General features: G+C 40.1%; 3 protein-coding genes across 5 annotated transcripts; 1 reads left to right on the top strand and 2 right to left on the bottom strand.

Annotated features, from left to right (window-relative positions):
• Positions 1-4,654: 4,654 nt before the first annotated feature.
• LOC132779484 (zona pellucida-binding protein 2-like) lies at positions 4,655-22,972 on the top strand. Its single transcript, XM_067470561.1, has 8 exons — positions 4,655-4,769; positions 7,091-7,234; positions 14,139-14,357; positions 16,563-16,639; positions 19,124-19,298; positions 21,304-21,465; positions 22,550-22,686; positions 22,886-22,972. The coding sequence occupies exons 1-8, from the start codon at positions 4,709-4,711 to the stop codon at positions 22,970-22,972; spliced, it is 1,062 nt and encodes a 353-aa protein (XP_067326662.1). The 5' UTR covers positions 4,655-4,708.
• A 9,396-nt stretch (positions 22,973-32,368) lies between these two features.
• On the bottom strand, positions 32,369-93,807 carry RECK (reversion inducing cysteine rich protein with kazal motifs). Of its 2 annotated transcripts, XM_067470148.1 has the most exons (23): positions 93,635-93,807; positions 87,309-87,367; positions 83,025-83,099; positions 81,722-81,758; positions 80,659-80,744; positions 79,466-79,513; positions 75,601-75,638; positions 68,569-68,575; positions 67,208-67,241; positions 66,665-66,862; positions 64,087-64,354; positions 60,873-61,052; positions 58,209-58,421; positions 54,260-54,396; positions 50,999-51,136; positions 48,127-48,315; positions 47,406-47,528; positions 45,683-45,848; positions 44,227-44,422; positions 41,450-41,660; positions 39,456-39,529; positions 36,352-36,504; positions 32,369-35,889 (listed from the first exon to the last, which is right to left on the bottom strand). In XM_067470148.1, exons 1-23 carry the CDS (start codon positions 93,753-93,755, stop codon positions 35,674-35,676), a joined length of 2,967 nt encoding a protein of 988 aa, XP_067326249.1. In that variant the 5' UTR covers positions 93,756-93,807; the 3' UTR covers positions 32,369-35,673. The 2 variants fall into 2 exon arrangements, with proteins under 2 accessions (XP_067326249.1, XP_060637465.2); XM_060781482.2 differs by lacking the exons at positions 68,569-68,575; positions 75,601-75,638.
• Positions 93,808-104,356: 10,549 nt separating this feature from the next.
• On the bottom strand, positions 104,357-139,930 carry TGFBR1 (transforming growth factor beta receptor 1). 2 transcript variants are annotated; one of them, XM_060781485.2, is made up of 9 exons: positions 139,721-139,928; positions 120,770-121,021; positions 119,616-119,858; positions 117,774-118,004; positions 114,739-114,906; positions 113,757-113,913; positions 111,370-111,494; positions 111,146-111,276; positions 104,357-109,737 (listed from the first exon to the last, which is right to left on the bottom strand). In XM_060781485.2, exons 1-9 carry the CDS (start codon positions 139,848-139,850, stop codon positions 109,612-109,614), a joined length of 1,563 nt encoding a protein of 520 aa, XP_060637468.2. In that variant the 5' UTR covers positions 139,851-139,928; the 3' UTR covers positions 104,357-109,611. The 2 variants fall into 2 exon arrangements, with proteins under 2 accessions (XP_060637468.2, XP_060637467.2); XM_060781484.2 differs by having other exon boundaries at positions 111,146-111,494; positions 139,721-139,930.
• Positions 139,931-144,179: the final 4,249 nt, after the last annotated feature.

Genomic DNA, 144,179 nt, shown 5'->3' with positions numbered 1-144,179 from the left:
GATCCTAGAGAGAGGACTGTTCATAGTCAAAGAAGCCTAGTCAGTGCGAAGACTGCTAGATTCGTGTGGAGGAAGAGGGTAATCAAGACATGTTTAATAATTCTACTGTTTTAAGTAACCAAACGCTTTTTAAGACAAATCTCTGAAACATCCAAGCTCTGTGCCTGATTCATTCAAGTTTTCTCAAATAAACTTCATTGTTTTACTGTTCAAACATCTGTCTCACGTGAGCCTCTGTGTAGAAAGATTTAAAATGGTTCTACTGAAGAATCTTTAAAGACTCTTTTCGTTTGGTGGCAGGGGAAACTTAGAAGATTCTCTATAGAGAATCGCCTCAGCCTAGTATTTTAAATGATGGCAGCGATTTTGAAGTTTATTCTGCCTTTAACAAATTTTGAGTTAAATGCCCTAAGTCTCTATTTTACACAGAGTCTTGAAAGGATGCTAGAAATTATGCTATTCATCATGTCATTATCTTGTATTTCATCATTCACAACTTTTCAAAATACAATTTTAAATATTTTGAGTTAAATGCCCTAAGTCTCTATTTTACACAGAGTCTTGAAAGGATGCTAGAAATTATGCTATTCATCATGTCATTATCTTGTTAATCATTCACAACTTTTCAAAATACAATTTTAAATATTATTTAACGTAACATGGCACATGAAAATGATATGATATCTACATAGTTGTTTTTTTAAAACTTTCCAATCTATTGTTTCCTTCTCTAAGCAATAGATTTGAACACAGAAACCACAGATCTATCCCCAGAAGCAGAAACTTCATTTGAAATTACTACAACTGTCCCAGAAGCTCAGCAGACTTCTAGTCAAGTAGCTGGAAGGGAAGAAAAAACTGGTAATCCAAATGTTTTAGTCCTCATCTACACTGCCATATAAAATCCAGATTATTTGCTTTGAACAGGACTATATAGCACCAGGACTGTGATGCAGTTGGCTGAGTGTCAGCTGCATTAAGATCACTTCTGACCAAAAGGTCATGAGTTCGAAGCCAGCCCGGGTTAGAGTCAGCTTCTGACCAATTGTGTAGCTTGTTGTGGACCTTTGCAACCCGAAAGACAGTTGCATCTATCAAGTAGGAAAATTAGGTACCACCTATGTGTGGGGAGGCTAATTTAACTAATTTACGAGGCCATAAAAAAAACTCCAGCTAAGCATGCAGGGAATGGGGAAGTACTTCATCAGTGTCGCGGATGGACGATGAAAGTGACAGCTTCCCTGGTGGCCAGAAAAGTTAAAAAGCCTCTGACTGTTTTCGATATGTGTTGTGTGTTTTTGGCATTGAATGTTTGCCATATGTGTGTACATTGTAATCCGCCCTGAGTCCCCTGCGGGATGTAAATGAAATAAATAAATAAATAGCAGATTCGGGCTTCTTCTGCACATTCAGATCAGAATGCGGATTAACGAAATCCAGTTAATTCACACATACACACACCAGGAACAGCTAAAAAGCTCTCCTTACACTGAACCAATCCACAGAATGACATTTTTTTTCCTTACCCCATTGGGAGAAATGCTGTGAATAGCAGCAGCCCATCAGGTGAGAATCAGTGATGGAATTAATCTTCAAACTCACAGATTTCAGACTTTCTCCTGACTTTTTTCAACATGTGATTTCCATGTGGATGCGTGTTGCAGTGTGCATTAGGGGTGTGCATTTTCTCTCCCCCCCCCCCCCCCCCTGCCAATCCACATCATTCTGGCTTTTACAGCATGTGCAGATGAGTGTCCTAATGATAAAGAATTTGAAAAATCTATGACTGAACTGACAGGTTCCTGTTCCAAATCTTTACCACCTAATCAAATTTTTCCATAGTCTTCCCAATCCAAACAGACAACTGAAACCGCACGTACGTGTAAAACATTGAATGTGCAGATTTGAGAAATGTAAAATTAATATGATGTGTGGGAATGAATGGAAGGATGTATGAATGGAGTTAATAATTTTGGAGACATCAGTATAATATTAAGGCCTGCAATGACTAACTACGTGCTTGCTGGACTTGCTAATGAGAAACCCTGATAAGAACTGGGACAGTGTGATAACAGAAATGTTTGCAACATTCCTTATGTTAAGAAAGAAGTCAACACAAGCCTTGTGTTTGGCAACACCAATCAAGAAGAGTCAACATCTGGCCAGGAAACTGAGATGGAGCCAGGATGGAAGACGTCTATCATTCATTTACAACTTTGGGACTACATCAACAGAATATTCCTAGAAAATACTCAGTCTAATAATGCTCAAATTGTGACTGACCTGAGGAGTCTGGTTCACCCTCTATGCTCTGCTCCATGGGAAGGAGAGAGATAATCTACTATGGAATGGCAGATCTGCAAGGGAGCAGTATGGTCACTTTGGGGCTTCTTTCTTAAGGGAAGAGGAAGAAGTGCGCTTTTGGAATCTTGGATTTTGTGCAGGGAGTCAGGTTCTGCTGTATGGAAAAAAGAGATCTGGTCCTTGGCATTGTTCTTAGGAAAAGAAGTTTTGGCATCTCAGCGTTTTGAAGTTATGGCGTTATGGAACTATATGTTGGCAGGCTGCAGGGAAGCAGGGTCTGGCCTACCAAGTGCTTCTCCGAGGAGGGAGAAAATGATATTGTGCAGGTACAGCTGTATCAGGAGCTCCAATTTTGTTTGCTTTGCATTGAATGTTTGTTGTAGTCCTAAGTTTCAGGGACTCAGCAGATAGGTGGCTTCTTTTGGTTGCAATCATAGGACAAGCCACCTGTCAATTATAGTTAGGTTCCCTGTTCCCGCCCCCTTTTGGGGTTTTAGAGGGAATAGGAGCCTTTTTGGGTTCAGTCCACACAGAGAAGCCTTTCATGAAGGACATAATACCAAGAGCTCCTGTAGAAAGCTTCGTCTTCTACGGCTTGGCCAGGGAGATACAGCCCCACAGCTTGTCCGGAAAATATACAGCCTTACAGCTCCTTCGCTGAGGGACTTCAGTCAGCCAGCACTGAAACCTAAACTCCTTTTAGGTTCTTGTGGGTTTTTTCGGGCTATAGAGCCATGTTCTAGAGGCATTTCTCCTGACGTTTCGCCTGCATCTATGGCAAGCATCCTCTAAACTCCTTTTTCCCTGGAAGTCTACAAAGCTCTGCCTGGTAAGGGTCACTCACGGAAGCCAGAAGCAGTTGGTACCGGGTGCAGGGGCTCCACGCCAACAGAGGCAAAGACAGACTGCCCAGATTAGAAGTTAAGGATTTCCCTATTAGCTAAAATACAGTTTATGAAGATAGTGCCTGTTCCCTGTGGAAAAGATTGAGAGAGAGCCAATAGACTGTTAAGAAAGCCAAAAAGTACCTGTTTGTTTTTATTAATAAGAACATTGTTGAACCTTTAAGCAATCTAAAGACTCTGTTTTAAGGAAACCCAAGGGCCTTTAATCTGAGGCAGCCCCGGCATCCTGTTGGGCACATGGAATTTATGTCCTGTCTACAGTCTTATGCACAGGCCCAGCGTGAGACAGCACAGATATGCACAGATACCTATCTGACCGCATCTCGGCCTACGAGCCCACCAGGACTTTGAGATTGTCCGGGGAGGCCCTGCTCTCGATCCCGCCTGCCTCACAGGCACGCCTGGCGGGGACGAGAGATAGGGCCTTCTCGGTGGTGGCTCCTCGACTGTGGAACACCCTTCCCATGGACATCAGACTGGCTCCTTCCTTGATGATATTCCGCAGGAAATTAAAGACTTGGCTGTTCAAGAAGGCGTTTGAACAAGAAGTGCAATAATTGGTAATGACGACAGGAATGGAACAACGGAAAATGATACTGGATTGTGGTTTAACGATGAGACGACATGAATGGCTTTTTGTATTACTGATTTTGTTGATGTTTCTGATGATGATGTTTTGGTTATTGCTAGATTGATATTTTAGACTGTGTCTTGAATTTGAACCTTGTTCTCTCTATATTGTACACCGCTGTGAGTCGCCCCCGGGCTGAGAACAGCGGTCTATAAGAAAAGTAAGTAAATAAATAAATAATAATTTGGATGCATGTGGACGAATGCGTGTACATTTGTGTGAATGTTGAGTGAAAATTTAATTCCCCTTTGTTTGTTTGTTAACCAATGTAATTGTAAATCCAATGTAGTTGCATAGAATCTGTATGTCTGTATGTCCAATGTCAGTCTTTGTCTAAATGTTTTCTGTAATCTGATATACCTCCTCACACTGGAAATTGCAATAAAAAGAACGTATGTTTCAAAGTTATTGAAAAGTCATTCATGACATATGGATACCTTTCTAGCAATGTCTGTAGTGGAAAATGATGCACAGGGGAAATGTTATGCCATTCACAATTGCCCCCACATACAGTAGGGAGGCTACTGTTAAATGAACTGGAATGGAATAAGCTGCTTGTTCATTCACCAAACAGAGAAAGGTCGGCTGATTCATACTCTCAGGGCCGTAGTACCAAAATGAATGGTTGCCCTTCCATTAATAATCTTTGGGAGTGTCATAGACTTTCCCTGGAGTTGGTTCATCATGCACAACTCTACACTTTTTAAAGCACAGGGCAAAGATCTAATGTAAAATACTATCTACTTTACTTTTCTTCTATATATTCCCATTTGTAACGTCATTAATATTTTTTTCCACTTTAGTTCCAGTATACGTTCTTATTGATTCAAACAATTTAATTTTGACCTGCTTGACTGAAAAGCTATTAATGGAGAGAATAACTGATCCCAAATATCTATGGATGGGACCTCTGGGATACATCACTAAAGGTAGCAATTTTAATTGTGTGTATAATTAAGAGTTTACCTTTTATATGGATGTTTCTCTACAACTCTGATTGGTCTCAATAGTTTTGATTATGCTTCCCAAAGCAACATTGATAACATTTGTGTTTTCTGCAATTCAGCAATGTGGCATGTGCCCAGGGGTTACAGCTTGAGCATTCCTTATCCGAAATTCCAAAATGCTCCAAAATCTTAAATCGCCCATTTGGGTGGTTGAGCTAGTTCAAGGGTCCAAAATCTAAGGACTGCAGGCCAGATGCGGCTCTCTATAGGCAGGGGAGGCTCAACCCATTACGCAAAGTAAGCATTCGCGGTATAGTTGGTTTTGCCCAGGGGCGCTCTTGAGGCGCTCTTGGGGGAAATTAGACCTTGACATATGCGAGTTGTAGTTACTGGGATGTAGTTTACCTAAAATCAAAGAGCATTCTGAACTCCACCAATGATGGAATTGAACCAAATATGGCACACAGAACTCCCACGACGAACAGAAAATATATATCAGTGATTGGTTGGGAGGCACCAAAATACTGTTTGCTTACCATTGAAAATTACCTAGGGCCGCCTCTGTCTATAGGTCACTGTCCTGGGCCCTGCTCTAAACTTTAGAAACTAATTGAAGGTACACAACAACAACAATCCTAATTAACTTGACTATCTAAAAGAAGACCCACACTTCCCATTGAAATACTGTTCATTTTTAAAAGGTAAAGGTTGTCCTCTGACATTAAGTCCCATCATGTCTGACTCTGGGGTGTGCTGCTCATCTCCATTTCTAAGCCAAAGAGCCAGCGTTGTCCATAGACACTTCCAAGGTCATGTGGCCGGCATGACTGCACGGAGCGCCGTTACCTTCCCGTTGGAGTGGTACCTATTGATCTACTCACATTTGCATGTTTTCGAACTGCTAGGTTGGCAGAAGCTAGGGCTGACAGCAGAAGCTCATGCCGCTCCCCGGAATCGAACCTGCGACCTTTCGGTCAACAAGCTCAGCAGCTCAGCGCTTTAACCCACTATGCCACCGGGGGCTCCCCATTCATTTTAGGTTGGTTAAAATTGTTCTTAGGTTGTTGTAGGTTTTTTCGGGCTATATGACCATGTTCTTCATTGTTCTTTATTTTAAATATTGTGTGATAGCAACGCAGTTTAAAGCCACTAGCTGCAGGAAAGGCTGCTGACCGGAACGTCAACAGTTCAAGTCGCAAGCTGGGGTGAATACTCAACTGTCAGTCCTAGCTCTCTGCCTACTTAGCAGTTCAAAAGCATGCAATGCAAGTAGATAAATAGGTACCGCCTTTAGTGGGAAGGTAAAAGGGCACCCTATGCAGACATGCCAGCAAAAGTTGGAGAAGGCTATGGCCAGCAGGCTCCTTCAGCATGGAAAAATGGGACAACAGCACCTCCCCGTGGCCAGAAATTGGGCATCATCTCCAGATGGATAAAAGGGGAAGACCTTTACCTATCTGTGTATTGTATGTCATTGTTTGTGTTAAAAGGCATTTAATGTTTGCCTTATATTTACTGTAATTCGCTCTGAGTCCTCCCAGGGAACATAAAGGCCGGAGGTTTAGCACAGCTGGTAAATCATCAGCAATTATGAGATCTATCAACCAAAAGGTTGCAAGTCCAAAGCCCCGGGTTGGCATGAGCTGCCAACTGTCTGCTTAGCTCATTGTTTACCTAAGAAATTTGAAAACAGCTTTAGCAAGGGAGGTGAAAAGAGAAAAGCAGGGGAGGTGTTTTACAATGCCATAAAGAAAGAAGATCAGAAAATGCTGGGCAACCAAAAGGAAGTCCTGATGGCTCTTCTTCATAGAGGATAGAACAACAGCACCCCCTGGACTCGAGCCCAACCTTCCATGGCACCAAAAACAGCTGGACATTGAGTCTAAGCAAACCACTTCCTTCTGTTCTGGCTGTCTGTGTATTGTCTATACAAAGCAGCATTGAATGTTTACCGTGTATGTGTACTGTGGTCCGCCCTGTTTCCCCTTGGGGTGAGAAGGGTGGAATATAAATAAAGTATTATTATTATTATTATTATTATTATTATTATAAATAATGTGTGGCACGTGTGCCATATGCTCACAACCAGTGCCTTAGGGTCTCCATAAGTTGGAAAATGACTTGAAGGAACACACCAACAAGGAGTGCATAGCTATGGAGAATCTTAATATATTATGGACTTGATAGAGGATTTTTGTGACTCTAAGAAATGCAACTTCATGTGTCTGGCTTAAAGACTAGTTACTTTTCATTGTTGACCCATGTCAAAAATATTAAATGTGTTTGCATATTTTGATTTCCAGGATCAAAGAAATTTATTCTGAGTGATGATGGTAATTTGGAGATTTATAGCATTAAAAGCAGTGATTCTGGGAGGTACACCTGCAAAGTGAGTTATCTGTACAACAGCACACAACTGACTACAGAAATTCATTTCATGGTATATGGTAAGGCTTTAGTAATTTTGGTTCCAAGTATCTATACTGTTTTGTACATCTGACAATTATATGTGATGTATCGTAACTCAGAATAATTTTATTATTTTGATTAAAAAATACATTTGAAGTTAGGCATAACCGCAGAAACCCTTTTCGTTGGCCCAGCTTACGTGTACTGACAATTTACCTACAAAGCTAAAATTCTATGTTGATTTACTTGTTGAATTTTCTAATGCTCATGTGCTCGGAGATGACACTATTACCCAATTACGACAGAGCTTCAGATCACATAGTTTCATCTGTGTGCACTACAAGCACACGCTGCTGTATGTGTTGTTGATTTTGTCCTATTTTTTGGTATTATAGCTACAATATTGTGGTATGGTCCCAGTACAGGAGGTCCATGGTGGTGACACCAATTCTAGTGGTGCCATTGTGATCAATATAATGTTGGATAATAGATGTTTTTATTTTTTTCTTTTAGAATCATAGAATCATAGAATCAAAGAGTTGGAAGAGACCTCATGGTCCATCCAGTCCAACCCCCTGCCAAGAAGCAGGAATATTGCATTCAAATCACCCCTGACAGATGGCCATCCAGCCTCTGTTTAAAAGCCTCCAAAGAAGGAGCCTCCACCACACGCAGGGGCAGAAAGTTCCACTGCTGAACGGCTCTCACAGTCAGGAAGTTCTTCCTTATGTTCAGATGGAATCTCCTTTCTTGTAGTTTGAAGCCATTGTTCCGCGTCCTAGTCTTCAAGGAAGCGGAAAACAAGCTTGCTCCCTCCTCCCTGTGGCTTCCTCTCACATATTTATACATGGCTATCATATCTCCTCTCAGCCTTTTCTTCTTCAGGCTAAACATGCCCAGCTCCTTAAGCCGCTCCTCATAGGACTTGTTCTCCAGACCCTTGATCATTTTAGTCGCCCTCCTCTGGACACATTCCAGCTTGTCAATATCTCTCTTGAATTGTGGTGCCCAGAATTGGACACAATATTCCAGGTGTGGTCTAACCAAAGCAGAATAGAGGGGTAGCATGACTTCCCTAGATCTAGACACTATGGTCCTATTGATGCAGGCCAAAATCCCATTGGCTTTTTTTGCCGCCACATCACATTGTTGGCTCATGTTTTTTTTTTTTTTGTTTTTTAAATAATTTTTTATTGATTTATCACATTTATTACATAGTATTACATTTTGTACATCAACCTCTTTAACATGTTGTTTTTTTGTTTTGCTCTGACATTTCCCCCCCTTTTCTCTCTCTCTTTTTTTTTTTTTTGGCTCATGTTTAACTTGTTGTCCACGAGGACTCCAAGATCTTTTTCACACGTACTGCAATTTTAGTGCAATTAATTGGGGGAAATTGCATCATTCATCTAGGGATATGTAAAATTGCTAGTGACTGTCTCCTAAAAGAATCAATGGTAATAGCAAAGAGAATCAAAGCAATCACTTTCTCACTTACAACTTCATAGCATCATGAGATAATGGCCTGAAGATTTGGGATTAGAAGGATAGTTTAATTTTCTACCCTCTTAAGGATACTTTCTCTCTCTCTCTTTTTTTTTTTTTTTTTGCTCTCCTCTTTGAGGACTGCTTTTTCCAGTGCTCTTGGTCTTATGGAGACCACCAAGGAAGCTTAGTCTTCAGAAGGTTTTCCTTCAAACTAAAAGAAAGGAGATTCCATCTGAACATGAGGAAGACTTTCCTGACTGTGAGAGCCGTTCAGCAGTGGAACTCTCTGCCCTGGAGTGTGGTGGAGGCTCCTTCTTTGGAAGCTTTTAAACAGAGGCTGGATGGCCATCTGGCAGAGGAGCTTTGAATGCAATATTCCTGCTTCTTGGCAGGGGGTTGGTCTGGATGGCCCATGAGGTCTCTTCCAACTCTATGATTCTATGATTCTACTGCTGTGAGATTCTGTGAATAGTAATATGAATATCAATATAATCTCTGTTTAATTATGCGGTACTTATTGTTACATTCCAGAAATTTTGTTTTTTGTGGCTGCCAATAGGTTGAATTAGTTGAGACTCAATGAGATTTTCATTGAAAACTAAAGCAAAACGTGCTGCAAGATTTCCCACAAAAACAATGTTTTTGCAGTTTAACAATAATTTTTCATATTTTTATGACGGAACCAATTAGTAAATTACATTTACAACCCTGGGACAAAAAAACATTTTGCATAGTGTTAGCAATCACCATTTGCAAGGCTGGCTAAACAGGCTGATTTCCCCTTTTTATGAAGTACATCTGAAGCATTTCCTGGACATTGTTGCTACAAAATTCATGCAAATGTCAAAAACAGTCTCTTAAGTGACATTCAAAAAACTTGTACTGTTGCCAAATTTTGTGATCCCAATATTGAGATCAGGCAGGCATGTAGCCGGTGGGGGGGGGGGGGGGGGGGGGGGGGGGGCTTGAGGGGTTTCAGCCCCCCCCCCCCCGAAATTCTCATGGTGGTTCGCGAAAAGGCCTTACTGGTGCATTATTTAAACTGTTATGTTTATTCATATCATGATCTGATCACCATACTCAATATATCCCATATGCATGGGGGTATTGGGGTAACGATACAAAAGGTTTGCTAGGGTAGACTCTCTTTCACTCAGACTCAGCCCCCCCCGAAACTCAGCCCCCCCAACCCCCCCCCCCCGAAAAAAATTCAGCCCTCCCCCAAAACGAAATCCTGGCTACGGGCCTGAGCTCAGGGGACCCCAATGAAATGCAATGATACAGAATGGGCGACGATGCCTGGCTTGAGAGTAGTATGTGTGAAAAAGATCTTGGAGTCCTTGTGGACAACAAGTTAATCATGAGCCAACAATGTGATGTGGCGGCAAAAAAGGCCAATGGGATTTTGGCTGGCATCAATGGGAGCCTAGTGTCTAAATCTAGGGAAGTCATGCTACCCCTCTATTCTGCCTTGGCTAGACCACACCTGGAATATTGTGGGCACCACAATTCAAGAGAGATATTGACAAGTTGGAATGTGTCCAGAGGAGGGCGACTAAAATGATCAAGAGTCTGGAGAACAAGTCCTATGAGGAGCGGCTTAAGGAGTTGGGCATGTTTAGCCTGAAAAAGAGAAGGCTGAGAGGAGATATGATAGCCATGTATAAATATGTGAGAAGGAGTCATAGGGAGGAGGGAGCAAGCTTGTTTTCTGCTTCCCTGGAGACTAGGACGCGGAACAATGGCTTCAAACTACAAGAAAGGAGATTCCATCTGAACACGAGGAAGAACTTCCTGACTGTGAGAGCCGTTCAGCAGTGGAACTCTCTGCCCCGGAGTGTGGTGGAGGCTCCTTCTTTGGAAGCTCTTAAACAGAGGCTGGATGGCCATCTGTCAGGGGTGATTTGAATGCAACATTCCTGCTTCTTGGCAGGGGATTGGTCTGGATGGCCCATGAGGTGTCTTCCAACTCTATGATTCTATGATTCTATTCTATGATTCTAAGACCAACTTTTTCTTAAGTGGCAGGAGACAGTAGTGAGATGGCTCTTTCATTCTGCTTATTAAATTTACCACCAAATAAACAGTGCTAAATAGTCTTCTTCCAATCTGCTTTAATTGCTCAACATCATTTTAGTTAGACCCTAAGTAAATCAGTGGCTGAAAATCAAGTGCCAACAAAAGCATGGTATCCAAAGCAGGAGTGCCACCTTGTGGGTGACTGAGGGGCTAATGCTATCCTAACCAGTCGGTGGGCAGACTATTATCTTTTATTATCTTTTATGATTGGATTGCAACTGTGGCCCAGAAAGTATGCATATACATTGGCTCAAATTAGTCCATTTTATTACCTTACCTGTTTTGGAAAAAAAAAAAGACTCTTCGACTCAAAAACATTTCAATATCCTTGCAATTTTTTGGAAGAAAAATAAAAAGTCGAAATTAAAACAGGGAGAGTGTTGTTATAAGAAAGCAACAGTTCTGAAAAAGAATGCCCCACATGCTTAGTGAATATTTTCTACTTTGTTGTTGTAGTTTTTTTGGGCTATATGGCCATGTTCTAGAAGCATTCGCTCCTGACGTTTCGCCTGCATCTACGGCAAGCATCCTCAGAGGTTGTGAGGTCTTCTGGAAGATGGCCTTACAGCCCTAAAAATAATGCCTGACTGGTCACTGGAAAAAAGGATATTGGAGGCAACAGGCATGTAGCCAGTAGCCGAAATTCTCATGGTGGTTCGCGAAAAGGCCTTACTGGTGCATTATTTAAACTGTTATGTTTATTCATATCATGATCTGATCACCATACTCAATATATCCCATATGCATGGGGGTATTGGGGTAATGATACAAAAGGTTTGCTAGGGTAGACCCTCTTTCACTCAGACTCAGCCCCCCCCCCCAAAACTCAGCCCCCCTGAACCCCCCCGAAAAAAACTCACACACACACACCCCGAATCGAAATCCTGGCTACGGGCCTGAGAGGCAAAGATACAGTACTTTGGCCACATAATGAAAAGACAGGAAAGCTTGGAGAAGACAATGATGCTGGGGGAAATGGAAGGAAAAAGGAAGAGGGCCTGACCAAGGGCAAGATGGATGGATGTTATTCTTGAAGTGACTGGTTTGACTTTGAAGGAGCTGGGAATGGCCATGGCCAACAGGGAGCTCTGGTGTGGGCTGGTCCATGAGGTCACAAAGAGTCAGAAGCAATTGAATGAATAAACAACAAATTAGTTTAAAACTGATAGAAATAGAAGGAGCACAAGTGGCTAAATATCTTTTGACCAAAAATGGGCAACAGCAACCGCACTGTCTGTAGCCTCAAACAATTTCTCTGTTCAGTAGGCAGGACATTAAGGACAAGCATACAGATGCGGAGTGTTCCGTTCCGTTCCACAGTCGCACAAGGTGGAGCATTCTTTTAGGTAGTACCTTTTTGCCAGGTTGTCTTTTGATCTGCCCACTCCACTTCTGAGTCTGTTCAGGGATGTCCAAGTTGCCCATTCTTGGTTTGCCCCTGGAGGAAGACCCTTGGGCGGGGAGGGGGGGGGATCCTGTTGGGATTTCCTGATTTAGCTGCCCAGGGGGATACCCTTGCTGTTGCTGGGGGAATGTTAAGAGGAGTGGTAGTTCTCATAAAGCTTTTCCTTTATTTGAGTCTACTAGGAGGAGGCTGATAGCCATGCAGTAGATGGCTTTCACGGTATTCAAACTCATTCATGTTCTTGAAAATGTATATTGATAGTAATGAAGAACTTCATTCCTGCCGGAATAGACTAGAAGAGAGTTAAAAGAGGCAAGGGTTCATCCCTTGCTAAAGAAACCTAGCTTGGATCCCATGACCCTTGCCAATTATCGTCCTGTCTCTAACCTTCAATTCTTAGGCAAGATGATAGAGCAGGCTGTACTGGGACAATTGCAACACGTTTTGGATGACACAGCCGGCCTGGACCCTTTCCAGTCAGGTTTCCGCCCTGGCATGGGACGGAAACAGTCCTGGTTGCCATTACAGATGAACTTAGTCGCCAGTCTGATAGCGGCGGATCAGCGCTACTGGTACTTCTTGACCTTACCGCAGCATTTGACACCGTTGACTATGATCTAATGATTCACCATCTTGCCATGTCCGGAGTTCACGGTCAGGCCCTCAATTGGTTCGACTCATTTCTCCGAAACCGGAGCCAATGCGTGGAGTATATGGATCAAGTCTTTGAAAGATCTCCCCTCCTATGTGGGGTACCCCAAGGTGCAATTCTCTCCCCTCTTCTCTTCAACATCTATGTTAGACCCCTTGCTAGTTTGGCCCGGAGTTTCGACCTAGACTGCTATCAATATGCGGACAACACCCAACTCCTTCTGCGTTTGGAGCCTGGAGCAACGTCAATACCAGACAATTTCACCTTATGTCTGGAGGCTCTGTCGAACTGGCTACGTGCTAGTATACTGAAGGTGCACCCGGCGAAGACAGATTCTCTGGCATGGCCGCTCGATTGGTCTGACTCACTTGCTACCCACCTTCGATGGTGCTGCCCTATCTCCTTCGCCTACCGTTAAGAGCTTGGGTGTTGTTTTGGATTCGCAGCTGACAATGGAAGCTCAGGTCGCTGCTGCCAGCAAACAGGCCTTTTTCCATCTACGACAAGCGAGGCAACTGGCACCCTACTTATCTGATGAGGCTCTGGCAACAGTCATCCATGCCACGGTCATGTCTAGGCTGGACTATTGCAACGCCCTGTATGTTGGCCTTCCGATGTCTACGGCCCGATATCTCCGTATTGTTCAGAATGCGGCAGCCAGGCTACTCACAAGAACACCCATGAAATGCCATATAACACCAGTGTTGCGGCATTTGCATTGGCTCCCAACTGATTACCATGGTCTATATAAGATGCTAGTTCTGACCTTTAAAATTCTTTACGGCCAGGGTCCATCGTATCTTAGGGACCGTTTCTCATTCTCCCATCATCGGAGGTCGCAACGACCTTCCCAACGTGACTTACTCCATATACCGGGTCCTAGAGAAGTGCACTTGGAAAGGACCAGACGCAGAGCTTTTTCTATTTCTGTCCCTGCCTTATGGAATTCCTTGCCACCCTATATGAGAGCCATGCGTGAGTTAGGGCCTTTTACCCTAGCACTTAAGACCTGGCTTTTTACTAGAGCATTCGATCTCTGTTAATTTTATCAATATCTGTATGTATTTATTTTTATCCTTTACAATTTTAGCTTGTAAATCGCCTAGAGTATCTTGGATGGAGGGCAATTAATAAGTAATTAAATGATGATGATGATGATGATGATGATGATGAAGATGATGATGAATTCCCACATAAATCATCAAATAACATGTAGATTAAATTACATATGTTTTATGTTTGATGGAAATAGATCAGGGGATAATTTGAATAATTCATATGCAATGTCATGATGTTTTTTCTCTTTCATTATAAATAGTGTATCATATACCAGATAAGAGCATACATCTGTCATCTGAATTCACAGCTGAAAGCTGCAAGACCAATAAAATTGATTCATATGAAAAACATCTCTTAGAGAAAATGGAGAGTTTAATTTCCAACCTGAGTTGTGAGATCAAAGAATGGAGTACAGAATGCCACACTTCTACAGACGCAGTGGAAAAGATGACATATAAGCTTACTCTTCAGTTTGGAGGTAATTTATTTACATTTACAGTATTTGTATACCGCTTTTCTCACCCCGAGGGGGACTCAAAGTGGATTACACATAAGTAATGGCAAAAATTCAATTCCAGTACAAACAGTTACACTACAATTAGACATACATTACATTAAAAAATACATCCATGAGCAATAAAACAATCATATGTAAGATGACAAGTTTGCTCACCACCTCTGTGTTTATTGTTATTTTTGAATTCATGACAACACATGCATTCAGTTTACCTATATTAGGTATGCTTATTAAAACTCTAGACCATAACATAGAACAACAGTATGGGTCAACGTCATTTCAACACAGAACCAGTCAAATTGAAGAAAAAAAAGGGTAAATCTCATCTTTATATGACAGACTTCCAGAGTTAAAAGGTGCTCGTGTATTTTTACTGCTTAATGGTGAAGGATAGATTCTAGTTATACCACAACCGTGCAATTGAGTTACAAAAAATTGCTAAAAAAATGTTTTCAGTAAGTTTATGATTTTGTGTTGAGCCACATTTATAGACACCCTGGGCTGTCAAATGCACAGAAAACAAGTAAAAGATTGGGTTGTTGTAGGTTTTTTCGGGCTGTATGGCATGGTCTAGAGGCATTCTCTCCTGACGTTTCACCTGCATCTATGGCAAGCATCCTCAGAGGTAGTGAGGTCTGTTGGAACTAGGAAAATGGGTTTATATATCTGTCGAATGACCATGGTGAGACAAAGGACTCTTGTCTGCTGGAGCTAGGTGTGAATGTCTCAACTGACTACCTTGATTAGCATACAGGGGGCTGACTGTGCCTGGAGCAAACTTTTGTTGAGAGGTAATTAGATGTTCCTGCCTGCTTCCTCTCTGTTGTTGTGCTGTTGCAATTTTAGAGTCTTGCAGTGGATCTTCATCTTTATTCTCGTGGCTTGTTCTTGGTCTTGCAGCTCTTCTGATGTCTGAGGTGGAGTATCCATTGGCCTGTAGAACCCAGTTGAGGTGGTTCAGTTCATCTTGAAGGAGGTGGGGTTCGCAGATTCTTTTTTTCAATGGATACTCCACCTCAGACATCAGAAGAGCTGCAAAACCAAGAACAAGCCACGAGAATAAAGATGAAGATCCACCAAGAGGAAAAGTGTTCTTGCCATACATCAAGGGAACCACTGACCGCATAGGGAAGCTGATGAGGAAACACAATATACAAACTATCTACAGACCCACCAAGAAAATCCAACAAATGCTATGTTCAGCAAAGGACAAGAGGGATCCTCTCGCTTCTGCAGGAGTCTACCGTGTACCATGCAGCTGTGGACAAGTCTACATAGGGACCACCAAATGCAGCATTGCCCAAACACGAATCAAGGAACATGAAAGGCACTGCAGACTACTTCAACCAGAGAAGTCAGCCATAGCAGAGCACCTGATGAACCAACCTGGACACAGCATTTTATTTGAGAACACAGAAATGCTGGACCACTCTCACAACCACCATGTCAGACTACACAAGGAATCCACTGAAATCCACAAGCATGTGAACAATTTCAACAGAAAGAAGGAAACCATGAAAATGAACAAAATCTGGCTACCAGTATTAAAAAACTCTAAAATTGCAACAGCACAACAACAGAGAGGAAGCAGGCAGGAACATCTAATTACCTCTCAACAAGAGTTTGCTCCAGGCACAGTCCGCCCATTGTATGTTAATCAAGGTGGTCAGTTGAAGCATTCACACCTAGCTCCAGCAGACAAGAGTCCTTTGTCTCACCTTGGTCATTCCACAAATATATAAACCTTTTTCCTAGTTCCAACAAACCTCACTACCTTTGAGGATGTTTGCCACAGATGCAGGCGAAACGTCAGGAGAGAATGCCTCTAGACCATGGCCATACAGCCCGAAAAAACCTACAACAACCCAGTGATTCCGGCCATTAAAGCCTTCGACAATACAAGTAAAAGATTTACATATAAATTATATACTTGACTTCAAACTATTGTTGTTTTTGTTGTTGTTCAAACTATAGTTTTTGAATTAGACCCTCCAAAAATTCTGCTGATTGTTGCAAACTGATTTTTACATGTGGCATAGTTGCAGGTTGCAAGAAAATAGATTTTATCACATGGAGTTAACTGTCAGAATAGCAATGTATCACCTCTTCCACACAAATATCCAGTTACAGTATTAAACTATTTGCCCGCTTTCTCTTAATCTGCAGTATTCCCCTCCATGCTGACTACAGCAGATCTCTGTAGAAGTCCTCCATGTGAAAATTCTACAAGCAACCTCAGAAAGGTGAACCATTATTCCAAGAGGACAAAATACAGTATAATAAGGGCCGTAATATTTTGGATCGGCTGTCCATAATGATAATGGTAACATCAACAATGATAACTTATGAATATGCAAAACCCATTAAGTACAACATTCATTGTTAAGTATTTATATCCAACTAAAGATTAAAAATGTTGATTTAATTGGACCATTTTGAGCAAGTTTTCAGAAAACAGTGCTGTCCTCACTTGTCTGTTGAGAAAGAGATAGCTGATAGGGCCAAGCTATCTTCGCATTACCAGATATCTGGTCTAGATTGAAAGTGATGTATTAATTCCAGTTAATATTTCTCAAGCAATTTAGCATGAGGAACGGATACCAGTGAGTGTAAAAAGCAGCATTGTAGGCTGGAAGCACCATTCAAATTAGATTCTTAGGTAGTATCTTGTATACTGGTATCAAAACTCTACTTCTGAGAGTCCATCTACACTGTCGTAAATTTCTGAATCCAGATTATCTACTTTGAACTGGATTATATAGTATAATCCAATTCAAAGCACATAATCTGGATCTGCAGACAGCAATTTTGGTCCCCATATGATGTAGGGCTGTGATTCCCAAAGTGTCCTTCTATTACAGTGGCTCTCAATCTTTCTAACACCATGACCCCTAAATATGCTTCCTCATGTCATAGTGACCTCCAATCATAAAATTATTGTCGTTGCTCCTTTATAACTGTAATTTTGCTACTGTTACGAATCGTAATGTAAATATGTGATATGCAGGATGTGTTTTCATTGTGCGAGGCCTCCCTTGCCTTCCAGTGAGAGAGCAATGCAGGCGAGGGAGGCATCGCGCAAGGTGGCAGAGCTGACCTGGAAAGCCTGGCTGTTTCCCTGGTACTGGAAGTCCCATCATCCATGGTTCATCCTCCTCCAAGCAGCACCAGGATGTAGAGTGGGTCATGGGGGCTCTGTGTGCCAACTTTGGTCTTGATCAGTCATTTGATGAGGGTTGGAACAGTCTTGGGAAGTGAGTGGAGGTACTTCAAGTCCCATCATCCATGGTCCATCCTGCTGGAAACTGCACCAGGATGTAGAGTCATGCGGGCTCTCAGTATGAATGGTGGTTCTGATCCATCATTGTTGGCAGTTGTATTGGTCTTAGGAATGGAGTGCAAGTATTGCAAGTCCCATCGTCCATGGTGCATCCTTCTCCAAGCCGCACCAGGATGTAGAGTGCATCATGGAGACTCGGTGTGCCAAGTTTGGTTTTTTCAGTAATTGGATAAGGTTTGCAGCGGTCTCAGAAAATTGAGCAAAGGTACTGCAAGTCCCATAATCCATGGTCCATCTCCAGCCAAACCACACCAGGACGTAAAGTGGGTCATGAGAGGTCTATGTTCTAATTTTGGTCTTGAACAGTCATTGGATGAGGTTCACAGCGGTCTCAGAAAGTGAGTGAAAGGACTGCAAGTCCCATCATCCATGGTCCATCCTCCTCCAAACTGCAGTAGGATGCAGAGTGGGTCTTGGGGGCTCTGTGTGCCAAATTTGGTCTTTATTGGTAATTGGATGAGACCACAGCTACATTCATCCAATTACATTCATCCAATTACTTGCAGTTACATTCATCCAATTACATTCATCCAATTACATTCATCCAATTACTTGCAATTACATCTGAGAGTGAAACTCCAATGAAAGCAGTAAGGATTACTCCTGAGTAAACATGTATGACTGCTCATTGGAGGGAAGGATAGTAGAGGCCAAGATGAAGTACTTTGGCCACATCATGAGGAGATAGCAAAGCCTAGAGAAGACAATTATGCTGGGGAAAATGGAAGGAAAAAGGAAGAGGGGCCGACCAAGGGCAAGGTGGTGGATGGTATTACTTACAGTCCTATCACTCACTTTCTGATGTAGAGTGGATCTTGCAGGCTCTGTGTGCCAAGTTTGGTCTTGATCAGTCATTGGATGAGGTTCAGCTCCTCCACCTTGGGCAAAAGGGCCCTTGCCTGCCAGTGGGAGAGAAATGCAGGCGAGGGAGGCATCGCGCAAGGTGAAGGAGCTGACCTGGAAAGCCTGGCTGTTTCCCTGGCATGGACTGGCAGCCATTTTGCGAAGGGGGTGGGGCCAACCGAGGTGCCTTCACGACCCCCAGAAAATGGCCCAGCGACCCACCTGGGAGTCGCGACCCCCAGGTTGAGAACCGCTGATCTATTAGCTATACTTGCCAGGGCTGATGAGAACTGTAGTCCAACAACTTTGGAGAACCCAGGTGCCCATTCCTGTTCCAGTCCTTTCATTAGTTTGCCCGATTGTGACTAAGAACCTGAATCCCACATTGAAGTTGTTATTCATTATGCGATGAACCATCATGGAGCCATGAAAGAGCGTTTTGCAAGAGCGTTTTGCAAGAGCGTTATATCCATACCCTCTCTTCCATCTAGGTTGGTGAGGAGCATGTTAATGTCGCTACCTTTCTTTATTGTTATGCTTCTAGGCATATGAAAATATCAAGGAGTTCTTCGAACTACAGAAAACGGACTCCCCTCACATTGATGAATTATATTTGATTCCTGGGACTCTTGCTGCTGTTAAAGTAGACCACTGCAAACCAGGGTTTGGAAAAAATACAAATTCTAGGAAGAATAATTCAATGTGCCCAGGATGTTGTGGTAAGTTTTCAGTACTTGTGCATTAGATAAATGCTTAAGAGATCATTTTTTGTAAATACAGGGAACTGCTGTTTAAGTGTACGTATTTTTTCTTTCTTTTTCCAAATTATTTAAAATTGAAAATCAGTTGAAAATAAAATAGTTCTGGGATAAGAAAGATTCTAGGATAAGATAATAAAGGTAGATACAAATTAATAAGCAGAATTTAAGACAATTACTAATATGGCATACCGAAATGGAACAGATAAAGGAAAATATGGTAAAGTGGTCTAGAGACATAAATCGATCAATATCCATGGCAGAGTGGGAAGGAATACGGCTTAAGAAACTATTTATTTATTATTTATTGCGGTTGCTTATACCCCGGCCTTCTCACCCGGGGGGACTCAGGGCGGCTTACACACACAAGGCACAATTCGATGCCTGTATTACAAAAACATAATATCAAAAACATAACATCAGTAACAACAGTAATTATAACACTGATAACAATTAACGTAAACAATCAATATTATCGGCAGGAATAGCCATAAACCCGTAAAAACAATTAAAACAATAAAAACAATACAAACCTCATTGCTGGTCAGTGTTTAACCGACTCATAGTTAGGTTCTACTTTCCACACATTGTTGGTCCTATCATTCTGGTTCCATGTCTAATTGTCAGGGTGCCCAAAGGCCTGGTCCCAGAGCCTCCTGAAGGCAAGGAGGGAAGTTGAAGCCCTGATTTCCCCCGGGAGTGAGTTCCACAGATGGGGGGCCACCACTGAGAAGGCCCTGCTCCTCATCCCCACCAGCCTCACTTGTGATAGCGGTGGGGTTGTGAGCAGGGCCTCCCCAGATGATCTCAGATTCTGAGATGGGACGTAGAGGGAGATACGTTCGGACAGATATGCTGGACCGGAACCGTAAAGGGTTTTGTAGGTCAAAACCAACACTAAAATATATTTACACAGTAGAATTGAAGGAGAATTGGTATACATTATTTTACAGATGGTACCTAACACCAGAAGTATTGGTAAAAATCAGTAAGGGAAAAAATTAAAGAAAAATGTTGGAAATTTGAGAAAAATACAGGTAACTTTATCCACATGTGGTGGAAATGCAGAAAAATTAAAAAAAAATGGCACCAAATAGGGAAACAAATAGAGACAATCTTACAAATAAAAATTGACTTAAAACCTGAGACTTTCCTATTAGGAATCACGGACTTCAAAATGGATAAGAACACAGATAAGCTTTTCTTCTATATGACAACTGCGGCATGGATTATTTTAGCTAGAGTATGGAAGACAAAAGAAATATCCACAATAGAGCAATGGACCTTGAAAGTTCTAGATATTTTGAACATGGATAGACTTACTCAAAGAATCGCACTAAATAATGGGGATTACCAAAAAAAACAGACTGGACGGTTTACAATTGGTGCCAAGACCATAAAATACAATTTCAATACAATAAAAACAATCAGATAATAAAACCATAACAAAATCAATAAAAACATAAACATTAGTGTCTCCTATTAAAAACATTGTCCAATCACATCATTCAACCATTCCATTTACATATGCAGTCCTCAGGAGTTTTTGAGGAACATGTTCTGTATAAGGATTTGCCTCTCATGGCATAGGATTCTGGAATTTCAGTTTGGGGTATTACTACTTTTAATGTGGAGTAGTTCTGCGATCAAGGGAAAATTATATGTATTTCCCATACAAGTAGTCGAAGATGATATAAGAAAACTTGTAATAAATATGTTTGTAATGTGTAATGCAAGTAATTCTATCCACCTCTAATTTAGGGGAACCACAATCCCATTAATGTTTTTGCCTTCATTCCATGTATTGAAATGGTTTACATTGGCTCCCAGGGGTGTTGTCTATTCTTTTTGTGTGTGTGTGTGTGTGTGATTCTGAATATAAATAGGGATCAAAAGTAGGCTAATAGTAGCAGTGAAAGTGAACTGTGATAATTCTTAACTCTGTTTTTTTACTCTTTTTGAATAGTAACATGCCCACCAGGTAGATTCAGTGCAAAACAGGATACCGTTTGCATATTATGTCCTGTTGGGTCCTATAATGAAAAGTATGGCCAAGTAGAGTGTGAAAATTGTCCTGAGGCAAAAAGCAGTGATGGAAAAGGTGCGAAGACAAAAAGAAAATGTCATAGTAAGTTATTACATGTGTCTTTACTTGCATTGCAAGGACTGTTCACTCTGATTTTTCTTATCTGACAGATTGTTTTCATACATGAGACCAAAATTAGTTCTTCCTTCAGTTTAAAAGAGGTGATGGTATCTCCACTGCTGAAAAAAAACATACTTAGATCGTTCGGTTCTCTCTAGCTACCGCCCAGTCTCGAACCTTTCGTTTCTGGGCAAGGTGGTTGAGAGGGCAGCAGCGGAACAGTTGCAGCAGTTCCTAAATGACACAGCCGGACTTGATCCCTTCCAATCCGGCTTCCGTAGGGGGGCACGGGACGGAGACTGTTCTAGTTGCCATCACAGATCAGCTTCTCTGCCAGATGGATCAAGGCAGATCAGCGTTGCTTGTGTTATTGGACCTCACAGCAGCATTTGATACGGTTGATCACAATCTTTTGACCCACCGCCTAGCCATGACTGGGGTTAGGGGGATAACCCTTAAATGGGTGTCCTCCTTCCTCCAGAATCGGGGACAGCATGTGGCGAGGGGAGGGATGGTTTCTGAGAGATCTCCGCTAACTTGCGGTGTCCCGCAGGGAGCTATTCTCTCTCCTCTATTATTTAACATCTATATGCGACCGCTTGCCCGACTGGTGCGGAGCTTTGGGCTTGAGTGCCACCAGTAGGCTGATGACACTCAGCTCATTCTGAGGATGGAGGGCTGGCTGGACTCCGTACCCGAAAATTTCCATCAGTGCCTTGAGGCCGTTACTGGATGGTTGCGTTCCAGCAGGTTGAGGGTGAATCCAGAGAAGACGGAGATCCTTTGGCTGGGCCGTCCGGGTGGGAGGGAGATCCAGCTGCCTACCCTGGATGGCGAGACACTACGTCCGTCACCTTCTGTAAAAAGCCTTGGTGTCTAATTGGACCCTCTGCTCACAATGGAGGCCCAGGTCTCTGCTGTGAGCAGATCTGCGTTTTCCACCTACGTCAAGCTAGGCGACTGGCTCCCTTCCTATCTAGGAATGACCTGGCTACGGTGATCCAGGCGATGGTCATCTCGAGGCTTGACTACTGTAACGCCCTCTACATTGGCCTTCCTTTGTCAGTGATCCGGAAACTGAAGCTGGTGCAAAATGCGGTGGCTCGTCTTCTCACTGGGATGCCGTCAAGGTGTCATATTACCCCAATTCTACAACAGCTGCACTGGCTTCCGATTGAGTACCGGATCACTTTCAAGGTGCTGGTACTAACCTTTAAGGCCTTATATGGTCTGGGGCCGGCGTACCTGAGGGCCCGCTTATCCCCCTAGCAACCCCAGAGATTACTTCGGTCCGAAGACCAAAATTTGCTTGAAGTCCCCAACATCCGGACTTATCATCTGTCCTCTACTAGGCAGAGAGCCTTCTCGATTGTGGCCCCTTATTTATGGAATGCCTTGCCAGTTGAAACCCGAACCATCCGAGAGCTACTTGCTTTTCGGAAAGCCTGTAAAACCTTTCTTTTCCGACAATCTTTCAATGGATGAATAACTCGGGACTATGTCTGTTCTTGTTTTATTGTATTTTAAAGTTGGTTGTATTGTTTTAATCTACTGCTGTAAACCGCTCCGAGCCAAATTGGGAGTGGCAGTATACAAGTCAAATAAATAACTAAATAAAATAGGTGTCTTGTGTCCAGATTTGGTGTCAATTCGTTCAGTGGTTTTTGAGTTGTTAATCCCACAAACTAACACTACATTTTTATTTATATAGATGATATTGGTCTTATATTAAATAATAATAAGTGGATTGCTATCCAAGAAGGAACATGCTAAAATAATTTGGGGGAGGGGGGGGGGAGACAATATGTTGATTTCAAAATCTCTGTTTGACCGACAAGGGTCTCTAAACTGCTTATTATAAACACACTCCACAGCTAGGAGAATAGTGCAAGTGTCTTTCCCAGTGCCCTGATGTGCAGTGCCTCGAAAACCTTTTCACTGGAGCACTGATGGGTTGAATATGTAGGGTTTTGTGAAGTGATCTTGTTAGACACAATCATGATGATGGAGCTTTGTCATTATAACATCTTGGCAATTCTGTTGCTGGCCAAGGCCTGCCCACCAAGTAGAGCTGAAAGAGAAGTCGTAGCAACTTTGTCCAAAGATAATGAGGCTAGAGTTTTGGCTCCCCTTCAAGGCTAGAATGTGAGTGCAATTCTGGTGCATATCAATATAATACTACTGCTACTAAGGAGGCTGTCCAGGTCCTGAACTGGTGCTTGGCTGCTGTGACGGTCTGGATGAGAGCGAACAAATTGAAATTGAATCCAGACAAGACAGAGGTACTCCTGGTCAGTCGTAAGGCCGAACAGGGCATAGGGTTACAGCCTGTATTGGATGTGGCCGCACTCCACCTGAAGACGCAGGTTCGCAGCTTGGGTGTGACCCTGGACTCATCGCTGAGCCTGGAACTCCAGGTCTCGGTGGTGACCAGGGGAGCATTTGCACAATTAAAACTTGTGCGCCAGCTGCGCCCATACCTTGGGAAGTCTGACTTGGCCATGGTAGTCCACGCTCTGGTTACATCCCGTTCAGACTACTGCAACGCTCTCTATGTGGGGTTGCCTTTGAAGACGGCTCGGATGCTTCAACTAGTCCAACGTTCGGCAGCCATGATACTAACAGGAGCGGAGCGCAGGGAGCATACAACCCCCCTGTTGCGCCAACTCCACTGGCTGCCGAACGTGCTGGCATTGACCTTTAAAGCCCTAAACGGTTCCGGCCCAAGATACCTATCCGACCGCATCTCTGCCTATGAACCCACCAGGACTTTGAGGTCTTCCGGGGAGGCCCTGCTCTCGATCCCGCCTGCCTCACAGGCACGGCTGGCGGGGACGAGAGATAGGGCCTTCTCGGTGGTGGCCCCTCGGCTGTGGAACGCCCTTCCCACAGATATTAGACTAGCTCCATCATTATTGGTATTCTGCAAAAAAGTGAAGATCTGGTTGTTCAAGCAGGCGTTCGAATAGTTAGTGCAACGAGTGTAATGAACATAAGGAATGGAACAATGGATGATGGATCTGGATCATGTTTTCAGTGATGAGACGCCAGTGAATGGCTATTGTTGTTAATTATATAAGATTGTTTAGGTGTTATGATGTTACTGTTTTTTACCGTGTACTTTTTGCTGTTCTGTTGTTAACCGCTGTGAGTCGCCTAAGGGCTGAGAACAGCGGTATACAAGTAAAGTAAATAAATAAATAAATAAAATAAATAAATAATAGGAATGCTATTCTTTTTGTTTTTAAGGAATTCTACCAATGTGGTTGGCTTTTTTAATATCTTCCACATCAACCTGTGTTATTCTTGTGACAACTTGGGCGTAAGTACCTCTAACATCTTTCCTTGACATTTATCAGATATAATCCTTATTCGTTCCTTGAGATTTAGCAGCTGAAGCAAGCTTGTAATTAGATTGCTTGTAATTAGATTGTTGCTTCCAGGGAATAGTCTCTAATACTTGGAGCCATGTGGTTGCAGGTAGCTAGTAGTTTCCTGACTTCACCCATATTGAGAAGTTCTATGGAAAATCTGCATTACTAAAAAACTCAACAAAAATAGAACACTATCATAACATGAGCTGCTCACTGAATTCTAAAAAAGCACAGTAGAAAACAGTATGTATTGATACATACTAGTCAGATAGGGCGGTATAGCAGCTATAATGAATATGGGAAATCAAAATTCAAATTTTCGCTTAGGTTAGAATATATAGATGATATTGATGATATATAGATAGTGCATTGGTCATTCTACCTCACAGATTGCCTATTGGAATTTAATAGAACCCCTCCTATATTCTAACCTGAACATCCTACAGATATGGCAAAGTCAGAGATGTATATGGGGCACTTGCATGAAAGGACACATGGCATGACTGAGGACCCACCCGGTGGCACAGTGGGTTAAACCCCTGTGCCGGCAGGACTGAAGACCAACAGGTCGCAGGTTCGAATTCGGGGAGAGGCGGATGAGCTCCCTCTGCCAGCTCCAGCTCCTCATGCAGGGACATGAGAGAAGCCTCCCACACGGATGATAAAAACATCAAATCATCCGCGCGTCCCCTGAGCAACGTCCTTGTAGACGGCCAATTCTGTCACACCAGAAGCGACTTGCAGTTTCTCAAGTTGTTTCTGACACGTCAAAAAAAAAAAAAAGACTGAACTCAACTTTATGCTGACTTTTAGTTCTTAAACGTCACTCTAATGACAGCAATGTTACCACATGTGTTTGTATGAACATAGAATAACGTTCTATTTTTGAACAAAGAATAACATACACATCATAGACAGTTATATAGGAAAATCTGCAAATTAGAATATACAAAATATAGGCAGAAAAACATGTTGGGGCTTAATTTTATTCTCCTAGGTAGTGGTTCTCAACCTTCCTAACGCTGCGACCCCTTAATACAGTTTCTCATGTTGTGGTGACCCCCAACCATAAAATTATTTTCATTGCTACTTCATAATTGTAATGTTGCTCCTGTTATGAATCGTAATGTCAGTATCTGATATGCTGGTTGTATTTTCATTCATTGAACTAAATTTGGCACAAATGCCCGATAGGCCCAAATTTGAATACTCGTGGGTTTGGGGTGGGTGGGGAGATTTTTGTCATTTGGGAGTTGTAGTTGATGGGATTTATAGTTCACTTACAATCAAAGAGCATTCTGAACTCCACTAATGATGAAATTGAACTAAACTTGGCATACAGAACTCCCATTACTAATAGAAAATACATCTGAGAACCACATATGTAGGGCTGATTGGGGTAAACTGTAGGGGTGATAATGAAATATGATGTATATACTCAGCTTGATCAGTTTATCAGTTTTATCATGTCTTACCATATTTATTTACTGTATTGTTATAAGTGTCTTATTTTAACTTACTACGTGGAGTGTGACCGGGTCTTGTCAGGCCTTGTTGTTCTGTTTCTTATTGTGATATGGCCTAAGGGCTAATCAATAAAAATTACTACTACTAATAGAAAATACTGGAAGGATTTGATGGGCATTGAGTTTTGGAGTTGTAGTCCAGAGAGCACTGTGGACTCAAACAATAATGGATCTGGACCAAACTTGGCATGAATGCTCAATATTGCCAAACGTGAACAGTGGTGGAGTTTGGTGAAAATAGACCTTGACATTTGGGATCTATAGTTGCTGGGATTTACAGTTCACCTGCAATCAAAGAGCATTCTGAACCCCACCAATGATACCAAATTTACCACACAGGAGCCCCATGGTCATTTTTTTTTTTGTCGTGTCAGGAGCGACCTGAGAAACTGCAAGTCGCTTCTGGTGTGAGAGAATTGGCCGTCTGCAAGGACGTTGCCCAGGGTACACCCGGATGATTTGATGTTTTATCATCCTTGTGGGAGGCTTCTCTCATGTCCCTGCATGAGGAGCTGGAGCTGATAGAGGGAGCTCGTCTGCCTCTCCCCGGATTCGAACCTATGACCTGTCGGTCTTCAGTCCTGCCGGCACAGGGGTTTAACCCACTGCACCACCAGGGGCTCCTCCCATGGTCAATAGAAAATTGCCTCGCCTGCCTCGAGCTTTCGCCATCGTCGGGACCCCTGAGCGGGCCGCAAGGGGGGTATCAGACGGGTCACCAAAGACCACTTGAAAACACAGTATTTTCCCATGGTCAATAGAAAATACTGTGTTTTCAAGTGGTCTTTGTGACCCGTCTGACACCCCCCTTGCGGCCCGCTCAGGGGTCCCGACGATGGCAAAAGCTCAAGGTGGGAGAGGGGCTTTGCGCAAGGCCAGGCCTCGCGCCAAGATCCCCTCACCCACCTCACGCCCTCGCCAGATGCTGAAAGCACGAGGCTGGCGAGGGGGCTTTGCGCAAGGCCAGGCCTCGCGTGAAGGAGCCCTCGCCTGGCCCACGCCCTTGGGGCGGGGCCAACGGAGGCGGCCTCGCAATCCGTCCGAAATGGCCAAGCGACCCCCCTGGGGGTCGCGACCCCCAGGGTTAGAACCGCTGTCCTAGGTAGATGTGCTAGTATCTGGAATGACTCTGGTGTGCAGGCATGTAGCCGAGGGGGGGGGGGGCTTGAGGGGCTTCAGCCCCCCCCCCCCAAAATTCTCATGGTGGTTCGCGAAAAGGCCTTACTTGTGCATTATTTAAACTGTTATATTTATTCATATCATGATCTGATCACCATACTCAATATATCCCATATGCATGGGGGTATTGGGGTAATGATACAAAAGGTTTGCTAGGCAAGACCCTCTTTCACTCAGATTCAGCCCCCCCCCCCCCCGAAACTCAGCCCCCACGAAACCTCCCCTGAAAAAAATTCAGCCCCCCCCCCCTTCCCCCCGAAACGAAATTCTGGCTACAGGCCTGCCGGTGTGTATTTCATCACCATGCTAATTCATGAGAAGGCTGTGAATTAATAGGAAGGTAGAGTGTGGATGGTATAATCAGTTCCCCATACAGGTGGCATTTCCTTGTTTGCTAGCTGAACATATAAAATAAATTTGAAAATGCAGTCTTCTTACATAACAATAAAGTAAGCTTATGTTACAGCCTGATCCCAAGATAGCAAGTCCCTTCAGTTTCATCAGTGAGGCCTAACCTCACTTAGCTACTATAGTATTGCCTATAAAGTCGGTCCTAATGTGAAATGTTTCTCTCTCACAGCATTATAACCAAGTGCTGCAAAAAAACAATAGCTGCCCAGTACATCAGAGAAGCAGAGTCTGGAGTTAAGAAGAGGTTGCAGGATTTTGCAAATATTGCAAGTGATGAAGAAATTCAAGCACAAAGAAATAAATTAAGTCCCGTCAAATTGGAAAGTGACAAAGCAGCTGACCTACTAGAAGAATCAATGGCATTATTAAACAATGATGAACTGACAGAACCTTCCACACATGCTGGTACAAGCTTGTCTCCCGGTCAAGCGGGACAAAGTGAATTAGAAACTAACACTGAATGCTGCTCATTACCTGCTTTGGCAAACAAAACGAATTTAGCTCCAAATGAGCTGCCATCCAACCAGCGGCAGAGACTAGCTGACATAATTAAGAGCCAATTGCCTTAGGTAGAAAAGCTGAAAAAATGATTTGCGTAATGGTTGCAGTTTGGAAGTATTCTCTCAGAATCACTGGTGAAAGTATTTCTGGTTCAAGGTCAATTAAGCAGACATCATAGGTTGCTTAAAAGGAGATATGCATTAAAAGTACTGTGCACACAACCTTTCCCTAGCAAATTGAGATTTTTCTGAAGTGAAGACAATGCAAATTGTTCAGAGTGTTTCTCTTTCACAAAAAAATCTGCAAAGCAAAAGAAGTTAGACCACCAGTGATGCTTCAGAACCAGTCGCAGCTTGTGGACTCAGCAAGAGCATGTGTATCTGGACCCCCAACCCTATAATGATTGCTAGAAGTGTTCCTTCGCTTTTCTACAGCAAGAATATATGGTCACATTAATCTGTTTATATCCCATAGGTCCATTGTTGAGTTGAATTTGGAGTAACGTTAGAAAAATATTCTCTTATTTATCCTCAAAATTTGTAATCTCAAGCATTAAACAGATGTCATAATAATGAAGAATATTAGAAGTCACAAATGTTTTGAGTATTACGGTTTTGTTGTCTACTTTGCTGCTTGATAAAGTACTGCGTCTCAGATTAACTGTCATTCCGCTAGTCAAAGTCTAGAATTTTTCTATTAAAAGTTCCTTAGCTTTTCTCTGTAATTTGCTGAATTTTTGTACGAGAGGTATTTTTTAAGTAAGGTCCATTTTGTTGTAGACACTAGTAATTCGCGCTCATATCGTAACTACTGATCGCACACTCAAATCTTCGGTTTTTGTGGTCTTCTGTTAGGAGTTTTGGGACCTAGTGGGAGCACAGTTTCCTAAACTTTAGGTGTTCAGAAACAATGTTGTAAAGCACTGATCTCGACACGTCAGGAAATTTGTTTGAGAGACCTGTTATTGTGAAGCGCCTGTTCTCACGAATCCTCGCTTCAACTAAAGCCACCAAATTGTCTGTAATCAAAGAAGGGCGACCGGAGCGGTCCTCATCATGGACGTTGTCACGGCCATCTTTGAATTGTCGTACCCACTTATGCACTTTGCTTTCACTCATAACAGTATCACCGTACACTTCACAAATCTGTCGATGAATTTCTGCAGCAGGCAGGTTCCTTGCTGACAAAAACCGTATCACTGAGTGAACCTCACATGCGGCGGGTGAGTTGATAGTCTTAAACATTTTTAAAGCACAGAACAGAACCGTACAGGTTAGCTACTGAGCGGAAACTGAGCACAGTTTTTCCCAAGGCATGCCGGTACACGACACACGCGCTCGTTGCGGTATGCGCGCGAACTACTAGTGTCTACAACAAAACGGACCTTACTTAAAAAATATGCAATCTAAGCACTTCAGCTCATGCATAGGAACTCGCCCAGTTTTCACTTCCCTCTGCAGCTTTTTGTGTACTCAAGTTGCTTGTGAAAGTAACCCCACATTTAAAAAAACATTTTGTAAGAAACTTTTCAGCCTTTTGTAAAAGCAGATGTTGAAAGAGCTAGCAGGAAATATTGTGCTTGTGGGAACTGTTAGAAAACAGCTGGCATTGGCAGAGTTTCCTTCTATTGGAAACCTCAAATAGAAATGCTGTCCTTATACACCAGCTGGCAATCCCTCAAGTGTCTTTATCAGAATTTCTTCTCTTTCATATATAGTAACTAGCTGTACCTGCCACGCGTTGCTGTGGCCGACCTTCCCTCCCTCTTTCGCTCCTTTTTTCTCTCCTTCCCTTTTCTTCTTCTTTCTCTACTTCTTTCCTTCCTCCATTTTTCTTTTCCTTCTCTGCCTCTTTCCTTCCTTCCTTTGCTTTTTGCTTCCAGAGGTCTGTGTTTAGTGGAGCCGACAAAGAGAAGGAGACTGGGAGGGAAGGAAGGAGGGCCCACACATGGAAAGGGACTCCATGGCTAGGCATCTCTTTCCTCACAACGGTTGGTGCATCAGTCTTCTCGCACACTGGGGAGGGGGGCTTTTGTGCATGTTCTATTAGGTATTTGTGACTGGGATTTTAAAGTTAGTTCCCCTTCATTTTTGAAGATTTTTTTGTTTGGAAGACATAAATTGGATTAGAATGTGTTTTGCTGCCAAATTTGGTGCCAATTTGTCCAGGGGTTTTTGAGTTCTGTTAATCCCACAAACGAACATTGCATTTTTATTTATATAGATAAAATATTAAAAACAGTAGCAAGCATGAAATATTAAAAACAGTAGTAAGCATGAAATATTAAAAACAGTAGCAAGGGTACATACTTGTAGTTTAAACTCCTGAATTTGTCATTTAGTAATATTGTATAGTGCTCATTCAATGCAATAATTGGGAATGCTTTGCCTTGATGTTGAATATACTTTGGTTCTTTCCATTTGATTTGAAATTAGAGATCGTTATCACTAAGGGAGAAAACAGATCTTCAAACAAAAACATTACATTAAAATATGCCATTTGTATATCAGATTTCATAAAATTAACACATTTTTAAAGGACACATGAGAAAATATTTTTATTGAAAAAATATTTCATATTGCATTGCAGCTTTTTTCTTTTTGTAAGAGTTAAAGCAAGACATGTGTCACAAAATCGCGAGAACAACACCAATGCTGAAATTAACTTTCAGTGCTTTCTTCTTATATTCAGTCATTTGGCAAAAACAATGTTACCTGCATATCCTTCAAAAGTTAGCTTTCATAATACTGATACAAAATACTTCATGTAAATAAAGTTCAGGTGCACAAAGACTAAAAGGATATATTCAGCAGGGTCTCCTGGATGAGTCCGATTAAAAGGAATGGCCTAAATCCTGTTAGCTCTGGGACATATACCATATTTTATCATATAATAGTCGCTACTGTATGACAATCCCCATTTTTTGGGTAGCAAAATTAGTATTTGTGTTCCTTACAAAAAAGTCATAACTATGAAATTGAGGTCCCTGGAACTCGGATCTTCGTTCCATCTTCCGCTCCAAAGAGATCCATTTCAGATTTTGTAAACTGCCTTCCTTTTGGAGAAAGAAGGAAGGGAGAAAGAATCTTCTCTCCTCTTTCTTCCTTGGCAAGTTAGTTTAAAAAACACAAACATAAATGGGGCTGTTTGAGCCTGGATCCTGTCGAAAAAAATCTGTTCCTGATTTGAAAGCGTTATTTCCTGTTTAATTGTGTGGTATTTACTTTGAAAATAGTTGCTATACCCCAGAAAGTTTGTTTTTGTGACTGCCACAAACGATGTTGAATTGGTTGAGACTCTATGAGATATTCATTAAAAAACTATAAGAACATGTGCTGCAGGATGTCCTGCAAAAACCAAGTTTTTGCAGTTTAATAATCTTTTCCTATATTTTTATGATGGAACCAATTAGGGAATTAAATTTATAACCCAGGAACAAAAATCATATTTTATAAAAGTAAAGGTTTCTCCTGACATTAAGTCTAGTTGTGTCTAGACTTAATGTCAGGTGTGGGTGGGTGTGTGAAATGATGTCTTTTGAGTTCCTATAAAGGAAGCCTCTATCCTCTTTGAACTGTCTCAGAAGTGGGCACTTTGTTTCTAGCGTGTCATTTACTCCTATCTTGGCATTTAAGTCTCCCATTATTAGGATGGATACTCTAGGACAGGGGTCCTCAATCTAAGGCCCGTGGGCCGGATACGGCCCTCCAAGGTCATTTACCCAGCCCTCACTCAGAATCAACCTAAGCCTGAAACGACTTGAAAGCACACAACAACAATCCTATCTCATGAGCCAAAAGCAGGCCCACACTTCCCATTGAAATACGAATAAGTTTATATTTGTTAAAATTGTTCTTCATTTTAATTATTGTATTAAGTGGGGGGGGGGGGGGGTTGCACTACAAATAAGATTCCATCTGAACATGAGGAAGAACTTCCTGATTGTGAGAGCTGTTCAGCAGTGGAACTCTCTGTCCTGTATTGTGGTGGAGGCTCCTTCTTTGGAGGTTTTTAAACAGGCTGTTATGGCCATCTGTCAGGGGTGCTTTGAATGCAATATTCCTGCTTCTTGGCAGGGGGTTGGACTGGATGGCCCATGAGGTCCCTTCCAACTCTATGATTCTATGATATGTGCATAGGAATTCATTCATGTTTTTTTCAAATTATAATCCGGCCCTCCAACAGTTTGAGGAACTGTGACCTGGCCCTCTGATTAAAAAGTTTGAGGATCCCTGCTCTAGGATAACAAGTCATTTGGGATAATATATATTCATCGACCCTTGGCCAGGTTTCCTCTAATTGCTTTTTAATCTTGTAGGGGGGAGGTAGACCGTTATAATTGCTATCTTTGATTCTGAGGGGGTGGTGCTTATCTCAATTTCTAAGCCGAAGAGCTGGCGTTGTCCGTAGACACCTCCACGGTCATGTGGCCAGCATGACTGCATGGAGTGCTGTTACCTTCCTGCAGAAGCGGTACCTATTGATCTCACATTTAGATGTTTTCGAACTGCTACTTTAGCAGAAGCTGAGGCTAACAGTGGGAGTTCACCTTGCTCGCTAGATTCAAACCGCCAACCTTTTGGTCAACAAGTTCAGCAGCTCAGTGGTTTAACCCACTGCACCACCACGGGGCCCATCTTACACAGTGTTTTTTTTTAAAAAAAGAACTGGAGAATCAAAGACAGATTTTTTTTCACTGTGTAGCAATCACGCCACAATTTTTCAATTATGTGATAAAATATGGTATGCGAGAATTCAAGTCAAAGGTGACTGTGGCAGCAAAGAACTCACTGGGAGTACAGTAGCACTGAGGAAGGAACAATCAGAAGTGGTGACAGTGGTAGGAAAAAGCTACCTGCTCCAATACACTTATGAATGGCTCTGGAGGTGGGGAGGCAGCCCTCAGGCCCAAGGGTTTCTGTGGGTTTGGGGTAACTGCGAGGGACAGGAAAACGGCACTGCCTACTCCTCCAAGAGCACCTTAGCTCCACAGGCTCCTTCCCTGAACAGCAGCCATGGCAGAATCAGATCTCAGTGATGGCAGCTTTCTACTTCCCCTTTGTCTCGTCCACATGAGAGCCTTGAGAAAGTGCAAGAACATGCAAAAATGAACTTTTACGGATTTTTAACAACAGGATTCCAGACAATGGGAGCTGAACACCATCACTACTGTGCTTTACCAGATCCCATTTACCGTACTTTAATAGGACCTAAACAGGAGAACTAGCTGATGGACTGGTTCCTTTTTTAAAAAAATATATGCTTTGTATAAAATATTAACATGCTAAAATGTAAATTTAGATAATATGCAAATTATGCAGTATCTAACATGTATAAATAGCTAAAAATTCTTCACAACATTTCTCCTAAAAGGAAATCAGAGTAAACGATTTGCATCATCAATCTGTACCTTGCATACATTTTTATAAGGAGGATATTAGCTTAAAATATTGGGTGATGATATTCTGCAAACAAGTCTGTGCGGCCGTAATTTTGCTCCACTATGTTAACCTCTGCAGAATCAACCCCGTGATCATATTCTTCATAATAAAATATAATATGTATTTACACAAAACATTAGTTATTCATTTTGTTTTTGGTAAAACTGTTAAGTAGCAGCAATTTGTTTGTCAAAAACCAATGTCGAAAAATAGGTTTATGTTTAACATTTTGAATGATATACCTCTAAGTCATATAAAAATAATACTTTTCAATACTCTTATGCAACATGTGTCTACTGCTGAAAATGAAGTTGAAAAATCTGCACAATTTCTTCTTTCAAGGAAAAGAAAGCAGTTGACTTAATTGAAAAATGATTTTGTCTTCACAGTAAGAAACTGGCAGGTATGGAACAGATATTGTGTAGATGAAAAAATGTACACTGCACATAATTTTTGAAAATCAATCTTTTGTCCAAAACTAGGATGTTCTTTGTGTGTGCCAGTCGCATAAATGGCTGTAACTGAAAACTGGAAGGAAAAGTTCCAAACACCTGTTTCCCCTTCACTGGAAACATTTAAAAAGAACCTCAAAACCTGGCTTTTCCACTACACCTTTGGTGAATAGGTGCTCAGCATGATATTTTATATCCCCTCAACGTTTTCAGCTAATGAAGTTCGTGCCCTCCAAATAGGATGTTCTGCCCCACAACTATGTGTGTTTTATGAGTTCCATTTAAATGCCCTGCTCCTACTTTATTTCATCATAGTCTGTTAATTGTTTTTTATTAGGAATATGTGGCCGGCCCATTGTCATCTCTATCGTGATTATGTCTATTTGAATTTTTGTTTTATATTATTTTATTACTACTATTATTATTTTATTATTATTTTAATGTCATTTTGATAATGTTGTCTGATGTATATGCTTCGATTTTATTGCTGTATTAAGTTGTCCGGGCTTGGCCCCATGTAAGCCGCTCCGAGTCCCCATCGGGGAGATGGTGACAGGGTAGAAATAAAATTTATTATTATTATTATTAGAAGAAGAAGATATGTATTTCCATTGACTATTTGACAAAATGCATACTCTTATATGCTGCTGGGAAGCTCCTATATACAGCCTCCCAATAGAGTTGTGCAAAATATCATGTTATGCATAAATGTCTTTGGATAAACTATGCTTTTTGTGTTCAAAACTATGTTTTGAAGTATGCATAGTCACAAAAAAGTACTAGGAACACAGTCAACTTGAAGCAGCACCAAGTACAATGTAGTGTTCTTCCCATAAACATGTACAGCTAGACTGTCTGAATTGTGTTGATTTTTGCTTGTAAGTTGTACTCTAAGATTTGAAAACTGTTTTCCAGAGAAGTGAAAGCAATATGCTAGAGTAATTGACGACTGTGTTCATTTCTTTTGTCCTGCTACTATTCAGGCAAACGTTGCTAATTTTTGAAGCATTAAATAGGTCTGACCAAACAACAGAGGGCTTAAAGAAATGAATACACATGCAGTGGGCTCTATCATTATCTCTGCAAACTGCTTTCAGGGTAAATGACTACTTGTTTGATAATTTTAAAAGTTTGCTGTATTATGTATGTTACTCTAGTGATGATAAATATTCTTTGTGGAAGTGGGTGGAGAGACAACTCTGATCAAGTTGCCAACTCTCAAAAAGAAATATAGGTTATCAGCAGTTCTGAATGTCTTTCGCAAAACAAATACAAAATCCCACAACAATAACTAGTTTCTTTGCCACTATGTCCTACATTGTGTGGCCGAGAAAGCGACCACAAAGCTCCAAAAGAGCAAATGCAATGCTGGCCCAACTTGACTGCAGGAAGACAAAACTCCAAACGAAATTTCCACTTGGGCTGCTATAAGTGCTGAGAGTGGCACATGGGATGCTAAAGCAGGACTGTCGGAGTTGATCAGTGATTCAATCTTTTCTGCTTCTTTATTGCAGGCTTCAATCTAAGAAAAGATAAAGATTGGTTTTTGAAATATTTCCCTTCTAGGTTGTTGTAGGTTTTTCGGGCTGTATGGCCATGTTCTAGAACAGGGGTCCTCAAACTATGGGTCGAGGGCCGGATATGGCCCTCCAAGGTCATTTACCCGGCCCTCACTCAGGGTCAACCTAAGTCTGAAACAACTTGAAAGCGCACAACAATAGCAGCAGCAACAACAACCCTATCTTATTAGCCAAAAGCAGGCCCACACTTCCTATTGAAATACTAATAAGTTTATATTTGTTAAAATTGTTCTTCATTTTAATTATTGTATTGTTTTTAAGTGTTTTTTGCACTACAAATAAGATCACTTTCAGACTTGTTTTAAATGCTCATATGATTAAAAAATAGAAAAAAAATTGAGCCAAATAAAGCATAGTAAGTAAACAAAACCAATACAAAACTACTGGTGTTTAACAAATTATACCTGAAGTGGCTTGGGATTCTCATCAACAGGAACGATGAGTATCACAATTTCAGATTCTATGCTGAAGTATCCAAATACATCACACTGTGGTACAGAAACATGGAGACGAATTTTTTGCAGTATTTCAAGTACAGTAATTGGACGTTTGGTTACCTGAAAGAAATTTTATTTTTATTTTTTTTACAAAACAAAGCTTTCAATTGCAAAAGTGATATTTGATATTAGATCAAGTAATATAAAATATTTTCCTTCTTAAAATAATTGATTTTAAAATAATTGATATGGAGAATGTTTAGGCAAAGAAAGTGTGCTTGAAAATATATTTTGAAAGGACAGAAGACAATGAAAGGTTTAGTTGGAGAATTATACAAAACAATGATAAAGGACGATGAATATGTAGTCAGAACATTACAAAATAAGTGGCAGAAGGAGGGGACACTCACAAAACAAACTATTGAGGAATTAAAGAAAGGGGTAAATAAAATTAAAATGGAAAAATATAAAGAATTAGAAAGGAAATTCATCTGGAAATGGTACAGGACACCATCTCAATTAGCAAATATGGGAACAGGATTAAGTCCAATGTGTTGCCATTGTAAAGTAGATAAAGGTTGGTATGCACATATGTGGTGGGACTGTTTAAATGCAAAAACTTTTTGGAATAAGATAATTAGAAAAATTGGGAAACTTTTCAAAATAACAATACAAGTCAATATGGAATTTATGCTAATGGCAATTACAGGGAATAAAAATATTGAGGCGAAGAACCAAAACTTATTTAAAGCAATGATTTTAGCAGGAAAGGCGGTAATAGCCTGGGGGTGGAGAGATGAAAAAAATGGAATTTGGAAAATTGGAATAATTATTTATTTGAACAAGTCCAATCAGATATTATTGAATGTATAACCCAAGAAGATTCACAGGAGGACAAAACAGAAGAAATTAAAGAGAAATAGGCAACATATATGAAATGGGTAGAAGAAGGCAAAGCCAGCATAGAAATTGTACAAAAAATGCAAAAGTTGTGTGCGTGGTTAAAAATAAAGATATAGAGAGAAATGTGGTGGGAGGGGTAGGAAAGGGTGGTGGAAGGAGGGGGGAGGAAAAAAAAAGAAAATAATAATAATAATAATGTATTGTCGAAGGCTTTCATGGCTGGAATCACTAGGTTCTTGTGGGTTTTTTTGGGCTATAGAGCCATGTTCTAGAGGCATTTCTCCTGACGTTTCGCCTGCATCTATGGCAAGCATCCTCAGAGGTTGAGAAGGTCTCAACCTCTGAGGATGCTTGCCATAGATGCAGGCGAAACGTCAGGAGAAATGCCTCTAGAACATGGCCCTATAGCCCAAAAAAACCCACAAGAACCTAATAATACTAATAATAATAATAATAATAATAATAATAATGTAATATGAACAAACCTGTAAAGAATGAGAATAGATAATACAGAAATATGTTACTATAATGTATGCCTACAATAGACAAGTATTATCTGTTCAAATATGTTTTTATTTTTCTTTCTCAATAAAAAAAGGAAAACAAAAAAAGTGGTAAATATAACTTTCAGACATTTTTACATTTGGATCAAACAAAACTGAGTAATAAGTGAAGTTCTCAGATATGGCCAGAAGTTTGTTTGGCCAGGCTCAGCTACTGCTTGGGGGAAGTCTTCAGCAGAGGATTATTCTTATGAGGGTTGCAGGAAGCTTGGAAGGGGTTAACCACATGGTTCCCAAAATGGAGCACGCACAAACCAGAGGATGAGGGGAGAGCAGTTTGATTTTTAGGGCAGGGGGCAATTCGAGAATGAGTTATTAATAGTGAAATGTTTTGCATTTCTTAATAGCCCTAGGGGTCTTGTGTACAGTATATATAAATTGTGCCATACACATTTTTAAGATTGGTAATGTTTTTAAGAAATGGCAATGAGCTGGTGACAATGGAGAGGGGGAAAGGAGTGCTGAGAGCATAGACTTAACTAGAGAATGCATGAGCACAGAAAAGGGAGGCCACTTTCATTCCAAACAACCCCACTTCTTTCAGTGTTCTTTTACCATTACAAGCTATACAAAATGTCTTTTTGTTCTGTATATGGATGTAGCAAGAACCCTATACGGTTCCGGCCCAGTTTACCTGTCCGAACGTATTCTCCCCTATGAACCATCAAGAGTGTTAAGTTTGTCTGGAGAGACCCTGCTCTTGGCCCCGCCGTCTTCGCAGGCGCGTCTGATGGGCCTTTTCTGTGGTGGCCCCTTGGCTATGAAATTCCCTCCCAAATGAAATTAGATCTGCCCCCTCCCTCCTGACCTTTAGGAAGCTAGTGAAAACCTGGCTGTGCAACAAAGCTTTTGTGGAATGATGTCTGAGACCGGCAATCAACTAATGGTACTGATTATAATATATGGACTGGACATACGGACTGAGTTGGACACGATTTTATCCTGGTGAATGGCTTTTATGTAATTTTATGTAATTTATGTAATGTAATTGGTAACTTAATGTTATGTATTATGTTTTAGATTTTCAGTTTTAGCATTGAATCTTTGCTGTTAGCCGGTCTGAGTTCCTCTGCAGAGGTAGAAAAGATCGGGATATAAAAGTTTTAAATAAATAAATAAGAAATCTGTGAATTGGATATAAATCATTCAAATCAATTTGTTCTTTTGTTTTTCCCTTTCATGGATGCCATGTTCTTTGGAAGCATGTTTAGACCATGTTCGTGGCCTTTTAGACTTCTTCTACGTGACCCACCAAAGTAAAGAGTAAAAAAGAAAAGCTTTAGAATGAATAAAACCAGATCAAAGCTATGAAAAAATGGCAGGTCGAGTGGAATATGCCTAGCTCAGAAAGCTTTGCAAGCCATACTGGAAAGCTGGAAGGCCTAGTGGACTGTAACATGTCTGCAGACGAGGAGTTCCCTAGGGGTTAAACACACGGGTGTTTAACAAATATAGAGCCTTCCCCTAGTTTGTTGTATGAGTGATATTATAACTACCACCAGGATTGTATAGGGCCCATGAGTAGAACATGTTTGTTTATCTCCTATGCTTCCATCCACACTGTTGTCCAATAGCTTAATATTTTCAGAACCTGAGTTTACTCACCCTGGCAAAGATATCCAGCTTTTCCTTGTCATACAAAACCCGCAGCATCCCTGCATATAGGGGACAGCATGCTCCTGCACAATAAAGAGATAACACATGTCCAAACAGATTTATAAATAAAATTTATGATTTAGTGGTTTATATTGTGTGTGGTATTCAAATATTCAAACCAACAGGCAACATCTCTAGACCAGAATGAAGGACATCTATTCAGCATGCTATTTCACACAGGTGTCAACCAGGCGCCTCCAGAAAATAATAATAATAATAATAATCATCATCATCATCATCATCATCATCATCATCTTTATTTATACCCTGCCACCATCTCCTCAATGGGGACTCGGAGCGGCTTACATGAGGCCAAGCCCAAATAACTATTACAATAAAGAAAAACCAAAGCACAAACCGAAAACGCGAACAATAAACAATAACATCATACTTACATAAAACATATCAATACATAACAATGTAAAAATTACAGTAAACACAGGCACAATAACAATGGGCAGCCTACATGTCATGATTAAAAGACAAACTAATTAAAACTAATTAAAAACTCAGGCGAGATAAAAGAGAGAAGCAGGTAATTTGCGGAGGAGAGCTCATTATAACGGGAGCTTTCCCACAAGGGAGGGATGTATACTCCAATGACAGAACTTTGAGGCTGAGCAATCATGTGAAATTATATACCTATTATATATATATGGTGAGGCATGGGCAAAGGAACCTGGAAAGAGTGAGCTTCCCTCCAGCTCTTCCTATGCCAGTCATATGGCTTAGAAAGAAGAAAAGGGGTCTGCTACCTTGCAGAAGGTCCTTTTTTCTCTCTTCTCCGGGGAGAAATCAATGGTGTGGAGAGCAGGAAGGGAGTGCACCCAACCTCCCTGGGTTGCCTGAGCCCGGGGAGCATGGGATGGCTGTCGGGGCAGTAGCACTGGATCCAGCACAGGGATGCAGGATAGCTGTTCCCACTGCCCCAACACAGGAAAACGTACATATCTTGCTGCAGGGGGCTTATTAGCCCCCTATTAAGCAGCTTACCCCAGGTTAAATCTCTTTAGCTTGTGTGCATTGTGTGAAGGCAAACAGGCTAATGAGCCTCTACACTGCATTATTTGGCAGTAAAGAAGCACCCTATGCTATCATAACAGTTTGTGGCATTTAACTCTCTAAAGAAATAAGCATGACATTCATAATTATAGCCTCACAGCATGGACACAATAAGCATAACTGTAACAAGATAACTTCTGCATAAAAGTTGCCACTCCATAATAGTTGCACCCCCATTTTTGGGGGTGCAAAACTGATATATTTCTGTTCGTTGAATAATAGTCGCAGAGCCGCTTGGGGCTGATTTCCAGTTCCTCCCTTTCTTTTTTCTCCAAAGGCAAGGCAGTTTAAAAACTATGAAATGGAGGTCTCTGGAATATAGATCTTCACTCTTTCCTCCTTTCCCCAAACAGCTTCATTTCAGATATTGCAAATTGCCTTGCCTTTGGAAAAAGAAAGAAGGGAGGGAAAATTTTCCCTCCTCTTTCCTCCTTTTTTTGAGGCAAGGCACTTTAAAAAAAACAACAACAGAAATTGAGCTTTTCGAGGCAGGAGCACTCCTCGTTTTTAATAAAGACCAGGAACTGGAGAATCAAAGATGTGACTATTATGTGATTTTTTCATCACATAATAGTCACATCTCTCCCTTTCAATAAAAAGGCATAAAAAGTGTGACTGTGACTATTACATGAAATATAGTGTTCCCAGTTTTGTTTTCTTTCCAGGTAGAAGACAAGTTGTATGATCTCTGCATACACTGACCTCTTCAAATCATAAATGCATTATTGTGGTTACACTAAAAAAAGTACTAAGACCAGCTTATCTATTTTTTTCTGACTAAAGTATGCAAGATCTAAAATTCTGCTGTTTCAACAGAACCTAAACAATTATGTTTCTCTTAATATTGTCAAGATGCTCTCAAACTTCAATTGTATTCTCACCTGGTGGAGTAACTGGCCTGTATCCAATATCTGAAAGATGAGGACATGTAACAGATGCACATTCTCCTTGGTAACTATAGTCAGAAAGGACTCCTACAGCTTGACAAGGTCCACTGTAATCTACAGCAACACGATCAGAATAGGCAGCACATACATTGCTGTAGGTTTCACCATTATGGCCACATACCAGATCTACTGAGCTGCAAAAAGACTGAAAAAAACCCACCCCAACAAAGTGAATATCTCTAAAATCTTATAATTCTTTCCAAATTAAAAGCAGAATGCAATTATCTGAGATTGAAAACAACCACATGCAAACTAACAATTATTTAATACTTACGTTATGTTTGAAACTCAGTCATTTGTTATTCCAAAAACCAAAAGGACTTATATCATATATATACAAAAATCTACTGACTTGGAACACAGAAGAGGAAGTAGTAAAAGACTTGATGGTTAGATGGGCTCAAAACATAGGCCAAGAGATAAAAATGACCCAATGGGAAAAGACATGGAAGAGAAGAATGAAATACACTGCATGTCAAAACCTAAAAGAAAATGTTTACTAAATGCACTTGTGATGGTACTTCCTCCAGAGAGACTAGTCAAAATGTATGGAAACATATTCACAAGCTGGCAAATCAGGCAAAGTTGATAATAACTATTGCATCAACTTGGACTGATATTTGGAGAGACATAACTAGGAGCACTCCCAAGCTGAGGACAGTGTCTTTCAGGGGGAGTGTAACCTCAACCAGAACTGGTTGACATACCTCCATCCCCAGAAAAGGACCTTTGATGGCAAGCATCTCTGGTTTGTCTGGATTCAGTTTCAATTTGTTTGTCCTCATCCAGCCCATTAACTTTTCCACTCAATCAATCAGAGGAGACTCACTATCCTTAGGCTGTTTGTGAAGGCCTGGAGAAATATATTTGGGTGTCATCAGCAAACATATAACACCCCACCCCATGCCTATAGACGATCTCTCACAGTAGTTAGTGTAAATATTTAAAAGCATTAGGGATAGAATGGCACCTTGTGGGATGTCATATGACTGTTCCTTTCCTGAGGAACAGTTATCCCTATGCACCTGCCTGAAGGTACTACCAGAACCACTGCAGCACAATGCCTCCAATTCCCAGTCCCTCCAGGTGTTTCAGAAGGATACTATGGTTGATGGTATTAAAAGCTGCTGAGAGGTCTAGAAGCACCAGCAGAGACACACACCTGTTGTCAGTGTTACGATGGAAATCACTGACATTAAGGCAACAAAAGCAGTCTCAACTCTGTATCCTGCTCTGAAGCTGTTTTGAAATGGGTCAAGGAAGTGTGTGTCATCCAAGGCTCCCTGAAGTTGCAGGCAACTGCCTTCTCAATCACTTTGCCCCAAAAAAAGGAAGATTAGAGATTGGTCTGTAATTATTAAGGTCTAGGGGATCTAGGGAGGGCGTTTTCAGCAGTGGTCTAACTACTGCTACTTTGAAACAAGATGGAAAATCCTCCTCTCTAAGAGATGCATTAAAAATTCATTGTATTTGAGAATGAATTGCATCTCCTTCTTGGACAACCAGCCAAGAGAGGCAGGGATAAAGAAAGCAGGTTGTCCTCTTTACTTGCCCCAGCAGCTTGTCCACATCACCAATTGAAACTGATCCAGTGTAATCCCACTCAAAGAGTTGCTGGACACCTCATTGCTGGCCTCTGTTCCAATGAAAGTGTATAAGTCAACTTTTATGTGAGAGATTTTATCCGCAATATAGTTGTTAAAAGCATCACAGTGAGCTACTGAAGGTTCTAATAATGGGTTCAGAGGAGAGGGTACCTGAGTTAGACCTCTCACCTCTCTGAACAGCTCAGCTGGACATGAATCTGCAGACACAATGTGTGTAGATAAGAAAGTTGTCTTCACTGCATGTATTGCCACATCTATACCATGTCTTGTCGCATAAAAGTCGAATTTTCCGCCATCTGCACTCTAGTTGTCATTCTTCCAATTTCATTTCCCTAAGGGTCTCTGTATAATAGGGAGCCTGGTTTGTTTTGCAATAGAATTGCTCAGAATTTTGTGGTAGCAATGTTCAGGAAGACAAATAGTCATGAAAAACTGGATCCAGCTTGTGTGTGCCCAAAACGGTTCAAAGCTTTTAATATAATTGTTATAAAATCAAAATTAAGATGGAGGATTAAGGGAGTGAGAGACAGATCAAATCAGAAAACCTAAATTCCAAGCCTCAAAGGATTCTGCCAGTATCTACGGCAAGCAGTAAGACAACCTCAGGAAAAAGAATTTAAATAATTATAGGAGGGGATTGGACACTGTGGCTCACTGGCTCAGTGGTTTTCAACCTGTGGGTCCCCAGATGTTTAGGACTACAACTTCCAGAAATCCAGCCAGTTTTCCAGCTGTTAGGATTTTTGGGAGTCGAAAGGCCAAAACATCTGGGGACCCACAGATTGAGAACCACTGCTCTAGCTGTTTTTGGATTACAATACCCTCACTCCTTCACCATTAACTATGTATGCTAGAAAGGACTGATTAGAACTGTAGGCCAAAAATATTTAAAGAGCCACACTTCTCTATTCTTGTTTAAAAATCATACCATGCTCAATTGTTTAAAATGTATACATATTAAATTACATAAATGAAGAAAGAATAAAAGCAAAAGTATAAGAAATAAAATTATTATCATTATTAAAGAGCAAAAAAAATCTGACTTGGTCTAAATAAAATGTGGAACAATAAATGCCACAAATAACTTGAAATATTATTGCATACCTGACATGGACCTTTGTATGACATACTTTTTCCTTTCTGATGTAGAGTACACAGGTTTGCATATTCTACATTGTCTGTGTCACAGACAGGATCTCGCAACTGGTCACCACAACTGAATTGCCTAGGCACACATTCATACTGACTGCATCCAAATTTCTCAACACTGGTTAAGCAAACCTGTGGCTTTGGTATGCATCTAGTTAAAACAAAAAAAAATCCATATTATTTATGTTATTACACATACACTTAGCAGATCCCAGAGGTAATTTAATGAGGAACTACAAAACATAGGAGGCTGAAAGAAAGAGAATCAGTAAACCAAACACAATAAGTACTCCTACTTCATGGCTGCTTGGCTGTTTCCTAAATTGATAGGGAAAGAGGGAACCTCACTGACCTATGATCTCATTTCCTTTGCAGGTTTTTTTAATTAGCTCCCTCCTCCATTTCTGGATTTTTTTTTACTGCACTTCTGCAAGGCAAGTATCTACAATGATGCACTCTGCATTTGACGAAGTCAATTCACCTTGAATCTGGGATATACTAGGATCAGCTACAGTGCATGTTTGGTTGAACTTCCTTGAGACTTTAAAATGTGTTATATACCCTTAAATACATACTGTATATTCCAGCATATAAGACGACCCCCAACTTTTCCAGTTAAAATATAGTTTGGGATGTATTCGCCGTATAAGACTACCACTCTTCCAACGTACACCAAATAAAAATTTAAAAAGCATCAGATTTGATTTCAATATGGTAATTTTCCTATTACTGTACCTCCTTCTCTGCCTCTCAGATCTCGCACATGCGCACCTGCACCGCTTCACTGCAGTTTTCAGGAGTGAGATCTGAGAGACAGAGGAGGAGGTATGGTAATAAGATACAAGGGTGGGCTAGACAGGTAAAAGAGTTGTGTTTTTCTGGGCCCAGAGCCACTCTATCTCTTTTTTCCATATCCCGGGTGCCCTACACGCCTGCAGCTTGCAACACCCTTCACTTACACCTTCCCGGTGAGGTGCCCCTTCGCCTCACCATCGAGACCGCATTAAGTCCACGAATGCTGATGAATGGATTTTCTTCTACCATACTTGTACAGCGTCACTCTTAATGCTTTCCTACAGTCACTGCATATGGCAGGGACGCGGCCACTGCCATTTTTGAGCTCCCCCCACCATATGCAGCAACCACACATTCTCCAATCCGGATTGGAAGTTTCAGCACCCACTCTATAAGACGGCTCCTGGCGTAGAAGACTACTCCCACATATAAGACGACCCCGATGCATAAGGCTTCTCCAGTGTATAAGACGACTCCCACGTATAAGATGACCCCTGACTTTTGAGAAGATTTTAGTAGTCTTATATGCCAGAATATACGGTCGATTGCTTTTCATATGTAAGAAGGCTGATTAACTGAAGACATTTTCCTAATCTCAATTTTGTTAAATATTTACCTCTGATTTTTTAGGCAAGGATTAGATTTGCAAGGAGATGTGCAGGACCCAAATTCAAGCTGATTGTCCTGAAGCCCAACGCAACGTGCTATGCACACACTTGGATAGGTTCGTCCATTGTGCCCACACATTGGGACAAATTCATCTTCACAATTACATGGTAGACCTGAAAGAATTCGACCATTGTTAAGATTGTGCAGATTCACAAAATCCTTGAAATTCTGATTGTCTACAACACAATACCTCGTGCCCCACACCAATCCTGAAATTAGAGTTACAAACACTTAACTTAAATTCAACTATTAATTAAAAACAGGCGTGAAACAACAGGAAGTGAGAAGAAATCTACTCCTAGGAAAGGAAATTGACTCCTGGAAGAGTTATCATGGGAAAAGGGTCTCTCCAATGAAGCTTTATCACCAATGTTTGTTTTCACAATAACCCAACATTGCTTTCTTGTTTGCATGCTGCAAGTCGTCTCTGGTTGCTTCTGGATCGAGAGAATCGGCCGTCTACGAAGATGTTGCCCAGGGGACACCCTTGCGCTATGCTACTCTGCTGCTGAGTATGCATGCCCAGTGTGGAACACATCTCACCACACTAAAACAGTAGATGTGGCTCTTAATGAGACATGCCGCATTATCACAGGGTGTCTGCGCCCCACACCACTGGAGAAATTACACTGCTTAGCCGGTATTGCACCACCTGACATCCGCTGGGAAGTAGCAGCCAATAGTGAAAGGACCAAGGCAGAGACATCTCCAGCTCATCCCCTGTTTGGGTATCAGCCAGCACGTCAACGACTTAAATCAAGACATAGTTTTCTTAGATCTACAGAGACACTCGCTGGAACACCCCAGCAAGCGAGAGTCCAAAAGTGGCAAGCCCAAACCCAGCACCTCAATCCATGGGTGATACCAGATGAGAGACTCCCCCCTGGGCACACAGAACACTGGTCAACTTGGATGGCGCTGAACAGACACCACGAGGTGCAGAGCCAATCTTAAGAAATGGGGCTACAGGGTGGAATCCTCGGCATGCGAGTGTGGAGAAGAACAAACCACAGACCACCTGCTGCAATGCAAACTGAGCCCTGCCACATGCACAAGGGAGGACCTTCTTGCGGCAACACCAGAGGCACTCCAAGTGGCCAGATACTGGTCAAAGGACATTTAACCAACTACCAAGTTTGCAAAATCTGTTTTGTTTTTTTTAATCTCTGTGTTTGTTTTGTTCTGTTAGAATTGTAACACAATGGTATGGTTGCTGATGACACGATAAATAAATAACCCAACATTTTCAAAATCTAATTGACAAAGGGACAGAAAGTCTTTGCCTGGTGAAAAAAAAAAAAAGGATTCACCTGATGGCAGAAGTTAATAACTTTTCTAGCCTCTGAGAAAAAGTTTCAGAGCCCTGAGGGGAATCAATGAGAAGGCTCTGATTTATGTCCCCAAAAGCCATATTTATAAAGTTAGTGAGATTGAGAAAAAAAGTATTTCAAGGCATAAAATGGCTCATACAAGGAGATATCATCTATCAGCCTGTTTAACATTTTATAGGTTCTAATCAGCACTTTGAATTATGTCAAAAAAAGATCAGCAGATAAATGATAAAGGCTTGCCACTGAATATGAAGAGACAGACAGCTAAGAAAAACAAATACATTTCTTTTCGTACAACTTTTCACTGTTTTTAAATTTTCTTGTGTTTTGCAATTTTACCCGTAGATTTTCGGCGTTCATCATCCGAGCTGTATTCATTTAGACACTGGCGGGTTGTGCATATCAAATTTCCAGCAAAACAAGAACAGACATTGCAGTCTATCTTGAAAGATGTTCCATGGCCTTAAAATAAACGAAAGGAATGAATATGTATTTTACTTCAAAATACAGCTATATACAAGTAAAAATATCAAAAATAAATAAAATCTTACAAACAATAAAATTTCACATTGTATTTTTATTTTATTAATTTTATTTTGTATTTTATAAATTAATGAGTTATAGCTAAAAGTCTATCTTGAATGCCTGTAAAAATAGATCTAAAATTTTCTCAATTTAATATTTTGCCTCTTTTATTTTGGAAGAGAATTTCTGGTATTCTTTAGTAGACACTTTTTATCTTTTACTACCACATACATTTTCATTCTTCAGTGGGATCAAGAAACACATAAAGATTACTAAATTATATTTTAAAATAAACAGACATATGTAAGAAAACAAAATGCATACTACATACATGTATGATTCAATTGTTTAAAGTGATCTGTTTCTGCTTAGCATGCTACCCTTAGTTAAGGAGAAATTTATTCAGAATTGTTCCCAAAATTTGCAGGAATCTAAAATCTTCCGCTTAAGCATAACCAGTCTCTGTGTTAGGTTTGCTTTTTCCAAAACCTTAATATTGATTTTTTAGGAATGAATGACTTGCAATAGTACTTACTTTTTCGTTGCCCTCCAACAATGCATGACTTTTGATGGTCAACACAGTGCATTTCCATGCAATTTTCCAAAAGTCCACTTTGACTGCATGTACAAATTTTGTAGCAACCAACCTCTCCTGAAGAAGATGGAACCTGAATGAGTGTACCTTGGCGGACAATAAAATCAGAAGCTTCGCCCAATTTGCAGCCTGTGCACAAAAATAGATGTTACTGAATTTAAAAAAAATTAGGCATATACATCACAAAAAATGCTACAAGTTTACAGAAAGAAGAAAATAAAGGAGGGGGCAGAGAAAAGAAAGATCTATAGCAGAACTTTCCAAACTGCGTCGACTGCAATACGTAGGCGTGTCATGTGAATGCAATAAAAATGGGGAAAAAATCTTGGAAATATATGTCATTATCTCGCAAATCATAAATTTAAAAACATTTAAATGAGTGGTTTTCATTAGATATGTTGTGTTCCCTGATATTTCATTATTAAAACTTAAGTATGTTTCCAAATCTCTTATAAGGCATTGATTTAACCTCCAATTTGTTTGCAAAACTAAATTACTGTGTCACAAAAGGATGCATGTCTAAAAAGTCTGTCACCAGCATGAAATATTTGGAAAGTTCTGATCTATAGAATGAGATCGGGGTCTAAAAATATTGTAGCAAATCCCTAGGCGTGTCCTATGTCTCAGTGTGTCCCCTTATGATCCCATGAGAATTCAGAATCTCATAGAACCATAGAGTTGGATTAGACCTTTACAGCCATCCAGTCCTACATCTGACTTGTAGGAACACACAATCAAAGCATCTCTGACAGAAGGACTCCCAGCCTCTGCTAAAAACCTCCAGCGCACTCCACCATACTGAGGCAGCATATTATACTGCTGAACAACTCAGGTTTTCCCCAATATTTAGGTGGAATCTCTTTTCCTGCAATTTGAATCCGTTGCTCTATGTCCTAGTCTCCACGGCATCAGCAAACAAGTTAACCCCCTCCTTAATATGACATCCTTTCAAGTGTTGAAACATGGCTATCGTGTGGTTTCGCAACCTCCTTTTTCCAAACTAAACATTCCCAGCTTCCTAAGCTTCACTCAAAGGGCTTGGTTTCCAGCCCTCTGATCACTTTGGTTGTCCTTTTCTGGACATGTTCCATCTTGTCGATATCCCTCTTAAATTGTAGTACTCAGAACAGGACACGGTATTGCAGATCATAGAATCATAGAATCAAAGAGTTGGAAGAGACCTCATGGGCCATCCAGTCCAACCCCCTGCCAAGAAGCAGGAATATTGCATTCAAATCACCCCTGACAGATGGCCATCCAGCCTCTGTTTAAAAGCTTCCAAAGAAGGAGCCTCCACCACACTCCGGGGCAGAGAGTTCCACTGCTGAATGGCTCTCACAGTCAGGAAGTTCTTCCTCATGTTCAGATGGAATCTCCACTCTTGTAGTTTGAAGCCATTGTTCCGCGTCCTAGTCTCCAGGGAAGCAGAAAACAAGCTTGCTCCCTCCCCTGTGGCTTCCTCTCACATATTTATACATGGCTATCATATCTCCTCTCAGCCTTCTCTTCTTCAGGCTAAACATGCCCAGATCCTTAAGCCGCTCCTCATAGGGCTTGTTCTCCAGACCCTTGATCATTTTAGTCGCTCTCCTCTGGACACATTCCAGCTTGTCAATATCTCTCTTGAATTGTGGTGCCCAGAATTGGACACAATATTCCAGGTATGAGCTGTGACCAAAGCAGAATGCATCCTGGAATTGTATGTTCAACTTGTGTTCTCCTAAGATTCCTAGACCGCTTTCACACATGCATCCTATATCTGTATTTTATTTTTTTTTGCCTAAGTGACTTCCATGCATTTTTCCATGTTAAATATCATTTTGCTAGTCTTAGGCCAACTCTCTAATCTGTTATGGTCATTTTGGATTCTGATTCTGTTTTCTGGGATATTATCCCTCCCAATTCAGTGTCTTCTGCAAATTTGTCAAGCATGCCCTCTGTTCCATTATCCATGCCATTAATAAAAATGTTGAATAGCACTGGGCCCAGGACAGAACCCTGTAGCACATCAGTAGACACTTCTTTCCAGGTTGAAGAGGAGTTTTTTGGGTTTGGACAGTTAACCAATTCCTATCCACTTAACAGTAGTATTTTCTAACTACATTTTACTAGCTTCTTACTGTAGGGGGCTTGTCAAAGGCCTTAGAAATTCAGATATGCTACTTTCACAGCATTCCATTCATCTACCAAGCTTGTAGATGTCTATCAAAAGTTTATATAAAAAAAGACTTGTTTTAGAAAAACCCATATTAACATTTTGTGAGTTTGGCAGTGTGTTTAATGATGTGGTTTAGAATCTTTACTGGTATTGATGTCAGGGCAGTAATTGTTTGGGTCCTCTTTTTTCCCCTGTTTGAAGATGGGGTCATTTGCCTTCCTCCGGTCTCTGCTGGAACTTCTTCCCAGCTTCTCTCATGCTCCTAATGTAACTATTGATCAATTACTCCAAAAGCTGCCATTGTTCATAATTTACTTCTCTGCACATCTTTTCACGTTCTTGCACCTACTGAAATCTGGAACCTCATCTATAATAATATTATTTTAGCTGCCTTCCCCTATGAAGGATTCTGTTTTTATCATACATATCACAATGAGGATGTGTGGGTGTGTCTTCTATTATCCAGCTCATGCAAGTTTCAGCTTTTCTCTCTCTCTTGTATGACTTCCTAGAAAGCACAACCACAGGGTAATAATATTTTCACCAGTGTAGATCACCAACAGGATTCCGATCAATGTTGGTTCTTTTTGGAATCTTAACAGCATTTTTGAAACTGTCAAAACATTTAGGAATTGCAACAAAATCATGACCTACCCTGCACACAAAAATATGGAAGGCATGGTTCATCAGGCTGACATCCTTTTCTATTTACTTCACACAACTCATTGGCAGCACAAGGATTTGGGTTACAGGGGTGAGTAACATCTTCTATATTATCCAAAGAACTTGGATCTAGGTGAAAAAAAAGAGACTACCTTTGTTTTTTTTCAGACATCATAACATTCTATTTGAAATGTTTGTGATCAATAAAATAAAAAGGATGACAAAAATGAACTTCTTCCCTGAAAATACATGAAAGAGGTCCATGTGGTTTTCCTTTCCTTTTCTTCTTTGTTTTTTTTTTTTTTGTTTTTTTGCCACTATATACACTATACACAAAAAACCGTGAACATGAGAGTGGGACACAAGTAGTTTGCCTTGCCTCCCTTTAGAATAGATTCCAACATTTAAACATGTCTCCAAACAGTATTGGTGGTGAGGCACTAATTCAATCCTGCCTGTAAAAAGGCCAAGATGGAGCCTACTGTGGTCAACTACAAAACACTTTCCAAGCATTCATAGAGACATTTCATGAAAAGTTTCCTAGCTACAAGAATCTGAATGTCATCCTCACTGTATCCTTCAACAACTAGTTTTCCCCATTCAATCTCTAGGCATCCAACTGTAACCAGCCTGGATCACTAAACAATTTAGATTCTTTAAATGGAAAAGCAGCAAATAACTTTTAGACTTAGCATTTGTATTCCAATTTATTTTTACTAAAGTAGACCTTGCCACATTAGCTGCCATGGATCCAGAATCAAACATGGCCATACGGCCCGAAAAAACTACAACAACCCAGTGTTTCCGGCCATGAAAGCCTTCGACAATAAACTGGCGTCTGCCATAAAAGCAGAAATCGTCATTAATACCCTGTCTGAGCTTAGTCTTTTCCCTAGGGGCCAGTGAAAGACTCTTGCCCATCTAATGGCCATCTTAATAATAATAATAATAATAATAATAATAATAATGATCTTTATTTATACCCCGCCACCATCTCCCCAATGGGGACTCGGAGCAGCTTACATGAGGCCAAGCCCAAACAATAATTACATAAAATAAAACCGAAAATGCAAATAATAAACAACAACAACATAATTAATAAAACAAATGAAAAGCATAGCAATATAAAATTACAATAGGCATAATCACAATGACAATGGGCGGGCTACATGTAATGGATAAAAGAAAGGCTGATTAAAAGCTGATTAAAAACTCAGGTGAGATAAGACAGAAGCAGATTATTTGCGGAGGAGAGCTCATTATAGTGGAAGGTCGTGGAACCAAGCTTTCCCACAAGGGGGGATGTACTCCAATGACAAAAAAAAAATAATAATGTTGAGGCTGAACACTAGTGTGAGTCTTGGCAAAGTATTTCTGATGGCATGAGAAGTTGCCTTTTTAGACCTATGCAAAGTCGCCAATCTTTTATCCTCCATTTTTAAAAGATGCATTATTACCATGTTTAGGGAAAAGAGAGCCCAAAATCAATCCAACAATAGAGGCATCCATAAAGGGAGATTTCAACTTTTCCAAAACCTCAAGTATTAGGGTAAAAAGATGTCTGACATAAGATGGAAAGGCTCTAGCACCTACTCCAGGATGGGATAATTCTCATTCTACAATCTATAACTTCTGAAATCACTCCAGAAAAAGGTGAAGCAGATTGTTCCTGCTTAGCCATAGCCATGATTTCTGGAATCATGTCAGCATTTGTAACAGACACCTGATCAGTATAAGCCATCTCTAATGTCTTTTAAAGGGCATTAAAATGCTCTGCCTCAAATAAATACACATAAACATATGCAGCAAAAAAAATCCCATCCATCCTCTCTCTCATAGTTCCAAAAGAAAGAAATCTTCCCAGAAGGAAAAATCTGTCCAAGATCTTCTAATTGAATGGCTCCAGAAGGTGAATAGCCAAAATGCAGAAAGCTCAATTCTATCAGAACTAAGGCAGGGCAGAAATGGGAAGGGGGAGCTGGGACTTCCGCTTAGGGCAGAATGAATTATTACTTATATTTTTATTAGTATTTTCAAATACAACGTTGCAAAACATTTTGGGGAGGGGGGAGGGGGGTCAGGAAAGATAGGAAGGGAAGTGTGGGAGTTCCAATGGTAAAGGGGCGGGGAAAAGGGGGGCAGGAGGAAAAACAATAAAAAACGGGGGGAAAGAAAAAAAATACAATACCGGTTCAAAAATACAAACAGAACAAAAACAGAAAACACAGGTTGACTTCCATTCTTCTTCTTGGTGGAGTATATATTTCCCTTCTAAATTCTCTCCCTAATTAGGGAGTGTACCTTTAATTTTTATTTGTTTGATTTATTTGTTTTTTTGTTATTTTAGATTTCCCCCTCATCATAACTGCTAGTATCCTCTCTTAATTCTGTTTCTTCACTTGGGTATTGCCCTTGGGTATTTAATTGATTTTCTTATATTACTCAAGTAGTTTCCACTCCGTTTGTTTCATCGGTCTCCCTGTATTCCTCCTCAGGAAGTATGTCAATCTATCCATGTCCCCGATCTCATAAAGTTTTTCTAGCCATTGCCCTCTTTTTTTGGAGTTAGATCTGATTTCCAGAGTCTTGCATATGTTATACGTACCGCTGTGGTCATATATGTAAATAGAATGTCCTTGTTTCTATCTAATTTCAAGTCCTTATCTGTTAGTCCAAGTAGAAAATATTCTGGCTTCATCGGGAATTTTCTTTTTAGGATCTATTGTATTTATTCCTGGATTATTTGCCAGTATTTGGTGGCTTCAGTACAGGTCCACCATATAGGGTAGAAACTTCCTGTATGTGAACGACACTTCCAGCATTTATTCTGGCTATTTTTATACATTATGCCGATTTTCTATGGGGATGGGCAGAATGAATTATTAACATTAACATTAAACCAAGCCCTGTCTATGAGAAGCATGGGAAGAACAAGATCCAACATATGGATTACCTCCCCACACTACAGGAAAAGGAGGAAATCTAATTCAAGTGTCCTAAATTCAACTTTGTCACTGGAGAAATGAAGACGTTTCCACAGACCCATAAAAAACAGATTAAAATAATATATTATAACAATATTGTTTCCATGTCTGATGAAGAGGGAACTAGCTATTGAGCAATTTTTGTCTCTCAAGTTACTGGTACAAATTAAATTTCATTTTGAGTGTGCGCAAAGCATCCACCTTTTTTACAGCTATTATTTTTTTATATTTCAAACGTGGTTCACAAGAGCAGTTCTTCAGTACTTACGAAGATATGTATCTAGGGGTATGCAAGTTTCCAAATCATCGGTTGGAGATAAAAGTTCACAAACACTTTCAGCCATATGTCCTTCTGGAAATTTACTTAAGTCTCCACATTTTTTGAGAATTTCCACACAATCTGATCTTCAGGAAAATAAAATTTTTACACATTGAGTAGATGTACAAAATGTGAAAAAAATATATCTGCATAAAAATAATTTATCCAAGTTAAAATAATTTTGTACACAGCTCTATTAATATGAAAATCAGACTCATATATTCATTACATAAAAATAATTTATCCAAGTTAAAATAATTTTGTGCACAGCTCTATTAATATGAAAATCAGACTCATATATTCATTACCCTTACTCTTATCTATTAATTGTACTAAAATTTATATGCAGTAGGCCCTTGATATCTGGTGGAGTTTGGTTCCAGAATACCTTACCAAAATCCATGCATGCTCAAATTCCATTATATACGGTTGGCCATCCATTTTCTTGACAATTAGAGGGCCACATGAAAGGGAAAAAACTGAATATCTCAAGATTCCTCAAACTGTATTTATTATTTACAAAAAGTTCATTTGCTGGCAGGGTAGCTGGCCCTACTGCATGTGTATTCCTTTGCGCACTCACTTGCTTGGTTGAGCAGACTGCTGAGGTAAAGGGGATGAGTCATACCAATTTTATTTGAATTTGAGATCTCACTTTCTCCATACTGGACAGAGACATGCATGTATGCATCACTTTGGCCTGCAAAAGCTTTTTATTGTGTTGATATGTCTCCACTCCAGTACTATCCTGGGAAATGCTATCCCTGAGCTTATCCAAATTTCAGATACATTGCAACACTGAAGACAGCAAGAAGTCAGTCAGACTATGCTTCTTTGTGTATGTGATGTTGTGTTTAGGACATTTGTCTAGTCCAACCCTCCCCAATTTGATACACTCCAGATATTTTAGACAATGTAAATAATGGTTTTTCATTTGTGCTTGAGCTTCAAGGTGATCCCTATATGGACAAGTGGTTGTATTGTTCAATGGGTCCACTGTAGTAAGCATATCTAGACTATCAAATCTTAACGAGAAGTAAAAAAGAATGCAAGTAAAACTTTGTTAATATACAGTGAGATCAAACATTAACGCTTATTTAATCCAGAGCTTTCCAAACATCTCATGTTGGTGAGACACTTTGTAGACATGTCTCATTTCACGACACTGTAATTTAGTTTTATTAGCAAATTGGAAGTTGAGCCAATTATTAAAGGAGATATGGATACATACTCAGTTCTTGTGGGTTTTTTCGGGCTATATGGCCATGTTCTAGAGGCATTTCTCCTGACGTTTCGCCTGCATCTATGGCAAGCATCCTCACCTCTGAGGATGCTTGCCATAGATGAAGGCGAAACGTCAGGAGAAATGCCTCTAGAACATGGCCATATAGCCCGAAAAAACCCACAAGAACTGAGTATGTATTCATATCTCCTTTAATAATTGGTGAGGATGCTTGCCATAGATGCAGGCGAAACGTCAGGAGAAATGCCTCTAGAACATGGCCATATAGCCTGAAAAAACCCACAAGAACCATATGGATACATATATAAACAATAATAACAAAATGTATGGAAACACAACATATCTCATGAAAAACTTTCACTTATATTTTTAAAGTATATGATTTATTGAATATTTCACATAGACAGGATGCTTGCACTGCATCCTGTCAGATCCCCAAAATCTGGAGGAAAGCAAAAGTCATCGCCATCTTGAAGCCAGGCAAAGACCGCAATGACCCAAAAAGCTATAGACCGATCTCCCTGTTGTGCCACCTCTGCAAAGTTCTGGAGACACTTATTTTGCATAGAATTATGGAAAAAATAGACCCATATCTGATCCCACAGCAAGCTGGTTTCAGGAAAGGCAAAAGCTGCACATCGCAAGTGCTGAACCAGACTCAGTACATCGAAGATGGCTTTGAAAGGCAGCAGATCACAGGAGCTGTCTTCATAGACCTGTCAGCAGCTTATGATACTGTGAACCACCGCCTCCTCCTGAGAAAAATGTATAATATCACATAGGGAACCTGCTACAAAACAGGAGCTTTTTTGATGAGTTCCAGGGCCAGAGAAGCAGATGGCTGAAACAGAAGAACGGCCTGCCTCAGGGGAGCGTGCTCGCTCCATCAATGGCCAACATTTACACAAATGACCAGCCGTTGCCAGAAGAGACAGAGAGCTTCATCTATGCTGATAATAGTGTCATTACTGCTCAAGCAGGGAGCTTTAAGATGGTTGAACAGAAGCTTTCCGAAGCTCTAGGCGCCTTTGCTGCCTATTACAGGGAAAACCAGCTGATCCCTCACCCATCTAAAACACAGACATGTGCTTTTCATCTCAAGAACAGACAAGCATCCCGAGCTCTGAGGATCACCTGGGAAGGAATCCCACTGGAGCATTGCAGCGCACCCAAATACCTGGGAGTCACTCTGGACCGTGCTCTTACCTACAAGAAGCACTGCCTGAATATCAAGCAAAAAGTGGGTGCTAGAAACAATATCATACGAAAGCTGACTGGCACAACCTGGGGATCACAACCACGGAGTGTCTGCACCCTACACCACTGGAGAAATTACATCGCACCACCTGACATCCGCTGGGAAGTAGCAGCCAATAGTGAAAGGACTAAGGCTATGACATCTCCAGCCAATCCCTTGTTTGGGTATCAGCCAGCACATCAACGACTTAAATCAAGAAATAGTTTTCTAAGATCTACAGAGACACTCACTGGAACACCTGAGCAAGCGCGAGTCCAAAAGTGGCAAGCTCAAACCCAGAACCTCAATCAATGGCTGATACCAAATGAGAGACTCCCCCCTGGGCACACAAAAAACTGGGCGACTTGGAAGGCGCTAAACAGACTGCGCTCTGGCACGAGATGCAGAGCCAACCTTCAGAAATGGGGCTACAAAGTGGAATCCACAACATGCGAGTGTGGAGAAGAGCAAACCACTGACCACCTGCTGCAATGCAACCTGAGCCCCGCCACATGCACAATGGAGGACCTTCTTGCAGCAACACCAGAGGCACTCCAAGTGGCCAGCTACTGGTCAAAGGACTTTAATCAACTACCAAGCCTGCAAACTCTGTTTTGTCTGTTTGTTAAAATTTTGTTAAAAATGTAATACAGTTGTATGGTTGCTGCTGACACGATAAATAAATATAGACTCAAAAGTTGCAACACAGTTTGGAAAGCTCTGATTTAATCCGTCACAGCTCCCCAACACTCTATTCAGTGCTTCCCTCTGGCTGACTGTAATCTCTCTATTACAGCTCTTTCCTGTCTCTATGCCCTCTCTCTCCTACCTGCCTTCCTTCAAAGACAAGTCTCAATTTTGTATCCTTCCTTTTGCATAGGCCTCTTTTGTAGCATCCTGAGCTGTGATTGACTGGCACTAACCGGGACTGTCCAGTTCCTCCCTTCTCACCACCATAGCACATTGAAGTTTCCTTAACCATGTAATCTGATGTGGTGGCAATTGATCCTGACCGCATATTCAGCTTAGCTGCAAAATATAAGACGTTTCCAGGTATGTTTTGATTCTAACCAGTGGAAAACAGTGGGTTGTTCTGGTGGAAAACATTGGGTTGTTCTGGTTCCTAGCTTTCTCTTTTATTTTACTTAAAAAATATTTTACAGAGTCAGAAATATCATAGCTTTGATGAAAAGCAGCAGCTCCCCTGGCGGCCAGAAAAAAGTTAAATAGCCTTGGTGTATTTGTGTGTTAAACGTTGTTTGTCAAAACTGGCATTGAATGTTTGCCATATATGTGTTGACTGTAATCCGCCCTGAGTCCCCTGCGGGGTGAGAAGGGCGGAATATAAGAACTGTAAATAAATAAATAAATAAATAGCTTTCATCTCTATGTGCATAAAGACAGAAAAAACTACTTACTTGCAAATGATGCTTCCTCTTGATTTACTGTGACAAGGTTTAATCTGCAGCAAACAAGCAATGGCTTTCCATGTTTCTGGTAGGCATGTTTTAATATCAAGAACAGGAATATTAATAAATGGCATCTTAATGCTCCCTTTCTCCCACAGTTTCATATCGTTCATAGCTCCTTGGTCCGATTGGGCATTGCAACTTCTAAAGAGTTCAGTTGGCCTTGGAGAGAAAATAATATATAGTCAGTCAAAAAAGGATAAAATAATTGAAATGTTTTCATGTTTACATAATTTTACACATACAACACAAATCAAAACTTGGTACTTTAAGGGAGATGGGATATAAGGAAGTACAAAAGGAAGGCTCAAGAGATAGCAAAGTAGACAGCATTCAGCTGGTGGTCCGAGAGTCGTGATCTCTGAATTAAAAGATGTAATATTTAAATAAAACTACATTTAAATAAATTTAAATAAATGAGAAAAAGTCACAAGGAGAAAGGGGCATTTAATAAAAAATAAAGTTAAAGAACAACATATCTGGCTACCAGTATTAAAAAAATAAAATTACAATAGCAAAACAACAGAGAGTAAACAATCAGGGACAGCTAATCATCTCTCAACAAAAGATTCCCTCAGGTACTAACAAGGTAAAGGTAAAGGTAGTCCCCTGACATTAAAACCACACCAAAAAACTACCAGGCCATCAAATGCTAATCTAGGTGGTCAGTTGAAACATTCACAACTAGTTCCAGGAGACAAGAGTTCTTTGTCCCACCCTGGTCATTCCACAGATATATAAACCAATTTTCCTGGTTCCAACAGACCTCACTACCACTGAGGATGCTTGCCATAGTTGCAGGCAAAACGTCAGGAGAAAATGCCTCTAGAACATGGCCATATAGCCCAAAAAAACCTATAGACCCATATCTGATAACAACCCAGTGATTCCGGCCATGAAAGCCTTTGACAATACATATTAACCACCAGTTACAGACAGTTATAAACGAGCAGAGAGAGCACTGGCCTTATTAAACAAGAAGCAAAAAGAGATGAACGGCTATCCAGATGAGATCCCAGGTATACAGTATATAAAATAGGTATACAAATCAAACATTTACTGATAATAAATTCTTCTGAAATTTATTTTAATTCTGTAATATACATATAATTTTACCATTTATTAAAGACAAAAGCCAATTTGCATACTAATCAGATGGATGTGTTTTTTTATTTTTATATAAAGAATTAAATATTGGCTGCAGGATGTAGAGCATCTTCAACATTTTTCATGCCAAGCTGCCATGCTTGGTTTTCGGCCTCAAATGGCAGAATATTCTCTATTGGCTCTCCTTTTTTCTCCTGAATTAAGGGAACACAATGGGATGCTTTCAGGTCCGCACCTCCAACTTAAAAAGCCCTAGGTTGCAGAGTAATCTGTATGCCTGAAATCAGGCCCGTAGCCAGGATTTCGATTTGGGGGGGGGGGTGCTGAGTTTGTTTGGGGGGGCTGAGTCTGAGCGAAAGAAGGTCTAAACCTAGCAAACCTTTTGTATCGTTACCCGAATACCACCATGCATATGGGATATATTGAGTATGGTGATCAGATCATGATATGAATAAACATAACAGTTTAAATAATGCACCAGTAAGGCCTTTTCGCGAACCACCATGAGAATTTCGGGGGGGGGGCTGAAGCCCTTCAAGCCCCCCCCCCCCCCCCCGGCTACATGCCTGAAATGAACCCACCTTGCTCTTGTTCTCTGTATTGTCTGTTCACATCCATATATGCAACCCATATCCTTTACTCCCCCCCCCCCCCAAAAAAAGGTGAATAGGAGGTAACAACCCTTCTCTCCCAACATAGATTGCAGGCAATATATAAAGAATCACATTATATAATTCAACATATTTGGGTTAATTGTCTAGAAAAAGATGCTCAAATTATAATGAAATTTCAAAATTTAACAAACTGAATTTTAACAAAAAAAAAGTTGAGCATTTAGAAAAATCCACAATACCAAACAATGGATATTTAAATGTCTGGATTGGGCAGTGATGCAGTCTGTAGTTGAAATAGCACTTCTTCACACTATTAGTATTTCTTCTTAAAAAGACACCCTTTATAAATTATTGAAATGTACACCAAGACCAAACAGGAATTCATGCACCTAAGTCCGAAAAAGGGAACATATAGCCCTTCAGTAGCTGTTCCAAGCACAACTCCTGCCAACCTTGGCCCACACAGACAATAATGAAGGATAATGGGAGCTGTAGTCCAACATCATACTGACTACATATTTCTCATCCCGGAACTAAATTGTGCAATCTAAATAACAATCTTATATCATGTTTTAATTCAAATTTTAAAATGCAAAGGAAAAATAAAAAAACATAATCAGAGATGACAATGTTGTAATCTGATTATGTGATAGAAAAGAAGCACTACTCAACTTCCATGAGCTTCTGACACATGTATGGATCTCTCAATTACAATGAACACACTAAATCACAGCAAGTTAGATGGCACTACCTCTTCATCTACTCTATGTCCAAAAGAAAGAAATTAACCCTTTTAGATTCCTCAGGGCTCAGTAAGCAAAGAATTTGCTACATTTCATTAAACAACAATATATTATTTTTACTGGGGGAAAAAATAGTGCATCTTTCCTACCTGTTATTAAAATTAGTGCAGTAGGTGAGATTTCTACAGCCCAGCTGACAAGGTTCACGTACATCTGCTAAACAGGTCAGCATGGAAACTTCAGCAGGATTATACTCACAGAAGCGATCAAATTCTTGCCAAGTCTGTGTATTGCCCCAGCTGCTGCTATAAAGCTTCGTGCATAAATCTCTAAAGAAAACAAATATATGGGGGAAAATTAAGATAAACTCTTTTCTAAATCTCCGTAATTATATTTAGGAGAAAACAGTAAGATTTGCTGTCTCACATATGTATTTATTTATTTATCGTGTCAGGGACAACCAGACAATTGTATTACATTTCTAATAGAACAAAACATCCGCCGGGACGTAGCAGCCAATAGTGAAAGGACCAAGGCAGAGACATCTCCAGCTCATCCCTTGTTTGGGTATTAGCCAGCACGTCAACAACTTAAATCAAGAAATAGTTTTCTAAGATCTACAGAGACACTCGCTGGAACACCTCAGCAAGCGAGAGTCCAAAAGTGGCAGGCTCAAACCCAGAACCTCAACCATGGCTGATACTAAATGAGAGGCTCCCCCCTGGGCACACAGAAGACTGGGTGACTTGGAAGGCGCTGAACAGACTGTGCTCTGGCACCACGAGATGCAGAGCCAACCTTCAGAAATGGGGCCACGACATGTGAGTGTGGAGAAGAGCAAACCACTGATCACCTGCTGCAATGCAACCTGAGCCCTGCTACATGCACAATGGAGGACCTTCTTGCGGCAACACCAGAAGCACTCCAAGTGGCCAGATACTGGTCAAAGGACATTTAATCAACTACCAAACTCGCAAATTTTGTATTTTATCTGTTTGCTTTGTTCTGTTAGAAATGTAATACAATTGACTGGTTACCCTGACACGACAAATAAATAAACAGAACAAAACAAATAAAAACAGACAAAACACAAAATTTGCAAGCTTGGTAGTTGATTAAATGTCCTTTGACCAGTATCTGGCCACTTGGAGTGCTTCTGGTGTTGCCGCAAGAAGGTCCTCCATTGTGCATGTAGCAGGGCTCAGGTTGCATTGCAGCATATGTGCATGCTATAGTTGATAACAATTGGTCTTCCACACTCACTGTTAACTTTGCAATTTTGATTATTCTCAGGTTATGTGTCCCTGTAGCCTCCATTGCTGCTGCGCCTTTGTAGCATTTCAATGGTAAAGTAAGCAGCCAACTTCCCATATTTCTCTTGGCCAAGGAAGGCTTATGCTTTTCTACAGCTGAGAGGGATGCATCCAGTTTCCCACTTTTCTCTTGGTCGAGGAAGGACTCTCTGTCCTTCTTTAGCCAAGACAAGGATAGGTAGCTGGCTGAGCCCCTCTTGATTGAAGAAGGACGGAGAATTGTTCCTTGGCCGAGAGATGTATGGGACTCTCTATCCCAGGGGTCCTCAAACTTTTTAAACAGAGGGCCAGGTCACAGTTTCTCAAACTGTTGGAGGGACGAATTATAATTTGAAAAAAAAGACATGAATGAATTCCTATGCACACTGCACATACCTTATTTGTAGTTCAAAAACACTTAAAAACAATATAATAATTAAAATGAAGAACAATTTTAACAAATATAAACATATTAGTATTTCAATGGGAAGTGTAGACCTGCTTTTGGTTGATGAGATAGGTTTGTTGTTGTTGTTGTGCTTTCAAGTCGTTTCAAACTTAGGTTGACCCTGAGGGCTGGGTAAATAACCTTGGAGGGCCGTATCAGGCCCCCGGGCCTTAGTTTGAGGACCCCAGCTCTATCCTATACAGGGCAGAAGGGTGCAGCTCATTTAACATGGTTTGCTCCACTGAGAAAGGACTCTCCATCCTTCTTTAGAGGAGAAGGGAACAGCTGGCTTCCCATGCTTCTTGGTGGAGGAGGGACTCTCCCTTATTGACACTTAGCTTTCATAAACTCAGGAAGAGCCAATTCTTGAAACAAATATTTGATGGTGAGATAGATCGACGAAGAGGAAGGCAGTATGAAGCTTGAGGTTGAAACAGAGGTTGCCAATGCAGTGCTGAGACCAAAGTACTAGGTTTGGATGAAGCCAATTTTGCCAAAGCCAAGCGGGTTAGTATGGGGTCACCAGCTTGTACTGTGGATTTACAAGCTGGTGAGGTGGGTGATGGGGAAAGCACATTTAAATTTCATTTCAGTTGCACCTCCCTGTTCTTCTTTCTCTTAGGCATAAAAGCCTAGCAATGGGAGAATGACTGGAAGATATCAAGACATAGGAAGCATTTAATGTGGCTATCCATGTTCGGCATTCTACACATTTCTTTAAAAATGTAGTAGACAACATAATGCTGAGAAGGAAAAGACAAGCATCAAAAATGAAGGGCAAATGAACGCAAGGAAAAAAACAACAACCCATGAGTAACCAGAAGCAAAGCTGAAATATGAAGAGAAATTCTGAAAAACAGAGAAATAATACTGGAGGAAGCAAATTGAAAGCAAATTAAAAGCTAATTGAGCTATTGCATCACCAGACGAAAAGCAACTGGAGTTTTTTAACACTAAACTGCTAGTGGTTGGGGTCACCAACAAAATATATCCTTGAATTCTAGAAGGTTCCTAAGGAGCTCTGTTCAGGTGCAGATTTACCCATTGTGCAATTTCACAGATATTACAAAAAGACTTTAGAAGATGCCTGTGCGTGAGTTTTTTTTAATGTGTGGAGGTCAGTGCACAACTGATCAACACACAGTCTTCACAGAATGAGGTTCCACTAGTGGTGTAGTTTAACACAATGACCGTGGTTTCTCAATCTGTTGCAGCCTTCTTCCGCCTTCACAGCCCTTTTAACATGTACCATGTTATTCTCCCCCTGCTCCGCCATTGAAGTCTTTGGGTCTTCGGACTGTGCTTGGTCTGGAACCTCCCCCCCCCCCCACCCCCGCGGCCACTCCTGGGAATGCACAACTCCAGTTGTTGTGCCCGCAGGTTCATTGGAACACGCAAGCCCCCTCACCATGACAAGGTGACAGTCCAAAAGAACCAGCATGACCAGCATGCCCCAACAGCACCCAGACCTTGTTGTCTAATAATGTAAGCTACCCAAGTAAGCCAATAAGAAGACCAAGAATAAGTGTTCATCGAAACATTAATCATGAAAGGTTGAAAAACTAAGTCATTTTTTTTCAGAAAAAGTTTACAGATGTTGAAAAGAGAGGGAAATATACTGACCTGCACATGGAAGTATTTGCTTTGGAACAACAGTGCAACTTAGCACCATCTAGGCCTGTTGAAGGTGGAGGATGTAATGTGACTCCAGGATGAACAGATCTTGAGCTCTCCAAGAAACACTGCCAGAGAGGGTCCTGTGGAAGAGGCATTGTTTTACAGCTATCAATAAGTGCATCCACAATTTCAAGTTCTGTTTTCATTGACATCAGAATCCTTTTACAAGCCGTTTGGCAGGCATAATCCTCGGCTCTATCACAGCAGAACAAACCTAACAGGAAAGGAAAAATAACAGTGTAATGTACCAAGTAGTATTTCAGTAACAAGATCCAATATCACAAAAACTTATTAAAATGCAATTATTATTTTAAAGTATATCAATATTAAAATATTCAGTTCCCTTGTCTCTTTCCTCCCACCTCCAATCTTAATTAATAAGTCAAATATATATCACTTTCCATCACTGTACATCTAACATATCATAGTATTACATTAGTAATATATTTTCCCAATATAAATTTTTATCTGATGATGGATTAAGAGAAAAGTTTATATGAATAACATAGTAAAATTTATATATAGAGAGGGGGGGGATATATATATTCTGATAATCGATTTCAGTGTATGATAATCAATTTTAGTGTTTATGTATATTTATAGTTTATTTTATGTTCTGGCATCTAATGTCTGCCGTATATATGTTGCGCTCTGACCTGAGTCCCCTTTGGGTTTTTTGTTTGTTTGGTCTTTGTCGTGTCAGGAGGGACTTGAGAAACTGCAAGTCGCTTCTTTGGGATGAGAAGGGCGGAATATAAATGCTTTAAATATACATATACTTATACATATATATTCTTCTTGCTATTTTTAGTTTGTACGTTAGCTTTTCTGATAGTGCTACAGACCACACTTTTGTACTAAAAGATTCTCATGCTTTCTATGATTTCACTATTTCTAATTGTGCATTTCACAATGCTACAGGATCATCCTTTGTTAATCTTTAATTTTCATTTTCAAAGCATGGAAATTAACAATAGTGCTCCTCTATAATATATTCTTTGATTTTACCTAAATCATTTACTTTAGATTAGCCATCTATTTTACTGCACCTTCTCCAGCAAAGATCTGACATTTTGAATCTTAGACCAATCTTTTAGTTTTTGAAGTGTATATGTGTGAGAAGTGTATATGGTGATCATCAGAACCATTGCTACTTTCCCACCCAGGATTTCAAAAAGACCAGAAACTGTGCTGCAGTGAAGTCGGGGTGGGTGTTCAAGTTGTGAGGAGTTACTGGATTGCAAGTGCTCACATGCAAATAGTCGAAAAGGAAGCCTTTTACACACCACATAGGCAAAATTCAGTTCCCCCCTCATTCAACCAGCCTTTTGGGTGAATACAAATTTGGTAGATTTATTTATTTATTTATTTATTTATTTCGCTTATATACCGCAGTTCTCAACCCAGGGAATTGTTGGAATTTTATTATTCACTGGCATAGTCGAGAGCAAATTTTTACGTGCTCCTCCGCTACGAAGGCACTCAGAGCAGTTTGCAAAAAATTATTTTGCCCTCAGACTTATAATGTACATATCAATAATTATTACACAAATATTACATAAGACACGGTGTTGCTCCCTCCCACTCAATAGCCAGCTGGTACTGTAAGCATATACAGTACTAACAGTACTCTTACACGGATTTAGCAGGAAGACTTTCCCAGCCCTATAGAAAGATTCTAGGGATTACAGGAAGTCCCCAAGTTACAAACAAGATAGGTTCTGTAGGTTTGTTCTTAAGTTGCATTTGTATAGAGTTGCACATTTTTAAAGTGTAACTCTAGCCAATTTTGTAAAAGTTTTGATTAGCATGGGGGTTAACACTTCTGTAAAGTTTATTTTGCTGTCTGTATCCCTGTTCGGAAGATTTCTGCTCCACTGCAGGTGACTACTTTCTCCATTGAAGGTGGCTACTTTTCCCATATCTAGCTCTTATTTCCAAACCTGAGGGAAGAGAGCTCTGATATTCTTTGTTCAACACAGGTATGAGAATAAGTATGTGAAATTCTTCAAGAGCAACCCAGAACTCCCTCTGGGCCTAAATCCAGAGGGAAACACCCCAATGGCCAAGCAAGCGCTTGGTCGTTGATTATTGGATTTTAGAAAATTTGGGTTGTTATGGAACCAAGGACGAGTGCTAAAACTTTAGTAGAAACACCTTTTTCTCAACTCTTCCAGTAATAAATTTCCTTTCCTAGGGATAATTTCCTCTCACTTCCTGTTGTCTCATTCCCATTCTTAATTATGAATCATATGTAAGTACGATCTTTGTAACTTGGGTACCATCTGTATACCAGATACTAGGTTTTACAACAAACAGTTGATACTTTTGCTTACAAAGCAAGTGCTGTACAACTAAATTACATCCTTTCTACTCAAGAGAATATTTGGAATCCATACGATTTGATAAAATATTTAAAATGGAATCAAATACATAAATAGACAATAACTCTTATAACACAGATGTGTATATTCATGGATTGGTTGTTTAAATTCTTTGACTATGCCCCCACTTTAATACTTACTATCTGTGGAGTTTCGCATTGGATATGATTGTGTGTAGTTATTCACACAATGAATTAACTGTGGGCTAACAGAAGCACAGTAACTTTCAACAGCTTTTATCTGAGAAGGACCTGGAGAAGAATCTGTTCGAAAGATTGCTTGGCAGTATTCCCGACAGTTGGTGTGATGACCAGCATAGCTGCAACAAACTGATCCCACTAGAGAGAAATATGGAAACATCACAATCATTACAAATAGCACTTGGGAATGAGAAAAGTAATCTTGCAGCACTTCTGACTGTAAATATGCAAACTACAAACTTTAATACTTGTATAAAACATTCTACCTCTCTGTGCTAAGATATCTGAGATATATGCAAGAAATACACTAATTTCCTCTGAACTTCAGAAAGGTTACCATACCAGTCAGTTCAAAAAACTGTAAAACAGATATTCAGTTATGAAGTTCCTTTAAAAAAATGAAATGAACATTTTTAACAAACAAACAAACCTTAAAAATAGAATGAAATGCAATGAAGATTTCCCCCCCAAAAGTATACTTACTTTCATTTCTGTTGATGCAATTAAAAAGGGCATTCTAGAAAAGGAAAGAAAAATGCAGAATCAACCAGCTACTAATGGAAAGGTTAAAGAATGGCAAGTGTACTACATCTTTTATAAGCAATAGAATCTATTTAAATTATATTGATACACAGAGATGTGCATAAAATAATTCAAAATTAACAAACATATGATTCTAAAATTGTATATCAGAAAACTAATTAAATATTTAAGGATATTATGAACACTATTGAGGATAAAAAGAACATGCCAAAGACAGTTATAGAAGACTGCATTAAAAAACATACTATTTGCCATAAAATGTAAAATAAAAAAAATGTAAATATGATTTTATTGCTAAAACCCAGTAGCTGAACTTGGAATAAACTCATTTTTAAAACAGTCTTTCTATATCCTGCTTTCCTCTCTTAGAAGAGACTCAAAACAGCTAGCAACACTTAAAACAAACTAGCAGCCAGAGGAGCTGTCGATACAGAGTTGTGAACTCCCTGTAGCCAGCCTCAGTTAACAATCTGGTTGCAACTCTTTAGACCAGCTGAAGTTTCCAAATACTCTTCAAAGACACCCCCAAGAAGAGCACATTATAATAATCTAAATTGGATGTAACTAAGGCATGTACCACCATGGCATGATCCAGCATCTCAAAGAATGGGTGCAGTTGGCACACAAGTTTTAAACGTGCAAAGATACTTCTGGCTACTGAAGAAACCTGGGCTTCCAGGTTCAATGTTGGATTATGTTTTGAATTGGTGAACTGTTTTTAACTGGATGCTTACAATTGTTTTGATTGTGTTAATTGTAACTGAGTGTTTTTAATGTATTGTTTTTGGCATCTAATGACTGCCCCTGTAAACTGTCCTGAGTCCCTCTTCGGAGATGAGAAGGACGGGATAGAAATGCCCGAAATAATAAATAGATAAATGTCAAGTCCAGGAGTATCCCCAAACTGCGGACCTGTGTCTCCAGGAGAAGTGTAACTTCATCTAGCATAAGATGAATCAGTCTTGTCTGGATTAAGTTTCAATTTGTTTGCTCCCATTCAGCCCATTATTGGTGACACTGTTTTAGGATCAGGACAGCTTCCTTGGCTTTGAGTGCAAAGTAGTAGAAAGGTTGGATGTCATCTGAATATAGATGGCACTGCATTCAAAAACTGGAAATGATCTTTCCCAGCGTTTTGATGAACATGTCAAATAGCATGTGAAACAGCATGTGAAACAAAACAGAGTCTTGAGAGACCCCACAGGCCAACAGCACCAACTTCCCCAGGATGGGAATCCCCCAGCACCAACTTCTAGGATCAGGGTTCGCCCCTCTAGGAAGGAACAGAGACACTGTAAAACAGTGCCTCTAGGTCCCATGTCAGCAAGACGGCCCAGAAGGATATCATTGTTGGGAATCAGCCTGTGTTTGTGTTTCAGGATCCTGATGTGGGAAATGATGAGGGAAATGATGGTGCTGAGACTGAAGTACAAGATGGAGATGGTTTGGTCAATGATTTTTAGGCAGACAATGACAGAGAGGCCCCAGTGCAAAGGGCAGTTTCTCATGAGAATATTCCTGCTGGGCCTAGCAATGATAGCTCACTCCCTCTCTCTGTGAGCTCTCAAGATTTGGGTTTAGAAAACAATCTGACACCTGGGAATTTTGATGAGCAGCCAGATAGGGAGCTGAAGAATAGGCGGCTGAAGATTAGCCAGGATCAACATCAAACTTAGTGTTTACGTCACTCCGAAAGGTTGCATTTGATAAGGGAGAAATGTGGGGGGGGGGGGGAAGCAAAATCAATTTCTGAGTTTTGGGATATAAGGTTTGCCTCAAGGGGAAACCTGTTAGATCAGGCATAGTTTGGAAACCAAGTTAATGTGCCATGGAAATCCTGTTCAAGGGGTCTTGTTCCTGTGGAGTTTTTTAGCCTTTTGGATTGTCTTTGCATCCTGTTTGATTCCTGTCTGGATTAATGCTGTCTTGGATTACTTTTATTATTTGTGTGGACATTGCTTTGTGTTACTGCTTTTTATGGACTTATTACTTTTTGGAACCTTCTTATTTTCTTAAAAGCGTTTATTTCATCTGGCTATTTACTAAGCTTCAATAAAAGAAGATTTGTTTCTTCAATCTTCGTGTGGTGTTTTTTAAAGTTAGAGGGCTTCTTCCTGACGTGGAGTGCAACAATCATGATCAATGGTATTGAAAGATACTAAGAAGCACTTCTGAATCTTTTTGTTGGTTTTATATTTGTATGATTAAGTAATAAAAGCTTTTACATCTATGCTTATACTCTGAACTATAATTAAAGGAAGCTTCTTCGTTTACTGTTTTTTAGTTGCTGATGGGTACATTTAACTGCTTGAAGAAGTGGCTTGAAAATTGATATACAAATGCACTTTTGTAATACACAAATTGTCAGAGGTATCATCTGAAATGTAATCTTTCAAATTATGTTTACCATTCAAAATACTGTAGCAGTTTGACATCATCATTATATTTAAAGTCAATTTTTGAAAGATCCTGTATTCCCTGAAAACTAGCATATTTCAATTACATAACTTCCTGGTTTCAACACTAGTTTCAGACAGAGCTGGTTTTCCATTCTTTTTAAATAATTTCCACTTGACATCCATGAAGAAACATTTTGTCTTTGCCAAGAAACAATGGTTGTTCCACATGCACAGATTTCAAAATTAAGTTCAAAAATTCTAACAGTTATTAAAATGTAGGGGTTGCTACAAAAGATGTCTGAAAATACCACCATTATCTGGCTTACCTTTGACAGATCACTGCTCAAACAACTATTTAGAAATGTTTGGATTCTTACAAATGCATTATTCTTTTAAATTGTTTTACAACTCATTCATTTTTTGGTCCATAGTGTACCATTCTAATGTTTCAATAGATGATTATAGACAGGTACCGCAGGGCATAGATGTGGAATTTTGCAATGTTATCTGCTTCCCTCGAAAATGTCACCCCCTAAATTTTCCCTGTTCAAAAAGAGTCTGCTACTTAGCATTTGGTGATCCACTCTTATAGAAACACTTATACTATAAGACACCTTTCCAAGAATTTGAACCCTATCCCATCCCATCACTAAATAAATAAATTAGGTTTAAAAATTTTAAAGGCTTTGCATATTGTTTTCCTTAATTTATTTACATGTGGCACAAATTTATCTTTTCCCTCCAATTTTACAAATGCATTTCCTATCACAATTATTATCATCCAATCTATCTGATATAGCTTAATTCTTGCAAACATTTTCAAATTCATGGAAATTATTATTATTATTATTATTATTATTATTATCATCTTTATTTATACCCTGCTAAAATCTCCCGAAGGACTCGATGCGGCTTACAAAGGCCAAGGCCACCAACAAAACAACAGCATACAAATACAACAGTAAAAACTCATAAAGCAAATAATAAAACATCAAGCAAAATAATAAAACACTAAAAACAATGACACCATGATGCATTTAAAACCTAAGGCCGGGCCAATGTAATGGACAGATTTAAAAAGTGCTGGACTTGACAGGTGTTATGTAGAGGTTTTTGGAGGTAGGTGTAATGTGCAGACAATCCTAAATCTCTAACAAAGTGCATTTGGGACATGATGCTAGGAGTTTCCTATTCTGGAAAGGCACACTGGAACAGCCAGCTCTTCATGCTCTTCCTAAAGACTGCCAACGTTGGGGCTTGTCTGATGTCCTTGGGGAGAGAGTTCCAGAGTCGGGAGGCCACCACAGAGGGTTAGGGTTAGGGCCACCACCACCCTAACCCTAACCCTGTCCCTCGTCCCCACCAAACGCGCTTGCGATGCAGGTGGGATCGTGAGCAGGGCCTCTCCAGATGATCGAAGGAATCGTGTGGGTTCATATATGGAGATGCGGTCACGCAGGTAGGCGGGTCCCTACCTGTGTGACATCATATTAATTATATTAATTATACCCGTTACTTTTTTCTCCTAAATCAAGAGCCAATAAATCAATAAATCATTTTACCACAACTTTATTCATTTTGTAAAGTTGTTTTAAAAAATAACCTCTGTGTGTGTGTGGGGGGGGGGGGGAGTTGTGCATCTTATGCAAGTATTTATTTATCTACCAATAATTATGTTTTGTTATAGGTTTGTTTAGCTACTTTAGCTTAGTTACCAAAGCCACAGCTATTTTCTCATTTAATTTTGCATTAATTTGAAAATCTGCATAAACATCATTCATAAAATTGAAATATGTCAGGATGTGTCTTCATGTTCGAGATTCCAAGAAGTCTTCTTCCTGACACTAGGGGGAGTAGTCATGATAGATGGGTTTATGGCAGGGACATCTGGGCATAGTATTCGCTTTGAAGCTGTGGGAAAAGGAATCTTAGTCTAAACTTTGATAAGCAAGGGGGAGAAGGAGGGGCCGAAGCCAGGAGGGGGGATCTGGAGACTCTTGGCGGGAAACCTCAGTTCTCTCTTTGACTTTGTTCTGTATGGACTGAAATAAACTCCAAATCCGAGTACCTACTTGTGAGTGCGAGTTTTTTCTAAGATCCAGCGGAACCTGACAGCTATACATGCACAATTGTTTAAAACAACTCAGTTTTTACAGGGGTGAAAATCCACGCTGAAATGGCATGATATTCATTGACATCAATACTAATCTTCTCTTTAAAAACAAAACAAAAAAAAATCAAGCTTCCTTTGCCCTGTCCATATCAAAGAGAATTCCATGGCTCTCTAGCTATCTTTTATCAAAGAGAATTCTGAAGTTAAGATACAATATCTAGGGATCAGCTTTCTAAGTCTGTTAATATCAGGGACAGATTTTGATACAACTAGCTTGAAGGGAACAGTAGATCTGAAACATTATAAAGATAATGTTTCAGATATAGAACTACACAGCACACAAAATCTATTATCAGACATACAAGAAAATCAGTCACTATCTGATACATGTAACATAATAGCATAGCATATTTCCAGCATCCATATACATAGTGTGATTAAAAATATACTTCCAGGCATCTGAAAGATCCTAGTCAGACTTGAGGACTGATGCTGAGAATTCATAATGTCTTTGCCACTGGTGTAACCCTTAGGTACACCAGTGTCTTATTCTCTACTGTTTACAACACTGGTTTTACAGATGGGCAAACGGGATTATGCATCTTTCAAAACTAGTCAAACTGCATCACCTGAAGACCTGTTAAGAGTAGAGCTTTCCAAGATTCTTGTGTAGTTTCCCCTATAGACACTCCATGTGGTTCATAACAAACATCACTATTAACAGATTTTCTTTTCTTATTTAGAAACTGATTGATTTTAGAGGCATTTACTGCAATTCAATCAATAAATTGTGCAAGTTATACCTTTACCTTACATTTGAACAGCACTAGCCTATGTTTGTAGGGGTGAGCATTTATTCTAAGAGTCTAATTTTCACAGAAGGAAGACAAGGCATAAATGGCACATAAATAGTCATCCAAATGGACACATTATCTCTTATAGATATTTGTGTGTGATATTTTACTGAAGATCAAGGGAAATTTCAAAACAATAATGCTGTAGAGGGATAGTTCAGCTTTCTTTTCCTTTTTTTAAACCAAAGGTGGCCAATTTATTCCTGCAGCTAGTCTGCTTCCAGGCTATCAGCACTAATGTTAACTGTATGTCAATTATGTGAATACAAGCAATTTTACATCCTCTGAAGTTGTATAAACATAATATTTGAGAGCCTTATTAAGAACACTAACATGCATTCCCAATATTATCTTGAGGCAAGAAACTGAACATTCTAGTAGAAGCCGGTAGGCAAACGTAATAAATTATTAGATGAAATTGATGTTCTTTCCGGTCCAAAAGTAAAGTGACTCTATCTACAAAGTTACAGAAGGGTTCCTCTGCTTTTCTAGCTATGGGATACATGAATGCTAAGCAAGTCGAGTGAATCAGGCATACTGCGTTACAAAATCACTGGCATATAGTATCCCTCTTATAGGAAGTACAGGGGACATTTAAATTCCCAAACTATATGGCTTATTTTCTTACTGTCCCTGTTGTTGGACAGTTTTGTAAGATTACCATCCAAGAGAGTTTACATCTTTGCAACATAGGTGCAGTTGAAACTGTCAAACATGTTTTCATTGCACTGTTCTTTCTATTGAAATTTGCATCTTCATATTATTACCCCAATTCTTCAGAAAAATTCAGGAAGATTTGAAATATTCTATGCGGATCTCGGTTACATATGTGTCAAAATTTTGTGTATCTACTTATTTATGAAACTGATTATGAAACAATAACACATTCAGCTTTTTGTTTAAATATTATACTGGAAGTTTTAGTATGTATGCAGATACATGTATGTATATTTCACTTGCTTTAGGTGTATGTTTTTATCTAGCATTGTTTACAGTTCTGTTATCTGCAAAATTGTGCCGTCTAAACCATAATACACTTGTGTTAATTCACTTGTCTGACTAGAAGACTGTAAATTCTTCTTATTCAATATTTGCACAAGTATGCCCTCCTATGCTAATAAGCTTGAAGGCGCTATGATCCAAAAGGCAGCTTCGTAGGGGAGTAAATTTGAAGGAATCGGTGTGGAAAACATAATTTATTTTCAACTACTTGATAGCAGTAGCCAGGATAGTTTATCCTTGACACTGGAGAACTATAGAAATCCCAACGATAAAGGAATCTATATAAATAAAAATGTAATATTCTAATTCCAACAGACCTCACTACCTCTGAGGATGCTTGCCATAGATGCAGGCGAAACGTCAGGAGAAATGCCTCTAGAACATGGCCCTATAGCCCGAAAAAAACCACAAGAACCTAATAATTTATTACTTATTAACTCGACTGAATTCAAAAACTGCTACAGTAGATTCTCCGTTAACTGGCACTCATGAGAATGGATAAATTCCAAATAAATATAGTTTCTGGTTGCTATTAAAATAGGCCTAACTAATACTATATACCATACTATACCATAAACTCTGTATTGATTTGGTATTAATTTTGAAGTCATTAATTAAAATTAAGACAAATATAAACATAACTTCATGTAACACTATTTTACTGTTTTATTGTATTATAAAAACAGTAAAAACTTTTTTATTTAAAGTATTATTTCTTCTACTTTTTTGTCGATTGCTCAAGAGTTCCAGTTGCTCGGGTTCTGAAAGTCTACTGTACTTGACCAAACTCTATCTAGAAATGAAAAGACTATATTACACAGCAGTTTGGGCGATTCTTGGAGGGAAGGATTGTCTTTTTATACATTGGCTTCCAGTGTGGATGCTCTTAATTGTAAAACAAGCATTTCTCAGAAGGCAAACCACTGAGACTAAAAAGTGGTTTTTAGTCAAAATCTGAACACCAAAACTACTCTTTTGAACCTATTGTTTTCATCTGCAATATCTATCATATTTCTTCTATTGTACGACACCCCTAATTTCACTACCACCACCATTAACTAAAATACATAAGAGACACCTGCAATTCTAAGATATATCCCATTTTTTACATATTTATATAGGGGGGAAAGTGCATTTTAGATATAAGGAAATACAATACACCGAGGGGGAGGGGGGCTGAGTACCAGTCTGAGGTAGGTTTCAACCCCTAATGTCCAATATGCATTTTTGACACTCTGAAATAAACACCCATAACAAAATATTCATTTCACAGAAGATAAACTGGATGCACACACATACACATGGTGAGGCACCACAATTAATGGATACATGCAGACTTGTGCAACAAAAAAGCAGGCATACAAATATGCACAGAATAAGGAAAACCAGCACAGCTCTCTAGCTTCTCTAACCTCCTCCTCCCAGCCCCCCCCCCCCAAGTTTCCCACCAACCAGGTTGCCTTTTTCTTTTTTCAGTGCAGCTAGATATAATTTCAAATGTGCTGGGTATCGTTGCCCATCATATTTACTTTTTAAGAATACCTCTAGGGCCTTCTATTTCATTCCTGTCCTTATAAATGTCATGTTATTACAATTTTTCAGTTGACAATATGGAAAAAATGGTACAAAATACTTTTGGTCAGAGAATGCAATGTATTAACTCTTTTCCCAACAGGGCAGATTGACTTGGGATATGCTATACAGGTTTCACTAGATAACACATCAACATCCCAATTATTTACCCACTGATAATGTTAAGTGGAAATTAGAAATATGAGAAAATGTATTTGTAACTAGTATACAAAAATGTTAGTAGTAATTTTATATTCTTAAACTTTTCATCATTCTTGAACAAATTGTGAAATATGATACCATTCCAACAAAAACAGAATAAAGAAGGAGAACTAAGAAAAGAAACTATTCTGACATAATAAATGCTCACTATTTCACTCCCATTTTTCTTACCTGTCCTTTTCGTTCTCCAACAAATATTGGTCAACTTCCTACAGCAATGTAGAAACCCAGAAAAGAGAAGGAAACACACAGCATAATAGAGGAAAGGTTACAGATATGGACAGTGAAGTATATAACAGTTTTAGAAGAGATAAGGCTAAATAGTATTTCAGGAGAACTGAACTGTGAGTAGCTCCATTTGCCCTGCCTCATTCAATAAATTTTAAAGAGACTTCAGATGATGCCCTGTGTTTATAACACCCTCTTGATTTGACCACCAATGCTTCTATATTTATCTTACCATAGAAAATCTGTTAAGGAGAAAAGGAATAGCTGCACAGTGCCTTTTATTTACTACAGCGTGAGAAGCCTCTGTTAGAAAGGCTCTACACAAATGTCAGAGGCTAGAAATTTTAGGGAAAAAATCTGTTCAAACATACACTTGAAATTAGAAAGGGAGTTAAGTAGCATACTAATAGTTTTCTCAATTTTTCAAACTACCAATACTTATGCAGCCAAAATAAAATTGCTCAAGTGCAAGAAAGAGAGGAGAGGAGATGTTTGAGACTTCAGAAAACCTCAAGATTAATAAAACACCAAAAATGCTTTTGCACTTTCACAAGAGGAGAATAAAGCCCTGTGATGAGTGGGCATGTTCAGCAGTCAAAGAAAGTTGGCTGACTATTCTGAAAGCAAATGGAGGAACTGGTTGGGAGATCGAGGAACTGGTTGGGATGCCTTTAATCTTAAAGACAGCAGTCCACATGCTACATTTTGTTAAAGAACAAGGAAGCCATTGCATTTATCCTTTCAATTCTATGATTCTATGATTCTAATTTAAATGACAAAAACATAAAGAAATCTCAATATGGAAATGTCTGTTTGTGAAGAAAATTAATCCATGAAGAGTTGGGATTCCTTGTTTTTCCAGTGTAGCTTTAAGGATGGAGTTAACCATTTTAGTTGGTTAGGTCTTATCTTTTATTTTCAACATCATCTTTCTACAATGCTGCCTAAAAGGATCAGAAATATCCTACAGTAATTGCAGAAACATGAAATTGTTGCCTATCTCTATACTTAATACTGTCTGTCTCCTCCAGTGCTATAGGCAACTACAGCTTTGCATGATAGGAGAGAACCTGTGCCTATGCAGATGTTGCAGACCATTGGCCATACTGGCTAGTAATGATCGCAGGTAGAGTCCGAAAATATTTGGAGGTCCACAAGTTTTTCATCCCTGGCTTAGCAGGGGCCCCATATAAGAGAAAAACTGGGTATGAAGTCAGTAAATAAATAAAAGCACACTGGATATGAGTAGGAAGCAGCAACAGTGAGACTTATGATTCTCTGCTCATTTCTCCTATCTGAACAGGATGAAGATTTCTGAAACCTTAGTTTAGTGTGGTGTGTGAGCATGCTTTATTTTTTACACATTTCTATCATGGCAAATGGTCTAATATGTAGCTGGATCTAAAACAATTTTAAAATCAGTGTTCTTCTTGCAGAGAGGAGAGATAGCATAACATAGCAAGAGATTTCTGGTTTGAAAAGGAGACAGACAGATAAACATTGCTGTTTATAATACTTGGCAAAATCCAACTTTATCTACACTATATTATTGGCACAAATATGTTAACAGATTAATTGTAACATTTCTATGTGCACATACATTCAACAAAACAAGAATATAATTTCCAACAACACATCTAAATAACGACAGCTATAAAATATAAGACTGCTTTATTACAACAATTTGTTCTGTTAGGCATGTTGCCTGATACTACAATTACTTCAGAAAATGGCCAGCTTTCTCCTAAAATAAAAGACAGCATTTTCAAGAATACTCTGAAGTTAAAGAATTCCTACTAGATCCATTTCGGAATGCTGCCTGTAAACTTTAATAGGTGTCAGAGTTTGACACAGAGGCATAAAGACAGCATAATGTTCCCAGCAAACCATACAAAGTGTTCTTCCCATACATCAAGGGAACCACTGACCACATAGGGAAGCTGATGAGAAAACACAACATACAAACTATCTACAGACCCACCAAGAAAATCCAACAAATGCTTCGTTCAGCAAAGGACAAGAGGGATCCTCTCACCTCTGCAGGAGTCTACCGTGTACCATGCAGCTGTGGACAAGTCTACATAGGGACCACCAAACGCAGCATTGCCCAAACACGAATCAAGGAACATGAAAGGCACTGCAGACTACTTCAACCCGAGAAATTAGCCATAGCAGAGCACCTGATGAACCAACCTGGACACAGCATTTTATTTGAGAACACAGAAATGCTGGACCACTCTAACAACCACTGTGTCAGACTACACAGAGAAGCCATTGAAATCCACAAACATGTGGACAATTTCAACAGAAAGGAGGAAACCATGAAAATGAACAAAATCTGGCTACCAGTATTAAAAAACTCTAAAATTACAACAGCACAACAACAGAGAGGAAACAAATAAGGACATCTAATTACCTCTCAACAAAAGTTTGCTCTAGACACTGTCAGGCAATTATATGCTAATCAAGGTGATCAGTTGAAACATTCACACCTAGCTCCAGCAGACAAGAGTCCTTTGTCCCACCCTGGTCATTCCACAGATATATAAACCCTTTTTCCTAGTTCCAAAACACCTCACTACCTTTGAGGATGCTTGCCATAGATGCAGGTGAAACGTCAGGAGAGAATGCCTCTAGACCATGGCCATATAGCCCGAAAAAACCTACAACAACCCAAGCCATAGTTAGTTTATATGGAGCCAAATTTCAGAGCAACTTTGAGAAACAAAGTGCTGGCTCAAATGGGGTTTTGGTGTGATCTAGCAGGACTGTTTTTATGATCTTATGTCATCCTCCCTAGAAAACTTCTTCTGCACAGCATTAACCATGACATGGTTTAAACAGCTCTCTTTATACTGAAACAAATCAGGAGAGGGGCAGGGCCATGTGGGCCAGCTCCCCCGTATCACTCATAATAGAAATATATGCCTATCAGCCACATAATTGGTCAACACATGAATAATCACTCCACATTCACTGAAGAATGTTTAATGCTCCTCCATTTTCAAAAGCCAGCTTGGGCCAGAATCCTCCCTCTTTGCACTTACATGGGGAGCCTTCCAATACCATTCAAAGGCAAGAACAGCTAAAACCTGTTTCAACTGTAGTGAAGGCAGCAACATAGCTAACCCATAAAATCTCATTCTAGAACACGGTAATATATAAAAGCTTCATGTGAACCAACAGCTCTCCACGTATTCACATCACAAATTTATCAACACAAAGCACGGCTTCTGTAAACCAAATCCCTTTGTAACCATGTACAGCCAAAGTGTCTGAAAGAAACCATTTATTTATTTAAAAATTTACATTCTGTCCTACTCACCCCGAAGGGGACTCAGGACGGAGCACAGCATATATACGGCAAACATTCAATGCCAGGACACAAATTCATATACACGTACATAAACATTAAAAGAATTTATCTCAATATTAAAATACACCATTGTAAAAAATCTTAGTCAGCAGCGTCAAATCTAATTGGCCTGGTAATCTTTCCTATTGCTGCTTTATTGCCCTGTCCCGAAAGTCATTATGCTTTAAAGGTGTGTGTGTAATATAGAACTCTGGTTAAAACAAGAAAAAGGAAAATACCAGAGGAAAAAGCAGGAGAAAACAGATTTATGTTGCAAACCAGTTGGCTGGGAGCAACTATTATATCTCATCCATATCAGCAGAAATAGTTTAACTTGGTTTATTTTGACTTCATTAAGGTTCAAAAATTGTTATCTGATATTATAATGACATATAGAAAGCTGAAGCATGCTTATAAGAGAGAAAAATATCAAATTATGCGTAACATACTCACCTCATATTCTTTTCTGCAATTTTTCAAAATACCATTTTTTGAAGATGCCTGAAATTATATTTATTTCATTACCAACATATATTCTAGACTACTGAAAAAACAAAACCATTTAATAAATAACTATACAGAAAATGTATACTGTGGGAATTTAGAAAAAGTCACTAACATTATCATTCTTCTACACCAATATACTTGAACAACTTGAGTGTTCTAAATACAGAAAAAAATCATTGCTTTAAAAATTCTTTAAAAATTAGTTTATATTCATTAAATGAAAATGTTTCCACTACATTTGAACAATTTGTCCTTTCAATAAAATATTTAAAGATCACAGTATGTTGAAAATTTAGATAAAACTATAGAAGTAAGTGACAAAAGTGCATGGTAACCTTTGAACTCTTACTTGGCCAGTAGTTGATGCTGTGTAACCTAGGTTAACCGAGACTTAGGATGACTTGACATTAAGAAGCAAAGCAGCCTGGAATTGGCATCCCAAAAGCAATTTACAGTCCACTTTGTAATCTGACAAGACCGCCCTGAATCACCTTGACAGTAGAAAGGCATCCCCATTGCCCAATTGCCACTAGAACCCACAGTGCTATTCAAAAGAGTACTTCTGAGAGGCATGCTGAGCAACATTGTTAATACAACACAACTCTTTGTTGTTCTTTCTTTTCTTGTGGCATTGCTTCACGGTATACCACAGTCAGCCCTCCACATTCGCTGGGCTTATTAGCACAGGATTAGTGTGAAACTGAAAAGCCACACATTAAAGAACTGCTACTTTTTTATTTGTGAGAACACTTCTTTCATTAATTTCTACATCTTCCAGCACAACTCCAAGGTCAATTTATGCTGCAAGATAACCATAGGATCACACTGGAGGACTGAAGAGATTCAGGGAGATAACGTTTTAATTAAATCTGTGATTAATCAAATCTGCAAAAAAAAAAAAAAATACCCAACCTGTTAATGTGGAGGGCTGACTGTAAATATAAAGTTAAAGCTGAGTACCAGACTAAAACCTCAATACATTATGAAATTGAAAAAAATCTGGTTTTTATGTTTTCTCCATTAGAGAACATAAATAAGTATATGAGTGGTGCGCATGTGTTACAGAAAGTGTATGCTGGCTATAGAGGTCAGCAAACATTCATTTCACTATTAACAATATATATATATTTTAAACATACCTGTTTACATGCTTGTCGACATTCAACAACAATGGCTAGCTCACAGCAACCTAAGCCAACCCAGCCATCAGATTTCTTCAAAACACCTTGGAAAAAAGTTACAAAATATGTATAACATTGTATATGTGAATTATAACTATTATCCTCTAGCTAAGACATAACATAGAAGTGATCATGCCTCTACCAGGGAATTTCATTTGTACATCAAATAATGTTTTCAGAACTCAGATGTTTTTGGTCTACACACGAATACGTACAGTAGCTCAGAAGCCAAAATAATCTTTTTCAAAGCCTTAGTGAGAATTTCAGAAAACTCCAAATTCTTTTCAGCATATATCTTATATCTGTAAGATTTTTTTTACAGCTGTGCTGGATAAGACACTGAAGGATTTCATTATATATTTTGTGAATTATTCTGTCCTTTTTTATTAGTTCTATAAGAAGCTGCATAGCTATGGTTATCTAAATGTTCAGTCATGCTAGCTGGCAAGGGATAATACTACTTGAATAAAATCCAAACTCCACAAAATAGGTGCTAGTAGAGTTTAAATTTTATTACCTGACTTTTTTTTTTTTGCCCTTTTATCCCTGGTCCTCACATGGCCAAGAAGGGAAGTGGCCTCAGTCTGCTCTGAGATCCCTTCGGGTCATCTTAGCTGACAATAGAAGGAACACCAGAGACAAAATGTTACTCTAACATTGTCACATTTCTTCTCCTGTTTGATTTTTAACATTTCACTTCATGAAAAAGCTAGTGAAGCCTCAAAAACTTACATGAAATATTTTGACGAAAAACTTTTCACTATTTTGTATATTTTATTGTATTTTGCTGAATGGCCAACATGACTACCCCAAATAATGTACCCTTTGAATAAGTTCATTTCATTTCATTTCATTCATTTATTCATTGATTCATTCATTATTGTAACAAGCAATGGCAATAGTGCCTTTTAAATGAGTTAGGAAAAAACCAAAATGTTTAATTGATCCTATCCATGTCTACATACATATGCCTCATTATGAAGTAGACCTAAGTAATCATAAATATGGAAATACCTCTTACCTGGCAAAGAAGAATTTATACAGCCCCAAACTTCTCCCTAAAAAAGTAATTATGTGTTTATTTAGATATCATGTGAGAAGACAAGCATTTTTAAAATATTTGAACAAAATAAATATGTTTATGCGGAAGTTTATTTATTTTATTTATTATTTAAATTTATATGCCGCCACTCCCCTAGAGCTCGGAGCGGCTTACAAGAATGGCTAAAATCTAACAAAATTTAAAAGCAATTTAACAATTTAAAAACAACAATATCAAACATTAAAAGCCTGTCGAAACAGGTATGTCTTACATGCCCTGCGGAAAGCTGATAAGTCCCGCAAGGCACGGACTTCAGGTGGCAAAGTATTCCAGAGTGATGGTGCCACTGCCGTGAAGGCTCTGCGTCTGGTTGCTGTTAGACGCAAGGTCTTGACACTGGGAATTTCCAATAGATCTTGGTCCTCAGAATGGAGGGATCTCTGGGGTTGGTAGGGGGTGAAGCAGTCCCTCAGATACATCGGCCCCAGACCATGCAAGGCCTTAAAGGTGAGTACCATCACTTTGAAAGCACAGATAACCAGCCATTAGTAGACTTTTAGTAATACTGGCATTTAGTTCTGGATGCTGTGTTGATTTAGGGTAGTTTTTTAATACAATAGTTTAAGATTTTTCCCATTCAACCCTACTTAAGATAGTAAGATCATCAGGAAATACTTTTCTCTCTATCCTGCTAATCATATAAAGGGTACCAGGCAGTTATTAGGAAGATGATCATTACAATGACTGTTTTGGGTAGTGGGAAGGTTTAGAACTCTTCCTCAGAGGAGACACATTTAATACTCTCTCTGATGACATGAAGCCTAAAAGCTCTTTATGATGCTATTTACTGTCTCTCATATATATATATATATATATATAGAGAGAGAGAGAGAGAGAGAGCTGATTAAGGTGACTTCAATATGTAGGGAACACCCCATATTGATGAAAACGAAACTTAATCTTGTACTCTCATCAAAAGCATTATAGCAATGCTCTCTCACCCTCATCATATATTTTTGAACTCAACTGAAATGTTTGCAAGAATCCAGTTGACTATCACACACGCAGAACAATTATTTTAGAAAATGTCAGAATCATAAAGATTCTACCAGTTTGCTTTATCACATGTCACAGTTCTCTATAATTATTATGCATGCCCAAAGAATAAAACATTTCAATTAAAACAAAAAAATATTTTGTTTTTGAAATATTTATGCTGCTCAAGTCTTTTATTGTTGCTGCTGCTTTAGTCTTGTGTTTTACCAAACTCAGATATACCAACCATTGATTCTGGACAATATTCAGGTGCACGTTGTAGAAGGTGTTTCAAATGAGAGTCACTTTTGGATGTCAAAATCTATAAAAAATAAGAAATATTACAAACAATTAAAATACAAGTAAAAGGCCAAGTTAGGGGTTTTTGCACTTTTATTCTTGAAAATAAAAGAATAATTGTGTGCAGAAATCTTGACAAATTACAAAGAATAATAAATAATATTATTAATAAGAGACAATGAAGCTAAGTTGGTAAAATAAAGCAGAAAACGACATGGGTAGACAAAACCACAGGTGCAAAAAGAAACACCAATGGTCAGTAGAATCAGAAGGCACAATAAGTGAAATGAAGAGGAGATAAGGAATTTTCAGATCATGATTACAAACCAAAGTTCTGATACAAACACCACCACAAAATACTACTTTTAGCTCCAGCCTCCAGATGCAAACTAAAGCAAGTTACACCAAGATGATTGTTACAAATCAAACTGAAAAATAAAAGGAGTTGAAACTCCTAAGCTACCCTGGTAACTCTCCATTATTACTACCATGAGCCCAGATTACAATTTTTAAAAAAGAGAGGAAAGGGAAAAAAACTGAAATGTGATGAGGAAAGAGTGTAGAATAAGAATATTGGGAATGCCAGAAAAACTACACAGTTCAAGCCCAGACCTTCAGTTTTTCTAAAAAATAATTTAAAATAGTGCACCAATCTACACATTCACACACAAACAAGCACAAAACAGTGCACATTCTACTTCACTTCAATCTTTCTTGAAGGAACAACTGAACACTTACAGGAAGGATTAAAGCAACTGTAAAAACACAAGTAAGGCCTTCAGTAAGGCCTTCGACAAAGTCCCCCATGACCTTCTGGCAAACAAACTAGTCCAATGTGGGTTAGGCAAAACTACGGTGAGGTGGATCTGTAATTGGTTAAGCGGACGAACCCAGAGGGTGCTCACCAATGCTTCCTCTTCATCCTGGAAAGAAGTGACAAGTGGAGTGCCGCAGGGTTCCGTCCTGGGCCCGGTCCTGTTCAACATCTTTATTAATGACTTGTGAGAGGAAGCCACAGGGAGGAGGGAGCAAGCTTGTTTTCTGCTTCCCTGGAGACTAGGACACGAAACAATGGCTTCAAACTACAAGAGAGGAGATTCCATCTGAACATGAACTTCCTGACTGTGAGAGCTGTTCAGCAGTGGAACTCTCTGCCCCGGAGTGTGGTGGAGGCTTCTTCTTTGGAAGCTTTTAAATAGAGGCTGGATGGCCATCTGTCAGGGGTGATTTGAATGCAATATTCCTGCTTCTTGGCAGGGGGTTGGACTGGATGGCCCATGAGGTCTCTTCCAACTCTATGATTCTTTGATTCTAAGATGAAGGGCTAGAAAGCATGATCATCAAGTTTGCAGACGACACCAAATTGGGAGGGATAGCCAATATTCCAGAGGACGGGAGCAGGATTCAAAACGATCTTGACAGATTTGAGAGATGGGCCAAAACTAACAAAATGATGTTCAACAGTGACAAATGCAAGATACTCCACTTAGGCAGGAAAAATGAAATGCAAAGATACAGAATGGGGGACAATGCCTGGCTCGAGAGCAGTACGTGTGAAAAAGATCTTGGAGTCCTTGTGGACAGCAAGTTAAACATGAGCCAACAATGTCATGTTGCAGCAAAAAAGCCAATGGGAATTTGGCCTGCATCAATAGGAGCATAGTGTCTAGATCTAGGGAAGTCATGCTACCCCTCTATTCTGCCTTGGTTAGACCACACCTAGAATATTGTGTCCAATTCTGGGCACCACAATTGAAGAGAGATATTGACAAACTGGAATGTGTCCAGAGGAGGGTGACTAAAATGATCAAGGGTTTGGAAAACAAGCCCCCATGAAGAGCGGCTTAAAGAACTGGGCATGTTTAGCCTGAAGAAGAGAAGGCTGAGAGGAGAAATGATAGCCATGTATAAATATATGAGAGGAAGTCACAGGGAGGAGGGAGCAAGCTTGTTCTCTGCTTCCCTGAAGACTAGGACGCGGAACAAGGGCTTCAAACTACAAGAAAGGAGATTCAATCTGAACATGAGGAAGAACTTCCTGACTGTAAGATGAGAGGGGAGGGAGCAAGCTTGTTTTCTGCTTCCCTGGAAACTAGGACACGGAACAATGGCTTCAAACTACAAGAAAGGAGATTCCATCTGAACATGAGGAAGAACTTCCTGACTGTGAGAGCTGTTCAGCAGTGAAACTCTCTGCCCTGGAGTGTGGTGGAGGCTTCTTCTTTGGAGGCTTTAAACAGAGGCTGGATGGCCATCTGTCAGGGGTGCTTTGAATGCAATATTCCTGCTTCTTGGCAAGGGGTTGGACTGGATGGCCCATGAGGTCTCTTCCAACTCTATGATTCTATGATTCTAAGTACTTTGTTTGGTTATGGATTTCCTGCATGGATACAGTTTGGTCCGCATTGGCTGTTTTGGAAATCTGGCAGAACAGTTCTTATGAATGCTCCATATTCCATCTGTATGTCATTATTATGTCATCCCATGGCCTGTGCTTTCACCATCCCTTCCTTAGATTCTAAGGAAAGAGATGGTGAAAGCACAGGCCACGGGATGCTTTTGCAATATACAACCCCCCCCCCCCTTTTATAAAAAAAAAAATATGTTTGCATTCTAAACAAGGGGCCACAGAGATAATTATTCAAATGTTTGGCTCTTGGTTCATCTTAGGCCCAGGAAAGGCCTTTTTTCCCCAAGTAGTGTCTCAGAAACTGACTTCCAGATCATTCCTGGTAGGGGAGGGGGAAGGCTCTTTCCTAACCCTAAAGCCACAGAAAGCCATAGAAAGAAGGAAGGGAAGAGAGACATCAAAGAAGTATAAGGGAGCATGAACAAAATGAGTCCAAGCCACTGCCAGTATTAATGGAGAGCAGGATAACAGCAGACCAGCAGTAATGCACAGTAAGCCATGGCCTCTCTGAGGGAAGAAGAGAAATGGGCATAATTTCTCTTCTCATAATTGAAGGCTCAGGCAGGCCTTCAAATGCTAATGAAGGTTGAAACATTCACACCTAGCTCCAGCAAGGAAGAGCTCTTTGCCCCACCCCAGCCATTCCACAGATATATAAACCCATTGTCCTATTTCCAACAGACCTCACCTCTGAGGATGCTTGCCATAGATGCAGGCGAAACGTCAGGAGAAATGCTTCTAGAACATGGCCCTATAGCCCGAAAAAACCCACAAGAACCTAATGGGCATAATTCCCATCAAGAAACCATCCTTGATACCAACATTTTTTGAAACCACTAGAAAATTGTCTCTCACATTCTCATTCCTACATAAGTTGTAGATTTCAGAAACTGAAGTGCTTAAAATGTCTAGATGGGAGCTGTCTTGATAATTATGGTTCGAAATCCAAAGAAAAACAACACAAGAAGTGCCACTTCTTTGAGACACAGCAACATGGTCAGCTCTCTTTTATTGTCAACAGATTTACAGCAGAAGAATAACAAGCAACAGATGTAATCCAAAGAACTTCCTGGCAGTAAGCATTTTGACAGAGGAACAGATTGCACCAGAAAATGGTGGATTCTCCTTCTTCAGAGGATTTTAAAGAGTCAGCCATCTGTCAGGAATGTGTGAGCAATTGATTTCTGGGACTTTGATCTTAAACAACAGAATCTCCTGTGTTATCTAAAAGTGCCTTGAATTGCCACGAGTTGCAAGAATAGCCAGGGATGTGATTTCTGAATCAGACAAACACTTCTCCCCCTCCCGCAAACCTAAACTGGTTTAAAAGGGGGAAAACATTCCTTTTCAACAGAAAAAAAGGAACTGAGCTCCAGTACACAAGATTTGGGGAAAGATACTTTGACAATTGAGGTAGAATAATCTATAGAAACTTCTGGAGATAGCTACTCCACTTTTTACAATTTATAATTTCAACATAACAGAACTGAAAAAGGATCTTTGCTATTTTATGCTCACAGCATCCAGGCTCATCTGAAGAAAAATCTTCTGTTAATAATGACATACAGATGGAATTCAAAGATCAAGGAAAGGAAAGGAAATAACTAAAATACGAAGCATTGTTTACAGTCACTGTAACCTTGCAGACCAAATTCATTCAGGGGAAGGCATTTTCTTCGCACTGAAAGTACTTTTAAAATATTTATTTAATTTGTATGTTCAATACGTAGGTCATATATATAATTTCAGTATATTTTTCTCACATGACTATAAATGTCATGGGCATGCAAGTGACATTTTAAATGTGTCAGAACCACTCACCTGTTCGCAAACATCTCGACACATTAAGTTACCCTTTGCAAGATAACAACAAGATGCATCTGTAAAGAAATAAGTATCTGTTAAAATTAATAAAATACCTGTGATCTCTAAGGGACACGATGAAGAATAATTATTTCCAAGTATATGCCATGGTGGTTGAAATAATTAATTCCAAACCTTTAACAATTGTTTTGGAAATCCTAAATTTAGGTATTCTGAGCAATTAAGTCAGTCAAATATATACACATTAAGATCAAAATGATTTGTAAGCACATTAATTATTACCAATACAGCTAACAACTACATTGACAAAGACCTTGGAATCTGTTTTTAAAATAATACTGCCATATCAAAAGTTGTATACTATAAACAGTTGTAAACAATAAACAAACCCCTTCTATACTCCCATATAATCCAAATTATCAAAGAAGAGAATACCATTATCTGCGTTGAACTGGATTACATGAGTCAACACTGCCAATTAATCTAGTTCAAACCAGAGAGTCTGGATTTTATATGGCAGTGTAGAAGGGGCCCTAAACTGCCATATAAAATCCAGATTATCTGCTTTGAACTGAATGAATGAATTTTATTGTGATAGTCATAGACCAGGAGTACGAAGCATGAAACATTAAAATCTGAGGTTTTTTGAAAAAAGAAATATATTAACATTAAGATCAGTTATTCAAAATATCAAAAGCAGAAAGTCCCTAACATTAAAATTAAGATCAGTGATTCAAAACATTAAAAGTCTGGCAGTATAGACTCATATAAACAAATTCAAACCAAATAATGTGATTATCTGCTTTGATAATCCTGATGATACGACAATGTAGAAGTTGCCTAAGAAATACTAAGGCTCACCATAAGGCACATACACACACAATGATTTGCTTCTTCTCACAGGTAAACTACAATATTTATTATTATTTACAGTATTTATATACCGCCTTTCTCACCCCTGAGTTTTATATCTTTCTTTCAAAATCTAATAAATCAGCATTAAAAATTAAGTAATTGCCTGTAAACTTGCATTTTGTGTCAACCCTAGTGGTCTAATCACTACTTCTTAAACTGTGGGTCCTGACCCCTAATGGGGTCGCTTTTGCTCAATGTGGTGGTCACAAAAATGTGGTAACAATAAAAGCTTTCTAAATGCCACCAAGAGATTTACACAAATCTGTTAGCAACAACATGCAGTGCTTACAGTGGATTGACTTTGCAGATGTCCTCACTGCAGAAGAACATGCGGGGCAAGAATAGGGCTCCAGAGCCACCTACGTACCCACCGCCAGGACACCGCACTTGGAGGACAATCTTACTCGGAGAACAAGGGATCACCTAACCTTACTTCACAGAAATTGCTTCAGTTGTACTCCAACAAAAGGAATACCAGCGTGTTTAGCAAGCTTTGCAAATGCTGATTTCTTATAAATAAATGTTTGGTTTTAATGCCTATTTTAAATACCTGGGGCAACCTAAACATTCTCAGGTAGAAAGGGGTTGTGAGTGGGAAAAGTTTAAGAAGTCCTGGTCTAATCAGAATTCCTGCAGTTGTCCATGACATAATGGGCAGATGACACCTGAAAAGTAAGACCCCCATCTACTCTAACCATTGAATGACGTTTGAAGCTAGCGTCAAACTGTGGCGGCCCAACAACAAAATTCTAACAAAAAAGTCCTTGATGTGCTTCAGTGCTTTGAAGTTTGTAATCATCATCTGGGTCTCAAATTGGGTCCAGGACTGCCCATGGAATTGTCTGCACTTTGTTGTTCATTCATTCAGTCGCTTCCAACTCTTCATGACCTCATGGACTAGCCCACACCAGAGCTCCCTGTCGGCCATTACCACTCCAAGCTCCTTCAGAATCAGGCCAGTCACTTCAAGGATGCCACCCATCCATCTTGTCCTTGGCCGGCCCCTCTTCCTTTTTCCTTCCATTTTCCCCACATAATTGTCTTCTCTAAGCTTTCCTGTCTTCTCATTATGTGGCCAAAATACTTCATCTTGGCCTCTAATATCCTTCCCTCCACTGAGCAGTCGTGCTTTATTTCCTGAAGTATTATCTGCACAGCTAAACCCATTTCTTAAATACAGGTTTGAAACTTCCAAAGGGCCCTCCTACACTGACACTATCATGCAGCTTGGAGCTGATTTTAGAGAAACTATGATAGCTCTGTTTAAAAATTTGAAAGCATGTCACGCAAGCTAGTGGTTCTGCTGCTGCAGAGACTAAGGCAGGGGTCCTCAAACGAAGGCCTGGGGGCCGGATGCGGCCCTCAAAGGTCATTTACCTGGCCCTCGCTCAGGGTCGACCTAAGTCTGAAACAACTTGAAAGCACACAACAATAACAACAATCCTATCACATCAGCCAAGAGCAGGTCCACACTTCCCATTGAAATATTAATAATTTGATATTTGTTGAAATTGTTCTTCATTTTAATTATTGTATCGTTTTTAAGTGTTTTTTGCACTACAAATAGGATATGTACAGTGTGCATAGGAATTCATTCATGTTTTTTTCAAATTATAATCCAGCCCTCCAACAGTTTGAGGGACTATGACCTGGCCCTCTGTTTAAAAAGTTTGAGGACCCCTGGAGTAAGGCATGGCACAGTGGGTTCAAATTGCAGGAAAAGAGGTTTTTAATTGCGTCATGTCATTATTGTATTGTTTTGTTTTGTTATGATTTATTTATTGTGGTATTGTTGTTGTTATGTTTTATGATGTATTTGGGCTCGGCCTCTTGTAAGCCGCACCGAGTCCTGCAGGAGATGGTAGCGGGGTATAAATAAAGGTTTATTATTATTATTATTATTATTCCACATCAACATCAGGAAGAGCTGTTTGATAGGAAAATGATCTTCCTTCTTGGGAGGGGGGGGGTTAAGAAGAGACTGGGTAGTCATCTACTGGAGTGCTTTCATTGTGCTTTTCCTGGATGGGAGTTGTACTGGATGGCCCTTGTATTCCCTTCCGTGATTCTATGATCCTAGGAACCTGTTTTGCTGTGCAGGTAATTAGATTGCCATGCCTGGAATTGAGGCCAGGAAGATTATTACACTTACCACAGAACCTGGCTACAAAACCCCTTTGAATGTTTTTCTTTTTCCCAATTACTGGAAAAATTCACATTGGTGCATTGGAGCCTTATGAGGTGAGAGGAGGGATCAGGAATAAACTGGAATCTGCTGATATATGTGGCTTATATCAGACTTTCATGTGACTTTTAAAATGTGCTGCTTCTCCTTTGAACCATGCTGCAGCACGCGTTGGCTGCCTGTATTCTGTGTCCAGCGTGGCCTGGAGTTGTCTCGGAGCTGCATTATACTGTCAGAATATAATTTGTTTGAATTATAAATGGGCCTGAAGTAGTCTTGCTGCTTGCTGCTCTTTTGAGACCCATCTACACTGCCAGATAATCCAGTTTCTGAATGCACACAATATACAAACTATCTACAGACCCACCAAGAAAATCGAATAAATCGAATAAATGCTAAATTCAGCAAAGGACAAGAGGGATCCTCTCACTTCTGCAAGAGTCTACTGGATACCAAGTCTACACAGGGACCACCAAACACAGCATTGCCCAAACACGAATCAAGGAATATGAAAGGCACTGCAGACAACTTCAGCCAGAGAAGTCAGCCATAGCAGAGCACCTGATGAACCAACCTGGACATAGCATATTATTTGAGAGCACAGAAATGCTGGACCATTCAAACAACCACTATGTCAGACCCCCATGAAAATGAACAAAATCTGGCTACTAGTATTAAAAATAAACTCTAAAATTACAACAGCAAAGCAACAGAGAGGAAATAATCTGGGACATCTAATCATCTCTCAACAAAAGATTGCCCCAGGCATTGCCAGGCCATCAAATCCAGCAAAGATGGAGATCCTATGGCTGGGTCGACCGGGCAGTGGGGATATCCAACTGCCTATCCTGGATGGCGAGGCGCTACGCCCGTCATTATTGGTAAAGAGTCTGGGAGTCCTTTTGGACCCTCTGCTGACGATGGAGGCCCAGGTCTCCACCGTTAGCAGAACCGCCTTTTTTCATCTGCGGCAGGCTAGACGGCTGGCCCCCTACCTGTCCAGGGACGACCTAGCTACGGTGATCCAGGCTACGGTCATCTCAAGACTGGACTACTGTAACACCCTCTACATTAGCCTTCCTCTGTCGGTGATCCGGAAGGTCAAGTTGGTACAAAATGCAGCTGCTCGGCTTCTTGCGGGAATTCCGATGAGATGCCACATAACACCAATCTTACTACAGCTGCATTGGTTACCAACTGAGCACCGGATCACTTTCAAAGTGATGGTACTCACCTTTAAGGCCTTGCATGGTCTGGGGCCGATGTACCTGAGGGACCGCCTCACCCCCTACCAACCCCAGAGATCCCTCCGTTCTGAGAACCAAGATCTATTGGAAATTCCCAGTGTAAGACCTTGCGTCTAACAGCAACCAGACGCAGAGCCTTCACAGCAGTGGCACCATCACTCTGGAATACTCTGCCACCTGAAGTCCGTGCCTTGCGGGACTTATCAGCTTTCCGCAGGGCATGTAAGACATACCTGTTTCGACAGGCCTTTGATTTTTGATATTGCTGCTTTTAAATTGTTTTTAAATAGTTGTTTGATTTTAGCCTGTTCTTGTAAGCCCCTCCGAGCCCAAGGGGAGTGGCGGCATATAAGTTTGAATTATAAATAAATAAATAGGGACCACCAAACACAGCATTGCCCAAACACGAATCAAGGAACACGAAAGGCACTGCAGACTACTTCAACCATAGAAGTCAGCCTTAGCAGAGCACCTGATGAACCAACCTGGACACAGCATTTTATTTGAGAATACAGAAATGCTGGACCACTCCAACAACCACCATGTCAGACTACACAGAGAAGCTACTGAAATCCACAAACATGTGGACAATTTCAACAGAAAGGAGGAAACCATGAAAATGAACAAAATCTGGCTACCAGTATTTAAAAAAAAACTCTAAAATTACAACAGCAAAGCAACAGAGAGGAAATAATCTGGGACATCTAGTCACCTCTCAACACTGCCAGGCACTGCCAGGCCATCAAATGCTAATCAAGGTGGTCAGTTGAGACATTCACACCTTGCTCCAGCAGACAAGAGTTCTCTGTCCCACCCTGGTCATTCCACAGATATGTTCTTGTTGTTCATTCGTTCAGTCATCTCTGACTCTTCGTGACCTCATGGACCAGCCCACGCCAGGGCTCCCTGTCGGCCGTCACCACCCCCAGCTCCTTCAAGGTCAGTCCAGTCACTTCAAGGATGCCATCCATCCATCTTGCCCTTGGTCGGCCCCTCTTCCTTTTGCCTTCCACTTTCCCCAGCATAATTGTCTTCTCTAGGCTTTGCTGTCTCCTCATGATGTGGCCAAAGTACTTCAACTTTGTCTCTAGTATCCTTCCCTCCAATGAGCAGCCGGGCTTTATTTCCTGGAGGATGGACTGGTTGGATCTTCTCGCAGTCCAAGGCACTCTCAGAACTTTCCTCCAACACCACAGCTCAAAAGCATCAATCTTCCTTTGCTCAGCCTTCCCTAAGGTCCAGCTCTCACATCCGTAGGTGACTACAGGGAATACCATGGCTTTGACTAGGCGGATCTTTGTTGCCAGTCTGATGTCTCTACTCTTTACGATTTTATCGAGACTGGACATTGCTCTCCTCCCAAGAAGTAAGCGTCTTCTGATTTCCTGGCCACAGTCTGCATCTGCAGTAATCTTTGCGCCTAGAAATATAAAGTCTGTCACATTTTCTCCCTCTATTTTCCAGTTGTCAATCATTCTTGTTGCCATAATCTTGTTTTTTTTGGTTTTTCCACAAATATATAAACCCAATTTTCCTAGTTCCAACAGACCTCACTACCTCTGAGGATGCTTGCCATAGATGCAGGCGAAACGTCAGGGGAGAATGCCCCTAGAACATGGCCATAGAGCCCGAAAAAACTTACAACAACCTCAAAGAAAGTAATCTGAATTCAGAGAGTCGATTATAAATCAGTGTAGATCAAGCTTTGGTTTCCCTGAAGCGCGTCATTGCATTATGCCTGTGCATTGATTTGGGAGCAAGTTTCTTCGCGGCCTCAGCGACGGGGGGCTTTGAGGGAAGCGAGGGGGGGGGGAGGCTCTTTGTTCAAACTCTGCGCCGCGCCCTGGACGGTGGCAGAGTTTCCTATAGGACTCTAAACGAGAAGTTTCCCTGACAGGAGGCTTCCCCGCTCCTCCTCCTCCTCTTCTGCCGCCCAAAGGGAGTGTTCCCTGTGAGGAAAGGGACGCGCCGCTCACCCGCCAGGCCCGGCAGCCAGAGGAGCAGCAGCAGCAGCAGCAGCAGCCGCGCGGGCGCCGCGAGAAGGGCCATCCGGGTCTCCCAGGTCCCCCGCTGCGGAGGGCCCGCGCGCGCCGCCATGGCCCACTCCCCTCCGCTCTCTCCGCCGCGCGCCACCCGCCGGCCACTCAGGCGCCTCCCCATTGGCCGAGGACCCCGCCGGCCACGCCCCTGCCCCGCCGCGGACTCCCCTCCCCTCCCCTCAGCTGCTCCTGCTCCATCCCCTCCAGAGGCGGAAGTGATCTCCCCGCCTCCTCAGAACCGTTATTCCACCTCATTAGAAAACAGCTCGGCTTTGATATCATCTATCTATCTATCTATCTATCTATCTATCTATCTATCTATCTATCTATCTATCTTATATATATAAATGCTCTGTGCCTAATGAGTACTTTAAAAACAAAAGAACCAATGAACGAAATCACATCAAATTTGGCAACAAAACGACTCACAACACAAGGAGTGACCATCACTCAAAAAATTAGGATTTTGTCATTTGGGAATTGTAGTTGCTTGGATTTATAGTTCACCTACAATCAAAGAGCATTCTGAACTCCGGGCTCAATTCAAAGTGCTGGCGTTGGCCTTTAAAGCCCTAAACGGTTCTGGCCCAAGTTACCTATGCGAACGTATCTCTGCTATCAGCCCGTCAGGACCCTGAGATCTTCTGGGGAGGCCCTGCTCTCTATCCCGCCTGCTTCACAAGTGCGGCTGGCGGGGACGAGAGACAGGGCCTTTTCTGTGGTGGCCCCTTGGCTGTGGAACGCCCTTCCCATGGAGGTAAGATCAGCCCCCTCGCTAATCATAGAATCATAGAATCAAAGAGTTGGAAGAGACCTCATGGGCCATCCAGTCCAACCCCCTGCCAAGAAGCAGGAATATTGCATTCAAATCACCCCTGACAGATGGCCATCCAGCCTCTGCTTAAATGGCCATCCAGCCTCTGCTTAAAAGCTTAATGGTGTTCCGAAGAAGATTAAAAACTTGGATGTTCGAACAGGCATTTGGTTAATCAGTGCAATGAATGTGACGATTACAGGAATGGAAATATGGACAACGAATTTGGATCATGATTTTAGTGATGAGAAGCATTGTGTTGTTGTTGTTGTGTAATACTGTATATTGTGCTTTTGTGTTTTAAATTGTATATTGTGATTGATTTTACCCTTGTTGTAAACCGCGTTGAGTCGCCGGTTAGGCTGAGAAACTGCGGTATACAAGTAAAATAAATAAATAAATAAACTCCACCAACAATGGAATTGAACCAAACTTGGCACACAGAACTCCCATGACCAACAGAAAATACTGGAAGTGTTTGGTGGACATTGACCTTGAGTTTGGGAGTTGTAGTTCACCTACATCCAGAGAGCACTGTGGACTCAAAAAATGATAGATCTGGACCAAACTTGGCACGAATACTCAATATGCACAAATATAAACACAAATGGAGTTTGGGGAAAATAGACCTTAACATTTGGGAGTTGTAGTTACTGGGATTTATAGTTCACCTACAATCAAGGAGCATTCTGAACCCCACCAATGATGGAATTGGGGCAAACTTCCCACACAGAACCCCCATAAGCAACAGAAAATACTTAAGGCCATCCAGTCCAACTCCTTTCATCAGGGCAAGAAAATGTAATCAAAGCCCTCCTGACAAAGAGCCATCCAGCCAGAGATATAGACAGATACATTTGATTCGAACACACACAGATATTGTATCATAGATTTGAAAGGGACCCCTAAAGAAGGACAATTATTTGTTGCATGTTCCAGAGTGGGCAAACCAGACACTCACTGACAAAGAAACAACAAGAAATACTGTTTACCCACAAGCATAAAGAAATTACATATATTATAAACTAATACTTTATCATTACTTTATTTTCCAGATCACCAGACTGGGCCACAGCAACGCGTGGCAGGGGACAGCTAGTAGACTCATAGAATCCTAGAGTTGGAAGAGACCTCATGGGCCATCCAGTCCAACCCCCTGCCAAGAAGCAGGAATATTGCATTCAAATCACCCCTGACAGATGGCCATCCAGCCTCTGTTTAAAAGCTTCCAAAGAAGGAGCCTCCACCACACTCCGGGGCAGAGAGTTCCACTGCTGAACAGCTCTCACAGTCAGGAAGTACTTCCACATGTTCAGATGGAATCTATCTCCTTTCTTGTAGTTTGAAGCCATTCGATAGAGTTACAAGCTGGGTAGATGCAGGGAATGTTAGGACATTAAGATTGTCCGGGGAGGCCCTGCTCTCGATCCCGCCAGCCTCACAGGCACGCCTGGCGGGGACGAGAGACAGGGCCTTCTCAGTGGTGGCCCCTCGGCTGTGGAATGCCCTTCCTGCAGATATTAGATCGGCCCCTTCCTTGTTGGCATTCCAGATGAAAGTAAAGACCTGGATGTTTGAACAGGTATTTGACTAAGCAGTGTGATTGATTAACTGATTATTGGAACATGGAATAACGGACAACTAGTTTTGGATTCTCATTTCACCGACTAGACCAGATGGATTTGTTATATTGATGTATTGATGTTTTGATGCCTATGTTAATGATGTTAATGACTTGTGATGCTTCTGTATTTTAAATGCATAATGATTTTGTATCCTGTATACCTAAACTGTTGTAAACCGCTCTGAGTCACCCAAGGGCTGAGAAGAGCGGTATACAAATAAAGTAAATAAATAAATAAATGCTGTGGATGTGGCGTACCTGGATTTCAGTAAGGCCTTCGACAAGGTCCCCCATGACCTGGCAAACAAACTAGTCCAATGTGGGCTAGGCAAAACTACGGTGAGGTGGATCAGTAATTGGTTAAATGGACGAACACAGAGGGTGCTCACCAATGCTTCCTCTTCATCTTGGAAAGAAGTGACAAGTGGAGTGCTGCAGGGTTCCGTCCTGGGCCCGGTCCTGTTCAACATCTTTATTAATGACTTAGATGAAGGGCTAGAAGGCATGATCATCAAGTTTGCAGACGACACCAAATTGGGAGGGATAGCCAATAGTCCAGAGGACAGGAGCAGAATTCAAAACGATCTTGACAGATTAGAGAGATGGGCCAAAACTAACAAAATGAAGTTCAACAGTGACAAATGCAAGATACTCCACTTTGGCAGAAAAAACGAAATGCAAAGATACAGAATGGGTAAACTACAAGAAAGGAGCTTCCATCTGAACATTAGGAAGAACTTCCTGACTGTGAAGCTGTTCAGCAGTGGAACTATCTGCCCTGGAGTGTGGTGGAGGCTCCTTCTTTGGACGCTTTAAACAGAGGTTGGATGGCCATCTGTCAGGGGTGCTTTGAATGCAATATTCCTGCTTCTTTGGCCGTGTCAGGAGCATCCTGTTGTGAGAGAATTGGCCGTCTGCAAGGATGTCGCCCAGGGACGCCGGAAGATTTTTGATGTTTTATCATCCTTGTGGGAGGCTTCTCTCATGTCCCCACATGAAGAGCTGGAGCTGATAGAGGGAGCTCATCCGCCTCTCCCCGGATTCGAACCTGCGATCTGTCAGTCTTCAGTCCTGCCAGCACAGGGCTTTAACCCACTGCACCACCGGGGGCTCAGTTGAGATATGATAACCATGTATAAATATGCCAGAGGAAGTCACAAGAAGGAGGGAGCAAGCTTGTTTTCTGCTTCCCTGGAGACTAGGATGCAGAACAATGGCTTCAAACTACAAGAAAGGAGATTCCATCTGAACATAGATTCATAGAATCCTAGAGTTGGAAGAGACCTCATGGGCCATCCAGTCCAACCCCATTCGGCCAAGAAGCAGGAATATTGCATTCAAAGCACCCCTGACAGATGGCCATCCAGCCTCTGTTTAAAAGCTTCCAAAGAAGGAGCTTCCACCACACTCCAGGACAGAGAGTTCCACTGCTGAACAGCTCTCACGGTCAGGAAGTTCTTCCTCATGTTCAGATGAAATCTATCTCCTTTCTTGTAGTTTGAAGCCATTCGATAGAGTTACAAGCTGGGTAGATGCGGGGAATGCTATGGATGTAGTGTACCTGGATCTATCTCCTTTCTTGGCAAGGAAACTAGTCCAATGTGGGCTAGGCAAAACTATGGTGAGGTGGATCTGTAATTGGTTAAATGGACGAACCCAGAGGGTGCTCACCAATGTTTCCTCTTCATCCTGGAAAGAAGTGACAAGCGGAGTGCCGCAGGGTTCCATCCTGGGCCCGTCCTGTTCAACATCTTTATTAATGACTTAGATGAAGGAGCCTCCACCACACTCCGGGGCAGAGAGTTCCACTGCTGAACGGCTCTCACAGTCAGGAAGTTCTTCCTCATGTTGAGATGGAATCTATCTCCTCTCTTGTAGTTTGAAGCCATTCGATAGAGTTACAAGCTGGGTAGATGCGGGGAATGCCGTGGACGTAGTGTACCTGGATTTCAGTAAGGCCTTCGACAAGGTCCCCCATGACCTTCTGGCAAGGAAACTAGTCCAATGTGGGCTAGGCAAAACTACGGTGAGGTGGATCTGTAATTGGTTAAATGGACGAACCCAGAGGGTGCTCACCAATGCTTCCTCTTCATCCTGGAAAGAAGTGACGAGTGGAGTGCCGCAGGGTTCCGTCCTGGGCCCAGTCCTGTTCAACATCTTTATTAATGACTTAGATGAAGGGCTAGAAGGCAGGATCATCAAGTTTGCAGACGACACCAAATTGGGAGGGATAGCCAATACTCCAGAGGACAGGAGCAAGATTCAAAACGATCTTGACAGATTAGAGAGATGGGCCAAAACTAACAAAATGAAGTTCAACAGGGACAAATGCAAGATACTCCACTTTGGCAGGAAAAACGAAATGCAATGGGGGGCAATGCCTGGCTTGAGAGCAGTACGTGTGAAAAAGATCTCGGAGTCCTCGTGGACAAGTTAAACATGAGCCAACAATGTGATGTGGTGGCAAAAATAGCCAATGAGATTTTGGCCTGCATCAATAGGAGCATAATGTCTAGATATAGGGAAGTAATGCTACCCCTCTATTCTGCTTTGGTTAGACCACACCTGGAATATTGTGTCCAATTCTGGGCACCACAATTGAAGAGAGATATTGACAAGCTGGAATGTGTCCAGAGGAGGGCGACTAAAATGATCAAGGGACTGGAGAACAAGCCCTATGAGGAGCGGCTTAGGGAACTGGGCATGTTTAGCCTGAAGAAGAGAAGGCTGAGAGGAGATATGATAGCCATGTATAAATATGTGAGAGGAAGCCACAGGGAGGAGGGAGCAAGCTTGTTTTCTGCTTCCTTGGAGACTAGGACGCGGAACAATGGCTTCAAACTACAAGAGAGGAGATTCCATCTGAACATTAGGAAGAACTTCCTGACTGTGAGAGCCGTTCAGCAGTGGAACTCTCTGCCCCGGTGTGGTGGAGGCTCCTTCTTTGGAAGCTTTTAAGCAGAGGCTGGATGGCCATTTGTCAGGGGTGATTTGAATGCAATATTCCTGCTTCTTGGCAGGGGGTTGGACTGGATGGCCCATGAGGTCTCTTCCAACTCTTTGATTCTATGATTCTATGAAATCATATGTGCGTGTGTATTTCAGCTTTTTCTTCCATATAGATTCCCATTCATCCAGTCCTATAGATCTTCCAATATTTCTTGCCCATTTTATCACGCACTCTTTAACTCCTTCTTCTTCTGTACTCCATTCCAGTAACTTCTTGTATATTATGGATATTGTTTTCTTTTCTATCTTCATTATTTTATTCCCAACTATTTTATTCTGGCATAAATCCTACTTTCTTGTCTTTGTCTGTATTGGAACCAAATTTTCCAAAAGAATGTTTATATTAACACATGAAAACTGACTTCTAATAATCTTTCGCATGACATAGAGATCGCGACCACTTGGTCCTTCAAAACTTCTCTATTGTCACTAACCTTTTGCTATCAGTCAACCACTTTAGCTTTTCCCAAGCTAATTTTCCGATCAAAATGATCCAAGGTCTGGAAGTCAAACCGTATGAGGAGCAGCTTAGGGTGCCGGGTATGTTTACTTACCTTGGAGAAAAGGCTTAGAGGGGACATAATAGCCGTGTTTAAATATTTGAAAGGACGTCCCATTGTGGAGGAGGCAGGCTTGTTTTCAGTTGCTCTGGGGACTAGGGCCTCTTCTACACAGTCCTATATCCCAGAATATCAAGGCAGAAAATCCCACAATATCTGCTTTGAACTGGGTTATCAGAGTCCACACTCAGATAATGTGGGATTTTCTGTCTTGATATTCTGGGACAGAGAGCTGTGTGGAAGGGTCCTAGGACAGGGATCAATTGCAGGAAAAGAGGTTCCACCTAAACATTAAGAAGAACTTTCGGATGGTAATAGCTGATTGGAACATGGTGGAGTCTCCTTCTCTGGAGGTTTTTAAGCAAAGGTGCAATGGCTATCTGTCAAGAGTGCTTTGGGTTGCTGCATGACAGGGGTTGGACTGGTTGGCCTCTTCCGGTTCTATGCCCTCAGGTTTACAATATTTTACTTACTTAGGCGATCCCTCGTTTTCCGAGGAGGATTGTCTTCCAGTATTCTTGTGGGTCCGTATGTAGCTGTGGAGCCCTATTCTTGCTCTGCATCTTCTTCCGCAGTGAGGGCACTGGTTTCCAGGTGGAAGGCGGTCTCGGTCGGGGTTGGCTTGATGCGCCTTCCTCATGGCACGCGTCTCCCTTTCGCCCTCCATTCATGCCTCTTCAAATTCTGCAGCACTGCTGGTCACAGCTGACCTCCAGCTGGAGCGCTCAAGGGCCAGGGCTTCCCAGTTCTCAGTGTCTATGCCGGAGTTTTTAAGGTTGGCTTTGAGCCCATCTTTAAATCTCTTTTCCTGTCCACCAACATTCCGTTTTCTGTTCTTGAGTTTGGAGTAGAGCAACTGCTTTGGGAGACTGTGGTTGGGCATCCGGACAACGTGGCCAGTCCAGCGGAGTTCAATGCTGGTGGTCTTTGCTTCTTCTAGCATGCTGACGTTTGTCCGCCTGTCTTCCCAAGAGATTTGCAGGATTTTCCGGAGGCAGCGCTGATGGAATCGTTCCAGGAGTTACATGTGACGTCTGTAGACAGTCTACGTCTCACAGGCATAGAGCAGGGTTGGGAGGACAATAGCTTTATAAACAAGCACTTTGGTATCCCTACGGATGTCCCGGTCCTCAAACACTCTCCGCTTCATTCGGAAAAATGCTGCGCTCGCAGAGCTCAGGCGGTCAGGTTTACAATCTAGACGTGTGTCCTGCCCAGGAAAAAGGATGACTATGGGGTCGGGGATTACACTCAGAGCAGATGTCTCTTTTCTACACTCTTTTATCCTTATTGTTCTTCTTTAGAATATCACATGTTTGATGGGTGAGCTGAGACTGGAACTATCAGTTTGGAACAAAATATTCACTTAACAAAGCCATTTCTCCATGTTTGCTTAGAAGTAAATCCAAAAAGAAATTACCCAAGTAACCATTAAGTAAATTTGTTTTGGCTCTCACAAGTTCTGGGCACTTGGGTCATTTCTTTTTTCTTTTTCCTTGACTCTCCCTCTCTCTAACTTAGCACTCCAGCTCACAGGATAAAGCACTGCAATTTGGAAGATACAATTTATTAAATTCATATTCTTCCCTAGTCTTTTAAAAATAAACTTCGGCCTAAGTGCCACTAAGTTAAATCAGAAAAACATATCCTGTACTACCAAACCTTTCAGAGATGACTACTTCACAGGAAGTGGTGAGGCAGAGGACATGCAGTGATTTCCTATTTGAAGAAAAAATATCTTCATGTTTGGAGGCATTTAAAGGATTTGATAATGAATCCCCCATCCTTGATTGATTGACCCATATTGGAAGGCAGACACTTATTGCTATGCCTGGAGCAGTATCCTTTAGCTGAAATAAAGGCATCATCTATTACTAACCTTTAACATCCCTCTATTGCAGTGTTTCTCAACCTTCCTAATTCTGTGACCCTTTAATACAGTTCCTCCTATTGTGGTGACCCCCAACCATAAAATTATTTTCGTTGCTACTTCATAACTCTGTATTTGCTACCATTATAAATCATCGTGTAATTATCTGATATGCAGGATGTATTTTCATTCACTGGACCAAATTTGGCACAAATACCTGATACGCCCAAATTTGAATACTTGGTGGGGTTGGGGTGGGTTGATTTTGTCATTTGGGAGTTGTAGTTGCTGAGATTTATAATTCACCTACAATCGGAGAGCATTTTGAACCCCACCAACGATGGAATTGAACCAGAACTCCCATGACCAACATAAAGTACTGGAAAGGTTTGGTGGGCATTGACCTTGAGTTTTGGAGTTGTAGTTCACCTAGATCCAGGCAGCACTGTGTACTCAACAATGATGGGTCTGGACCAAACTTGGCACAAATACTCAATATGCCCAAATGTGAATACTGGTGGAGTTTGGGGAAAATAGACCTTGACATTTGGGAGTTGTAGTTGCTGGGATTTATAGTTCACCTACAAAGAGCATTCTGAATCCTATTAATGATAGAATTGTGATTTGGGAGTTGTAGTTGCTGGGATTTATAGTTCACCTACAATCAAAGAGCATTCTGAACTCCATCAATGCTGGAATTGAACCAGACTTGGCACACAGGACTTTCCTGACCAACAGAAAACACTAGGAGGTTTTGGTGGGCACTAACCTTGAGTTTTGGAGTTGTAGTTCACCTACATCTAGAGAGCACTGTGGACTCAAACATTGATGGATCTGGACCAAACTTGGCATGAATACTCAATATGCCCAAATATAAACAAAAGTGGAGTTTGGGGGAAATAGATCTTGACATTTGGGAGTTGTAGTTACTGGGATTTATAGTTCACCTAGAATCAAAGAGCATTCTGAACCCCACTGACGATACAATTGGGCCAAACTTCCCACACATAATCCCCATGACCAATAGAAAATACTGTGTTTTCTGATGGTCTTTGGTGACCCCTCTGACACCCCCTCACGACCCCCACAGGGGTCCCGACCCCCAGGTTGCTCTATTGTAACTCTTAACAAATAAAGCATCTGAATGATAAATGATAAATGGACAGTGTATATGCAAAAGGATAGAAAAAAGAATGGATACGTTAATGACAAAACTTTCATGAATATTTTATAAGAACTCTTTCAAAACACCCTGTGATGATGAAATCCCATTTTTCCCAGGCAATGTTTTTATTATGTAGTCCCATCTGCCCTTGTTGTTCTAAAGAAGAAAATCCAGGATTAGGAAACACATCTTTCAAAAAACAGAAAGGGTACTCTTGAAGGTTGCTATAACAAACTGTGTCCCTAGGGCCATCTCTGATAACCTCTGTGCCATTCTCTATAGATCTTATAGTCTGTCTCAAAACTAACAAGTGGGTTAATGAATGATTATTCCACTAATTAGCCTATAGTCAGCCCTCCCTATTTGCTGTGGTTAGTTCCTTTTTTTAACCTAAGAGCAATTCTCCAGGAAGTTTAAGTTCTCCAGCACAACTCTATGATTAACTTCCAGTGGAGGTTGATGATATAATTGTTCTAGAGGACCTAGAGATTGTTAGAGAGGATATTTTTTATAAAATCCATGAATAATCATCTCTTCAAAAGTTGATCCTACAAATTTTGAATATTAACTTTATCAATTAACTGTCCACATTATGAGTATTATGTTTTGCATAATACGGCATAGGCACATGTTTGGTCGATGGCAGCATCGACCTACCAGGAAAAAAAATTCGGGAAGGGTTGAAACTTTTTTTTTTAAAGCAAATCATGAAGAGTAGGTCCATAACACAAAATCATTTAAATTCTGAAAACGCTCCCTTCGGCTTATACTCGAGTCAAGATTATTTATTATTTTACTCTGTTATTAGTATTATTTTATTACATTTATTATCTTACTCTATTATTACATTTACATTATTTTACTCAATTATTTTATTATTTTACTCTATATTTTACTGTTTTGATTACATTTATTATTTTATTCCAATTACTATTATTATTACATTTACATTATTTTACTCAATTATTTTTATCACATTTATTATTTTGCTCTCTTTATTATTATTGGAAGGATACGTAAGCACATTTACACTGAAGAAGGTTAAAATAATGGTTTAATCAGAGTTGGATGGTCATATCTTAAATTACAGTTTATCTTATTAATGCCTCAATTAATGTAATTTTATTGGTATCTATTTTTGTTTTGAAATTTACCAGTAGCTGCTGCATTTCCCACCCTCGGCTTATACTCGAATCAATACGTTTTCCCAGTTTTTTTGTGGTAAAATTAGGTACCTCGGCTTATATTCGGGTCGGCTTATACTCGAGTATATACGGTAATTGGTAATTTAGTGGTTATAAAAGTATACCACAACACCTGTTGGAAATGCTGGAAAACTGTGTCAATACACTTTGACCGAAATCAGGCTCCATCGATAAACTTTGGTGGAAACTCAAGAGTTCAAGTCCAGTCAGTCTACATTTCAATCCACTCATTAATCTTGAATGCACAGAACAAAAAAAATGTATTTCTCAAGCATCCCTACTCAGAAATTACTATGCTTTATTTTTTGTTTTTCCCCTCTAACAAGAGCTCTTATCCAGATCATATGTACAGTCTAGGCATAATAATCACTTGTGTAAATTTCAGTCTCCCAAAAGAAATCACAAAAATACATTTACTTTAAAAAGAAAAAGGGAAATAATTGCTTTATTTTCTACTGTAATGTTAGCACTCAACAATAAGCGTTACTTTCCTACTATTTACAATTCTTCATTATACACTCTAGAAATACAAAATTCATTAGACATATATGCTGAAATGTAACAATTCTGTAAGGCTTAGAAGTGACCCTTGTCCATATTTTTTTGCAATTTACAATCTAAAATGTAAAAATGTATACATGTCATTACTTTTATTGAGGAATGGAAGGCCTGCTGCTACGTTGTCAAAACAGTATACATACTTGAAAAAATAGAAATGAAGTATGCAGTTTTGGCAGAAGATTCAATCAGCCTGATCCAAGGCTTGTTTAAATATGAAGATGTTCCAATATGGATTTGATCCAATATGGATTTCCACATACGTGGTGAGTTTGCATTGGAGGGTACTCTGTGCGTACATTGATTTCCGTGCTGGGCATCAAGCTGCCCCCCAGCATTGAAACCAATAGGAAAGGCCACTTTAGCTAGAGTACCAGAGGCAGAGCACACTAAGAACTTTGGATCAGAGCCAGTTTAGTACCAGCAGTGTTGCAGATTTATTGGTATAATACCCATATTTTTAAAGACATATAGGAGCCAACCTTGAGAATGTTCTGAAAAAAACATTACACACATAATGAGGTAAATGTACCTTGGTCTTTTAAAGAGGTAATTTAAGTTTAAAGCAACTGATTTAAAAAAAACACACACACACATGAACATAATTTGAATACCACCAAAATCAATACAATAGCACAGTATAAACAAGGCATTAAGAAAAATGTGGATCCATGGCACTCAAGATAGCAAACTATTATTTTGTTAGAATAGCCTCTTTCAAATGAAGGCATGAAAGGCTACCAAAATGTGGACAAGCAATTGAAATATAAAACATAACTCCAGTTCTCAAAGTTTAACCAATTCTTCAGTTCCAGCATTCCAGCTAAGTCTTTTGAGGACAGGACTTGCTGTTCTTCCTTCAATGAAAAGTATATGTAATCTGATTGTTCACTCATAATCTAAAACACAACTTTAATACCAAAAAAGTTCCCAAAAGCCCCTGTCAAGCACATGTCTACTGTGTGAAAAACAGTAACTGGTCACATTAGAATTACACAAATAAAAGCATATCCTTGAAATGATGTAAAATTAATGCTAAAATATTTTGGTCCCCTGGACTCATGACAAAAATAACAATATACCCTCTTAAAAATAATAACACTTGCCTAAAAAAGTCTTTACAGAGTTATGTTAGGGATGTTGTGGATGTACATTCAATTTTAGCGCAGAGGCTTAATTTTAGTGTTCCTCCATGGAAAGATACATTTTAACCATATCTAATTGCCAATTCTTCCTTTCTTCACGAATCCCTGAAACACCTTCTGTATAATTTACCATTCACCTTACTTTGAAGTTGGCAGTTAACACTAAAAGTGAGGAGGGTTCTTTTCTTCCTGCCACTCTTCCTCTGCCCACTAGACATGCTCAGAAGTGCATAAGCACAAAATGCAGTGGTCCTCAAGAACTAGTCTTGGAATGCTGGAAAGATGCCAGTGACAAGGGTGCCGCTTTCATTATGAAGCACATTGCAATATCACCAGGATGTAAGAATTGCTTTCTTTTCATAACCAACCTGCATTTCGATGAACCCTTGCTGGCTGTTGTACACTAGGGTGGATGTTTTGTTTAGATTTATGTTACAAGGGTTGAATGAAAAGTAATGCCTCCACCTTCGTTGCTTGGGTTTGGATGGAAATATTTTAATAAATCAAATGCAGAAATAATCCTAAGAATGTGCTCTTTATCTACCACTATTCACTTTCCCACATAATCACCAGACAATCGGATACATTTCTGAACAAGTTTTATGAAGCCATCACGGAAGAAGTCGACACTCTGTTTCCGCAACAAGTGTCTCACAGTTCTCTCAACGTCTTCATCAGAAGCATAATGATATCCCCGCAGCTCTTCTTTCATTATCGGGAGCAGATGGAAGTCAGACGGTGATAAATCTGGACTGGAGGATGTCAGACGGTGGTGAGATCCAGTCTCTAAAGTTTCAAGTCTGTGCGCTTTCATTTCAGGCATCGGTATCCTGGGTACCCATTGTGCACAGATCTTCCAATAGCCAAGCAAAGCAACGTGATCCACACGTTCTTGTGAAATGCTGATTATGCTTGAAATTTCTCTCTGATAGGATGATCATCCTGAATCACTGTTAACCTTTTGCTTGTGAAACTCAGTGGTTGCTGTCACAGGACATCCAACTCTTTGTTTTTCAAGCAAGTCCGATGTTCCCACCTCAACATCTTCAAACTTACTCACCCAACGATGCACAATAATCATATCAACACAATCACCCTAAACAGCTTGCATTCTCTGATTAATCTCCTTTGGGGTGACACCTTCTGCTGTCAAGAATTCAATGACTGCACGTTGCTTAGGTCACATTGACCGACCGACTTCACAGGGTTCCATACTTTGCACTTTAACAATACAACTGTTCAATGCTAAGGCTTCCTGCCAAAATGGAACTGTAGAGGAGTCTATTGAACAAGCCAGTACCTGTCGCACACCACTACTGCCATCTGTTGAGGAGTTACAAGGGTGGAGGCATGACTTTTCATTCAACCCTCGTATTATAGAAATTTGTTTGACTATATGTAGTTTAATTTATTGATGTCAAGTTTAATTTACTGGTGCTAAGTTTTTAATTTGATGTTAAGTTTTAATGCTACTTTTATATATGGGGTTTTTCTGGGATTTTATATCAGTATCATGTATTTCATGTAGGCATTGAATGTTTGCCATTGTTATGTTGGAATCCACCCTGAGTCTCCTCGGGGAGATAGGGTGGAATACAAATAATAATAATAATAATAATTATTATTATTATTATTATTATTATTAGTATTATTATTAGCCCCATTTTCTGCACTGCTACTATGTTCCCTATGTTCTTCCTGAAAGAAAATAAAAAGGAAGATGAGAGGTGGTGCATTGAGGGCAGCAGATATAGCTGGGCTATTCAGAGGTGTGAGAGGGAGAGAGAAACTGTCTGAGACCCCTTCCACACAACTGAATAAAATACCACATTATCTGTTTTGAACTTGTTTATATGACAGAATACCCAGTTCAAAGCAGATATGGGATTTTCTGCCCTGATATTTTGGGTTATATGGCTGTGTGAAAGGGCCTTAGTTATTCTGGTTGTTTCTAGGTATTTCCCAGGTCTTCCTGATTTGAGTGTGGATAACCTGAAGAAATCAAGAGTCAGCTAGATGAAAGTATTTGCCCATCTCTAAGCTATACTGTACTGCATAAAAATAGAAAAGAAATAGATATTCTATACATACACATTCATTTACAGATATTACGGAATAAAGAATGAAAAAATATGAACAAACTTCAAATCATATCACAGGCAAAGCTATAAAAACTGTACAATTTTTACGTACATATTCTTTTGTTTTAAAGAATGGTTCAAAAATCGACCTCATATTTTGCGATACTGGTCACCTTTTACAGACTCAGTGACGTGCCATTGACATGTGATATACTTAAAGTCATTTAGCTTGCGGGAAATATAGACAACCAAAGTGACAAACAGCTGTAACAGAGTTAACATTCATTATTATCATTTTGCATCTTTGTAATAATGATTGAAAATCTTCAAAGTTTTGATTTTTGATTCACATGAAAAGGCAAACCCAATTTTGAGACCAGTTTGTTTTTCCTTTACAAATGGAATTGTAAAGAATTTGGAAGAGATACTGTCAAAGTAAACACTGCACTTTTCCAGTACTCTAGCTGTTAGCAAACAATTTTAAAAACTTGGAGCATGTAATGAAATCCATTATTTGACACCTAAATTTTGTAGCTAACAGCAAATGCCAGGTATGCCAGAGGAAAACCTGTAAAACAGCTGGTTTAAAATATCCAGATGCTATTTAGTAGATGGAGGCTTCAATTTGGAGACCTCTGCAGAGTTGTACAAATGCTTCTGGCTTTGGAAATAGCTGTGTAAAACCTTCCAAGAACACTACTTGTTGAAGGAATGGAGACAGGAGTCTGTATTCAGTCCCTCTTTCTCCCCCTATTTACACACTGGTATGACCAGAGCTAACCACTTCTCTTTAAACATGTTAGTAAACCCAATCCACAAAATCAGGAACATTATGATATACTTACATCTTTCACCTGTGGCATATATCCAGCAAGGCTATGTGCCAACAGTAGTTTTGCATGTGGACTATTCTTTTAAAAAGCAGGTATAACTCATATTTTATCAAAGCCATTTTCTTTGAACAAATAAAAAAGAAATATCCTGCAGCCTCAACAGACAGCAATAGAGAACAAAAATTTAGCATTTTAGTCATGTACATAATTTTAGCATTGTTATTTATAAGAATCTTGAAAGACTCTGTACAAATTACAATTAAGTGCCATTTTTGACACGTTTACTGCATGTGTCCGTCTACTTCCCTTTCTACAGAACTAGTGTTTTTGGTAAAAAGAAAATAATTTCATACATGAGTATGAAATCTCTTTTCATATTATGTAACATCAGCACCAAAGTCATTGCCTGTCCCTAGTGAAGATTCTGAAGTGGCACTAACTGGTACAGTACAATGTGTTTTGAAGGCAAGAAATGCTGTGAAAGCAAAAGGAGAGTAATATAATACAAAATACAATTGCATATGTAGTGTATATTATTCATCCAAGCTGAATGAAGTCGTGCCAGCAAATCCTCATAAAAAGTGTTCAAACATGTTAGTCTTGGCAGCCAAAAACATACAATCTAGTAAGAATAAGCTGTGGTTCAGTATATACAGTGTACCGTCATGTGTAGAGCAAGTAGCTTTTAAAATCTTCAAGGCATCCTTTAATGCAATGAGTAGTGTGCAGCGTGCACCACCTCTGCTGTTTTAAGCATAAGCTTCATGTTCTCAATACAACAAAGACCAGCATTACCGCTTGAAAAACAGTTACATTATACTGAAGCTAAACTAATGCCCTGGGAAAGATGTGTTCATAGTGCACAATATGAATCTGTACAACAGTTTAATGTCACTACTGAAATCCTGGGCTATTCACTGATCTTCCTATTGTGTAAAAGGCAGCAGTATCTTTCTGTTCTCTCAGTGAGGTAGAACCATTAGCTTCTCTATGCACAAATCAAGTGCAGATGTGGACCTCTAGAAGTTTCCTTCACAATCATTTCCAAGACTACATTTTTATGCCTTCTTGTTGACTGAGCTGGGATAATGTCTTCTTTATGCGTAAGGCTGTTAATCTTGCTGCACCATTGGCATACCAACATTCTCTCATAATTTTAGCCATTACTCGTAAGGCCTGTGAAGTAAAAATAGCAGAATATTAGTTTGTATACCATAACTGCACTTTATAGTAATCTAATCAATTATCTAGATTGGAAATCAGCATGGTGTTGTGGTTTTGGTGTTGAGCAATGACTCTGGAGACTGCCAGCTTTCCCTGTTTCATGCTTCTCATATTTTATATTCCACTTACATATGTTGTGTAGTGCTAGCATTTCCTTTCACCTATGTGAGAGCTGGACCTTAGGGAAGGCTGAGCGAAGGAAGATAGATGCTTTTGAGCTGTGGTGTTGGAGGAAAGTTCTGAGAGTGCCTTGGACTGCGAGAAGATCCAACCAGTCCATCCTCCAGGAAATAAAGCCCAACTGCTCACTAGAGACAAAGTGGAAGTACTTTGGCCACATCATGAGGAGACAGGAAAGCCTAGAGAAGACAATTATGCTGGGGAAAGTGGAAGGAAAAAGGAAGAGGGGCCGGCCAAGGGCAAGATGGATGGATGGCATCCTTGAAGTGACTGGACTGACCTTGAAGGAGCTGGGGGTGGTGACGGCCTACAGGGAGCTCCGGCGTGGGCTGGTCCATGAGGTCACGATGAGTCGGAGACGACTGAACGAATGAACAACAACAATACACATCATAACAGTGTTTCTCAACCTGGGGGTCGGGACCCCTGGAGGGTTCGCATGGGGGTGTCAGAGGAGTCGCTGAAGACCATCAAAAATGCAGTATCCATTGTTGGTGGAGTTCAGAATGTTCTTTGATTGTAGGTGAACTATAAATCCCAGCAATTACAACTCCCAAATGATAAAATCAAACCCCTCCAACCCCACTAATATTTAAATTCGGGTGCCAAATTTGGTTCAGTCAATGAAAATACACCAGATATTTACATTACAATTGATATCAGTAGCAAAACATAGAGTTATGAAGTAGCAACGAAAATTATTTTATGTTTGGGGGGGTCACCCCATACATGTATTAAGGGGTCGTGGCATTAGGAAGGTTGAGAAACACTGAGCTACAGCCTTAGACCTAATGCTACTCATACCTGTCTACAACCTGGAATTTTCATTTAAGTAAAAGACTTTAAGAGTGACTTATTACTGCCTTCTTCTGAACAGCACAAGCTCCTTCGGTGTTAGCTATAGTGCCACCAGTGTCACCTCCACTACAGCTTCTGTGGATATCAAGCATTTTTATAGTGCTGAACACTGGATTTCCATGGAGTCATAAAATATCCCAGAAGCCACTCAATAGTTTTAATATGTGTTAAATCTTAGAAATACATTTCAATCAATAACCTTCAAGAATGCATAGGAATGACAGAGGTTCATTGTTTTCACTCAAAATAGTTTTAATTCATATATTAATATAAAAATAAGTGTTTTTTAAATACTGTAATACACCTAGAAATAAAATCTTACCTCACAGCTCTGCCATCTGTTTGGAATATTAGGTCGTAGCTTCTGTTCACAAACAACTTTTCTCATTTCTTCAACTGAAGGATCAGAAGGGACTAAGTCATAATATGGCAACTGATAATCCTCATGAATCCCTGAGTTATGAAAACAAAGGTACAAATTCAGGCTCTGTGATGACAGTAACAGAGTTCTATCATCAATTTTGTTGCATTTATTTTTGTACCTACCACCAATGGAACATCGGCGAGCTATCTCCCAAAATACTAATCCCATTGCATATATATCGGCTCTTTTGAAAGATTCAAAATGTTTCATATTTATGGAATCATCAAGTACTTCAGGAGCCATGTACCTGTTTTAAAAAAGATGTATTAATGACAAAGCAGTAAGGTACTGTTGCCATTCATCACAATAATTTTAGGGGCAATGAATACTGACTTACCTTTACACAAACCAATCTTCAGTAAATCTTTTTAATGTGAACAGTATAATGTGTCTAACATTGTCATTGATGTTGGTATTTGCCTTCTACACAATTAAAAATAGGAAAATTATCATATTGAAATCAAATCTGATGTTTTTTAAACTTTTATTTGGTGTGCGTTGGAAGAGGGATAGCCTTATACGGCGAGAATATCCCAAACTCTATATTTTAACTGGAAAAGTTGGGGTCGTCTTATATACCCAATGGTCTTATACAAATATGGTAAATAAAGTTTGATTGACTGATTGCGTGGAGCTTAGATTCCCTTTCCTGATTTTCTTAGATCTCTCTGAATATGAATGCCTTTAATATCTGCTTGATATCACAAAGCAGACTAAGTGTTGAATAAATGGTTTTGTTTTACTGTAATGCTGTTTTCAAATGTAACCCTTTGCCTTCTTTTTATATTTATTTACTTTTTATATAATAAGGAAACCTTAAAGTTCTACTCTCTCAAGAGTTCAACAGTTATAGTTTCAATTTTCTTTTTTTAAAGTTTAAAGAAAATTGAACCATTAAATATACAAGTGTTGTCTGAATAAACTATGCATTTAAATTTGGGACACAAAAGGAATTACTGCATTTTTTCATTTTCACTCCCTCCCAGAAGCCCCCCCAGAAAGATATGTACATTTGGTGTTTCCCCGAATTAAAAACAGCAAAAGGAATGGTCAATCCTTCAACAATGAAGAACTCTCGGAGCTCTTCAGAGTGCTATTTCTGCACAACAATTCTATAGAAAAGTTCAGAACCAGACTGAAAACACAGGAAGGTATAAATTGTGAATCCCCACTCTCTGGAGTGGAGATTCATAATTATAGACCCCATCCACCTGAATCGGGGGAAGGGCCATACAAGAAGTGAAGAAAGATTGGCACTACATGAAAAAAAATATGTGCACTTCTCCCTTCAGTCTCTTGCTATCCATATGGCCACTAGAGTGCACTATGTGACTGCAATGACTAAAAATGCAAAGAAAAGAAAAGTGAAGATTAAGCTTAGTTCTCACAAAGATCAATACAGGCAGTCCCTAAGTTACAAAGGTATCTGATTCCAAGTTAAGAACATGTGTGTGTGTGTGTGTGGGAAGGGGGTGCTAGGTGCGCCTGGAAGCAGGTAGGCCAGCCACCAGTGCACACCCGGCCTTTTGCAGTATTTGAATATATTTAAACATTTACTTACATGCACAGGTAAAAATCAATAATACATTAAGACAAACATCTGACCAAGTTGTATTTAAAGTAGAACTTGATGCAATTTTATATATTTGAAATTTTGGTTAGTATGGTGTGGCGTTAAGAGCTTTTTACTGCTGCTTGCACCCTCATTAGGAAGATTTAGCCTCACTTCCTGTTCCTGAGACAAAAAGAATTGACAGGAAATTTGAAAGAGTTATCATAGGAGATAAATAAATAAATAAATAAAGGTGTCTCCACTGAAGCTTCATCGCCAATCCTTGTTTCCACAACATGCCACATTTTTCAAAATCCAGCTGTCACAGGGAAAGAAAGTGAGGTTAAATCTTCTGAACAGGGACATAGATAGCAAAAGAAACACCACAGGGATGTTAACTCTTCCCTATGCTACCCAAAACTAAAAAAATAATAATTGGTTGGAGCTACACTTAAGAAATGTACCTGTTCCGAATTAACATCCAAATTCAACTTAAGATCAAACCTACATAACTTCTCTTGGGGACTGCCTGTAACTCAATTCTAATACCCCAGGCAAGGTATCAAATGATGGAATACTTGCTCATATGGGAAAAAATCTGTCAGGGGACTAGCCTATTTCTTTTTGTAAATGAAAGAGCATTCCACAATTAGTCGGCAGCAATATGGTCCAGACAGAAATTTATCTCCTCACCTGCTGCTGTGAGAAAGAGTTGTGTAACATTAGAACAACCAAACTATAATCCTACAAAAATAATTTAGATGTATAATTATAATGTACAAATATTTTTAAAGGTATTTAAACAAATTACCCTAAAATTCATGTTCAAAACCAACATTCCATGCTCTGATATAAACTACATGGTTTCCATTGTAGCAGTGCAAAATCTAATTACAGCTGAAACTGCCTTCAAATCTGCAGCTATCCAAGATGTTGTATTAAAGAGAATATATTTACCTTTTTGTTCCCACTCTGTGGTTCGGTGCAATATCTATTGTGTCTGTAGCAGAATCATGTCTTACTGCCAGGCCTAAATCTGCAATACAGCATGTTCCATTTTTCTTTACCAATATATTTTTTGATTTCAAATCTCTGTGAGCTATGGCGGGTTTCCCTGCATTAAAAAAAAAAAAAGCACATTATTTTCTAAAAATAAATTTCTCGAGATTTCACATTTATACCCACATTCATTACTGAACTCTGGGGGGGGGGGGGACTAATGTTAAACATATTTTCAGATTACCATTTAAATTTTTGAACACATTTAAACATTTTAGAGAAAATTTTAAATGATCGAAAGACATTAACTCTTTGAATTAAACCACTTAACAGAAATGACCGAGATTACTGATATAAATAAAGCGCTCCTAGTATATTATTGTTTCTATGAACTGATTTAATGAATACTTGACAATGCAATAGTGTACATCCATTTCACTGTTCCTGCAACGGTAATTCCAGACTCAGTTAAATACTTTTTATTGTCCACAGACAGTTTTACACATTGTCCATATATGACTAATTTATTCAATGACTAAATCCTCTGCTTAGGGGAAGATAACATATTTATTTTTATTTATATCCCACCCTCTCCCTTGTGAGGGACTCAGAGTGGCTCAAAATCGGCAACAATTTGATGCTGTTCAAACATGAACAGTTAACTAAAAAATACAAAAACATCATATATGCACAAATCAAAAACACAAATACACAATGAGACAGTATTAAAACATACAGAATATCAGAATATCCTTCTTTATACTTCATGGAAAATTGAACTATAAAAATATATTTGTTCTACAACTAAATTGAACTGAAGAGCATATATATTAGAAATCTCACAAAACTTTATTCAATAAAGCATCAGGTATTGTTTATGCATCTAACGCTTCTTGATAGGCCATACTGGTTATATAAAAGATTCATTATGATAAATTACCCTGAGTGCCAACAATCTCCATATGAAGATGTGCAAGTCCACTGGCAGTAGACAGAGATAGTTTTATCATTCCTTCCACAGTGACTGTATATCTGTTTAAGTAATCAAAGAGAGAACCATGCTCATGGTAATCTGACACCAGCCAGAGCTGTGTCCATGTACCATTATCTGTAAGAAGGAAGAAGAATTATAAAACATTTTCCAAAGAAGAAACACAAATAAACTCCACATGTTCTTATGCATGGCCATCATTTCATGTAACTATCCTCTCTGAAGCAAGATTTCAAGACAATTTAAAGGTTTTTTTAAAACTGTGGTCAAAAATAAATTAAAATATTTGTCATTGCATATATTATCTGCTTATGCCCCAGAGGTGAATGAAATTTAAATAGTCTTTAAGCATAAGATTACAGATAAAACCCCAAATATTGCTGGTTCCAAGAAGAGTGAATTTCTCAATCAATTGTAAGTCTATGCTTATGTAAATCCCATGTTACAAGAACAAAAACTATATTTTATCACGTAATAGTTGTCACTTTGTAATAGTAACACCCATATTTTTGGGGTGATGAAATTGGTATTTTTGTGTTCCTCAGATAATAGGCACAGAGCTGTTTGGGGCAAACTAGAATCATAGAGTTGGAGGAGACCTCATGGGCCATCCAATTCAACCCCCGGCCAAGAAGTAGGAAAATAGCATTCAAAGCACCCCTGACAGATGGCCATCCAGCCTCTGCTTAAAAGCTTCCAAAGAAGGAGCCTCCACCACACTCCGGGGCAGAGTGTTCCACTGCTGAACAGCTCTCATAGTCAGGAAGTTCTTCCTAATGTTCAGATGGAATCTCCTTTCTTGTAGTTTGAAGCCATTGTTCTGCGTCCTAGTCTCCAGGGCAGCAGAAAACAAGCTTGCTCCCTCCTCCCTATGACTTCCTCTCACATATTTATACATGGCTATCATGTCTCCTCTCAGCCTTCTCTTCTTCAGGCTAAACTCCAAGATCTTTTTCACACGTACTGCTGTCAAGCCAGGCGTCCCCCATTCTGTATCGACGTGAGGCTGACCGGACGGTAATTGTTTGGGCCGTGCTTTTTTCCCTTCTTGAAGATTGGGACCACATTGGCCCTCCTCCAATCTGCTGGGGCTTTTCCCGTTCTCCAAGAACTCTCAAAGATTATTGCCAATGGTTCTGAAATGACTTCCGGTAGTTCCTTCAATACTCTTGGGTGCAGTTGATCTGGCCGTGAACTCATTTAGAGCATCCAGGTATTCCTGGATTATTTGTTTCCCACTTTGGAGTTGGATGTCCTCTAATCCCTCATCTACTCCATCTTGCTGAGGTTGAAGATGACAAAGAAGGCATTAAGTAGTTCTGCCTCTTCCCTATCCCATCAGCATTGCCCTATCTTCTCCTCAAAGAGGCCCTATCGCCTCCTTGTTCTTCCTTTTTCTACTGACGTAAGCAAAGAAGCCTTTTTTATTGTTTTTAATGTCCCTGGCAAGCCTGAGCTCGTTTTATGCTTTAGTCTTGTAAACCTTTTCCCTACAGGAGTTGGCTATTTGTTTGGATTCTTCTTTGTCGATTTCTCCCTTTTTCCCCTTTTTGTGCATGTCTCTTTTTAGTCTTAGCCCCATTAGAAGTTCTTTGAACATCCATTCCAGCTTCTTTGTACTTGTCCTATTTTTTTCTCTTTGTTGGCACTGTTTGCAATTGTGCCTTGAATATTTCACTCTTGAAGAACTCCCATCCATCTGTAACTCCCTTGTCTTTTAATATCTGCATCCACGGAATGCTGCTCAGTATTTCCTTCATTCAGCTCTCCTAAAGTCCAAAATGCGGGCTTGACTTGTCTTTGCTTCGGCCTTCCTTTGTACCTCAAACTGCCCGAGCACATGGTTACTTGCCCTTAAGGATCCGACCACTTCAACTGCATCGATCAGGTCCTCTACGTTTGTTAGGATGAGATCGAGAGTAGCCGATCCACTTGTTGCCTCTTCTACCTTCTGGATCATACAATTGTCTGCAAGGCAAGCAAGGAATTCCTCCTTTCTTCTTTCTTTGAAGGTAAGGCAGTTTTAAAATGATGAAATGGTGGTCTCTGGAGCTCCGTTCTTCCCTCCTTCCTCCAAAGTAATTGTTTTAATGGTCTCTGGAACTCTTCCCTTCTTCCTTCTTTTGGCAAAGAGCTCCATTTTAGATTTTGTAAACTTCCTCCTTTGCTTTTGGAGAAAGGAAGAGAAGGAGAATAAAAAACAAACAAAGAAACTGAGTTCTTTGCTTGAGGCTAGATCATCCTTCCTTTTCACCTTCCTATCTTGGAAGTAAAGAAGTTTACTTTACTTTAAAAACCCAGAAACCAAAGACTCAAAGGCAGATTTTTTTCATTGTGTAATAGTTGCACCCTCTTTTCTGATTAAAAAAAGAATAAAAAGTGTGACTATTATGTAATAAAATATGGTATTTGAAGATGATTGCTACTAACAGCGAAGTATATTATTATTAGCATTAATTTAGCCAGGACCATCGCTGTACCTAACACTTTACAAGTAAAAGATCAACAAAACAGTTCCCTGTTCTCATCTAATTAAGACATGACACAAAAGGAAAAAGAGGTGGAAGTGTGGGGTTTTAATATGCTTTTGAGAATTACCTTAAGATCAGTAGGATGCCTGTAATCCAGATTTACATTTTTTAAAAACCAATAGATTTATAATGTCATTTACAACATTTGACTGGAAAGCAGGAGCTGGTATGCTCCAGGGCCCAGAAGTCTACATCCACCAATTTTCAGCTTTTTCAGAACTCCAGTGCATCAGTTTTCCTTTCACAGCCACCAATTGGGATCTCTTTTGGTCAAATTGGATTCATGTGCATTGCATGTGTTTTTTCAAAAATCTTAGGTGCAGCTCCTGAGTTCTGGCATGGATAAGTAAGGGTCCCAAGAACAACACTGGACCTTCCTCCACAACCTTCTCATGCTTGTAAGTTTCGAAACAAGTAAGGTAGATCAGAAACTATTTTTAAAAGTTTTCTAACCTTTATTGTCTGCAGCTATAAACCCAAGAATATTTTCATGACGTAGCATAACAGTTTGATAGATTTCTGCCTCACGAAACCAAGAACGTTCTTCTCTTGAAGAAAATATTTTCACAGCAACTTCTTCTCCTCTCCATTTTCCTCGCCATACTTCTCCAAACCGACCTTTTCCAATGCTTTCTTGTAATACAATTGTTCTTGCAATTGTCCTTTGAACAAGTAATGGCAAACCTACAGGACACAGTTTGTTTAACAATCAGTGACAAACACCCAGTAAATGAACCAAGAACTTGCTTGGATATTATACAGTAAAGCATGGTTTAAAATAGTCTCATCCATGCTACATTATACGAGAAGACAAATGTTACAGTTACTTAAACTAGTACTTTATTTTCTCATTGACCATCCGATTTTAGATAATTTACCAATTTTTTCCTGACTTCACTTAATCCTGCATTTAAAATTATATTTAACATTTTCAATGTAAAGAATGCCGGATTATTATTTTTTCACAAAGTAAACTGTTAAATTCACCCAGGATGGATGGAGACAGTTTGAATTTACAATGTTTTTTTTATTTTCAAAATAGAAAAATATATTGCTCTGCCTACACTTAGAAAGCATGAAGGCTACTCCTGCTGAAATCTTATGCCACATCAACTCATTATCAAGCAGACTACATTGACTTAAGTTCAACTTTTCTCCCCAATTACCTTCCTTCCACCTGGTTTGTGTAACCTATTGCCTGATAAAGAAATTTTCAAATTTTGGTATTAGCATAACCAAGATTTATAATTTTATCATTCACTGCCTTTAGCTATCGTTTTAATCAAGCCAGGTTCATGTGAGTTGGGTTATTTTAACTGATCATAGTTAAATGGACTGTGACTTAGTGGTGGCTAATTTAAAAGACAATGTTACAAACTTCTTTCTCTTCACTGAAGGAGTAAAAGAAATGAAAGAAGTCTTAGCATTATTATGGTTTAACATTCCACCTGAATGAAGGCAGTCTTTGTAAATTCTACCCAGAGATCAGTAATTCTATTAATTTTTACATGTCTTAAACTAACATCATGACTATATTTCCATCCTATAACATGCAGTCTTGGTATATGTAAAAGTAAAACCAATCTAGAAAGAGTAAAACAATAAATTAAATTTATAAAAATATATCAAACAAGCTAAAACAAGTTGTAAAGATTTCAAACCATTTGTGTAAACAATCTGAAGTAGCACAATTAGGTCTCAAAGGCTTTAAGAACTATATATGTGTTGACTTGATAACTAAATTAAACTTCCAATGGGTAAACATTCTACAAATGAGACAATCCAGCTAAGAAGGTGAGCCTTTACATCCTGAAGTAGGATTTACTGACCTCACAACTTGTCCCAAAAGAGGAGTATGTAATTGGCCGTATCCTTTCTTGGAAGATGTGAAAGAAGGTTACACATCTTCCAAGAGAGTATACCTGAAGATTTTTTTGATATTGTGAGGATATCAGGAATAAATAGTCAAAATAAATGTTAACAACAAACCAATTAATGTCTTTAAAAATGATTAAAGTATTTTTAGGTAGGATTTGCTTACAAGTGGGAATTAGAGTTTGACATGCCATTGATAAACTACCAACAATTTTTACTTTCCATCTTCTGTAAGATAACTTCACATTTAAATAAAGACATCTACAAGCAAAATGAAAGTTCCTTAGGGATTGAATAAATTCATCATATAAGGTAAAGAAACGGTCAAACTATGTATCAAGCAACATAATTTTTATTCCCACATTATTTAGCAAGTATTATGCTTACAATTTACATCTTTATTTGGAGGGAAACAATTACCTGATCCTGACCCTGATGTAGTCATATCATAAATTAAATCTTTTAGAGTAGTTCCTTCAGATATGAAAGGACGATCCATTGAAGGATCTTCTTCATTTGGAACACGATGGTGGATGACTGTGCGATTATGGCAGATGTATAGAACCAACATGAGAGAAATGCAAACAAAACAAACAGGGCCAGCAATGACAGCAGCCAGTTCCACTGGTCCCAGATTAGAAGAAAGCTTTCCTGGTATAGGACCTAAGATGTGAGATACGAATATAAAAAATAAAGAAGCGTAAGGGTAATCATAATGTATTAGTGAGGCATGTATGCATATAGTATTTGGTGTTTTATGAGTAAGAACAAAAGATAATTAAATTGCATAGATTCCCCCCTCATCCACTTGGTTGTGAAGGATAGTAATTCATTGCATTTGAAAAACAAAAATAGAATAGGAAAGGGTGCCATAAAATATATGCATATTATTCTGCTGTCTGCTTTCACTGGATTTGAGTTATTTTACACTTTTTATGTTTTATTTACTCTATTTGTATCCTGCCTTTCTCTACCCCAAAGGGGACTCAAGGTAGCTTTACATATGGAAACTATTAAATGCCTTTAAACAACAGTTAAAATACATTAAGATTTAAAATTAAATGCACATTAAAACATATAAAACATTACAATCACTATTAAAAATCACGCCATCCACAATCGTAATCTGGGGCCGTTCCAAAAATCCTTGTACAAGATTTTGTAGCTATTATTGCACTGTAGTTAATCTCCAAAGGCTTGACCCCAGAACCAGCTTTTCACTTTCCTTCTGAAGGCTAGGAGGGAGGGAACTGTTCTAATATCACTGGGGAGGGAGTTCCACAGCCGAGGGGCCACGACTGAGAAGGCTCTGTATCTCGTCTCCAGTAGTTGCACCTGCAAAGGAAGCGGAACCAGGAGCAGGGCCTTCCCAGAAAAACTTAATCTTCAAGGTGGTTCATAGGAGGAGATATGTTCGCGGACAGGTAAGCTGGGCTGGAACCATTTAGGGCTTTATAAGCTAAAACCAGCACTTTGAATAGTGCTTGGTAGCATATTGGCAGCCAGTGGAGTTGACATAACAGGGGGATTCTATGCTCCCTGTATGGCACTAATAATTTTACCAAAATTATTACCTGGTGTTGGAATTGGAAGATCTATTTTATTGCAGAAGTCTTTATTACAGCAATGAGCCGCAGTTCTAACTCCTTCACTTGTTGAGGGGGCACAAATAAATGGCCTATCCTTAGGAATCAGGTCAACTTCTGCAATGCACATGTAGTTAGATATGGTTTTCTCTCTGTTTTGTGTTACCGAAGTAAAGCAGAGCCCATCCGTTGTGCAAGTAAAGTTATCTTGTTGACAGAGAAGGCAGTAACACTGTAAGGCTGTATAAAAGAAAATATTTTAGTGTTAGTTATGTTAAACACTGATGACATTATGAAATTGAAGATCACACAATAGGACATGAGTCTGAAGAGGGCGATGATATCCGGTGCTGTTGCATGTGTAATAACCTGTATTTTGGTGTAATATCTACTTATCATACTGAAGTACACGTGGAAACATACTGACTACTGACAGTGACCAGAAACTCCACATGAAACAATTGCTTTTTAAAACAGTTCTGTCCATCTAACAGTAATTTTTTTTTGTCCTATCAGCAGCGACCTGAGAAACTGCAAGTCGCTTCTGGTGTGAGAGAATTGGCCGTCTGCAAGGATGTTGCCCAGGGGACACCTGGATGATTTGATGTTTTATCATCCTTGTGAAAACATGCGGGGACATCCTTCTCTCATGTCCCCGCATGAGGAGCTGGAGCTGATAGAGGGAACTATTAGCCTCTCCCCAGATTTGAACCTACCGGCACAGGGGTTTAACCCACTGCGCCACCGGGGGCTCCATCTAACAGTAATGTAGAAATGGGACGGGGGGGGGGGGAGCACTTCAGACATAATTAAAAACACTTTAGGTGAATTCTGGAAAACAACGAACAATGGCACAAATGTTCAAAGGAGACTGGGATCATCGAATCACAGAGCTGAAAGAGACCACAAGGGCCATTTAGTCTAATATAGGTTCTCTCCATGTCAAATGGTAAGGTTGCTTCTGAACCTGTCAGGCTCTTCTCTTGGTGACCCAACAACTGAGGCAAGCTGGGTAGCCAGATGAGAGGCAGACGTTTCACTAGTGAAATCCCCTCACCGACTGCCCCCATGAAATGCGTTTCCCAGAGTGGTTCACTAGACACCTAAATTGTAATATTTTCAACTTCAAGTGAAGCAATGGATTTTGTTTTGTTTTTCTTTTTAGTATTTTACAAGTTACCAGCAGGCTGTCTTATATCCAGTTTTATCATTGTTTATTCACTGTATTTTATAGTGAATACCCTCCTGCGCATTTTCTTTACTTTCTACCTTGGCAAAGCACAAAGGAATAGTTTGACCAGGCAAGTGCAGTATGACCCCCATACATGTGGATACAGCACCTGTGGTCTGAACTACTTAACTGGCTGTTAACATCCACACACTTTAACCAATTTAAAACAAAACAAATACAAACATTAAAAAACAATTAAGCAGTACTGTTTGTGTCATGTTAAAAATACAGTTAAAATATGATATATACAATTAAAATGCATTTAAATCAAACACACACCCAATCCCACCCCAACTTCCCCAGCGACATGCTCCTTATGTTATTAATTTACTATATTTCGCTCAGAGAACTCAACTTACGGATGAATCAAAATGCAAAACAAATAAATAATAAATAAACATGATCTAACTATTCAAAGTGAGTGTTTTGTTGATGTGTGATGTGTGAAACTAGCATGCGATTTTCTAACACAAATACAATTAACTGGTGATACACATCCTCAAACACTTCAGATGCTGCATGTTTATGTTAATTATATTCCATAATCACTTAAGATACTGCATGTTTATGTTAATTATATTCCATAATATGAAAGTAAAAAATTCAAATATTTCCTACCTATAAATATATTCTGCATACACATTATGTGTTTGCTCATGATTCTAAGTATTTTTTATTTAACATGTTATATTTATTCCAGCACCCATAAGGTCGCAGGTTTGAATCCGGGGAGAGGCAGATGAGCTCCCTCTATCAGCTCCAGCTCTTCATGCGGGGACATGAGAGAAGCCTCCCACAAGGATGATAAAACAACAAATCATCCAGATGTCCCCTGGGCAATGTCCTTGCAGACGGCTAATTCTCTCACACCAGAAGCGACTTGCAGTTTCTCAGGTCACTCTGACACAACAACCCCCCCCCCAACCCATAAGAATATAATTAATGAACATGACATTTTTTCATTACTATGCCCTTTCTCACTAGAATTACTCTGGTTTTAATGCCAAAATAGACTATTTGGCATTAAAACCAGTCCAGCTATCTCCAAATCCTAAAAACATTTCCTCAGGAGAAATATTTGTGGAAAATCTATTTAGTAACATTTTTAACCAATTCATTAATTCTGGGAAATCAAAATAAAATTACAATGCACCAAGGCCAAAAGTGCATAGGAACTTCTAATCAAGTAGCCTGATGAAGCAATTCAAATTCAGTGTACAATCTCATAAAAGCTGAATATATTTACAAATTTATTTATTTATCGTGTCAGGAGCAAACCAAACAATTGTATTGTATTTTTTAAAAAGCCTCACAAAGTTTGTAAACTTGGCATTATATTAAATGTCCTTTGACCAGTAGCTGGCCACTTGGAATGCCTCTGATGTTGCTATAAGAAGGTCCTCCATTGTGCATGTGGTAGGGTTCAGATTGCATTGTAGTAGGTGGTCTGTGGTTTGCTCTTCTCCAAATTTACAAATTGAACTTACTTTTATAATTTTTTTCACTTCATAATGTCAAGCGGGCATAACATACACATTACCATAAAAAAGAACTGAGGAAAGAAAACCAAGACCCAGATACTGCAATGATGTGATACTGGATACAGTTTTATATGAAATTCTTTCTTGTACTTATACAGACTTGAGAAATGATTTGGAGCATCTTAAAATATATTTTATTCATCAATCCAAAATAAATTATTTGAGAATCTTTTTTTCCTTGGAATTACGGGGGAAATACTCTGGAAAACCCAGGAAAAACAAATTGCCCCAAATGTTTTTGTTTTTCTGTTTTACCACTAGTTTGTGTGAGTGTGTGTGCTTTTTCAAAGCCCCCTGCTAATTTTGTTGTCTGAAGTTACTGCTGTAAATCCTACCTGAGTTTATCCCCAAACAGTAAATGGGATAACACACAAAATTTACCCTGCCACTCAGTGGTGATCTGAGAAACCTTGCTCTTTTTAAAACAGTTTTTGATCATTTCTATCTAATGTGCAAAACTGAAAAATGCAGGAAGTTGCTATCTAACAAGACTTGTGGTACAGAATGGGTTGTTTGTGCCTTTGTGATCAGTCTGCATGTTGTTTTGTGATTACTTTATACAGATACTTAAGTTTTATAAAACCAAGAATAAGTAATAAGGAATTATATATGTCAAACAAAGAAATAGGATGAGGGATACCAAAATTATAAGAATATTATGAAGCATTTCAATTGAAGGCAATTTTGGAACTAGAAGAAGAAAATCAAGTGAAATGGATAAGAATAGAAAATGAAGTAAACAAAGGTCAAGGTGAATATGGAATCTTCATACAAAAACTAAAAGAGGTGGTAGGGAAAACAATAGGTCCAAGGAAAATAGCTTTAAAAATATGGAAGAAATGGGGGGAAAACGGATGCCATTTTTCTCAAAGGAAGCCCCAATAGGGAGTTTGAGGAACAAAGAGGATAAGAGCGTTATAAAGAAACTGAAACAGTTGGGATATTATAAAATAAAGGATTTATATAATGAAAAAGATGTACCAATGGAAAAGAGTCAGCTAGAAAACTTAGGGGAAGAAAGGTTCAGGCTAATATTAATATTAAGAGGCATTTGGGAACAAATAAAAAAGGAAGAAAGTAATATGGGCGAAAATATAATAGATAGAATATTGAAAGAAAGGTCCAGTGAAAAGCAATAAGGGTTAGGTAAAATAAATGGAAGAATGTTAGAAGACAGGGAATTTATGTATAAAAGGATGGGAAATAGATGGGAAAAGGAAGGAGGCATAGGGAAAGAAAAAATAGTTAAAATAAGGAATGGATTAAATAAAATAAAGATAGAAAAATATAGGGATCTGGATCAGAAAGTAATAACAAAATGGTATAGGACACCAATTCAATTGGCACATATGATCCAGGGTCTAAATCCAAAATGTTGGCACTGTGGGAGTAGAGAAGCCTGGTACTCACATCTACGTTGGGAATGTAAGGAGACATGAATCAAATCTTCATGAAAATTGAATTATATACAAAAATAAAAAAATGACTTAAATATGGAGATTCTCTTAAAAGGGATTTATGGGGACAGTAAAATAAAAGCACATGAACAAAAATTAGTTATGATGATGTTTAGAGCAGCACATGCTGTGATTGTTTGGGGGTGGAAAGAAAAAAAAAGAAATGCACCCTGGGAAAATGGTATGAATATGTGTGGGAACAAGTACAATTGGAAATTATGGACATTATAAGAAATGAAAAACTATGGACAGAAAAGCAGAAGGAAATCAAAGAAATATGGTCACCCTTTAAAAATTGGATTCAAGAAGCTAAGCCAGAAGACGACGATAATTGGAAAAAAAAACTGGATAGAATGCAATGATGGCTCGAATAAATGAAGAAGGACCAACTTGTCAACAGGGGGAGGGGAGAAGGTTAAGGGGTGGAAAGAAAAAATGTATTGAAACTAAAGCAATGTAAAGTAAAGATAAATGTATTACAAATAGTTGTTAACAATACAATAAAGAAAATTTAAAAAAGAAGCTGAGCAGCATAGAGTACTGCTAGTATAGCCAGACTAGACAGAGAATTATGGTAATGTGATGCTTAATTCAAATAATAATAACACTCAGTATCTGCATAGTGATATTTCCAGTGAAACTGAGAATGATGATCTCAGTTCATATGATTCCAGTTCATAAGGCAAAGGTGACTAATAACACCCCTGCCTTCTGGAAGCCTAGAAAGGAGAGGGCATCAGAGGGCATGTCCCTCTGGGAGGGGTTGAGCATGTACTGGGGGGGCAAGAGTTTACACAACTTCCACATATGGAGGAACCTGCCATCAATACTCAGTATCTTTCCATAGTTTCCCCTTCTGAGACAAAACCAAGAGAAAAGCATGAGACAAAAATAGAGCTGAAGACATTAAATAGTCTGGAATCAGTTTCATTATGACAGAAAGGGACAGTAAACTAGGTAACTGTTGTCTCATAGAAACTGAGATCAGCGTGAGACTTGCATAAACCAGTTGAGACTTGTCTCAGAATAATTGGAGCTTCTACTGAATCCAAAGATCAACTTCATAAGACTTTTGTGGAGTGAGAAGCATGGGTCTTGTGTTTTGCAGAAATTGGTTATTTGTAGTGCTTGTTCTTAAATTTCTTCTTAGCTTGCTTAACCTATGTTCTAATAACTTTAGTAGTAAGAAGCCTGTTTGTTCAAGGACAAACAGATACCCACTCACAACAATCTATGCCTCTCCAGATAGATTACTCTTGGAAATAGTGATTTAATCAGAGACACTAGGTATGTTGTGGGTGTATAAAGCACATAGTGATTAAGTTGCCTGTTGTAAAGGTTGCACATGTCGCATACTTCCTAGGCACCCTGGTATACAGTGCTTTGGGATGCAAACACAAAGTTGTGCAATAAAATAATGGACTTGAATTGTTATGTCATTTTTATTTAGAGTTCCAATTTGAAGTTCAGCTCATAAAGGGAAACTCTTGAATACTTTCATAGTAGATATGTTTAATATAATATCATTGTACTTTTGTATATTTTGTAGACATATTATGTATTTGCCATGTCACTGAATAATAAATCACAGATTAGTAAGAGTTGGAAGAGACAACAATATCCATCTACAATCAAAGAAAAAAGTTCTTTCAAAATGGTTGTCCAGCATTCCCAACAAATAAAACTCAGGTCTCATCTTAAATTTAAACTTAAAAATATCTTCCAGAATCAGTTGTATTTGAGTCCAATATTTTTCTGCCTTTCTGAAGGCCTATTATATATGGTAAGATGTCCCCACACTGTGCTAGATTTTTAAAGGTTATTTAACAATATCACCCTGTCATCATAATGATACAAGAGACCCGCCAGCCAATGGTTGCTCTACAAACTACACTAAAAGAATTTCAAGAAGACAATAACAAATAAAGCACAATAAACCAGATAGTTTATGTTAATGATTTCCAGTCTCCAACAATTAACCTAACAACTTTCATGGGATACACTATACCCATCAAGCTTTTATTATCTCAACACAAATAATCAATACAGAACCTTCAAAACACTGGAAATATGGACTACTAACAAACTTTAAAACATCCATTCATTTTTGGTTGAATACCACTAATTAAAATGTTTTATCCATTGTTTTACTTATTCCAAACCTTTGCCATATCCATTGATGCACCATGATTTATTATGGGGCAGCTAACTCTGGATACTAGTTTTCTAGAACAATTATGAACTCTATTCACATCTAGTAAATGTGGTCTATTGCAGGCCTGCACAACCTGTAGCCTTCCAGCTGTTTTGGCCTCCAACTCCCAGAATTCCTGGTCACTGGACAAGCTGGCTAGGGCTTCTGTGAGTTGGAGGACAAAATAGCTCGAGGGCTGCAGGTTGTGCATTCTTCCGTCTATGCCTATTCAAAGATTTTCATCTCAAGCAGATAACTAACAGAAATCATGGGAATGACTCTATTCAATGGATTACCATGCAGAGAGAGCCCTCATTGTACACCATTCCACATCTTCCTTCACTGGTTGAATATTAAGTTATTTCCAGTCCTTTGTAAATGCCACCTACAAAGAATGGAATCACTGGAAGGAGAAATTAGACTCATCTCTTACCTGTCCACTCAATTTTTCAGTACCAACGTTTCTCTGAGAGGAATGGGTTGCCAGAAACATGGAAATACCATGACTCCATTACATGTAGGACCTATTATACCATGTTACCCCAGCTACCCAACTAATAGATAATATGTTCAGTAACGCAAATACACAATGGCTCCATGAACTCCAAATATTCTCTTTTGGAATACAGGCATTTAAAACAGAGTCTGCCTAGCAGTCTGTCCATTTTGAAAACCTCTCTATTATTCCAACAGATCAGGCAAAAGGACAGGCATCAAAAATTTATAAACCTTTATTGAACACTAATATATACCAGTAGCAAGTCTTAGATTGTCATAGGGAGCAAGTTTTAAGACCATTATGAAAGATTCAGATTGGAAAGAAATATTGGTCACGCTTCTCATATAATTCATCTCATCACAAATTAAAGAAACAATGTCAACATTGTGTATAGATACAACTGGATATCAGACAGACCACACAAAATAACAATTTCTGTCCCTAAATGTTGGCAAGAATGTGCATGTGGATCATCCTACATCTATGGGTAAAGTGAGGTTGGGATGGGGGGGGGGGTTTGGTAACAAGGGCACAGGTCCCAAGATCAATTCTCTCTCCCCCAATAAAAATCTAATCAATGACAACACCACCACTCATTTTCTACTGAAAGAATCACGAAAGACAGCCGAATATCTATTACATTTTCAGATAATAGAGATAAAACATTCATTTAAATATTTATAAACTATTTTATCAAATCACTTCTGTGTATGTAGAATGTAATGATGTTTGAAAATCTCCCACAGCAGAATGACTGCTCACTCCCCTTCTGAAAAGTCAAGACAAGCCAGTGCCTCCCACTGCAAACATCATTCCTGGTTCTACAGTAGACAAGGAATGATGACTGCTATCTCCAAGATACCATTGACAGAAGCCTACAATTTGTTCTAGAACTGTAGTTGTTGGGTGCAATCAGAAAGTCAAAACAAACTTCTACCTTCTCTTTCTGAGTCTGAGCCTGACAGGAAAAGCAGATTATTATATCAGTGTTTCTGCTGTTACAGCAGCCATAATTAGCTTTGTTGCAAAGGCAGGATCATTCTTTCATGAGAAACAGACTTGTTCAAAGCTTTCTAAATGTAAATCTGTTTTCTTTTTTTATTGTACAATCCAAGTATCTCCAAAGGAGCAACTTGTTTTTGAAAAACCCGATTCACAAACAGTTTAGGAATAACCTAATAGGAAATCCTCTGGATGCAAGCCCTCCAGTTACAGTTAAATTTAATCCATGTCTACCAAAGCGGTCGGGCTTCAACTCATGACACAGTTTTTGCACAATTACATTCTGCACTTTACCTTACGAATAAGAGGACAGTACTTTATATTCTGTTGAGAAACAGACCACTTAGAGAGAGAACCAGGCTGCTTCCCATCTGCCAATTTGACATGGAATACATGGAACACATTCACTATAGCAATACATTCAGTACATAGGAGTTGATTTGGGAGGCAAGAGCACCAGCAATTGGTCATAGAGGCTGCCTCCAAAAATCACACATGGACCACAAATCATGTATTACCCATCCTGAAACATCAAGGCTGCATATCACCCTTTCTCAAACCTTGTCTAGCATTTCAGAGGTGCAGGTAAATATTCTGGCAGCCATCAATTTTTGATTGTCCATTTAGACCAGGGGTCCTCAAACTAAGGCTCAAGGGCCGTATCCGGTCCTCCAAGGTCATTTACCTGGCTGAGGATTGTTGTTGTTGTTGTGTGCTTTCAAGTCGTTTCACACTTAGGTTGACCCTGAGTGAGGGCTGGGTAAATGACCTTGGAGGGCCGTATCCAGCCCTCGGGCCTTAGTTTGAGGACCCCTGCCTTAGAAGAACTCTGGACATTCTAATACGGAAAACATAGAAAGAAGAGACTCCGTGTACAAAGAGAAGAAGAATTACAAACAGGGAATGGCTAGAATAGCAGAAAACAGGCTTTGACCTGCTAAACAGAATACTGGAAAGAAAACAAAGTGTTACACTGTCAAAGAGTGCTGGTGTCTCACCAAACTACAAATCCCAGGATTCCATAGCATTAAGCCATGGCAGCTTACAGTGGTGTCAAACTGCACTAATTTTACAGTAGAGATGCACCCTGAATTTCAGTGGTAATGTTTACCATTCAATCATTAGGGATGAATAAAAGGTGCATTGAGAGAATAAATTAACTGCTCTGATGGTAACTGTTCAAAACACACTGTCCAAAATTCTGTTGGGAACATACAGCACTGATAAAGTAGGCATTATCTGTCTATGGATTTGATTGCCCCAAATCAACCTTAGAAGCCAGACAGCCATACCAACCCCAAGGTGTTTTGTGACATTGGCAAGCAAGACCTATCCAGACTCCTCTTGCCATTCAGGGGTAATGGAACAAGCTAAAAGAGGACTAGAATAGTAATCATTGAACATTTTCCTTGCCAGCACCTAAGAATTCATTTGGTGTGACTGATTTCTAAGGTGGATTTGGGGCAGTTAAACAGGATGTCATAATGCTATCCATTATAAAGATTTCTCATGACAATATTATTTCATGTTACGTTCAATGGCAAAATTATGTGGAATTCTGGGATTTGTAGTTTAATAAGGTCTAAGACCTCTCTGGCTGATAATTCTGATTCCCCCCCCCCCCCATGGCAAATCCCAGCATTACAAACAATTTTATCACAACATTTAAAGGGATACTGCAATAATAGTGTAGTGTGTTAGGGACCTAAAACAACCATAAACTATTGAATATAAATGCAATAGTGTAGGACTTTCATTTTCACTGAGATAGGCACACAGAACCCATACAAGTGAGAAAAATGCAAATAATAATTGCTATCTATTTTACCAGACAGTACCCCTTTCTAGGAATCTCTAGGTTTTCCAGTGCAACTCTAGAATTGCCCTGGAGGAGCTAAGATTCCTAGAAAAAACATGTTAACCAAATCCATGAATAATTAAATCCAGAAAGATTGAATTTGCAGGGCTGACAGTAACTAGAAAAACAGAACAGGAGCTGATTCTTTTATGTTGATTTTCACAAAACTACAGTTCCCTAAACACCAAATTATTCCACAATACTATAGTGTTCTGACATTATGTAATGTTTATTGAATAATACATCTTTAATATCAAAATACAATGAGAATGTGAGGATTTATCAAAGAAAGTACTTTTAAGTTTCTGAAATTTCAAAACATATAATGGATCCACAACTTGGAGCTAAAAAGATAAATAAATTCTAGCTTTATGTCTTGATATCATGGAATTAGACAATGTGTGTAATTATTATGGGAATCATTACAGCGAGTAAGTTATACATCACTGCAGCGCAACAAGTGCCAGAACTGTAATTTTCAGCAAATAAGAACAAATATTAACTATCATCAGAGAACAGATTTCTGGATTATGTTATCACCAGGGCATAACTGCAGTATAATCACATGAGGGAATCAAAGCATTAGTCAATAAAAGTTTTCAAAATGCATGCCTCATATCCAGGGATATACGTCAAGCATAACCTATAATTTATATAATATAGTCTAGGACCATGTATGTGAGTTACAATTAGACAATGAGGAGCATATATATCAGATCATTACAAACAGCGCAGCCTGTGGATCCTCATAACTGTTAATGGATTTTGTGGTGTGCCATCAGGATCATATGTACTCTGAATATGCATTTATTGTGCTACTACAAAGCAAAATGGAGCGATTTGAGTCTTTTTTATAGTGCACTTCGTCCATGTACATGAATATGGCCATGTTTATTTAACTGATCTTAACACTGGTCTGTTTAAAAACAGGACTCATAACTATTCATATACAAAATCTAGATTTTAGCATGAGGACCAAAATGCTTTTAATTTTAATGCCACGTTGACTGTCAGTTAAACCTCTCCAGACAGAACTATAGTTTTCACACTGCAGTTCCTGGTCATAAATATAAGGTATGATAAATGTTGAGATTTGGAGAAGGAGGTGGATTGGCCCTGGAAAAAGCCATGAAAATTTATGTTTGAGCCATAGTTTGCATTTACAATGGTAGGTTATTACTGTTTTCAATTAAAAAATACAAGAGACAGTTGTAAATTATTGCAATGTGGTTGATAGTTATGTTCTATTTTTTTTTAAAAAAAAATAGGAATCTAAAGTGGATCCATGCTTTAAATTAGTTTAACGTAGGCAACACCTTCAGTAAAAATTTCTCCATATGGATCACTTATGACAAAAACAAGTGCTCCTGTAAACAACATTGCTCCTGTAAACAACATTGGCATCTATGCAGTAAAATGGCAGGGGGGGCGAAAAATACCAGCATCATGAGCAAAAGGGTGCATTTTGTGTAATAACTGGTTTGTAATAGGTATTTGTGGCCTCTATATGTCGATATATATATATAGAGGGGGGGGGGGCAGACAGAGAGACAGCTGAATGATTTATCAACCAGATTCAGGAGAATATGGTATCATATCAATTTGTGTGTAAAATGTACAGAGCCTTAGACCCTGATTACAGAAACAAAGATAATAGCATTATGTACCACACAACTCTTGCTATCAACAAAATGTCTTTTGTCGATTTCTCAGCATTTAGTGGATTCAACCAGACTTGTGCCAATTATAAATGAAACATAAATCTTTGAAATGTGCATAAAGTTATCTTTTTTCAGCCACAACTTACTGACTAGGAAACATCAAGAAGTGTTTTGCAAGTATGGAAACAAGAGGGCAACTTCCCCCATTTTCTGACAACACACGAAGCAAATATTGTTGTGTTGTGGGGAAAAGTGTGAAGCATCATCAGACCACTAGTGGCCAGATATTATTTTCTTCTGCATTACGTCCAGTGAAATTAATACAAGTCTAGCTCAGGACTTCTTAAACGTTTTCCACTCAAGAAATACTATTTGTATAACCTCGAGTATCTAGGTATATATTATAGGTATGCAAAATTTAACATTTATTTACAAGAAATCAGCACTGACAAGGTGGTTGTGAATTTTTTGGGCTGTGTGTCCATATTCTAGGAGCATTCTCTCCTGACATTTTGCCTGGATCTATGGCAGGCATCCTCGGAGGTTTGTTCAGAGGTCTGTTGGAAATGAAGCAAGTGGGGTGTATATATCTGTGGGATGTCCAGGGTGGAAGAAAGAACTCTTGTCTGCTTGAAGCAGGTGTGAATGTTGCAATTAGCCAGCTTGATTAACACTGAGTAGCCTTGCAGCTGCAAAACCTGGCTGCTGCTGCCAGGGGCATCCTTTATTTGGGAAGTGTTAACTGGCAATCAGTTGTTTACTGTCTGGAATCCCCCTGTTGCTGAGTAGTAGTGTTCTTTATTTGCTGTCTTGATTCTGGTGTTTTTTAAATACTGGTGACCAGATTTTGTTCATTTTCATGGTTTTGGTCCAAACTGTTTGACTGACTGCATTCCCTTGTACTAACCTGCCTAAACCCTGAGATCTTCAAGAGAGGCCCTTCTCTCGGTCCCACCTCCATTTCAAGCTCGGCTGTTGGGAAGGGGAGAGAGGGCCTTCCTTCACAGTGGCTGCCCCTTAACTCTGGAACTCCCTCCTTTCCAGGGAAGACAGAATTGCCCCCTCCCTGCTGTCCTTCAGGTGGCAGGCTAAAACCTTTTTATTCAGGCAGCCTTTTAACGATGAAGGTTTTTAAGATCAATTCAGGGGATGCTGTAGTTTTATATGCTTTAATTGATGTTTAATACTATTTTAATACTTGTATATTCATATATTTTAAGTTGTATTGCAATGCTTTCAGTTGTGAGCTGCTTTTAGTCTCTGTATGGAGAGAGAAAGTGGGATATAAATAAACATAATAATAATAATAATTCCTCCTTTCTGTTGAAATTGTCCACATGTTTGTGGATTTCAATGGCTTCCCTGTGTAGCCTGACATGACGGTTGTCAGAATGGCCCAGCATTTCTGTGTTCTCAAATAGTATTGTCTCCAGGTTGGTTCATCAAGTACTCTGCTATGGCTGATTTCTTGGGCTGACTTCAGAACAATCCTCTGAGGATGCTGTCCACAGATGTAGTCAAAACGTCAGGAGAGAATGCTACTGGGGCATGGCCTTACAGCCAGACAAAATCACAGCAACCCAGGCCCCTTTCACATAGGTGAATAAAATCCCACATTGTTTGCAGTGTGGACTCAGACAATCCCATTCAAGGCATTGTGGGATTTTCTGTCTTGATATTTTGGGTTATATGGCTGTGTGGAAGGGCCAAAAAAACACAGAAAACTGTAAATTGCAAATCACAATATCTATATTACAGGAAATTCTACATTAAACATAAGGTGGGGACAGTAACTTGACTGATTAGTAATTATTTATAAATGAAAGTTTGCTTGTCAATATACTATAAACACAAAGAAACTTAAGCTTCCAGAATGACAATTTCTATATTCCAGGAGATTCTTCATTAGTTCATGACGTTAAGAATAGTAACTCATTTATAGTTAAATGAAATGTTGCCTGTCAATATTTTTAGAATACCATGAAATTTCAGCTTCCAAAATGACAGTTTCTATGTTGTAGGACAGGGGTCCTCAAACTTTTTAAGCAGAGGGCCAGGGCACAGTCCCTCAAACTGTTGGAGGGCCGGATTATGATTTGGAAGAAAAAAAAACCACGAATGAATTCCTATGCACACTGCACATGTCTTTTTTGTAGTGCAAAAAACACTTTAAAACAATACAATAATTATAATGAAGAACAATTTTAACAAATATTAATTTATTAGTATTTCAATGGGAAGTGTGGGCCTGCTTGTTTTTGCTGATGAGATGGGATTGTTATTGTTGTGTGCTTTCAAGTCATTTCAAACTTAGGTTGACTCTGAACAAGGGCCGGGTAAATGACCTTGGAGGGCCGTATCCAGCCCCGGGGCCTTAGTTTGAGGACCCCTGTTGTAGGAGATTCTTCATCAATACATAACGTCAGGAAGAGTAATACAACACAACAAGGTCTCCCAGGTGTCATTTTGGAAATTTTCCTTCCTTTCCTCTTCCCTTCCTTCCCCCCTTTCTTTCCCTTCTTCTTTTTCCCCTTTCTTCCTTCTCTACCTATTTGTGGACTGCAACTCCCAGCAGTCCTGATTGATCGATCTACCTACCTATCTATCTCTATGTAATCTATCTATCTTATCTATCTGGAGGATTGCTAGGAGTTGCAATCCAGGAATAGGAAACTGGAAATATTTAGTGATTGGAATGCTCTCAAAGAAATCCAAGGAGAAGAAAGCTTGCTTCTTGGAAGCAGTGCATTTGGATCAGCCTCCTCTCCTAAAGGGCCTGGTCTAGGGATGCTGGGAGCTGTAGTCCAGAAGAGAGTGGGGATATGCTGTTGTGTGTTTTGTTTCCTGGGGAATCGTTTTGCGCATGCGCTGTAACATCTTTTTGCTTTTTAAATCCCTTCTGCTGTGTTTTCCAGTGTTTTTATGAGTGATGGTCACTCATTGGCCTGATACGTGTCTTGTGTCCAAATTTGGTGTCAATTCGTCCAGTGGTTTTTGAGTTCTGTTGATCCCACAAATGAACATTACATTTTTATTTACATAGACTAGCCGTCCCCTGCCATGCGTTGCTGTGTCCCACTCTGGTGGTCATGGGGGTTCTGTGTAGGAGGTTTGGCCCAATTCTATCGTTAGTGGGGTTCAGAATGCTCTGTGATTGTAGTTCAACTACAAACTCCAGCAACTACAACTCCCAAATGTCAAGATTCTGTTTTCCCCAAACTCCACCAGTGTTCACATTTGGGCATATTGAGTATTCATGTAGAGTTTGGTCCAGATCCATCATTGTTACATCCCGAATAGACTACTGCAACGCCCTCTACGTGGGGTTGCCCTTGAAGACTGTTTGGAAACTTCAATTAGTCCAGCGGGTGGCGGCCAGATTAATCACTGGAGCGTCATACAGGGAGAACACCACCCCCCTGCTGTGTCAACTCCACTGGCTGCCGGTCCAGTTCCAAGCACAATTCAAGGTGCTGGTTTTGACCTAAAAAACCCTATACGGTTCCGGTCCAGCGTACCTGTCCGAACGCATCCCCTTCTACGTCCCACCCCGGAGTTTGAGATCATCTGGGGAGGCCCTGCTCTCGACCCCACCGCTATCACAAGTGAGGTTGGTGGGGACGAGGAGCAGGGCCTTCTCAGTGGTGGCCCCTCACCTGTGGAACTCGCTCCCGGGGGAAATAAGGTCATCAACTTCCCTCCTCTCCTTCAGGAGGAAAGTAAAGACATGGTTGTGGGACCTTATCTGACAACTAGATAAGGACAATCAGACGATTAGGACGGACAGGACTGACAAAGTGGAATTGGAAATTGGACTATGAGATGGCGAACGCTGACCGTTAATGAGGTGTAATTAGTTTTAGTGGCTTTATTGGCTTTATTGTTGTAATGCAGAAACTGTTTGTTAACTGTTAATTGCTGCTAGATTGTTTTATACTACTATTATGTGATGTTGGCATCGAATTGTGCCTTTGTAAGCCACCCTGAGTCCCCTCCGGGGTGAGAAGAGCGGGGTAGAAGTAACCGAAATAAAATAAATAAATAAAATTGTTTGAGTCCACAGTGCTCTCAGAATGTAGGTGAACTACAACTCCAAAACTGAAGGACACTGCCCACCAAACCCTTCCAGTATTTTGTTGGTCAGGGGAGTTCTGTGTGCCAAGTTTGGTTCAATTCCATCATTGGTGGGGTTCAGAATGCTCTTTGATTGTAGGTGAACTATAAATCCCAACAACTACAACTCCCAAATGACAAATCCATTTCTTTGAGTGAATGACATACATTGGGTTGTTAAGTGACTTGTGTCCAAATTTGATGTCAATTCGTCCAATGGTTTTTGAGTTCCGTTAATCCCACAAACAAACATTACATTTTCATTTACATAGATTACCAATCAGTCAAGTTACTGTTCCCACCTTACGTTTAATGTAGAATTTCTTCTAATATAGATATTGTGATTTGCAATTTACAGTTTTCTATGTTTGTTGCTATAGATCAGGGGTCCTCAAACTAAGGACCGAGGGCTGGATAAGGCCCTCCAAGGTCATTTACCTGGCCCTCACTCAGGGTCAACCTAAGTCTGAAACGACTTGAAAACACACAACAACAACAATCCTATCTCATCAGCTAAAAGAAGGCCAACACTTCCCATTGAAATACTAATAAGTTTATATTTGTTAAAACTGTTCTCCGTGTGAAAAGGATCTTGGAGTCCTCGTGGACAACAAGTTAAACATGAGCCAACAATGTGATGTGGCGGCAAAAAAAGCCAATGGGATTTTGGCCTGCATTAATAGGAGCATAGTGTCTAGATCTAGGGAAGTATTGCTACCCCTCTATTCTGCTTTGGTTAGACCACACCTGGAATATTGTGTCCAATTCTGGGCACCACAATTCAAGAGAGATATTGACAAGCTGGAATGTGTCCAGAGGAGAGCGACTAAAATAATAAAGGGTCTGGAGAACAAGCCCTATGAGGAGTGGCTTAAAGATCTGGGCATGTTTAGCCTGAAGAAGAGAAGGTTGAGAGGAGATATGATAGCCATGTATAAATATGTGAGAGGAAGCCACAGGGAGGAGGGAGCAAGCTTGTTTTCTGCTTCCTTGGAGACTAGGACGCGGAGCAATGGCTTCAAAGTACAAGAGAGGAGATTCCATCTGAACATCAGGAAGAACTTCCTGACTGTGAGAGCCGTTCAGCAGTGGAACTCTCTGCCCCGGAGTGTGGTGGAGGCTCCTTCTTTGGAAGCTTTTAAACAGAGGCTGGATGGCCATCTGTCGGGGTGATTTGAATGCATCATTGCTGCTTCTTGGCAGGGGGTTGGACTGGATGGCCCATGAGGTCTCTTCCAACTCTTTGATTCTATGAATTAATGTATTGTTTTTAATTGTTTTGCACTACAAATAAGATATGTGCAGTGTGCATAGGAATTAATTCATATTTTTTTCAAATGATAATCCGGCCCTCCAACAGTTTGAGGGACTGTGACATGGCCCTCTGTTTACAAAGTTTGAGGACCCCTCCTATAGATAATCTGTGCATGTTACACTGTGTGAAAGGACCCCCGGTGATTCAAGCCTTGGGCAACAGCATTGGCAAGGATGATTCTCCCTGTTTATGAAGGACAGCTGAAGCAACCATCTGTAAACACTGCAAGTTGTTGAGAACACATTCAGGTCATAGAATCACAGAATCATACAGTTGGAAGAGACCTCATGGGCCATCCAGTCCAACCCCCTGCCAAGAAGCAGGAATACTGCATTCAAATCACCCCTGACAGATGGCCATCCAGCCTCTGTTTAAAAGCTTCCAAAGAAGGAGGCTCCACCACACTCTGGGGCAGAGAGTTCCACTGCTGAACGGCTCTCACAGTCAGGAAGTTCTTCCTCATGTTCAGATGGAATCTCCTCTCTTGTAGTTTGAAGCCATTGTTTCGCATCCTAGTCTCCAGGGAAGCAGAAAACAAGCTTGCTCCCTCCTCCCTGTGGCTTCCTCTCACATATTTATACATGGCTATCATATCCCCTCTCAGCCTTCTCTTCTTCGGGCTAAACATGCCCAGCTCCTTAAGCCGCTCCTCATAGGGCTTGTTCTCCAGACCCTTGATCATTTTAGTCACCCTCCTCTGGACACATTCCAGCTTGTCAATATCTCTCTTGAATTGTGGTGCCTAGAATTGGACACAATATTCCAGGTGTGGTCTAACCAGAGCAGAATAGAGGGGTAGCATGACTTCCCTAGATCTAGACACTATGCTCCTATTGATGCAGGCCAAAATCCCAGGCTTTTTTTGCCACCACATCACATTGTGAGCTCATGTTTAACTTGTTGTCCACGAGGACTCCAAGATCTTTTTCACACGTACTGCTCTCCAGCCAGGCATTCTCCCCCATTCTGTATCTTTGCATTTTGTTTTTCCTGCCAAAGTGGAGTATCTTGCATTTGTCCCTGTTGAACTTCATTTAGTTAGTTTTGGCCAATCATCTCTCTAGTCTGTCAAGATTGTTTTGAATCCTGTTCCTGTCCTCTGGAGGAACAGCATTTCTCCTGACGTTTCGCCTGCATCTATGGCAAGCATCCTCAGAGGTAGTGAGGTCTGCTGGAAATAAGAAAATGGGTTAATATATCTGTGGAATGACTGGGGTGGGACAAAGAGCTCTCTGCTGAAGCTAGGTGTGAATGTTTCAGCTGATCACCTTCATTAGCATTTGAAGGCTTGGCTGAGCCTGGGAAAATGTTCTGTTGAGAGGTGTTAAGATGTGCCTGGTTGTTTCCTCTCTGCTGTTTTGCTGTAGTAATTTTAGAGTTTTTTCTAATACTGCTAGCCAGATTGTGTTCATTTTCATGGTCTCCTCCTTTCTGTTGAAATTGTCCACATGCTTGTGGATTTCAATGGCTTCTCTGTGTAGTCTGAAACATAACATACAAACAATCTACTCCAGCTGAAGGACAGCTGAAGCAACCATCTGTAAACACTGCAAGTTGTTGGGGACACATTCGGGTCAATGTCTAGTTGCCAAAATGTTTTTACTGTATGAGCCCCCAAGCAAAGTGTGTATGTGGGGAGAAGGGGGGGAGGCTTCTCCAATGGTGGGAGAAGAGGTGTCCAGCTGCTGCCTGAAAGGAGCGACGGTGGCCACAAAGGGCTGTGTGCGGGAGAGGGGGAAAGGGAGGCGGTCACGGAGGAGAAAGGGAGTCCTCCCCTCCCTCCCTCATGGAGCGCCTTTGCGCCAGGAGCGAGGCCCATCTGTTTTGGGAAACCCAGGGGCTGAGGGCGTCCCTCAGGCGACCTCGCAGGCCTTTTCAGCCTCGCCTTTTCGGAAAAGAAAGTTCGCTGTGTACTGCGCTCCAAGTCGGAAACGGCGAGGAACAGAAACACGCGGGAAAGAGAGAAAGAGTTGAGGGGAGGATGGGGTTTGCAGGCCGGAGGGCCCCCGACCAGCGCCATGTTGCCAACCAGGGGCGAAGGGAGCGAAGGGAGGCCCGCTTGACTCACCCGAGGCCGCCTCCGGGCGGAGCAGCAGCAGCAGCAGGAGGAGGCCCGCCGCCGCCCAACTCGCCCAGCGGAAGAAACTCGCGCGGGCTTCCCGCCTCAGGCGCTGAGGGAAGAAGGCGGCCGCCGCCATTGTCTCGCGCTGGTCCCCCTCCGCCTCCTCCTTGTCTTCCTCTTCCTCCTCCTCCTCTCCCCTCAGCCGAGCGGGACTGGGCCCGCCCCTCCCCCCCTCCTCCGTCCTTTCTTCCTTTCTTTCGCAGCCACTCAGCATCTGAATGGTGAGCGGGGCTCCCGCGACTCGGGCAAACAAAGCCCTCCCCTGATTGGCCAGCGCTGGTCCTAGGCTCCGCCCACGCCCCGCCGCAGACACAGGCCAGACAACAAGCCGCGAGGGGCGCCGCCGGCTGCGCGAAGGAGGAGGAGGACTTCTGTCTGCGGAGGCTTCCGTAGGAAGATTATTATTATTATTATTATTATTATTAACTTTATTTGTACCCCGCTAGCATCTCCCGGAGGACTCGATGCGGTTTACACAGGCCGAAGCCTCAAAACACAATACAATAGAAAACATAACACAACAATAGCAAAGCAAATCAAAACAATAAGCAAAATAACGACAATGGCAGTACATCAAGACATTGTTAAAAACTGGTTCGGCCGGCGCAATGGGGTACAAGGTTAAAAGTGCTGAATGGCAGGAGGCACGTAGGATTAAAAGTGCGGTGTGCAGCGACGATTAGTTATGCTAAGGTGCTACTAGGACTTGGGGTGGGGATTCCTAGTCAGAGAAGGCACAACGGAACAGCCAAGTTTTTAAATTCCTTTTGAAAACAGCTAGAGTAGGGGCCTGTCGGAGATCTTTTGGAAGGGCGTTCCAAAGTCGGGGGGCCGCCACAGAGAAGGCCCTGTCCCGTGTCCCCACCAAGCGCGCTTGCAATGTGGGTGGGATCACGAGCAGGGCCTCCCCAGATGACCGGAGCGAGCGTGTGGGTTCGTAGATGGAGATGCGGTCACGCAGGTAGGGTGCTCCCAAACCGTTTAGGGCTTTATAGGTAAGCACCTGCACCTTGAATTGGGCTCGGAAAATAAATGGCAGCCAGTGGAGCTCCTTAAACAGAGGGGTAGACCTCTCTTGATAATGAGCCCCGGTTAGCATCCTGGCTGCTGCCCGCTGGACCAATTGAAGTTTCCGAGCCGTCTTCAAGGGCAGCCCCACGTAGAGCGCATTGCAGTAGTCCATTCTAGAGGTGACCAAGGCATGGACCACCCCGGCCAGATCAGCCTTCACGAGGTATGGTCGCAGTTGGCGCACAAGTCTCAGTTGCGCAAAGGCCCTCCCGGATACCGCCGACACCTGAGCCTCAAGTGTAAGCGAAGAATCCAAGAGGACACCCAAACTGCGGACCTGTGGCTTTAGGGGGAGTGTAACCCCGTCCAACACAGGTGACCACCCTATACCCCGATCCGGTTTACGATCGACCAGGAGGACCTCTGTCTTGTCGGGATTGATCTTCAGCTTGTTCTTCCTCATCCAGGTCGACACAGCGGCCAGGCACTCGTCTAGCACCTGAGAAGCCTCCTTGGAATTAGGTGGAAAGGAGTAGTAGAGTTGTGTGTCATCCGCGTAGAGATGGCACCCAACTCCAAAACTCCGGATGACCTCTCCCAGCGGTTTCATGTAGATGTTAAAAAGCATGGGCGACAAAATAGAGCCTTGCGGGACCCCACAGGACAAAGGCCAGGGGTCAGAGCAGGCGTCTCCCAGCTTCACCATCTGAGTTCGTCCCTCCAGGAAGGGCAGTCGAGAAAGGGGAGGGGGCACGGCTCACTAGGACAGTGGTGTTCAACCTTCCTTATGACCCCTTAATACAGTTCCTCGTGTTGTGGTGATCCCCAACCATTGTTTTCATTAGGTTCTTGAGGGTTTTTTCGGGCTATAGGGCCATGTTCTAGAGGCATTTCTCCTGACGTTTCGCCTGCATCTATGGCAAGCATCCTCAGAGGTAGTGAGGTCTGTTGGAATTAGGACAATGGGTTTATATTAGGGCTGTCCAACCACGGAAAAATTTGTTTCTAAACTCGATTCGTTTTTAGGGGGTTTTTGCGTTTCGATTTTTAAAAGAATTCCGAACATTTTCTTTAAAAAAGTTCGATATTTACGAAATTTCGGAAAATACGAAACAATAACGAAACAATTACGAATCGATTCGTTAATGGCGGACGCGATCGCGCAATACGCTAAAAAAACCTCCAAATGGGACAGGGGGAACTTCTGAAGCTTCCCTCTCCCTCTGTTGTTGACTGTTGGTGTGACAATTATATTTTTTTTCACTGATAAAACAAACAGCAACCCTAAAACTTACACCAGACATGCGGAAATAATAACGAAACGATTTCGAACCAATTACAAAACAATACGAAATAAATTGGAAAAATTGTTTCGATTTTTAATTACTCTATTCCTGCATGGCTCAATATCGGACCGTAAGCTAATTTAAATACGAATTAATAACGAATTACGAAATTAACAAACGAAACCGCCCAGCCCTAGAAATCATCTATCGGACAGATGGCAAGCTATTCAATCTCAGCAGACTGAAAGCCAAAACCAAGGTTACAACAACATCTGATATAGAACTCCAGTATGCTGATAACAATGTCGTCTGTGCACATTCAGAAGAAGATCTACAAGCCACTCTAAACACCTTCACAGAAACATACGAGAAGCTCGGCCTGTCATTGAACATCGAGAAAACCAAAGTGCTGTTCCAGCAGTCACCAACCATCCCCTCCCCAATGCCAGAGATACAACTTAATGGTGTAACATTAGAAAATGTTGATCATTCCCACTACCTTGGCAGCCACCTCTCCACCAAAGTCAACATCGACACTGAAATTCAACACCGCCTGAGCTCCGTGAGTGCAGCATTTTTCCGAATGAAGCAGAGAGTGTTTGAGGACCAGGACATCCGTAGGGATACCAAGGTGCTTGTCTATAAAGCTATTGTCCTCCCAACCCTTCTATATGCCTGCAAAACGTAGACTATCTACAGACGTCACATACAACTCCTGGAACAATTCCATCAGCACTGCCTCTGGAAAATCCTGCAAATATCTTGGGAAGACAAGCGGACAAACGTCAGTGTGCTGGAAAAAGCAAATATCACCAGCATTGAAGCAATGGTCCTCTGCCATCAACTGGGCCGGCCACGTTGTCCGGATGCCTGACCACCGTCTCCCAAACCAGTTGCTCTACTCCGAACTCAAGAACGGAAAACGGAACGTTGGAGGACAGGAAAAGAGATTTAAAGATGGCCTCAAAGCCAACCTTAAAAACTCTGGCATAGACACTGAGAACTGGGAAGCTCTGGCCCTTGACTGCTCCAGCTGGAGGTCAGCTGTGACTAGCAGTGCTGCAGAATTCGAGGAGGCACGAGTGGAGGGTGAAAGAGAGAAACGTGCCAGGAGGAAGGTGCATCAAGCCAACCCCGGCTGGGACCGCCTTCCAGCTGGAAACCAATGCCTTCACTGTGGGAGAAGATGCGGGTCAAGAATAGGGCTCCACAGCCACCTACAAACCCACAAAAATAGTCATCAAGGAAGACCATCTTACTCGTCCAACGAGGGATCGCCTAAGTAAGTAAGTAAGTATGTTACAGAATTGGAGCAGTAGGAGCCTACGAGAACCATCCAGTCCAACCCACTACACCAGGGCTCCTCAAACTTTTTAAACAGAGGGCCAGGTCACAGTCTCTCAAACTGTTGGAGGGCCGGATTATAATTTAAACAATCAAATGAATAAAAATGTAATGTTCCTTTGTGGGATTAACATAACTCAAAAACCACTGGACGAATTGACACCAAATTTGGACAAAATACATCTATCAGGCCAACGAGTGACCATCACTCATAAAAACTGAAAAACACAGTGGAAGAGACTTAAAAAGCAACCTCCCCCCAAAAATACATTACAATGCATGTGCAAACCCACACACATATATACACAAACACACACATCTATGCATATACACACACAAAACACATACACAGAAAGGAGGAAAGAAGGAAGGAAAGAGAGAAGGGGGGAGGGAAGGAGAGAAAGAAGGAAAGAAAGAAGGGTAGAGAAGGAAGGAGGGAGAGAAAGAGAAAGAAAGAGGGAAAGAAGGGGGAAGGAGAGAAGGAAAGAAAGAAGGGTAGGGAAGGAAGGAGAGAAATAAAGAGGGAAAGAACAAGGGAAGAAGGAGGGAAGGAAAGAAAGCAGGGTAGAGAATGAAGGAAGGAGGGAGAGAAAGAGAAAGAAAGGGAAAGAAGGGGGAAGGAGAGAAAGAAGTAAAGAAATAAGGGTAGAGAAGGAAGGAAGTAGAGAAAGAAAGAGGGAAAGAAGGAGGGAAGAAAAGAAGGGTAGAGAATGAAGGAGGGAGAGAAAGAGAAAGAAAGGGAAAGAAGGAGGAAAGGAGAGAAA

This window comes from Anolis sagrei, chromosome 6 (assembly GCF_037176765.1).
Source record: "Anolis sagrei isolate rAnoSag1 chromosome 6, rAnoSag1.mat, whole genome shotgun sequence".
NCBI classification, from domain to species: domain Eukaryota; kingdom Metazoa; phylum Chordata; class Lepidosauria; order Squamata; family Dactyloidae; genus Anolis; species Anolis sagrei.
The sequence above is the reverse complement of the archived record's forward strand: the minus strand, read 5'-3'. Positions and strand labels throughout refer to the sequence as shown.

What these genes read in the sequence shown, in the direction of transcription:
- RECK (XM_067470148.1), bottom strand. Translation starts at nt 93,755, where the DNA reads ATGGCGGCGCGCGCGGGCCCTCCGCAGCGGGGGACCTGGGAGACCCGG. An exon ending in GTCGAGATGTTTGCGAACAG is followed by an intron (nt 83,100 to 87,308) that starts GTGAGTGGTTCT and finishes TATTTTTTATAG; the next exon opens with ATTTTGACATCCAAAAGTGA. An exon ending in ACCCCTAGATACATATCTTC is followed by an intron (nt 51,137 to 54,259) that starts GTAAGTACTGAA and finishes TTTTTCACCTAG; the next exon opens with ATCCAAGTTCTTTGGATAAT.
- TGFBR1 (XM_060781484.2), bottom strand. Translation starts at nt 139,850, where the DNA reads ATGGCGGCGGCCGCCTTCTTCCCTCAGCGCCTGAGGCGGGAAGCCCGC. An exon ending in TCTTCCAATTCCAACACCAG is followed by an intron (nt 119,859 to 120,769) that starts GTAATAATTTTG and finishes CTCACATCTTAG; the next exon opens with GTCCTATACCAGGAAAGCTT. An exon ending in TACATCAGGGTCAGGATCAG is followed by an intron (nt 118,005 to 119,615) that starts GTAATTGTTTCC and finishes TGTGTCCTGTAG; the next exon opens with GTTTGCCATTACTTGTTCAA.
- LOC132779484 (XM_067470561.1), top strand. Translation starts at nt 4,709, where the DNA reads ATGGAGAGAATAACTGATCCCAAATATCTATGGATGGGACCTCTGGGA. An exon ending in AATTCATTTCATGGTATATG is followed by an intron (nt 7,235 to 14,138) that starts GTAAGGCTTTAG and finishes CATTATAAATAG; the next exon opens with TGTATCATATACCAGATAAG. An exon ending in GGATCACTTTCAAGGTGCTG is followed by an intron (nt 22,687 to 22,885) that starts GTACTAACCTTT and finishes ATGCCTTGCCAG; the next exon opens with TTGAAACCCGAACCATCCGA.